At 44.1% G+C, this 144,179-nt stretch overlaps 2 protein-coding genes across 8 annotated transcripts in view; one reads left to right on the plus strand and one right to left on the minus strand.

Moving 5' to 3' along the window:
* Positions 1-6,796, plus strand: part of PAK2 (p21 (RAC1) activated kinase 2) — a 67,574-nt gene extending 60,778 nt beyond the window's left edge. The window contains exons 15-17 of one of the 2 annotated variants that reach the window (XR_008891008.1): positions 2,340-2,456; positions 2,626-2,729; positions 6,659-6,780. The gene's annotated coding sequence lies outside the window, so the exon portion shown is untranslated. Of the gene's footprint in view, positions 1-2,339; positions 2,457-2,625; positions 2,730-6,658 lie in introns of both variants that reach the window. The other variant, XR_008891007.1, reaches the window with a different exon arrangement.
* Positions 6,797-16,250: 9,454 nt separating this feature from the next.
* On the minus strand, positions 16,251-106,348 carry LOC130360580 (galactose-3-O-sulfotransferase 2-like). Of its 6 annotated transcripts, none has more exons than XM_056563104.1 (4): positions 106,260-106,329; positions 42,903-42,998; positions 26,971-27,364; positions 16,251-17,130 (listed from the first exon to the last, which is right to left on the minus strand). In XM_056563104.1, exons 1-4 carry the CDS (start codon positions 106,286-106,288, stop codon positions 16,357-16,359), a joined length of 1,293 nt encoding a protein of 430 aa, XP_056419079.1. In that variant the 5' UTR covers positions 106,289-106,329; the 3' UTR covers positions 16,251-16,356. The 6 variants fall into 6 exon arrangements, with proteins under 6 accessions (XP_056419079.1, XP_056419081.1, XP_056419082.1 ...); XM_056563106.1 differs by lacking the exon at positions 106,260-106,329 and adding an exon at positions 84,570-84,613; XM_056563107.1 differs by lacking the exon at positions 106,260-106,329 and adding an exon at positions 70,741-70,822.
* Between the last annotated feature and the right edge of the window lie 37,831 nt (positions 106,349-144,179).

Genomic DNA, 144,179 nt, shown 5'->3' on the forward strand with positions numbered 1-144,179 from the left:
GTAGATGACTGTAGTTCCTCCTTACAGACCACTGTGGCTCAGGGGACTTTTGTCGAAGCATTAAGCGCCTTCTGCTATCATATAGTGCTACTTCGCTTCCAGAACACAAGATCGATCTACAGGGTGCCAACACTTGCCCTGACCATCACTTTACTGGCATATGCAGGTAAGCAGCCATACTCTACTTATGTACCTTTTCTTCTTTACCTACAATACCACTTTGTCCTTGGTGAATGAAATATTGAGGAGAGTCAAATTGGCTCAATAGCTCACTTACTGTTATATAACATCATGCTATTGGTGGAGGTCACTAACATCCATCCCACCATATTTATTCATTTAAAAGCACAGGTGTTGGCACAAATCTACATATGTTCAAAATGCGCCAAATTTATTTAGAAGCGTTAGCCTTTGAATGAGTTTGATGCAGATTGAAATGTAGGAAACTTTATTCCTAACTAAGTTATCTCATGTTAGGATTCTGGCTGCTTGTACCACTAGAGGGAGCTTAAGAGGTTAATATTAATAAACAAACTCCTTAAGAACTAGATCCATTGTATTGGCATCTTCAGTTCTCTTTTTATTTTTTTTTGTCCTCACCTTTGTAAGAGCCATATTTCTTATTGTTTATGTGCTTTACTTTGCCTTATTTTGTCCCTTTTTTTTAATTTTTTTTCCTTTAATTTACGAAGCTGGACCTGTGTGAGGGCTACATTTTTGGGACATGATCTGTAGTCTTTATTGGTATAATTTTTGCATAGATCAGACTTTTTAACTATTGTTTTTATTCCATTCTTTTCTATGATCTCATGTGACCAAATCTAATCAGTTCTGGCATTTAGTATAAACTATCATATTTTAATGGTTTGAACAGTTCTGTATGCGACAGTATCAAATATTGCTTTTTTTTTCTTTTTGTAGTTTATAACTTTTTTTATTGGGGAAAATTATTTAAAATTTTTTTTTTTTAAGTCCCTGAATGGAACCTGTATAAGCCATTATTCAATTTCTTCTATAGATCAATGCAATACAGATATATCGGCAATCCACTTGTACAGCCTGCCATAAATCTGTAATGGCAGCCATGGAGGCCTTGAGAAGGCCATGGCATTACATGCCAGCTAATCAGCTCCCTGAAATTGCATTGCAATTGGGGGGGGATGAAGGAGGCAGCTAACTACCTACTTAACTACCTAGCTACTTTTTTTTTTTTTTTACCTACTTACCTGGCTACCTATAAACTTACCTTCTTAGCTGCCTACTTACCTACAGTACCTAGCTATTTAGCTACCTGCCTGGCTATTTATTTACCCTCTGAGCGATCTACCTGCTTACCTACCTACCTGGCTACATACCTAACTACCTTCCGACTTACATACCTAGCTATTTGGCTACCTACCTAACTACCCTTCAACCTACCTAGCTACTTGGTTACATACATGCCTACCTAGCTACTTATACCTACTAATCAAGCTACCTACCTTGCTACCGGTCTACCTACCCACTTACTTAACTACCTAGCTACTTGGCTACTGACCTGCTTACCTACCTGGCTACCTGTGTTCTTGACTACATACCTACCGATGTATTCACCTACTGGGGGGATGAGATCAACCTTCCTACCTAAGTATGCATTTGCCTATGTGGGGGGGTCCTCCCTGAGACCATACCTGCCTATGGGGGAAAATACCTAATAAGGGAAATATCTAACTACTGTTGGACATATCTCCCTTATAAAGGAACTAATTGCCTACTGTGAAGGATATCCCTACCTAATCTGATACTTACTACCTACTTACCTACCTACTTTTCACATGTGCACACCAGTGGGGGCGTAATTACATTTTGGGGTCCTGTAGATGGAGAGATTGTGTAGACGTGAGGAGGGCTCTGAAATAATGTGGAGTCTAAGATGTTTGTCCAGCAGATGCTGAAAAGGTGAGTTTTGGCTGAGGCAGATGGAGGAGAGAAGGAAAGAGGACGACTGAACAGAAAAGACATCAATTGTGAGTCACTTAACTGTGTGTATTACTGTGTGACCTGACTTTTTGGGGGAAGAAGGGCCTTGCCGGGGTGGTGGGGCCAGAGTTGTCACTGTGAAAAGGCTGGGGGGGCACTGATTTAGCACCTCTCTGCCGAGTGGCCTCTGCAATGAACTACAAGGAAGAGTTGATTATTGGAAAGAGAAATGTGACCTAAATAACATGTTATGTCGTTAAGGCCCTAGAGCACTGCATTCTTAAAGGGGTTGTCTGAAAAACCTATTGATAAATTTTTGCCAATGTCTCCAGCTTTGTTCATTTATTATTTACTTCTCATGTTGTTGTTCCTCTTCTCAGGTGGCCCATACACTGCAGCTTACTTCAATCCGGTTCTTGCCTATGTCTTGACATTTAACTGTTCAGGAAAGACATTTCAGGAATATGTCATTGTTTATTTTGCTGGTGCTGTAATTGGTGAGTAAAGGATTTTACAGTATTAAACAGTTTTTAAGCAGAGGCCATCTTATATAGGGTGCATGAGTACAGTCAAAGTTAGTGAAAAAGATAGTATATATGACAGTGTCAGTATATGCGACCTCCTTTTTAGTTAAAACACGTCTCCTGGTGACTTCTCAAAATACAGAGAATGCCCCTTCAGTCAACCAGAACGGTGGCCTACCTTAGCCAATGACGGTGTACTGAGATATCACCAGGAAGCAGTGAGGAGCAGGTACCATGGGAACGCAGGTGAGTTGTGCTAGGTCCACATCATGTTTTGTCCCTATATTTAACATAGCCATGTTCCCAATGTATACGGCACTGTTCACATCACATTTTCATCTGATTGGAAAGCTCTTTTCAGACACGTTAAATGTGTCTATAGGCCATTGCCAGGAGGAGTGTGTCCATTTGGCTTGGTACATTAGTTTTAACACCCAAACCATATCCATAAAAAAAAAAAAAAAAAAAAAGACTATAAAAATGAAACTTTTTTAATTTTTTTTTTATAATGGGACTATTTACTATAGGTCCTGGATGCCACTGTATTCCATCTGTTACAGACCTTAATAAACCTTCAGAAGAAACATTAGGCAAGGGTACCCAAACTCAAAAACTACAAAAAAAAACACCTAATATATACAAATAAAAAAATGGCAACAAAATTTTTATTGAAATATATATAAAATCAATTAAAGATGGAAGGTCCAGTGCAGGATCCTGAAAATAATTGTATACAATTACAAAGGAGTATCAGACTATTAATTTGTTTTATTACTGCTTAACAGGATCATATATATAATCAGAGAATTGTATGAAGTTAATGGAGAGTAAAAAATTACAATAAACAAAATTTGCTACTACAAAACCAGTCCCACCTTAATACATAATAAACAATAAGGCCCCTATACTGATCCCAAAGTTAGAATAAAGTGCCCTTTAACACTTTCACAGTGATTTGCTAAGTGTTGTAAAAAAAAACATACATATATTATTTTTTTACGTTTATTTATAAAAAATTTTTTTTTAAAGTGTATCTGTCATCAAACCAGATTTTCAAAACGAACAGATTATATTCCCAAACTACTCCTAACACCCCCCTGCCATTAAAAAAAAAATTCTGAGCTTTAAAAAGCTCTGTATCATTTTTTCCCCTTGCTCACATTGTGCAGGAGAAAGTGGGCGTTCCCCAACAGGCGCAACATCACAGAAGCCTGCGAGAGCTGTGCCCGCCATGCCCCGCAAGCACTTCCTGAGTTTGGTCTCCTGCCAGGCTGAGAGTAGACCAAACTAACTGTTTGACTTGTGCAGGGAACAGAACAGAGCTCAGGGAGGACAGAAACCTCTTGTGGAGCAGAAGGGCAACATTCTAATGGATGTTTTTTTTTTTTTATCACATGAAAAACATATAGAGGGACATTTACCATTATTTGCTTTGGTAAGCGAATTCTGTAGTAATTTCTTTAGGTGGCTAAGCAACGTAATTGCACTCAACACCTATTGCTCTTGCTTATGTGTGACATATTTATCACAGGGGGTTGATAAATTTGGCTCACATAAGAAAAAACAATAAATCACTTTAGAATACCATTTATTTATTTTTCCCGCACATAAGCAAAAACCAATAAATTACTTCAGAACATCACTTTGAAAAAATTGTGCTATATATATATCCATTAATCCCCCCCCCCCAAAAAAAATGTACTAACCCATTTTTTTGTCTTCTCACTTCAGATCCATGTATGCAGAGGACTACTTCGGATTCGGTGGACTATGCCAACCAGCTTTTTTTTTTTTTGGCTAACCATTTTATTAGCCTTAAAAAAAAAAATGCTGGTTATTGAAGTAGCCCACCAAATCGAAAGTAGTCCACAGGATTAGGGATCGACCGATATTAGTTTTTTTGGGCCGATACCGATAAACGGTGGAGGTTAGGGCCGATAGCTTATAACTTATACTGATATTCCGGTATAAGTTATCGGCTATTCATCCCCCCGCGACACCGCTGCAGATCATTGATTTAAAGCGGGCGCTTTAAATCAATGCACTGCAGTGGCTTTTGCTGTGCCATAGGCCGCCGCCGCCCGCTTCTCTCCCCCTGCCTGTCCAGGGGTCCTGAGACCTATCACCGCCGCACCGCGACCAACCCGCCGCACCGCGACCCCGACCCACCGCACCGCGACCGACCCGCCGCACCGCCCCTGCCCCATTGCCTCCCCCATCCCCGGTTTTATAATTACCTGTTCTGGGGCCCACTCTACATCTGGCTCCGGTGGCGTCCTCCTGAACTGTCACTGTGCGCACTGACGGTGACGTCACGTTGCGCTCGTCACGTCACTCGTCATTGCGCACAGCGTAACGCAGGACGCAGCAGGAGCAAGAAGTAGCGTGGGCCCTGGGAACAGGTAATTATAATACCGGAGATGGGGGAGGCAATGGGGCCGGGGCAGGGCAACGCGGTGCGGCGGGACGGGCGGCGGTCGCGGTGCGGGGGGCGGGGCATTATCGGCTTGGTTATTGCCGATACCGATAATGCCCAAAATCTTGATCATTGGCTGATAATATCGGCCATACCGATAATTGGTCGATCCCTACAAAGGATACACGGAAAAAAAAACACTGAAAATAGGTTAGTACATTTATGGTGCTCTCCCCTGGGGAGAGAGCCCATAAAGCAGCGTTTACAAACAGGGAGCCTCCAGCTGTTGCTAATTTACAACCCCCATCATTTCCAGACAGCCTTTTGCTGTCTGGGATTTATGGGAGTTGTAATTTAGCAACAGCGAGCCTCTAGTTTAGCAACAACTGGAGGCTCGTGGGGTGTAGTTTCTAAACTACAGCTCCCATTGTAGTTGGGCTGCACGACTACAACTTCCAGCATGTCCTTACTGTAAGGGCATGTTGGAAGTTGTAGTTGTGTGGCGTGTGTGGATGATAAGCAAGCCAGGGAAGCAGGCAGTATTGTGCTCCTCTCCCTGACTCCCAGCAGGGAAAATGAAGTTACGGCACTGTAACTTCCTGCCGGCAGCTGTGATTGGACAGTGCTGTAATTTCATATTCCTTTCGGCTGGCTTTGCTCCACATCTACCGCCCACATCTACCACCCGCCTTAAAGGGGTACTCCGGTGAAAACCTTTTTTCTTTTAAATCAACTGGTGGCAGAAAGTTTAACATATTTGTAAATTACTTCTATTAAAAAATCTTAATCCTTCCAGTACTTATTAGCTGCTGAATGCTACAGAGGAAATTCCTTTCTTTTTGGAACACTGATGACATCACGAGCACAGTGCTCTCTGCTGACATCTGTCCATTTTAGCAACCGTGCATAGCAGATGTATGCTAAGGGCAGCATGGTGGCTCAGTGGTTAGCACTGCTGCCTTGCAGTGCTGGGGACTTGGGTTCAAATCCCACTAAGGACAACAATAAATAAAGCGTTATTATTATAATAACGTCAGCAGAGAGAACTGTGCTCGTGATGTCATCAGAGAGCATTCCAAAAAGAAAAGAATTTCCTCTGTAGTGTTCAGCAGCTAATAAGTACAGGAAGGATTAAGATTTTTTAATAGAAGTAATTTACAAATATGTTTATCTTTCTGCCACCAGTTGATTTAAAAGAAAAAAGGTTTTCACCGGAGTACCCCTTTAAAGCTGCTAGAACTACAACTCCCAGCATGTCCTCACTGTAAGGGTATACTGAGTGTTTGTAGTCCTGCAATAGTTGGCGGGCAGGTGGTAGATGTGGTGGCCGGGGAGCGGAGCTTTACTAAAAGTTGCGCAAAAAGTAGCAGTTACAACTTTCCGCCCCAATTCCTCAGTGTGAACATACCCAAAGGCAAGTTTGTAAGCCAGGTCTGACCTGGCTTACACTTGTGACATTTTAAGGGTTTTTTTTCATGTTTCCCCCCCCCCCCCCCCCTACGTGCCCATTCACACTTGATAAATACTTGACCACTGCAAAGTGAAAACTGAAAGTTCCTTATGTAGGGCTGATTGGTTCTTTATGCTTACCCACAAAAGTCGCACAAAAAGTTACTTAACCCCCTCTCTTTCAATATTATTGCTTTTTTTTTTCTGAGATTTGTGGGATTAGATATTTCTGCCACCACAATAAGCACAATATCGCAGTATAGACATTTATGGACCATATTTATACTCTACTTATGCTCTTCATTACCAGGAATGGTTTTGGCCCTCTTTTCGTACAAGGGGAATATTCCACGTCTCTTCCAAAAGAACCTTCTCTACAACCAAAAGAGCAAATTCAGGACCCCAAAGTCAAAAAGTGTTAAGTCTAAGGATTCAAAGAAAGCTGCATCTTCACCAAAAGGGTCAGAGAAAAAAGCAGAAACTAAAGGGAAAAGGTCAGAAAAGAAAAGAGTAACTAATCCTACCAAAATATGAAAACCTGCTACTGAATAACATGCAGAGACCAAAAAAAGGAAACCATCTCATCTAGCCTCTTATAATGCCGTTCTGTCATCCATTCAGCAGGATGAAGCTGCTAAGACACCCACAGACCTAACATCCTTTGTAACTGTCTTATACAGTATGTCTCTATATATAACTTGTTTGTAAGTAAATTGAATACAAAGACCTACATTCCTCTGTTTGTGCGTCATCTCTTAATATGAACATTATCAACTTTATTTAGTCTTTATACAGGGGGACCAAATATTAGTGCGAAACAACCACTTACTTTGTCCTTTTAGACTCTCTCCAAGGTCTTTTTCAAGCTTGAAAAAGACCCTGGAGAGGGCCAAAATGTCGCTGTAATAATTTTTTTTCTCTGGCGCTCTTCATTGGGGGACACCGAACTGATGGGGTATATGCTCTTGCCACTAGGAGGCGCTTACACTAGGAAAAAAAAGTCTGCTCCTCCCTGGCAGGATATACCCGCCCATCTTCAGTGAGGTAATCAGTTTTAGTGTGTCATTAGGAGGCCAGACGTGGTCTGTGGGTCTCCCCAGACCTAGTCTTTTTTTTCTCTTCGTTATTTTCCTAGTTCTAGGCTAAAAGTTTAGTTTTTCTCTCCTTTTTAATTTTTTTCTCCTTCTCGCACGCTTGCTGGGGGCCGTGTACAAGGAGGTAGGCACCTCGCTGTGGCGTCTGGCTCAGCCCTCCTTCCCCGCTGCGGGGGTCAGCGGCTCTCCTTTAGAACGGTCCTTCTCACTCCCTAGCCAACAGGGTCTCGTTTCCCCGGCCCACCATTTCCCCCTGCCTCGGAGCTTGCGGCGGCTGGCAACGCTGCTGTGAGCCGTCGCTGCTCCGAGGTCTTCCTGTTCTGCTGGCATCAGAGAGATCCGCGGGCAGGACTGCAGGACGCCCATGCTTTAATAGGCTGCGTAAAGCCTGTGGGAAGTGTGCTGGCAAGATCGTCTGCTAAGCAGGAGGGACGGCGGCCAGGCAGTGGATGGGGTGCTAGTTACATGTATAGAATCCTGGCACGGGCATAAACTATGTCCTAATCTCCTTTTCTAAATAAAATAAAAAAAAAAATATATATATATATATATATATATATATATAATTTAAAAAATTGATTGAACGTGTGCTTAAATAACATCAATTTCCTTGGTCATTCAGACCTTTTGGTGGTGTATTACACTCTGCCCTCTATGGCCATGTGTGTTCTCATCAGTTTAATATCTGCCGGTCTCTTAGACCTTTTGAGGGTGTTTGCCGCCCTTTTGTGACCAATAAAGGTATTGTAGTTTTATTTCCTTGCAGTCTTAGCCTGCCCTTTTCTCTTCTAGTCCGACATTGTTCCTCCCTGTCTTGGAACATGTGAACACCACCATGGCGGGTTGTTTTCAGAGATTCCAGTTCCCTTGGAACCCAGGAGTCATATTCCAGCAATCAGTTCCCTGCTTCCCCTGGGTGCCATACAATGCACAATTTCTATTGCGCTCCTACAGACGTTCAGGTTTCTTCATCCGTCAGGTCTGCTAACATCCATCTTAGGGGTGTTTCTTGGTGATCTGCTGTGGGATTCCATTTTTCCACAGGCTATTGCGTACGCGGCTAGTGCTACGGATCACCTCATCCAGTGCACGGTCCCCAGGGGAATATTCCTGCGTGGGCGTGGCTTTGACCTGATATTTTTCTGCCAGACTGTATTCTCGCCTGTTCCTCAGTTCATGACTGCCACGACTCGCACTCGGTACCCCACTGCTGGTTAAAAAAAAAAAAGGTGCCCGAGGGAGTGCTCCATAGCATACTATGGACCCTTACCAGTACACCACAATGTGGTCTGTAGCCGCATCTCAGGGTTGACGTTTCTGCGGCTGGAGCCCGGTACCTCACTACTGTGTGAGGTGTCCGATGGAGTGTCCCATGGTCTCCAGGGTGCCGATACCAGTTAGCCAGACAGTGGTCTGCATGGTTTCCTACACCACCTGTCATACATCAAACGGCTGATGTATGTGCGGCTGGTATTCCGGTGCCTCTCTGCTGTGTGAGGAGTCCGACTGAGTGTCCCGTTGTCTACTCTGGACCCATACCTGTAAGCCGGACTGTGTTCTGCTTGGTTGCCTACACCACCTCTCATGCATCACACGGTTGATATATCTACGGCTGGAGTCAAGGTACCCCACTGCGGTGCGAGGTGCCCACGGAATGGCTTGCTGTCTACAATGGACCTATGCCAGTAAGCCAGACAGTTGTCTGCATGGTTTTCTAATGCCTCTCCACTGTGAAAGGTACGGATGGACAGACTCCTTGTCTAATATGGACCCATACCAGTAGTTGCATGGTTTCCTACACCTACTGTCACCCTTTATATGGCTGACGAATCTGCGGTTGGAATCGGGTACCTCACTCCTTTTGAGGTGGCCGACGGGGTGTCCCATTATCTCCTGTGGATCCATACCAGTGAGCCAGACTGGGGTCTGCATTTGGGTCTACACCGCATGTCATCCATCAAACGGCTGGAGTATCTACAGTGGGGGTCTCGGTACCCCACTTTTGTGCGTGATGTCGACGACTGACTCGTCATCTACTATTGTACCATACCAGTTAGCCGGACAGTTGTCTGCGTGGTTTCCTACAACCGCCTGTCACCTATCACATGGCTGACGTTCCTGCGGTTGGAGTTCCGGTACCTCACTACTCTGCGAGGTGTCCGTCTGATTGTCTCATTTTCTCCTCCAGTCCCATATCAAGAAGGACCTACACCGCCTGGCATACATCACCCGGCTGATGTATCCGCGGCGGGAGCCTCGGTTCCCTACTGTTTTGAGTGGTGCCGACTGGCTTGTTGTCTACTCTGGACCCGTACCTGTTAGCCAGGCAGTGGTCTGCATGGTTCCCTATGCCACCTGTCACCCATCACATGGCTGATGTATCTGCGGCTGGAGTTCTGGTGCCTCACTACGGGCGAAGTGCTCGCTGGAGTGACTTGTTCTCTCCTAGTCTGCATTTTTCCTCTTCCACCTGTCGCGGCGAAGAGCTTTGCGGGTGGAGTTCCGATTCCGCACTACTGTTATTGGAATGCACGGACCTGTCCCATAATGTTCCACTGACCCTGTAGGGATGACAGAGGTGCATTCCACGGCTCCTCTGCCTCCCTCTATCTCCAAGGGGCGGGTTTCTGTTCATGGCTCCTTGGCCTCCCCGCCCTCCCGTCTATGGGGCACAGTTACTGACTTTCTCTCCGCTCTTCGGGTGATGTCCTTGTTCAGACAGTCTGTTGGCTACTCGGTTTCCGCTGCCATCAGTCCATATCCTCAGGGCCGTGGGCATAGCCAGGGTTTCCGTAACTCACTGCTGGGTGAGGGCACTGGGGTAAAGTCCCTACAGTTTCCGCAGGTTCATGTCAGTCGGACATTCCTTCGGCTGCTGGGTTTTCCATTCCACTTGGTCAACCGTTTGGTCGGTTTCACTCTGGTACCCCACTTTATGTGGGGAGACTGACTGGACTCGTCTTGGGTGCTCTGGACTTCTATTCCTGTTGGCCAGTCGGTTTTCCGCATGGTTGGCTACTAAATTCAGTCATCTACCATACATTTCCCACTCTGTGGACGGTAGTTCCGGTACCTCGTTGCCAGGGTGTTGTTTTTCAGTGCATCTCCCCGTGTTGCTCTATGGACCTTGTTCCAAGCATCACTTACTTAGTTGCAGGGTTAGTTCTGTCCGAGGGCTGGAATCTCACTTCTCTAGGTGTTTTCTCTATGCGTGTCCGGCCTTAACCATGGTCCCTATGCCACTTATCCAGACACTGTCTGCATGTTTTTCTACACCGCGGCTGTAGTCCGATGTTCTTTTCCAGGTGCAGTTCCGCAGTGTGTGTCCCTGGCTTGTTGGCACCCGTTCTACCTGTATGTCACTCTGTGTCTGCAGGTTTCCTGCTCCACATACCTTCTTCATTCGATGTCTGCTTTTCTCTCCAATGGCGGTCTTGGTACCCCACTACTATCGTGAGGTCCCCATGTCCCTACATATCTAGGGCTGCTCGGTAGGTGCGGAGCCCACCTTCTTTCTGTTCGGTGGAGTAAGCCTCGGTTTTTCCTGAGATTTTGATTCTGCGGTCCTGTGGCAATTACCCTCTTCTGTTCCTGCGCGGGGCCTGTGGGGCGACGGTCAGTCCAGCCTTTCCCTCTGCCTACAGGTGTCCTTTTTCCGTGTCTTTTTTTTTTTTCTGTCCAGATGCCATCGGCACCTCCTCTTCTGTTTGTTTTTCTCCGTCTGGTTTGGCTCTCTACACATTTGTGTTTTTTTGCCCAGCTCCAGTGTACAGGTTTCCGATCCCTCTGGGGTTTCCTGGTGGCCCCCTAGATGGCGTTGGGCTGCCTCCGAGGTCTGGGCGTTCTGCCCACCCAGCCCTTGTTCCATTGTCGTGGGGCAGCGTTTTCCCTTTTGCTACTGTGCCTGGCACACTTGCCCTTCCCCCTTCCACAGGGTGTGGGGGTCGGGGTGTTTGGCTTGGGTCTTTTACTTTGTGTTTTCTTCACAAAATTTGACCACCCTTGTTTTTCCCTCCTCTAGAGGGACTATGCTGTTGGGTTTTCTCTGCCGCCAAGCTGATGCTGTCTCGTTGTTCCCTCTTTCTAGGTGGGATTTCGCCGGGGCCCTTGTCTTTTACCTAGGGCATTCAACAGAGTTTCTTACTGTCTGGGCTTGTGGGCTTGCCGGCCACTTTTCCACCCTGGCTCTCTTTCACCTTTTTGGTTATCTACTGCTGCTCACGCAACCTGGACACACTCCTCGGTTGGAGGAATAGGTGCAACCCCCATGGAAGGGTTAGTTCTTCTTTCCCTTCTTTTGTCTGTGTCAGTTGTACTGCACTGACACCCAAGTCTTATGGAGCGCTCCTCCCGGACCCTGGGTGACCCTGTTGGGTTCTCCATTTTTCGGAGTGCTCGGGTCTGCTATGACCACTGGGTCTGTTGTTGGCCTTTGGATTAGACTCTGTCCTTGTATGCTGTGGCATGCATTCCTTTCAGCCAGCTCTTTCTGTTGCACCTTGGTGCTGGTTCCGATTCTGGGCATGTGTTCTGTTTCAACCCAGATTCCACCGCTAGCCCATCAGGCGGAGCGGCTTTTTTCTCTACTGCACTCCTTCTCTTCTTCATGTTCTTACATGGAAGGGGTCATCCGGTGTCTTTTAGCGAACGTCTGTTTTTCCTTACGCTTCAAGGGTTTTTTCGTTCCAGGTAACCCCGTCATATTCATTTTCTAGTCTGGTCCCCCCAAGAGGTCTGCCTTTTCCTTGGGGTTCTTATCCATCTTCCTGGACAGACGATCTTCCGGGAGCACAAATTGTGGCTTTAGTTGGTCTCCGGCCTGGGGGCTCGACCACGGGCTCCGTGGACGCGTGGGTTCAGTCTTGGGATTGATTCCTTCTCTCTGGTGGTTGTCTTTTTCCCACCCTAGGGGACTGCTTTGATACGTCCCATCAGTTTCGTGTCTCCCAATGAAGAGCGCCAGAGAAAAGGAGATTTTTGTACTCACAGTAAAATCTCTTTCTCGTAGCTCTCATTGGGGGACACCGCACCCACCCATTTCTTCTTCTTTTTTCTAGATTTGTCTTTCCGGTTCTTTAGTTGTCTCTTTGGGATTCCTTTCTAGGGTCCTTCGGACGTATTTCTTGTTGGCTTCTCCTACTGCTTTGTGACAAAACTGATTACCTTACTGCAGATGGGTGGGTATATCCTGGCAGGGAGGAGCAGACTTTTTTTTTTTTTTCCTAGTGGCAAGAGCATATACCCCATCAGTTCGGTGTCCCCCAATGAAGGCTACGAGAAATAGATTTTACGGTGAGTACAAAAATCTCCTTTTTTCTCATGTTTTTCACTAACATTGAGTGCTGCGTTGATCTCTGAAGTTATATATTATTTATATAATATTGACGTTGCCCTATATGTAATTATTAAAATCTGTCCAATACATTTTAGAATGAAGCTGCCCTAGTAATCACATTATTGTTGAAGAAGCAACATAATGTTCTCATGCCATTTTATGGAAAGGTGTTGTACAGAGTAAGAAAATTAGTCTTATTTCATCCAAAACCAGTGCTTATCTTTTCAATGATGTATCTGTTACTTCACCTCTTCCACATACTGTATAAGTGGAGCTGAGATGTAACATCAGATGTACAGTAGCCCATGGACAGGAGTGGCACTGCATCTTCCTCCATAGGATGTCCGATCTCAAACCCTACTATAGTATTATTTCTAGCTGTCCTGTTTTGGAGGGGGATTCATACAGCACTGAACTCAGAACATTTCTATAAAGAATGTTATAAATAAAGCTTTTAAGTGTAACCACAAAGTTGATGTAGTGACAGTTGACTTAGGTTATTTTCACACTGCCACTGGGCTCTGCCACAAACAGCCATTAAGGCTCTTTTTCTTTAGTTTTTTGTTTTTTTGCCTTTAACCCCTTAAGGGCCAGGCCCATTTTATCCTTTAAAGGGGTGCACCACTATAAGGGGATTTTAGTACGTACCTGGCAGACAGTAATGGACATGCTTAGGAAGGATGTGCGCTTGTATTGGGGCTAAATGGCTATGTTGTGAGATTACCAGAACACCGTGGCTAGCTTTTTGTGAACTGGCATTGTCTGTTGGAGTTTTCTTCTTTTGTCTAGAAATCCCATAATTCCATTTCCCTCCCTCCCACACATCAGCCACCCCACCCATTGAATCTTAAATGAGCCTCATTGTGGTTCCTGTGGTTATCAATCAGGGTGCCTACAGCTGTTGCATTAGTTGCAGATTGCAGAATCTCTCTTACCAAGTGATCTCTCTACCCATTGAAGCAGACAGACTCCCTGTCATCAGCTGACTAATGAGTCAGGTCTCGGCCACATTGTAACCTGGGAAAAATCTGAGACAACAGTCATTTTGTTTGCTGTTAAAAATAAATATTGGGGTGAAAATCACATAAGAATTGAGAAAACCATCACACGCAGGTACAGACACTATATTATGAACTACACTAACTTTACAGTAACAGGTATGTTAGGGGAAAAAAAAATAGATCAGCTCACCGCTTTGATTTTGCAGGCAACAGCTTTTCCGCGTGGAAGACAGGCAGATAGACAGAAAATCCAGCTCCCGGTAATGCAGTTAAAACTTTGTTTATTCATCCAAAAATAAAATTTTTAAAGACATAGCAGGGACAGGTAGTGACATGTCACTTTAAAATCGGAGTGAAACGCCAACGCGTTTCGAGCATAAGCTCTAAGCCATGACTAAGAGCTTATGCTCGAAACACTTCGGAGTTTCACTCAGATTTTAGAGTGACATGTCACTACCCATCCCTGCTTTGTCTTTTTAATTTTTATTTTTGGATGAATAAACATTAAGTTTTAACTGCATTATCGGGAGCTGGATTTTCCAACTATCTGCTTGACTAACTTTACAGCCCCTGTAGCATAGTCAAATAAAAAAAAATTCCTGGAATACCCCTTTACGGACCAGGTCAATTTTATTTTTGCATTTTTGTTTTTCCTCCTTACCTTCTAAAAATCATAACTCTTTTTATAATTCCATTCACAGACCCATATGAGGGCTTGTTTTTTGCGTCATCCATTTTACTTTGTACTGACATCACTCATTTTACCATAAAATGTACGGCGCAGTCAAAAAAAAAACATTATTTATTTGGGGAAATTGAAAAGAAAACCGCAATTTATTAAATTTTGGAAGGTTTTGTTTTCATGCTGTACACTTTACGGTAAGAATTACATGTTTTCTTCTGTGTATCAATACTATTAAAATGATACAAATGATTACATACTTTTCTATTATTGTACCGCATTAAAAAAATCGCAAACTATTTTAACAAAATTAGTTTATTTTTTTTTCCCTTAGGCTGTCTTCCTAAAGCGGTATAAGAGACTAATTGTGTATTAATTCATCTCTATCCTGAGTTTTTATTTTTTTTTTTTAACTTTTTTCTGTGGATAGGGGTTAAGTGCTATTAGTGAGCAGGCCAGCATACAGTATGTGGATAGGGGATAAGTGGAGGCAACTATATACATAATAGGGGAGAATAGCTTACTAGACAGCAACTATCTAGTGGGGGAACTGCTTACTAAGGGGTTACCTATCTACCTAGTAGGGAACAAATAATTACTAGATGAGCAACTTCTCCACCTAGTAGGGGGCAGTGATCTATTTAGTGAGGGACAACTGCTTACTAGGGGGTTAGAAATTTTTATTTATTTGGGGACAACTCTCTACTTACTCAGGGTGAGGGAACTATCTACCAAAAAGGAGCATAATTGCTATTTGGGACACGTGGTCAGGACAAAATTGGAGCCTAAGATGTCTACATGACAAAGATGAGTTATGGCTAGAAAAAATGATCAGGGCAGTCTCGGCCAGATGGAGAAGAAAAGAAAAGAGGATGACTCTGACCAGAGAAAACGTCTTCTGTAAGTCACTGAAGGTAACTGGACTGTAATTATCCCCATACTAAAGTAACTATATGGGGGCAATATTGTTCTGTGTATACTGGTTTTTATTCAGTAACAGTATTGGTGCTATTCAATCATTGGGCAATGGTTATATGTTGTCAGGATGTGACGATATTACAGTATTTGTTTCATATGTAGTGTTATTAATAATAGTGGCTTTGATATACTGGATTTTATGGAGTAAAAGTATTGGGGTATTTAGTCACTAAGTGGTGTCATATTTGGCCTTTAAATAATGTTTGTTTCAGGACAGCAGGTTTTGTTAAGTAACGGTACGATGGTAATATGTGAGGTTATTATTTGATTCTGGTAACTGTTATATAGCTATATATTTATAGTCCACTTTACTGGAACGGTTTTATGCCACATATTTTCTGTATACAAAATTTTACTCATGTTTTCCAATTGGGGTGGGGCAGGAGGGGTTAGAGGCGCCATTTAAATTTTTGCCTAAAATAGTCCCTGTAGGTAAAAAACAACAACGTTAAGAGCAGTCTTAAAATCGGTTAAGGTCAGTGGCTGCAGAATATTTGACATTTACTTAATTTTTGACACCCGATTTGAACTTTTTATGTCACATTCTTTTTTTGTTTGCTTCTTTCCACAGCCTGTGAGTTGTGTTAGCTAGAGATGAGCGAACTTACAGTAAATTCGATTTGTCACGAACTTCTCGGCTCGGCAGTTGATGACTTTTCCTGCATAAATTAGTTCAGCTTTCAGGTGCTCCGGTGGGCTGGAAAAGGTGGATACAGTCCTAGGAGACTCTTTCCTAGGAATGTATCAACCTTTTCCAGCCCACCGGAGCACCTGAAGGCTGAACTAATTTACACAGGATAAGTCATCAACTGCCGAGCCAAGAAGTTCGTGACGAATCGAATTTACTGTAAGTTCGCTCATCTCTAGTGTTAGCCCCTGACCTTACCTTTCTGAACTGGCATTCTGTAATATTTTTATTTAATTTTTCTGATTTTGCATGTTATACAGTAGTGCTGTATACTGAAGTTCTGGAGTGATCAGCTGGCGACATGACAACTCCTGATCCTTTTGGAGACCTGACTTCAGGTTGTAACCAAGAATTTTATCTTCTCCAGCCTGAAATGGTTTTATGGAGTCATCTTTTACTACTTTTGGGTCTACTAGACCTTCTAGACAAATTTCAGATTGCTCTGCCCTCCTCCTCCGAAGTTCTTTCACCTCACTCTGCATTCTGTTTTGCCCAAATTTGTCTACCTTTTCCCAAAAGGTCCTGTTAAAGTAAATATATAGCTGCCAGTCTAACTGGTTCCAAGCTTTGATTTTCTCTTGAGTTTCCTCAGAAAGAATGTTTCTGCTGGTGGTGTTCCTGCTATTTAGAGGAAAGGACAAGATATCATCAAAACCCCAGCAAAGGGCATCCTTCAAAAGAATTAATGACTCGTCAAAGTACTCCGTGATCAGGACCAAGTTGAACATGGTTTCTATAGTTTTCTGGGCCAGCTCAAAGTGTTTGGGAGTTTCAGGCTCATCTGGATTAAGGCCAAAATCAAAGGCCATGAGGTTTTTTCCAAAATTACTGTATGAAGATTTATTTTTGTAATATTTGTAAGGATTTGTCAAGTAATCTTCCAAGCTGAGAGCATTAATAAAGATGTCGTAAAACCTATAATATGAAAATGTTGACTCCATGAGAGAGACCGGATTCCGCAATATGGTGAAGTAAAAGGTGTCCTTGGGCATTACCTTTTCCACCTGTGAAGAATTGTAAAACAAATAAGTGTTAAAAAAAAAAAAAAAAAAAAAAGATGGAATGTTTATTCATTTACATTTGATATGTGCATTGGCTACCTTTTCATAGCTTACTAGCAGTATGGGTTTATCTGCTTCCCTGCATTTTTAGGTTATGTTCTCTGCCGATCCACTTTTCATTATCGTTATACCCTAGGGTCCACGGTTTGTATGTCTTGTTTAATACATATTTTTCCAGTGTATCTGGTGTCTTTTTGTACATTTTCTACGCCAATAAAGATTTTTTTTGTTATATCTGTGCATATTCTAGTTCAATTGGTGTTCAACATTATGGAACATATCATACCATTTGTTGTGGCGCTGCTGATTTAGTGGATAAGTATAATGGAACAAATCCGGAGATGAATAGGTTTAAAAGCTTGGAGGTTTATTGCATATCAAAAAAAAATAAAACCAATGCAAGATAAGATTACGCGTTTCGGGGGGAGCCACCCCCTTCTTCAGATCAGTGTGCAGACTGTACAAACTGACTCTGTAAATAGGTGCAAAAAAGGGCACCAGGTACATTGGGGGAGGAGCCATGCAAAAACACATTGGGGGAGATTTATCAAAACCTGTGAAAAGGAAAAGTCGCCCAGTTGCCCATAGCAACCAGTCAGCTCGCTTCTTTAATTTTTGACAAGGCCTCTGCAAAATGAAAGAAGCGATCTGATTGCTATGGGCAACTGGACAACTTTTCCTTTGCACAGGTTTTGATAAATCTCCCCCATTGTGTCCAAATACAGTAAAAATACATAAAAAGCATATACAAATGTACAAATCATAAAAGGTATATAGAACATAGCATGAGTCATGTACTATTGCTAAGAAATTCCTTGTTGTGACTTATTTAAATAGAGGCCAGTGTAGATCAATAATAAGCTGCACATCCGGACCGCAGATGTAAACATTCGGGGTCCAGATGTGAGCCGGCGTGACGTTAGGGGCGGCCGTGGCGAATGAACTGCAGCGCATGCAGGCGCCAGGGAGCGTAGTCACGGAAGCGTCGCTATGGATCGGTCATCACGTAACTGGGTCAGCCAATCCGAAAGCAGTAATCACGGAGCGCTGACAGCGCTGCGGATGAAAACAATGAGGATCGGGCATCGAAAGGGGGGAGGTAGTGTATGGAGGAACAATGCATTAAGTATAAATGGAAGTTAAAAAAAAGGTGTATAGACACAGTATCAAGGCCCTAGCAGTGCGGCAACGGGAGTGAGCGGCGGCACACACAAAGGTTGACATGAATCATAGTGGTGTAAGTATGTAATTAGTAGTAATTTAGTACTGGAATAGTCTATATTGACAATACATATGTGTAGGACAGAGTAAAAACTTGATGTGGGAATATAATATTATGAAGTATTATATGATTGTATGGGTGGCTACTATTAATAAAATGATAGATACCATAAGCACACACATAAAGATACATATGCGCATGTACACACACATACACATATGTATACACAATAACAATGGGTAATATATAAGGCACGGTAATACAAGGATATAAAATGTGTGATAGGTATGACTAAAATTAGATGCAAAGGTAGAAACAATTAGTGGTATTAATTCATAATTGATATGAAGAGTAGAATCCATGGTGTGTAATGGTACTGAGGGGGGGATTTGGAGGGATGGGTGTTGGGAAATGCAGATATAAGGTAATGTAGTATATGGAGTGGGCAGACACTGTCTGCATGATGGTAATGTACATGGTACCCAATATGTGGAAATGAATGGCGGTGAGCTGAAGGGGGTGGGGGGTAGAAGCTGGATTATAGATTGCACTCAATCATTTCATTCAGACCCCCAGGTCACATGGTATGGAGGGTGTGAATCCAAAAGTTTTCACGTCTTCCTAGGGTTTTGTATCTCTGGTTTACATCCTTAGTGATGTGCTCAATAGGGGTAGCCCTGTACCTGGCGCCCTTTTTTGCACCTATTTATAGAGTCAATGTTTTTACAGTCTGCACGCTGATCTGAAGAAGGGGGTGGCTCCCCCGAAACACGTAATCTTATCTTGCATTGGTTTTATTGTTTTTATTGATATGCAATAAACCTCCAAGCTTTTAAACCTATTCATCTCCGGATTTGGTCCATTATACTTATCCATGGAATCAGCAGCACCACATAGGTTCTTTTGTTCGACTATTACCTACCTTTCTCCAGGAGACTGTTTGACCTCACCTGCAACCTCAGGCCTAGCAGCAGTTCCGGCTTGTTTATAACCCTGCATGTGGGTTGATATGCAAGTTTAACCCCTTAAGGACGGAGGTTTTTTCAGCTTTTGGATTTTCGTTTTTTCCACATCCCCTTCTAAATATAACACTTTCAATTTTGCACCTAAAAATCCATATGATGGCTTATTTTTTGCTCCACCAATTCTACTTTGTAATGACATCAGTCATTTTACCCCAAAATCTACAGCGAAACAGAAAAAAATAATAATTGTGCGACAAATTGGAACAAAAAACCCATTTTGTAAATTTTTGGGGCTTCTATTTCTACGCAGTAAATTTTCAGTAAAAATGACACCTTATCTTTATTCTGTAGGTCCATAGGGTTAAAATGATACTCTACTTATATAGGTTTGATTTTGTATTACTTCTGAAAAAAATCATACCTACATGCAGGAAAATTTATACGTTTTAAAATTTTCCTATTCTGACCCCTATAACTTTTTTATTTCTCCATGTACGGAGCGGTATGAGGGTTAATTTTTTTATGGTACAAAAAGTGACCAAAAATACGCTATTTTGGACTTTGGAATTTTTTTCCTGCGACTGTGTGCTTTAATTAATGATATATTTTTATAGTTCGGACATTTACACACGCGGTGATACCACATGTTTTATTTTATTTTTTTTATTTACACAGTTTTTTAATTGGGAAAAGGGGGGTGATTCAAAATTTTATTAGGGATCTTTTTTTTATTAGGGAAATTTTTTTCAATGGCAGGGATCAGTGTTATCGGCGGTTGATTGCTCAAGCCTGGATTTCAGGCTTGGAGCAATCAATCGCCCATCGGACACGTAGGAGGCATGTAAGGAACCCTTCTGCTGCATCTTGCTGATGGGGACATCACGATTTTACCGCGATGGTCCCGATCAGCCCGACTGAGCTGCGGGGAAGCTTTTACTTTCACTTTAGACGCGGCGATCAACTTTGACGATCAACTACACCTCCCAATGGAGGTCCCACACAACCAAAGGTTCCCAGGCAACCCTGAAAGGGTACTGCTCAGAGGCACCCCTCTAATAGCGCACATAAACCCTACACTAACAATGATAGGCAATGCCAGCAATCCAGAACGTTCAATGCCTCCAGTCACCACGGGAATACGCCCAAACCCCCCCCCCCCCCCCAGTACCATACAATGCCATACTTCCACCCAACTTACTAACTCTGTTCCTACCACCACTACTGCTTCCACCAGTTCTAGCATGCATCATCCCTCCAACAGGGCACCAGTCCATACATCACATTCCGCCCCTACTGCTCCCATGGTTTCCGCTACAGACCCATCCAGGTCCTCCATAGTTCAGTGCTCTGCCATCAAGGACAATCATATACCCACTATTCCCCTGCCCATCCCCTCCGCTTCCATCTCTCCTACTGCTCCTCCCACCCAGGACATCCTGATGCAGGACCTGCTTAACCTCATGGGGCAGCTGTCTGACCAACAACCCATTCTACCCTCTGGTAGATTCCGCACTGACTCAGACACCATTTTCGATGATTCATTGACCATGGCTACCAATTCAAACACCCCTTACAGATGTCTCTCTGTACATCAGTTCTTTACTCCAGTCAGCACCCCTCATGGGACGGATGGCAGCAATAGACATAACTCGCCTGCATCAGATTCTTCTCCCACCAACAACACCACATTTTTTTTTTTAGTTCTCCCCCTGTTACTTGTGAACCAAAAATAACTTCCCTCTCTGGAGCGAATCCACATAGCACAACGCCACACCCCCTCCCCTCGGCACCGAGGAGAGCAAAGAAACTAAAAGAATATTTCAAGATAAAACCAAAGAACTAAACACAGTGAAGATCTTCAATCTCTCCAAATATGTACTGGATGAGGTTGAACAGAGGGTCCTGGAAAAGGGGCTCTCTTTATGCCCCACGTCTAAATCCACTAACTTTGAACTTTCTTTTAGATCTGAACAGCTTCATACGGAAGCTTACAATCAAAAGATTCTTTGGCCTTAAAGAATCCAATTATGTCCCTACCACCACCAAGGGTGACCCTGAACCATCTGCCCTGGTACCACCTCCTATTACCACCGGGCTGAACCCCAGGTAAAACTTCTATCACTTCCATGCAAAGGGCAGGTTTATTGATGCATTTTCTGCACTGGTACAAGCTAATTTTAACGACTTCACTAAGAAAACCACTCAGAAGAGTCACAATTCTAAATACAACCTGTCAGCTGCGGAAAGATCAGCCATCAAATCACTATCTGACAACCAACACATTACCATCCGTCCAGCCGTACTTCTCAACAGGGATGACCACATCACTGAGGCGAAAATACTTCAATTGGATACCACCTACTGCTCACCCATACCACAGAACCCCACCAAGGCCTTCCAGGAGGTGCTTACATCTCTGGTTAATTTTGGTGTGTCTCAGGGGGTACTATCCAAATCTGAAAGGAATTACATTCTCATTACAGACCCTGCTCTCCCACTGTTTTACTACTTTCCGAAAATGCATAAGAGTACCACTAACCCCCCTGTTCGACCTATCATTTCTGGCATAAATTCCATTTCATCAAATCTCGCTCACTACATAGATCTACTTTTGCAGAAACATGTCACCAACCTGAAATCATACCTAAAAGACACCACAGACTTCATCAAATCCATCCTGAAAGTGGAATGGAAACTGGAATACCTTCTCGTCACCATGGACATAACATCACTTTATACCGTAATCAAACATTAGGCAGGAATCAATGCCATCTCACATTTCATCTCCAACGATCCATCTATGCCTACAGCTCAAGTGGACTTCATCTTACAGGTACTCTGTTTCATATTTACGCATAATTACTTTGAATTCATGGGCCAACTTTACATACAGCACACCGGGACTGCTATGGGGTCCAAAGTGGCCCCCAGTTTTGCAAACCTTTTTGTGGGGCTATTCGAGAAAGTCTTTGTATATTCCCACCACCTATTCTTCAACTGCATTTTTTACAAGAGCTACATAGATGACATCTTCATTGTCTGGAAGGGTGACAGGTCCAGCTTGAAAAACTTCATCACACACCTGAATTCCAATGACTGGTCGATGCATTTCACCCAATCTATCTACACCAACAATTCAGAATTCCTAGATGTACTTGTTTCACATAATGGTCACTCACTCCACACCAAGACATATTTCAAACCTGTAGATAGCATTAGCTATCTTAGCTTTTACAGTGGGCACTTAAAAAATGGCTGATTAATGTGCCCTACAGACAGCTCAAGAGGATTAGGAGGAACTGCACCAGGGACAGAGACTTCATCTCTCAAAGTAACATCTTGAAGGCCCGGTTTAATGCTAAAGGCTATCCCAGGTCTCTGTTGCAGTCCTCCTATACTAGAGCCCACTCCCTCAGTCAGCACTCATGCATACTTCTTAACCCCGGACAAATCAACAACACCACAGAACGTACATCCAACTTCATTACCACCTACAGCAGGGAACACAAGGACATCAGGAAAACTCTAACCAAACATTGGTCAGTCCTCTTACAAGACCCTCATCTTAGGAGCACTCTTCCGGCTAGACCCTCTCTCACATTCCGCAGGGCCCGAGCCCTGCAGAATATGATAACTGCTAGCAAACTTAAATCAACATCACTACAATCCAACCTCTCCATACTCTCGGACATAACCGGTAGCTTTAGGTGTGGACTATCCTGCTGTAAATGCTGCCCACTAATTACACATAAATGTCAAGAGTTGTCCTCTACAGTTACCAGGGAAACCTTCTGCTCCCCAGCACCTGCATGCGCACTTACAAGCGCTGCTGTTCATTCGCTAACAGCCGCCCCTGACGTCACTCCGGCTCACATCTGGACCCCGTATGTTTACATCTGCGGTCAGGTTGTGCAGCTTATTATTGATCACACCGGCCTCTATTGAAATAAGTCACAACAAGGAATTTCTTAGCAATATTACATGACTCATGCTATGTTCTATATACCTTTTATAATTTGTACATTTGTATATGCTGTTTATGTATTTTTACTGTATTTGGACACAATGTGTTTTTGCATGCTCAGGGAGGATGATGAGTCATGCAGAGTGAGGACACCCCCCCCCCCCCCCCTCCAAACCACAAAATGACAAAACAAGAGAGCGACAGAAAGAAGAATGAGTGAATTATAGGTGCTAGACATAAAAATGTAGGTACTAAATAACCTCTAACTTTTTTTTGTGTCCTATGACAAGTACGCTTTAAAGGGGTACTCTGCCCCTAGACATCTTAACCTCTATCCAAAGGATAGGGGACAAGATATCTGATCGCGGAACCCCCGCAACCTCCTGCACGCCACCCCAGAATTCTGTACCTGGCGCCCTTTTTTGCACCTATTTACAGAGTCAGTGTACAGTCTGCACACTGATCTGAAGAAGGGGGTGGCTCCCACGAAATGCGTAATCTTATCTTGCATTGTTTTTATTGATATGCAATAAACCTCCAAGCTTTTAACCCCTTAAGGACTCAGCCCTTTTTCACCTTAAGCCCTTTTTTGCACATCTGACCACTGTCACTTTAATAGTTGGCATTAATAATTCTGGGATGCTTTTACTTTTCATTCTGATTCTGAGATAGTTTTTTCGTGATATATTCTACTTTATGTTAGTGGTAAAATTATGTCGATACTTGCATCATTTCTTGGAGAAAAATGCAAAAATTTTATGAAAAATTTTAAAGTTTAGCATTTTTTTTTAACTTTCAAACACTCTGCTTATAAGGAAAATGAATATTCCAAATAAATATATATATATATTGATTCACATATACAAGGTGGGCCATTTATATGGATACACCTTAATAAAATGGGAATGGTTGGTGATATTAACTTCCTGTTCGTGGCACATTAGTATATGTGAGGGGGGAAACTTTTCAAGATTGGTGGTGACCATGGCGGCCATTTTGAAGTCGAGCCATTTTTAATCCAACTTTTGTTTTTTCAATAGGAAGAGGGTCATGTGACATCAAACCTATTGGGAATTTCACAAGAAAAACAATGATGTGCTTGGTTTTAATGGAACGTTATTCTTTCATGATTTATTTACAAGTTTCTGACCACTTATAAAATGTGTTCAATGGGCTGCCCATTGTGTTGGATTGTCAATGCAACCCTCTTCTCCCACTCTTCACACACTGATAGCAACACCGCAGGAGAAATGCTAACACAGGCTTACAGTATCCGTAGTTTCAGGTGCTGCACATCTCGTATCTTCACAGCATAGACAATTGCCTTCAGATGACCCCAAAGATAAAAGTCTAAGGGGGTCAGATCGGGAGACCTTGGGGGCCACTCTTCTGAGTATGGTATTAACCCATGTGTGGACGTTAAATACACTGCAGGCGCTCTACAATGCTCAGAAGAGAAGGAGTCACATTTAGCTGAAATGGTTTTTGGGGGCATGTCACATTTAGGAAGCCCCTATGGTGCCAGAACAGCAAAAAAACCTAACATGGCATACAATTTTGGAAACTATACCCCTCGTAACAAGGGATACAGTGAGCCTTAACACCCCACAGGTGTTTGACGACTTTTAGTTAAAGTTGGTTGGCTAGCGGCGGGGAACGGAATTCCCACAGGCGTACCCATACGCCCTACGTCCTTAAGGACTCAGGATACAGTATGTATGCATACGCCCTGTGTCCTGAAGAGGTTAAACGTATTCATCTCCGGATTTGGTCCATTATACTTATCCACTAAATGAGGAGCGCCACATAGAGGTTCGACTATTACCTGCCTTTCTCCAGGAGACGGTTATACCTCACCTGCAACCTCAGGCCTAGCAGTGGTTCCAGCTTCTTTGTAACCCCACATGTGGGTTGATATGCCCAAACGGTATCACAAGAGGCGCCCCCTCTGTTTTTTTCTTCCCCATACAGATTTGTTGGGTATTGATTTTTTTTTTTTTTTTTTTGCTTTGGTGATTTTTTAAAATATTTTTTGAGGACTTTATGCAATAAGAATCAAACACAGTTGAATGCTATAGGTGTAACTGGGGGAAACAGTAGTTTTGCATCTGCCACTATTACTATGTCTTGCTTTTGTGCCTACTCTTTCTATGCACTAGTTACTCCTAAAATTCTAGTTTTTAGGGTGTAACTAATGTTACATGTTACTTATCTGTACAGGAAAAGTTGGCAAAATGGCAACACCTGCATTAACATCACTTCTGGTCTGTGAGTGTTGGTACAGTTTCTTAGCAGTAGCAAACTTAATCAGACCAACCAGCAGTGGGCCCCCTCTCTATGAACTCAATAGTTAAATGCTGTTATTTCACACATACATTAGCTTTACATCCATAATTCTTATCTTTGTACAATTAATTGACATGCTCTTTTGGTGGCCAGTTACTGGCAGAAAATGTTTATTTTATTTTTTCATGCCAGTTTTTTCAGATGCTTTTTTAATGGCTGAAAATATCAGCTGTAAACATGGCTTAAAGCTTACCTGTCAAATCGCGATATGTAACTTACTAGGTCATGCAGATTATTTATGTCTTACATGTCTTTTTTCTGTGTCTAGCTTCTGTATTGGGCTCAGGAATTCCTCCATTCTGCTGCTCACTCATTTTGACATCTACTGCTGAGGAAAGGGGCATGTCTGAGGCAAGTACTTAGCCCACCCTCACTCACCATGCAGTCACTTCCTCCCTGAGTCTGCTTTGCTGGGTCTCCTTATCCAATCACTGCAGGCTGCTCTGTAACTCTCACCTCTCTGTTTTCATGCTGCACATGTTACAGAGAGGAGGATTACCGAAGCTTGCATGCATTTTGCAATATATACAATGGTGAGACTTCATTAGGGGACAGTGTGTAAAAGTAAACAAAGAGCTTTTACACTCTATTTCTAGGTTTAGTTATATACATAGTGCCCGTCTCTTATGCATCTGTGTATTTTATATTGTATTATATGTTTTATATATATATATATATATATATATATATATATGTATATAAATATATATATATATATATATATATATATATGCTTTTAGTGGGATTCTGCAAGACAACAATACAGGTCTTCCTCCAATGAAGCTCAGATTGGCACTGAGCCTCGGTGCATGCTCCCAGCGTATGCTCTCTGCAGTCTGATAAACAGGACAGGAGTGAGCACAGATAAGTGTTAGTCCCGCCCTCACTGCCTGGACTTTGTCAATGCCTGTGCTTCAGCTTGGACCAAGATGATGCTGCAGACAGACAGGATTATGTTCTGGGTGGTATGGGGACCCCTAGTGGTCTTTTTATAAGCCATGATTTCCATAAAAAGGAGAGATTTTTTAGAATGTATATTAGAAAGGTTATTGTTTTGCCAAGATGTACAACAACCTGACAGTGCCCATTTAAGTATACTGTCTGCAGAAAAAAAAAACTTCCTGCTCTGTTTTGCCTTAGCTTCCAGGTCAGTTTACAAACTTCTATCCTACTGCATACGGTACGTTGTAGATGTGGTAACACAAGAAAATCACGAAGTTCCCAGTTATCAAAAGAAGACATCTGTGGAATTTGCTAGCATTACCATAGATTTTGAGAGAGCATACCTCTGTGAGGTCGAAGCGCATGTGGTGACACATTATATCATACTTAGGTTGGATTTTTGTCTTGAAGCCTTCCACAAAGTAAGTCTTGAAATAGTTTGAATAAAAGAACTGTGTACGGTTATTAGATGGTAGTGCAAATGTTAAGTTATGCGATTCTCCAAATCGAAAGAGAATATTCATGATGGTACTACTTGCTGTTTTATGGGTTTTTAGGAAAAATATATGTCTTTGAGGCCAGCAAGATCTCTCTATACTTTTCCCTTTAGATGGGCTTGCTTGAAACTTTGCCAGTTCTTCAAGTGGCTTTTCCATAATCTTCTGTGATATCCCGGTATTCTTCCAATTAACATAGTCAATGGCTGCATATGCTGGGGATGACAAATGCTCAGGACACCTGTAAATAAAGCGTATTTTAGCAACTACATCCATTATGGTTCAAAAACACAATAGGGGGGAGTTTTATTAAAATCCAATATATTCCACTTAAAGAAAGAGATGCAGGGCACTCACCATTGAAGTCTAAGATTCTTCTTTATTCACCTAACGACATAACATTGGTGCACACAGAACAGAAATGGACGGGCGACGATGCTGTTTCGTGCTGCACAAGCACTTCGACTGGCCCGTGAGTGAGTAGAAATTTACCATTTGACCATAGCAACTAATCAGATTGCTTTTTTAAATTTTTAATAAAGCCTCTGACAAATAAAATATGCAATCTGATTGGTTTGCACCTGGGCAACTTTTCCTAGGCACAGGTTTTGAGAAATCTCCCCTTAGGTATTTCTGTGTGTGCACTAAGCCCTTAAGGACACAGCCCATTTTTGCCTTAAAGAGGTACCTTACATTTTATCACCTAGCCACAGAATATCCTGCCTGGCGCTCCAGGCTCTCCTCATGCACTGAGCAGGCACCGCTACATGCATGAAGTGGTGGCTGACACGCTCCCTTCATGCATCTCTATGGGTTAGCCAGAGATACCGCTCTTGTGAATCTCCGGTTCTCCTATAGAGATGCATGGAGGGGGCGTGTCGACCACCGCTTTGTGCACCAAGCACTGTAGAACGGGGTAAGTTGTTAAGTACTGGATTACCACTGGGATGCAGGCTATGTCCTGATCAGTTGAGAGGATGGCGGGAGGGTCTTTACCTGCCTCCTCACCGTCCGAATGGTGATCCATGGCAGGCTGGAGCAATGGAGCACCGATAACACTGATCAATGCTATGCTATGTATTTACACTGTGAATAGTGTAAAAAATTAAATCTTTAATGTCAACTAACTGCTTCCCCAATAAAAGTTTCAATCATCCCCCTTTTCCCATAAAAAAAACTGTAAAAACAAAAAACATATACACGTGTGGTATCCCTGCGTGCATAAATGTTCGAACTATAAAAATATAACATTAATTAAACTGCACGGACAATAGCATATACGTAAAAAAAAAAAAAAAAAATACCAAAGTGAGAAAAAAATCAAAAGTGTAAAAATTAAAAAACATAGCCAGCTTAGTTTTTGCATTTTCGTTCTTTCCTCCACAGACCCATATGAGGGCTTTTTTTTTTGTTTGCACGACCAATTGTACTGTGTACACCGCAATTTTGCTAATTTTGGGGAGTTTAGTTTTTACGCATTTCACTTTACGGTAAAACGAACATGTTCTCTTTATTCGATGGGTCAATACAATTAAAATAATACCTATGTTTACATGCTTTGCAATTATGGTACTACTTAACCTCTTTAGGACGCAGGGCATATGCATGCATCCTGAGTCCTTAAGGACGTAGGGCGTATGGGTATGTCGTGGGAAATCCTGTCGCCGCCGCTAGTCGCACGGGGACCGGACCGGGATGACTTCTGAAATCATTCAGCAGGCATCCCTGCACATCGCCAAGGGGGGCCTGAGACCCCCCCCCCCCCCCCCCCCATGTTGGCGATCGCCGGAAATCGCCGGTCAATTGAGATCGGTGATTTTCGTCAATTCCGGTTCCCACCGCTTGCCGGGCCCCTCATATCGCTGGTAAATACTCACCGGCGGTCTGCGGCGCTTCCGGTTCACATGGCTCACATCTGACCCCATGACCCAGATAAGGATGATGATAACATACTGCATCAATCATCATCTGTACAGTACTGGGAGCAGCCCTGTTGCCACACCCCAGTACAACTGTGATTGGGTGGCCGTAGTGACCGCACCAATCACAGCAGTATGGGGAGGTGGGTGTAGGAGCATGTTGCTCCATTCTGCCCACCATTTCTGTGACATCTGGTGTGCAGGACAGAGCCCAATGCTGCCATCTCACCCCTCAGAAGAAGAAAAGTAAAAAAAAAAGTGCCCCCTTTCTGTGGCCCCTTGGCACAGAAAGCAGTCAGGATAAGCATCAGATTAGGTAGGGACAGTAAAAAATTTCAGCGTACCATCCGTAGGTGTCCGCGGTTCCGTAGCACCTTAAGCTGCATGACCTCGGCCCTACTGGGTCGCTGCAGAGTTTTTTTTTGGTGCACAAACCATTTTTTTTATTTATTTTTTGCTAAACTTGTGGCCGGGCCATCTTAGCTATAAAAGAGCAGTCCGCCACCGTTAGCTAAAGCCTACCCACCGCTGATCAGTCCCGTAGTACTGATCAGCGTTTTTTTTTTTGTGGTGCAGCCTCTTTTTCGGGTTATAGCAGCATTTTTATTTTTTGCACTTATAGGCGGTCCTTGCCACCAGTAGCAGGCCTGTGCTGTGTGGACAGACCATACTTCTGTGTGCGGCCTGCCCCACCGCTGTCAGTGATTTATTACTGATCAGCGTTTTATTTTGGGTTCAGGCGGGTGCATTTTTTCGGGGTAAAGCGTTTTATTATTTTATTTTTCTGGTATTTTGTGTGAGGGTATGTGAATGTGCCACCAGCCACTGTTCTGGGCTGAGTGGCCAGACCCCCCACTGACTTCTGCGCATCCCTGCCGCCACCAAGCGCTAATCAATGCGCACACCACTGATTAGGTACACTGAGTCAGTTTTTAGTTTATATATTGTTTCTGTTAGGGCGGGTTTAGTTAGTTAGGTTACGGCGCGTTAGGGAGGTAGCATCGCACCACACCACACACAGCAGTTTTTCCCCCCCACATATACACTTCAACCCCCCACCATTAGAGTAGGGAAATGGCCCGCAGGGCATTTTCAGCGGAGGAGGCATATGCAATACTTGCCTCCGACATTGAAAGCGCCTCGTCCTCCTCCTCATCTAGTTCTGATCATGAGCCACCACAGCCATCGGGACTGCAAACCTCCTCTGCTCCTGACCCCCTGGCGCTCATGCTAGTCAAGCTCCCTAGCCGAGTTCACTGGTGCCCCATACCAGAAAACTTGTCTGGACTGAGCCAGCGGACCACAAGCCCATGATTCCTGAGTTTGTTGGCGACACAGGAATCAAAATTGACATAGTCTGGTTTACTGAAATGGGCTATTTCAGTTTTTTTTCAGTGACTACTTTCTCAATCTGATGGTTGACCCGACGAACCTGTACGCCCAACAGTTCATCGCCGCAAATCCGGCTCACTTTTGGCTAGGCCCAATGGCTGGTTCCCAATCGATGCAGCCGAAATGAGGACATTTTGGGGCCTTGTGCTGCATATGGGCCTGGTCAAAAAACCCAGTGTCAGGCAATATTGGAGTGGGGACGTCCTTTACCATGGCACGTCCCCGGTTTGAGGCCATTCAGAAATGTTTGCATTATGCTGATAATGCAGCATGTCCCCCCTCAGGGCCATATTTTGGGAGGCCTATGTCCCTGGAAAGGAGGTCGCTATTGATGAGTCTCTCATCAGCTTTAAGGGGAGACTCAGCTTCCGGCAATACATCCCTACCAAGCGAGCGCGGTATGGCGTGAAGATGTATAAACTTTGCGAGAGTACCTCAGGGTACACTTGCAAGTTTATGGTGTATGAGGGACGAGATTCCCGTATTGAACCCCCAGAATGTCCCCGACCCTGGGTGTTAGCGGGTAAATCGTTTGGGGCCATTGCTAGATAAAGGTTACCACCTTTACGTGGACAACTTTTATACTAGTATCCCTCTCTTCACATCCCTCACTGCCAGATCAACGCTCACTTGTGGGACAGTCCGGAAGAATCAAAGGCCTTCCTTCCTACTCCCTCCAAATTCCTATCCCCTGGGGTGAGTCCCGTGCCCTTACCCATGAAAACCTGTTGCTGGTCAGGTATAAGGACAACTCATGGGAACGGCAGCACCCCTGTCCCTGTGGACTACAATCGGTATATGGGTTGATTTTTATGATCAAGTCCCCAAGCCATATAATGGCAATCGGAAAACACGGGTATGGTACAAAAAAGTTGCGGTCTACATGGTACAGGTTGCCATGTATAACTCTTTTTTGTACTGTGCCAGTACGCTGGCAACACAGGGACATTACTGCAGTTTCAAGAGGAAGTTCTAAAGGCCCTCATCTTTGGTGACCGCCAAAGAGTGGGTGAGAGCACCTCTGGAACTGTGGGCCCCCGGAACGTCCCTGGCCAACACTTTCCAGGTGAGGTCCCCCACATTGGAAAGAAGGGACGATACCAGAAAAAAATGCAGAGTGTGTCGCAAGAGGGGGATTCGGAAGGACACCACCACTCAGTATGACACTTGACCCGATCATCTGAGCCTCTGCATTAAGGATTATTTCAGTGAGTATCACACTTTCAGGGAGTACTACATTTTAATTCTTTCACCTGATTTTCATTCCCCAGAATTCGACTCCAATGTACCAGTCCAGAGTACATTGGCCCTCATTTACTAAGAGTGGAGTGTAGGGTTCTTTGTTGGTTTTAATTCCCTACAATTTATTTTCCACGGTATTTACTAAGGTTTCCCTACATTTTACCCTTTCCCTACACTTAGCTTTTTTTTTTTTTTTTACACATGCTCTGATCTGTCTGGTTTTCCTCAGATGAAATCCAACACATTTTATGTGAAAACCTTAGTAAATAAGTGGCCACACCCCTTTTATGGGGTTTTCTTAGCAAAATGGAGAGTTAGTTGGGGTTTTTTCAATTCTGGTGCAAAATCTGGCGAAGACAGAATTTCTGCCACAATGCGACAGAATCTGGCGCACAACCTGGCAAAACATGTCAGGTTTGCAATAGTAAATTAGGGCCATTGTCTTCCAAATTTAAAACCAAAACACCCCCCTCCCGAAAAAAACCCCCAAAACCTCTTTACCAATACCCCCATATTTTCCCCCCCAAAAATGGGTCATGGGACAGAGTTAACAGCATTGGGGGTTTGCAGCTGCCTCAAATGCGCAGCACTCTCTCCCCACCTGAGCGGGGTGCGCATTTGAGGTAACAGAATAGGCACAGCCACACACATCACATTCCCAGAATGATGATTCAGAGCATAGGGTTTGGGACGGGCATCATTTTTTACTTTTGACTATACTCAGGGTCCTCATTTTGGGAATATAATAGGCATATCAGTATTAAAATTGCAATTTTCATATTGTGAAACACCTAAAGGGTTAACAAACTTGCTGAATGTCATTTTGAATACTTTGAGGGGTGTAGTTTGTATAATGGGGTCATTTATAGGGTATTTCTCACAGAAAGGCACCTCATATCCTCATCAAACTTAACTTGTCCCTAAAAAATTCAGATTTAGAAATTTTCGTGAAAACTTTCGTGAATACTTTGAAGCCCTCTAATGTCTTCAAAAAGTAAAAACATGTCAACTTTATGATGTCAACATAAAGTAGACATATTGTATTTGTGAATCAATATCTAATTTATTTGGAATATCCTTTTTCCTTACAAGCAGAGAGTTTCAAAGTTAGAAAAATGAAATTTGGGGATTTTTCACTAAGAAAGGATGCAAGTCCTGACAAAAATTTACCACTATGTTAAAGTGGAATATGTCATGAAAAAACTTTCTCGGAATCAGAATGAAAGGTAAAAGCATCCCAGAGTTGTTAATGCATAAAGTGACAGTGGTTTGAATTGCAAAAAGGGCTGCGTCCTTAAAGGGTAACTCTCATTAAAATAATTTTTTGCTATTTCACTCCTTATGGTAAATAAAAAATATTTCTAATATACTTTGTTTAAAAAAAAAGTTTTCTATGTTTTATTTGTGCTTAAAAAAGCCCAAGAGCACATTTTCCCCCATCTTATATACAGACTAAGGACCGAGGTCCAAACACAGGAAGTGCCGCCTGGAGTGCTATGGGGGGCGTGTCCAGCCTCATCCAATCATAGCTCCTCTCACACTTAACTGCCATATTCTGTTGGTTGTTCACCCCCTGAGCACTCCAGGCTGCACTTCCTGTGTTTGGGCTTCGGTCCTAAGTCTGTATATAAGATGGAGGAAAATGTGCTCTTGAGCTTTTTTAAGCACAAATAAAAGATAGAAAACTTCATTTTTTTTAAACAAAGTATATTAAAAATATTTTTTATTTACCATAAGGAGTGCAATAGCAAAAATTAGTTTTAATGAGAGTGCCCACTTAAGGGGTTAAAAAACAAAACAAAAAATAGTTTTTCAGTCTGTATGAAGGCTCTTTTTTCCCCCCTAACTAACAACTTTGTTTGTCCTCCTAGGGGACTATCTTTAGCAATCATTAGATTGCTTATACTAATTATGGCTATGCATAGGCATAGCACAGATCAGTAATATCAGAGATCTACTTCTCTAGTCTGCTAGAAGGCAGACCAGAGGAGAAGATCTCCAGAGCTGCAAGAAGGCAGGTGAGGGGACTTTCGTCAGCCATCTTGACTCACTGAACCCTTAATTATGCTGCGGGTGGTTCGATGATCCACCTGAGCCCTGACCATGCCGCAGTTGACGTGATCAGTAAAAACATTTTAAATATAAGAGCGTTTTATTGGATTTGGCAAAAGGCAAAAAAAATAAAAAATCAAAATGATTTTGCCTCGAGAAGAAGCTGTCTCACAAGTGGCTTCCATGGAAGAAATATCTTTACCCAAGGGAAAGCCTTGAAACGTTTAAAATATATAAATAAATAGAAACACAGAATAGGGACGACCATGATAAATTATAGTATTTTTAGGGGCACATTTAGTTTTTATTGTACCCAATAGATCAAGTAAAACACCTTTTTCTCTATCTGCCACCACTAGAAGGAGCTCCTTAGGATTTTAACATCTAGCATAAAGTTCAATGACATCTTTATCAAACTAAATATAATATCTCCAAAAAAGGTAAAAAAACAAACAAACCAAAAAAAACTGGTGAAAATAAGTAAGAGATTAGTGCATCAATAGCCCCTATACAAGACACATACTTGATGCTGTTCATACTTAGAATCTACTTCCAAAACAAATTTAGATTAAAAAAAAACATAGACCTTGCAATAAAGTCATACTGATAAAGTATTATCAGAACAATACTCAACACTCATACTAAACTATGTTTAATAGCAAAACTATGATTAGGTACTGTAAACATTTGTATATGTTAATGTAGATAAATGTAAGGTTATTAACACCTTAAGGACCCAGCCATTTTACACCTTAAAACCCCTTCCATTTTTTGCACATCTGACCACTGTCATTTTAAACATTAATAACTCTGGAATGCTTTTAGTTATCATTCTGATTCCGAGACTGTTTTTTCGTGACATATTCTACTTTAACATAGTGGTAAAAATTTTTGGTAACTTGCATCCTTTCTTGGTGAAAAAACACAAAATTTGATGAAAAATTAGAAAATTTTGCATTTTCCTAACTTTGAAGCTCTTTGCTTGTAAGGAAAATGGATATTCCCCCCAAAAATGTTTTTATTCACATATACAATATGTCCACTTTATGTTTGCATCATAAAATTGATGTGTTTTTACTTTTGGAAAACACCAGAGGGCTTCAAAGTTGAGCAGCAATTTTCCAATTTTTCACAAAATTTCCAAAATCACAATTTTTCAGGGACCAGTTCAGGTTTGAAGTGGATTTGAAGGGTCTTCATCTTAGAAATACCCCACAAATGACCCCATTATAAAAACTGCACCCCCCCCCCAAAGTATTCAAAATGACATTCAGTCAGCGTTTTAACCCTTTAGGTGTTTCACAGGGATAGCAGCAAAGTGAAGGAGAAAATTCACAATCTTCATTTTTTACACTCGCATGTTCTTGTAAACCCAATTTTTTTATTTTTACAAGCGGTAAAAGGAGAAAATGTTTACTTATATTGTAGCCCAATTTCTCTCGAGTAAGCACATACCTCATATGTCTATGTAAAGTGTTCGGCGGGCGCAGTAGAGGGCTCAGAAGCGAAGGAGCGACAAGGGGATTTTGGAGAGTACGTTTTTCTGAAATGGTTTTTGGGGGGCATGTTGGATTTAGGAAGCCCCTATGGTGCCAGAACAGCAAAAAAAAAAAAAAAAATACCACATGGCATACCATTTTGGAAACTATACCCAACTAGAACAAATTTTGCTCGGGGGGCATGTCACATTTAGGAAGCCCCTATGGTGCCAGGACAGCAAAATAACCCCCACATGGCATACCATTTTGGAAACTAGACCCCTTGAGGAACGTAACAAGGGGTACAGTGAGCATTTACCCCCCACTGGTGTCTGTCAGATCTTTGGAACAGTGGGCTGTACAAAATTTTTAATTTGCACAGCCCACTGATCCAAAGATCTGTCAGACACCAGTGAGGTGTAAATTCTCACTGCACCCCTCATTACATTCCGTGAGGGGTATAGTTTCCGAAATGGGGTCACATGTGTTTTTTTTTTTTTTTTTTTTGCGTTTGTCAAAACCGCTGTAACAATCAGCCACCCCTATGCAAATAACCTCAAATGTACATGGTGCACTCTTCCTTCTGGAACTTGTTGTGCGCCCCCAGAGCACTTTGCGCCCACATATGGGGTATATCCGTAGTCGGGAGAAATTGCATTACAGATTTTGGGGGGCTTTTTCCCCTTTTACCTCTTGTCAAAATGAAAAGTATAGGGCAATACCAGCATGTTAGTGTAAAAAATTTATTTTTTTACACCAACATGCTGGTGTAGACCCCAACTTCACCTTTATATAAGGGATGAAAGGAGAAAAAGCCCCACAAAATTTGTTAGGCAATTTCTCCCGAGTACGGCGATACCCCATATGTGGCCCTAAACTGTTGCCTTGAAATACGACAGGGCTCCGAAGTGAGAGCACCATGTGCATTTGAGGCCCGAATTAGGGGTTTGCATAGGGGTGGACATAGGGGTATTCTACGCCAGTGATTCCCAAACAGGGTGCCTCCAGCTGCTGCAAAACTCCCAGCATGCTTGGACAGTCAACGTCTGTCCGGCAATACTGGGAGTTGTTATTTTGCAACAGCCGGAGGCTCCATTTTGAAAACAGTGGTGCACAAGACGTTTTTAATTTTTATTGGGGAGGGGAGGGGGGCTGTGTAGGGGTATGTGTATATGTAGTGTTTTTAACTTTTTATTTTATTTTGTGGTAGTGTAGTGTTTTTAGGGTACAGTCACACGGGCGGGGGATTAGAGCGAGTTTCCCGCTGCGAGTTTGAGCTGCCGTTCAAAATTTGCTGCATCGCAAACTTGCAGCCTGATACTCACTGTAAGCCCCTGCCCATGTGAATGTACCCTGTACATTCACAGGGGGGGGGGGGGGAATCTACAGCTGTTGCAAAACTACAGCTCCCAGCATGCACAGTCTATCAGTGCATGCTGGTAGTTATAGTTTTGCAACAGCTGGAGGCACACGGGTTGGGAAACACTGAGTTAGGAAACAGACAATGTTTCCCAACCAGTGTGCCTCCAGTTGTTGCAAAACCACTACTCCCAAACACTCAGGCATGCTGGAAGTAGTAGTTCGGCAACATCTTTATAGCCAGATGTTGCCGAACTACAACTCCCAGCATGCTTGGAGTTATAGTTTTGCAACATCTGGAGGACTACAGTTTGCAGACCACTAATACAGTGGTTCCCAATCTGTGCCCTTCCAGATGTTGGAAAACTACAACTCCCAGTATGTCAAAACTGTCCAGGCATGCTGGGAGTTGTAGTTCTACAACATCTGAAGGGCCAGATGTTACAGAACTACAACTCCCAGCATGCCCGGACAGTAAGGGCATGCTGAGGATGTCATTTTGCAACATCTGGAAGGGCACAGTGGTCCCAAAACTGCGGACCTCCAGATGTTGCAAAACTGCAACTCTCAGCATGCCCAGACGCCAAGGGCTTTCTGGGCATGCTGGGAGTTGTAGTATATAGGGTCCCACTACAGCAATGCATGTCGCTTTACGGCGATGTGCATTGCGGTAAAGGGCCCAACCGCGGCTGAAGAGGAACTCACCTGTCGCCTCTGCCGCCGGGATCCGGGTCTTCAGGGGCGGGGTAAGTACCGGGGCCGGGCCCCAGCACTCCCCCGTCCCCCGCCGCGTCCTCCGGTCTTCCTACCATCCTCTCCGGACTTCCAGGGGCCGGGCAGAGCGGGAGGAAGTAACCCCCCCCCCCCCCCTGCGATTGGTTGGTTAGCTAACCGAAGGATCGCAGGGGATAGGAGGAGGTGGCAGGCTTGCCACCTCGCTCCTAGCCTCCAGCATGGTCCTGGCTGTCTGTGACAACCGGGATCATGCAAAATTACCCAGAGACCCGATCAGCCCGGTATCGCCGCAGATCGCAGGGGCGATTTCCCTTGCGATTTGCGACGATCGCCGACATGGCCCCCCTAGGCGTTTGCCCTGGATGCCTGCTGAAGCATTTCAGCAGGCATCCGCTTCTGATCTCTGCACGGCGCGCGGCAGGGACTGGAAATCGCCATGACGTAATCATGCATCATGGGTCCTTAAAGCCCAGGGTGCGGAAATGTATGAATACGTCATGGGTCCTTAAGGGGTTAACCTGGGTCAAGGAAACAAAATGTGCAATTATGTACTAAATAGTAAATCACTGGGCTGAACTGACACTGAAAAAGACTCCAGGTATTGGTGAACAGTAAACTAAAGTTTATTGACTAGTGCCAGGCAGCTACTGCCAAGCAAATAATTAATATTGCCAGTCAAAATAATGCTAATTGGTTTTGCTAGAGAAGGAAGAAAGCTGGCTCTCAAGTGCCACCTATTCGAGGTAGCTTCCATGGAAGACAATGTTCTATGCATAAGGGGCACTGAAAACCTAGGCATTATCCACCAAACAAGAATGTCCTTCAAAAGGCAAACAACTGTTCCAGGGTTGTTGCCTTTCCTCAGTACAGATAACAAATGCACTGTCCCACTATTTTTATGTTTGAGTACAGCACAACCATTCAGATCACACATACATGCAACACACAACTAAAGGATCCACTTCTACAATGGTCAACTCTTAGTTTGGTACGTCTTTGTCTAGACCTGTTTCCTCCAATAGGACACTGCAGCTCAAGTGCACCACAGCCCCAATCAAGTCAATCCACCAGAAGCCAACTCGTGTGACCATCCCTCAGAGCAGGATAGAGCTAGAAGGTAGCGCTAAACTCAACACTCACACACTGCACAGGTTAACTCTCCAACTACCAGTAACCACCTGTAATTGCCACGTTAAAAACGTATCAAGCTTTTGTGCCTCCTTTCTATGGAAAAGGTTTTCACGTACAGAAGATTTAACATTTTGCAATGCAACACCCTGGAGTTATGGTGTCATTGCTTTATCTGCACCTCACTAATATCAAGGGCAACCTAAAATGCCATAGACCAGGATACTATCACCAGGATGTGCCCAAGGGAATTATAATAGTCTTGTACAAATAATTTCATTCAAAGAGACACTTCTCGTGTGCTTTGTGGTGCTCCCTCATTCCAGCGGTCAATGTTTCACATATAATGCTTTATATGCAATTACTATAGGTAGAATATCATACAATTTATCTTATACAAAAAACACCCAATTTTTTTCAGTGTCAAAAACCCTCTACAAATGATAGGTGAATAATATCGCTTCAAAAGACTCACTGCTTGTACAGGCTTTAACCAGTCTTACACGAAGCTTTTAATCTGCACAAGTTCAACTTCTTTTTAAAAGACTACTTTCTTAGACATGTCTGCGAGGGACTGTTTTCTTAATCCCACCCCGCCTCATTTCTGACCATTACCGCCCGCTCCCGCAAAATGAGTATCCAATCTCGCCTGCTCCCGCAACACGTGTATCCAATCCTGCCCGCTCCTGCAACACATGTATCCAATCCCGCCTGCTCCCGTAAACATTCTATTACAGCTTTTAGAGCTAGACTCCATGGGGGGAGATTTATCAAAACCTGTTCAGAGGAAAAGTTGCTGAGTTGCCCATAGCAACCAATCATATTTCTTCTTTGATATTTGAAAAGACCTCTGAAAAATGAAAGAAGCAATCTGATTGATGACTGTAGGAAGGAAATATATGTAGGTAAGCATATAAGAACAGGGTGACCAGATTTGAAAATGAAATGTTCATTTCACCCCCCCTTGTGACACACTGTATGTTTTGTGACAATCCACTCCTGTCCACTGAAGATTAAAGGACAGAAAGCTCCAGGAGTCAGCGCCAAACATGACGCGTTTCAGGTCATGTGACCTTTCATCAGATGCATGCATCTGATGAAAGGTCACATGACCTGAAACGCGTCATGTTTGGCGCTGACTCCTGGAATTTTAAATGTTTGTCTTACTGAATTCTCTCCATGTCGATGATTTTACGTGGTTCCAATAAAGGTGAAGTTTCTTAATCGCTGGCATCTACCTGCTTTCTTCATAGATTTGTAAATTACTTCTATTAAAAAATCTTAATCCTTCCAATAGTTATTAGCTTCTGAAGTTGAGTTGTTGTTTTCTGTCTAACTGCTCTCTGATGACTCACATCCCGGGAGCTGTGCAGTTCCTTTGGGGATATTCTCCCATCATGCACAGGTCCCGGGACGTGACATCATCATTGACCAGTTAGACAGAAAACTTCAGAAGCTAATAACTATTGGAAGGATTAAGATTTTTTTTAATAGAAGTAATTTACAAATCTGTTTAACTTTCCGGAGCCAGTTGATATATATAAAAAAAAGTTTTTGCCTGGAATACCCCTTTAACTCCTTAAGGACGTAGGGCGTACGCTCTACGCCCGGTTGCGGTGTTTAAAACGGGATCACGCCGTGACCCCGCATCACACCGGGTCGGTCCCGGCTGCTAATCATAGCCGGGACCCTGGGCTAACAGTGTGCGGCACCGATCGTTGTGCCGCGCGCTGTTAACCCTTCAGGCGCGGCGATCTAAGTTGAAAAAAGTAAACGCTTCCCGGCAGCTCAGTCAGGCTGATTGGGACATCGCGATAAAATCACGATGTTCCGATCAGCTGGGACGCAGGCAGAGGTCTCCTTACCTGACTCCGCGGCATCCGATCGTTGCTTGATTGCTCCAAGCCTGAGCTACAGGCTTGAGCAATCAAGCCCCTATCTCACTGATCCGTGCAAAGCTATGGCTTTGCAGGGATCAGCATAGGAGATCAGTGTGTGCAGTGTTATAGGTCCCTATGGGAGCTATAACACTGCAAAAAAAAAGTTTAAAAAAAGTTAACAAAGGTCATTTAACCCCTTCCCTAATAAAAGTTTGAATTACCCCCCTTTTCCCATTAAAAAAAAACTGCGTAAATAATAATAAACATATGTGGTATTGTCACGTGCGGAAATGGCCGAACTATAAAAATATATAGTTAATTAAATTGCACAGTCAATGGCGTACGCGCAAAAAAATTCCAAAGTCCAAAATAGTGTCTTTTTGGTCACTTTTTATGTCATGAAAAAATGAATAAAAACGTCCAATCAATACAAAAATGGTACCGATAAAATCTTCAGAACACGGCGCAAAAAAATGAGCCTTCATACCGGCCCATACGCAGAAAAATTTAAAAGTTATAGGGGTTAGAAGATGAGAATTTTTAACATATCAATTTTCCTGCATGTAGTTATGATTTTTTTTCCGAAGTACGACAATATCCAACCTATATGAGAAGGGTATCATTTTAACCGTATGGACTTACAGACTAAAGATAAGGTGTTATTTTTACCGAAAAATGAACTGCGTAGAAACGGAAGCCCCCAAAAGTTACAAAATGAAATGTTTTCTTAAATTTTGTAGCACAATGAATTTTTTTTTCCGTTTCGCCGTGGATTTTTTTGGGTGAAATGACTGATGTCACTGCAAAGTAGAATTGGTGGCACAAGAAATAAGCCATAATATGGAATTTCATTTGCAAAATTGAAAGCGTTATGATTTTTAGAAGGTGATGAGGAAAAAATGAAAATGCAAAAACGGAAAAACCCTGCATCCTTAAGGGGTTAAAAAAAAGCCTGCAGGTTTTGAGCTGGCTTACTCTGGGCTTTTGCTCTGCTGGGTGGGGAATACCCTCTAGGCACTACATGTTAACAAAAAAAACGTAGTCCTTTCTAGTGACAAGCTACATGTATGATATGTCCTAGGGAACACTCAGAACCCGAAGCAAAAAACGTTGTATATTTCTGTATGACATATATTATATGACTATATTTTTAAAATACAGGTACAGGTTTGTACTAGTCACATAAAATGCATTGGAAAGTCTTTAGACCCTTTCAACTTTTTCACATTTTGTAAAAACTAAACATTTGCTTGGACATCACCTTTGCTATGACACGACTTTTAGCTCTGGCTTCTCCCATTTCTCTTCATCAGCTCTGAGATGTGTCTACACCTTGATTGGAGTCACTTGGGGTAAATTAATCTGATTGGATATGATTTGAAATGACATGCCCCTGTCTATATATAGGTCTTACAGCTGACAGAAGTTATGAGGAGGAAATAACTGCCTCTACAGCTTAGAGACAGTTTTGTTTTAAAGCACAGATCTGTAGAAGGGTTAAAAAAAATTCTGCTGCATGAAAAGTTCCCAAAAGCACAGTGGCCTTCATAATGCTTAAATGAAATGGAAGTTTGGAAAGAACCAGGATACTTCCTAGTGCTGGCTGCCCCGACAAATTAAAGGGGTATTCCAGGCAAAAACTTTTTTATATATATCAACTGGCTCCGGAAAGTTAAACAGATTTGTAAATTACTTCTATTAAAAAATCTTAATCCTTCCAATAATTATTAGCTTCTGAAGTTGAGTTGCTGTTTTCTGACTAACTGCTTTCTGATGACTCACGTCCCGGGAGCTGTCCAGCTCCTATGGGGATATTCTCCCATCATGCACAGCTCCCGGGACGTGACATCATCATTGAGCAGTTAGACAGAAAACTTCAGAAGCTAATAACTATTGGAAGGATTAAGATTTTTTAATAGAAGTAATTTACAAATCTGTTTAACTTTCCGGAGCCAGTTGATATATAAAAAAAGTTTTTGCCTGGAATACCCTTTTTAAGTAACTAAGATTCTCAGGTATAATTAAATTGAGACTGAAGTTTTTGGCCTAAGATCTAAGCGTTATGTATGGGGGAAACCTACTTAATACCATAACCTGCCTAAAACCATCCTACAATAAAGCATAGTGGGGACAGGATCACGCTATGGGGGTGTTTTTTTTAACAGCTGGGACAGGGAGACTGGTCAGGGTTAAGGTAAAGCTGAATGGAGCAAAGTACAGAATTTTTTCTTGCGGAAACGTGATCCATAGTGCTCTGGATCTCCAACTGGGCCAAAGGGCAGAAGTCTGAGAACCTGTTGGTTGTCCTAAGGCCACTTCAAATAGTCTCATGGCAATAAATGGTCTTGCTGACAACACAACAGCATACACCTTTTTCCACAAAGCTTTCTGGAACTGATGGCGACCATCTTCTGGTTCAAATGGTTGCAAAACATTAAAGGGACGTCTTTCGTGTGTACAGCAGGCTCCACCATACCTTTACATTTCTGCATTGCAGCTAATAAAAATTAATTTGTTATAGCCTAATAGCACAACATTTGCAGCATAAAGAATTACATTCTTTTATATCCCATTTTTTAGCTAATAATACTCACCTTAAGGGTTTGGACAGGTTATAAAAGAAAATCATGATGGAAAACATTCCAGTGACGGTAAATACCACAAATAATTGCTTCAGGAATCCGAAGGTCCTGCAGATAAGAGAAAAGTAAATACAACTGAGTAGGTGGTAGGTGACCTTATGTGGGGAGGGTAGGCTGTTTGGTGACTATTGAGGGAGGTAGGTGACCATATGTGGGGAGGGTAGCCTGTATGGTGACTATTGAGGGAGGTAGGTGACCTTATGTGGGGAGGGTAGGCTGTTTGGTGACTATTGAGGGAGGTAGGTGACCTTATGTGGGGAGGGTAGCCTGTATGGTGACTATTGAGGGAGGTAGGTGACCTTATGTGGGGAGGGTAGGCTGTATGTGACTATTGAGGGAGGAAGGTGACCTTATGTGGGGAGGGTAGGCTGTATGTGACTATTGAGGGAGGAAGGTGATCTAATGTTGGGAGGGTAAGCTGTATGGTGACTATTGAGGGAGGAAAGTGACCCTATGTGGAGAGGGTAAGCTGTATGGTGACTAGTGAGAGAGGTAGGTCACTTTATGTGGGGAGAGTTGGCTAGTGACTATTGAGGGAGGTAGGCTGTATGGTGACTATTGAGGGTGGGATTCCTTGGTGTATGGTGATGAGGGTTGATGAGCTACCTTAGTTATTGGGGGCAAGTGCTAGCTGTAGGGATGCATCAATTGTGAACAGAAATTTGTTCTATTTACAGACTTAGGAGAGGCTAAGGGTAGGGTGGAGCTCTTTTGCCCAATCAGCCACATATACCTACAGACAAGGGAGCAATTGCAACAATATGACAATAAGCAGTGCTCCTAATGTAATTCCTCAACATGAAGTTTTATGTTAGAGCTTAAAGGGGGATTCCAGCCCAAATGATATCACATACTCACTGGGTATGTTATAAATACTGAATCAGTAAGACCCAGATCAATTGCCGAGACAGCAACTCGGATGAGTTTAAACAGACTGACAGTGGAGTATGTTGGGCAAAGTCTATGACATTTAGGCCATGTTCACACAACGGAGCTGGAAGATTCCACTCAGAAATTCCCTTGTATCAGACTCCTGTTGCTTTCAATACGATTCTGCTGCATGGTGTACACGGCAGAACATATGCAGCAAACATCCTGATTCCAGCCTCCACCTAAAGAATTGACATGTCAATTTTTTCAGAGGAATCCGTTCGGAAATGTATTGACTAGCGATGCACAGAAAGGGAAATTTGGGGCAGAAACCGAAAATTTAGGCTGTGCTTGGCCGAAAATCAAAAATACATTGCCCCGCACCCCTTTTTTAAATATAATTTTTGTTTCTTTTTATTACTTTTTTTAGGTTGTGATGTGACCAAAATAAGCTATTTTTGGCATTCATACCGCTCACAGTGCAGGATCAGAAACATAATATATTTAATAGTTGGGACAATTACGCACGTGGCGATGTCAAATACGTTTATTTTTAGGAGGATTTAAACTTTTAATATGGAAGGGGATAATGGATGTTTTTTAACTTTTGGGCCACCTGGGAGCATTTACATGTCCCTTTAGACACCGCTGTCAGCTTTGACAGCGGCGATCTAAAGAGTTTGTGGTGTTCCAGCACCAATGGCTCACCTGTGGCTTTGGACTGCTTTGGGCAGCCTTACAGCACAAGTGTTGGGCCCACTGAAAGACTTTTTGCCACATTAATTATGTTTGCGCTTTATTAAGAAATTAATACATTTTCTATAATTATCTTGTTTGTGTTATTCTGATATATGTTAAATGTGTTACTGTACCCTTAAGAGAGGAGCTGTGTGAACCCCATGTGACCCTGCCTGCCAATGGGAACCCCTAACTTCTTACCCATAAAGTGTAGTGGGGAAGCCAAGTGCTAAACCTGAGCTACAGTGTGGTTAAGGTGTGTTGTGTGTGGAAGCCTTATGGGTAGGCCCAGATCAAATCTATTCAATCCTTTCATTCTGCAAGGATCACCCACACGGTGGAAGTTCATGCCCTGGCGGAGAAGGCTACAAGACCTTGACCAAACCCTATCGGGATTAATATACCTGTCTTTCAAGTCAGTATCAATCCAATTGGTGAAAGCACCACAAATCCCAGAAAGGCAACAGGGTTCCAAAGGGGTGATGCTGCATCCTCTCACCCAGCACCAGACTGTCTGAGTAATACCATTTGCACCCTGCTCAGTAAAGACAGTTATCCGTAACCTGATGTCGGTGTGGTCATTTAGTGCCTGTGTCTGGCCCAGGAGAAGCTGTCTCTAACCTCGGACCATGTATAGGATAATGATGCTCTGGCGTCACGAAGTGACAAAGTTATTTCTCCTAGCACCCCTGCCGTGATGGCGGCATGTCGGCTATTAGCGGCAGCCCCCAGCAGGGGGCTGCCGGTTATGGTCATTAACCAGTTAAATGACAAACATTGGAGCAATCTCTGTTGTCTGTCATTACAGGCAGATGTCAGCTGCTGATAGCAGCAGGCATCTCCCATTTGTGACGCGGACCCGACCCGCGGGCCCGCGTAATGTCCGCTCACCCGGTCAATGACGTACATGTCTTTCATGGGTCAGGAAGGGGTTAAGCCCTGCCCCCCAAAATTATTGGCGGAAAATTCCCTCAGCCGAAAATGCCGAAAGGGGCATTTTCAACGATAATTTTCGGCAGCCAAGATTTCGGTGCATTCCTAGTACTGATGTCTATTAAGACGGTGCTTTTTGAGTGGTCTCAGCGCCATCATGTTCTGCCAGTGCCCACTATTCGCGGAATGTACAACTGTGTTTTCCGGGCGGACATTCCGCTAATTTTTGTCAACATAGCCAGAGAGACAACTAAGCAAATGTAATGCAAATGCTTTTAAGGAATACCTGCTTAAAAAAACTTAGACAATGAGTTTCTGTCAGCAATACAACCTTTTCTTTGTTATCTTAACCTATCTTCAAAAACAGGTCACACAAGTTTTCAGGTTAATATAGGACCACTACCTATTCTGTTTAACCTTTTAAGAACACTGCCTGTTTTTACCCTAATGACCAAGCCTCATTTTATCAATGACATGACATGTGTCTCTTTAGGTGCTCATAATAGCTAATGCTTAAACTCAACAAAGTAATTTTGAGTATGCTTTGTGTAGTGTATTGTACTTTATATTGGTGGTTAATTTCTATTGATACATGCATATTTGGAAAAATTTTAAATGTTTCTAGCTTTTTAAAAATATCTTTTTATGGCATTAACTGTGGAGTAAAATTATGTTATCTTTATTTTGTGGATGGGTATGAGATTATGCCAATTTTTATAGCTTTTTTATGTTTTGTCCTTTTTACAACATAAGCCTTCCCCCCATATTTTGTGTTGCGATTTTATTTTTTTTCCGACCCCATTGTGTGAGGGCTTATTTTTTTGCAAGACAAGCTGTACTTTTTATTTGTGCAATTTGTGTGATACATGCAACCTTTTGATTACTTTTATTCGTCTTTTTGTACGATAATTAGCAATTCTTGCACTTTTCTTTTTTTTATTTACACCATTCACAGTGAGAAATAAATAAATTATATTTACCTATAACCAAGTGTTTTTTTTTTTTTTTTTGGTGATAATTCCGGGCAAATGGGATGTCATTTTACACTTCTACTTTACACATGTTTTGCACTTCCATTATTTATGGAAAAACATAATTTTTTAAAAACTTTTTACTTATTACACTATGTTGCAGTCCATCTGTGCATGGTAATAACAAGCAGGACGTATGAGTACATCCTATTGCTGGAACGTGTCAGCTGACAGGATGTACCAAAAGATGTAGGAAAAGATGTTGGTTGTTCTCAGTCAGCTGTGTGTAAAATTTGTTTCAAGCTTAACCCCTTAAGGACCAGGCCATTTTACACCTTAAGGACCAGAGCGTTTTTTGCAAATCTGACCACTGTCACTTTAAACATTAATAATTCTGGAATGCTTTTAGTTATCATTCTGATTCCGAGATTGTTTTTTCGTGACATATTCTACTTTAGCTTAGTGGTAAAATTTTATGGTAACTTACATCCTTTCTTGGTGAAAAATCCCAAAAATTTGATGAAAAAAATGAAAAATTTGCATTTTTCTAAATTTGAAGCTCTCTGCTTGTAAGGAAAATGGATATTCAAAATACATTTTTTTTGGTTCACATATACAATATGTCTAATTTATGTTTGCATCATAAAATTTATGAGTTTTTACTTTTGGAAGACACCAGAGGGCTTCAAAGTTCAGCAGCAATTATGCCAAAATTTTCAAACTCGCTATTTTTCATGGACCAGTTCAGGTTTGAAGTGGATTTGAAGGGTCTTCATATTAGAAATACCCTATAAAAGACCCCATTATAAAAACTACACCCCCAAAGTATTCAAAATGACATTCAGTAAGTGTATTAACCCTTTAGGTGTTTCACAGGAATAGCAGCAAAGGGAAGGAGAAAATTCAAAATCTTCATTTTTTACACTCTCATGTTCTTGTAGACCCAATTTTTGAATTTTTGCAAGGGGTAAAAAGGAGAAATTTTTTACTTGTATTTGAAACCCAATTTCTCTCGAGTAAGCACATACCTCATATGTCTATGTTAATTGTTCAGCGGGCGCAATAGAGGGCTCAGAAGGGAAGGAGCGACAAATGGTTTTTGGGGGGGCATGTCACCTTTAGGAAGCCCCTATGGTGCCAGGACAGCAAATAAAAAACACATGGCATACCATTTTGGAAACTAGACCCCTCGGGGAACGTAACAAGGGGTAAAGTGAACCTTAATACCACACAGGTAATTCACGACTTTTGCATATGTAAAAAAATAAAAAAAAATTTTGGTTTCCCAAAAATTTTACATTTTTAAAAAGAATAATAGCAGAAAATACCCCCCAAAATTTGAAGCCCAATTTCTCCCGATTCAGAAAACACCCCATATGGGGGTGAAAATTGCTCTGCTGGGGCACTACAGGTCTCAGAAGAGAATTTGGCTTTTTGAAAGCAAATTTTGCTCTGGGGGCATGCCGCATTTAGGAAGCCCCTATGGTGCCAGAACAGCAAAAAAAAAAAAAAACACATGGCATACCATTTTGGAAACTAGACCCCTCGGGGAACGTAACAAGGGGTAATGTGAACCTTAATACCCCACAGGTGATTCACGACTTTTGCATATGTAAAAAAAATAAAAAAAATTTACCTAAAATGCTTCCCAAAAATTTACCTAAAATGTTTCCCAAAAATTTTACATTTTTAAAAAGGGTAATAGCAGAAAATACCCCCCCACACAATTTCTCCCGAGTACGGCGATACCCCATATGTGACCCTAAACTGTTGCCTTGAAATACGACAGGGCTCCAAAGTGAGAGCGCCATGCGCATTTGAGGCCTAAATTGGGGACTTGCATAGGGGTGGACATAGGGGTATTCTACGCCAGTGATTGACAAACAGGGTGCCTCCAGCTGTTGTCAAACTCCCAGCATGCCTAGACAGTCAGTGGCTATCTGGCAATACTGGGAGTAGTTGTTTTGCAACAGCTGGAGGCTCCGTTTTGGAAACAGTGGCGTACCAGACGTTTTTCATTTTTATTGGGGAGGGGGCTGTGTAGGAGTATGTGTATATGTAGTGTTTTTTACTTTTTATTTTATTTTTTGGTAGTGTAGTGTTTTTAGGGTACAGTCGCATGGGCGGGGGTTCACAGTAGTTTCTCGCTGGCAGTTTGAGCTGCGGCAGAAAATTTGCCGCAGCTCAAACTTGCAGCCGGATACTTACTGTAAACCTCCGCCCATGTGAGTGTACCCTGTACGTTCACATTGGGGAGGGGGGAACATCCAGCTGTTGCAAAACTACAACTCCAAGCATGTACGGTCTATCAGTGCATGCTGGGAGTTGTAGTTTTGCAACAACTGGAGGCTCCGTTTTGGAAACAGTGGCGTACCAGACGTTTTTTTATTTTTATTGGGGAAGGGAGGGGGGCTGTGTAGGGGTATGTGTATATGTAGTGTTTTTTACTTTTTATTTTATTTTTTGGTAGTGTAGTGTTTTTAGGGTACAGTCGCATGGGCGGGGGTTCACAGTAGTTTCTCGCTGGCAGTTTGAGCTGCGGCAGAAAATTTTCTGCCGCAGCTCAAACTTGCAGCCGGATACTTACTGTAAACCTCCGCCCATGTGAGTGTACCCTGTACGTTCACATTGGGGGGGGGCGGGGGGGGGGGGGGGGGGGGAACATCCAGCTTCTGCAAAACTACAACTCCCAGCATGTACGGTCTATCAGTGCATGCTGGGAGTTGTAGTTTTGCAACAGCTGAAGGCACACTAGTTGTGAAACACAGAGTTTGGAAACAAACTCAGTGTTTTGCAACCAGTGTGCCTTCAGCTGTTGCAAAAGCTACAACCCCCAGCATGTACGGACAGCGGAAGGGCATGTTGGGTCTTGTAGTTATGCAACAGCTGGAGGCATACTACTTTGGCTGGGGATGCTGGGGATTATAGTTATGCAACAGCTGGATACACACTGGTTTGGTAATTAACTCAGTGTGCCTTCAGCTGTTGCAAAACTACAACTCTCAGCAGTCACCGACAGCCAACGGGCATGCTGGGAATTGTAGTTATGCAACCAGCAGATGCACCACTACAACTCCCAGCATGCACTTTAGCTGATTGTGCAAGCTGGGAGTTGTAGTTATACAACAGCTGAAGGTACACTTTTCCATAGAAAAAATGTGCCTCCAGCTGTTGCAAAACTAGAAGTCCCAGCATGCCCATAAGGGAATGCTGGGAGTTGTGGTGGTCTGCCTCCTGCTGTTGCATAACTACAGCTCCCAGCATGCCCTTTTTGCATGCTGGGAGCTGTTGCTAAGCAACAGCAGGAGGCTGTCACTCACCTCCTGCTGCTGTTCCACGCCGCATTAGGTCAGTCCCTCGCCGCCGCCGCCGCTGCTCCTGGGGCCCCGATCCCAACATTGATGCCGAGGATCGGGGTCCCCAGTACCCGGGGTCTTCTTCCCGCACCCGCTCACGTCCTCCGGAAGAGGGGCGGAGCGGGTTGCGGGAGTGACACCCGCAGCAGGCGCCCTGATTGGTTATGGCTGTGGCTGTCTCTGACGGCCCCGATCAGCCAGTAATTCCGGGTCACCGGGTCACTGGAGACCCAATTGACCCGGAATCGCCGCAGGACTGAATTGTCCAGCGATCTGCGGCCATCGCCGACGTGGGGGGGCATAATGACCACCCCCTGGGCGATATGCTGCGATGCCTGCTGAACGATTTCAGCAGGCATCGGGCACCGGCTCCCCTCCGGCTAGCAGCGGGGGGCCGCGAATGGATAGGACGTACTCCTACGTCCTCGGTCCTTAAGGACTCGGAAACGGGGGTGTAGGAGTACGTCCATTGTCCTTAAGGGGTTAAAGGGTACCGATCAGAACCAACAACAAATTTTTTTTTAAATTATATCACTCAGTACCTAATCCTGACCATGTACCTCTAATTTTTATGTGTCTAGCACTTTTTTTTATTACACTTTTAATTTAGCTCACTCGTCTGAATTCCTCTCAAAGGGAGGGGTGTGGCCTAACTTTGCAGGTCTCCTCCCTCAGTATTCTGTCTGCTCACATCTCCCCTAGCATTAGCAAAACTACAACGCCCAGCTTGTCCTTACTGACAGTAGTGGGGCACAAGCTAACAGTGGGAGGATTTTCCCTGCGCTCACAGCTGTCAATCAAAGAAGTGTGTCCATGACATAGCTGATGACACATGGACACAGCAGGACTAGTATGTGTCCAAGCAGGCAGGGGGGTCAGTTGTTTGACTGACTTTTTCAGTATGAAATACTGAAATGTTTTTAAAGAAAGCAATTGCTAAACCTAATGGTTTTGCATGCTTTACAACATATCAAAAGTTTTTGCATCTGACAGTGCCCATTTAAACACAATCGCAAAGTTAAAAAAGGAAAACATACAGGTAGAACAAAGAAGATGTTAAAGTGTCAGGATTAAAAAAATAAATTTATTAATAGCAAATGCATAAAAAAAAACAAATGGACGCACACAGGATTGGTTTTGACAGAACTGTAAAAAGGGCTGCTGAATGCAATGGGATTTTGTAAAATATTATGAGATGTATTTGTGGTATTTTTCTAAAGAGGCCTGTGGAAAATGAAAGAAGCAATCTGATTGGTTGCTAGGGGCAACTGCACCACTCTTCCTCTGCACAGGTTTTGATAAATCTCCCTCATCATGTCTATAGATAGACAACATGACACGCTATATACTATTTCAATATATATATGTAGCAGGAGAATAATCACGTTGAGACTGCAGAGAAGTACCATATTTGTAGAGCTAGTAGTATCCGATCAGATAACAACATAACATGACATAATGTATACACCCACAAGTTAAATATATATATATTCAGCCAACCCACTAGGAGGAGATATACACTTTTAATAAACCATATCTGTATATTTATGGATAGTAGACACAGGATCACTTAAGATAAACACACCCACATTTATAAAGGACACACCTTTAATCATGATGGACACACCCACATTTATAAAGGACACACCTTCAATCATGATGGACACACCCACATTTATAAAGGACACACCTTCAATCATGATGGACACACCCATCATTTGAGCATAAGTTGCTCCAGAGAAAGCCAGGATGGAGAGAGGAACGGGGAAACGGATAAAGGCCTCCAAGGAAGTCCTGTACAGCTCCAGCACAAGGTGGATGACAGCTAGCGGAAGCTAACAGAGGTAGCCATCTTAAAAGGACATTTCAAGATGGATCCAGCACACTGGATAAAGTACTAAGGAAGAAATCCCAGCTGGTGAGACAAGATTTATGGACATGCCTACATAACCCTCCTACATTATTTACTTATACTAAGGACTGCCTTTACATGAAGATTTATTTTTGTATGTACTGTCTACCGTGATGTCAAGAAGATTACAATACAATAAATGTATGTTTTTATATACATACAAAGAGCTCACTCACTCCATAGTCAGACCGGATTATAATTTAGCGTTCTGGTTATATTTACAATTTGGTGAGCCAGACCTTCATCTTTGTCAAGCTTGAACAGGGAGAGAGACGAACGCATGCCATAGTCAAGCTTTCGGAAGACGTGAACCTAAAGGATCATTGGAGGACGCCAGGAAAAGTCAACCATTGCTGGAGATAAGACGTGCCAGACACAGGGAAGTGATCTGAAGAACAGACGTACCAGCAAAGCAGACTGAGGATATAAGTGGGCTATCTTGTGAGTATTGCTTTAATTAATTTTATTATGGCAGGAAAAAGTAATGTACAATTTCCAGACATGTCTAGTTTTAAGTCAGATGATTTAAAGACAGTATGGCTTAATCTTTTTACAGAGTGTGAAACTAAGAACAAAGAACTGGAGAATAAATTAATATCTGTTAATAGGAAAAAAGCCTGCTGACATCTGTCAAAGTGACAGGTTGATGCAAATTAAGGAGCAAGCATAATTAATGAAGATTAAAAGTCAAATGCCTGCATTTCAGGAGAACTTACATATAGCGAGAAATGCAGAGATATTGGAATCACATGTAGCAAAATATGGTCTAACAGAACAACAAAAAAATTTAATTTTTAGACTGAGGATTCCAATAGAAATCTGGAGAATCATAGAGTTAAATCAGATTGTCCAAGGTGATGACTGGTTGGGATTTGATGATGTGGACAGACTGACAATGCTCTGTACATGCATAAATAATGAGATTCCAACTATTGATATTTTAAGTTCCCTTAACCCCTTAATGACCACGGACGTAAATGTACGTCCTGGTTTGGCGGGACTTCCCACACAAGGACGTACATTTAAGTCCTGTGTATGACCGCGAGCATCAGAAGGGTGCTTGCGTCATACACGGCAGGTTCCGGCTGCTAGCAATGGCCGGCATCCGCGATCGCGCGGATGTCCGCCATTAACCCCTCCGATGCCCTGATGAATACAGATCACGGCATCTGAGGCATTGCGGCACTTTGATTGGCTGATCGGATTGCCCGCAGCGCTGCAGCATGGATCAGATCATCCAGCATGACAGCCGGAGGTCCCCTTACCTAGCTCCGGCCGTCTCCCGGGGTCTTCTGCTCTGGTCTGCGATTGAGCAGACCAGAGCAGAAGATCACCGATAATACTGAGCAGTGCTGTGTCCTATACATAGCACTGCACAGTATTAGCAATCAAAGGATTGCTATAGATAGTCCCCTATGGGGACATAAAAAGTGTTAAAAAAAAAAAAAGTTGAAAAATTTAAAAAAAAAAGTAAAAAAAAAGGGAAAAATCCCCTCCCCCAATAAAAAAGCGTAATTTTTTTTAAAATAAACATATTTGGTATCGCCGCATGCGTAAATGTCTGAACTATCAAAATATAATGTTAATGATCCCGTGCAGTGAATGGCGTAAATGTATAAGAATAAAAAAGTCCAAAAATGCTGTTTTTTTGTCACCTTTTATAAAAAAAAATTTTATAAAAAAAGATCAAAATTTTTTATATATGCAAATGTGGTATCTAAAAAAAACTACAGATGATAGCGCAAAAAATGAGCCATAATACCGCCCTATATACGGAAAAATGAAAAAGTTATAGGTGGTCAAAATAGGGCGATTTTAGATTACTGATTTTGTACAAAAAGTTTTCGATTTTTTTTAAGTGATAAAAAAATATAAAAGTATCTAGCCATGGGAATCATTTTAATCGTATTGGACCACAGAATCAAGAACACATGTAAATTTTACCGTAAAGTATACAGTGTGAAAACAAAACCCTTCAAAATGTGCAAAATTTGGGTTTTCATTAAAATTTCCTCCCTAAAAATTTTTTTTGGGGGGTTTGTCGTACATTTTATGGTGAAATGAGAGGTTTTATTACAAAGTACAATTGGTCATGCAAAAAACAAGCCCTTATATGGATCTTTAGATGGAAATATAAAAGAGTTATGGATTTTAGAAGGCGAGGAGGAAAAAACGAAAACGCAAAGATAAAATTGGCCTGGTCCTTAAGGTGAAAATGGGCTTGGTCATTAAGGGGCAAAAATGAATGTGTTTTCAAATACATGTGCATTTTTGAAAGGATGGTCAAAATGCTCATGGGGAAAATGCTGCTTTGGTAAAATCCAAAATATAATATATCATTTTATAAAAAAAAGGAGCAATTTTTGGATAAGGTAATTTAGCCATAGCTTCAAAGAAAATGACATTATTAGAAGTTACTAAATTTGTCGATGTACTCAGGAAAAATTAGCAAAAACAGCTAGTTAAAGAGTACCTATCATCAACTAAACTGTCCCTAATCCCTCCCCCCAATCTGTCCCTGACTCTCGCTGACTCTATCCCTGTCTATATTTTTACCCAAAACCCCATATAAATATCTTTTTTTAGCTCCCCTGTGGCTGCTCAGGCTCCTGCCGTGAGTGAGGAAGGAAGGGGACGTGCCCCGGCAGGCTTGAAGTCATCTGAAGCCTGTCAGTCCGCACTTCTGCCCTTCTCCCTCTTCAACATCAGAGTGTAATAGATCTCCCCGGCAAGGTGAGTGAGCGCAGCAGCATTGCGGGACTGATGTGCTCTGTATCCCAACGTGCTGCCTTGCTAATACGGGACAATGAATGATTGCTTCGGGACACAGAGTGCACAAGACACGATCCTCTTCTGTGCTTCCCTGCACTACACTGACATTTGGCCAGCGGCTGACCATGTCAGGAGCACCCGTGCTGCAGGCACAGCGCTCGCTCCTGCCTGTCTGATTGACAGGCGGGGAGCTGCGCTGTGCTCTTCAGTGTCCGCCTTCACTGAGATTTCGGACTCATGCTGCCAGGCCGGCATGAGTCCGAACGCTATGCGCTGGGACATGTAGGGAGACCCCTAGTGGTCGTTTTTTAAAAGTAAATAAAAAATATAAAGATACATTTTTGTTTAAAACATGTAATTAGAAAGTTGTTTCTAATACATTGATTAACAAAATATAAAAAGTTTTTTTGGCAACAGGTACGCTTTAAAAACACTAGACAGATGAAACACATACCACAGAGATCCCAGATACCTCAGAGGAAAAAAGGATCACAGACACATAGGGCCTCATTTACTAAGCTGAAACCGACCATTTTTTGTCTGGTTATTTTGGCGCAGAGTGTCTGAGATATGTCTGCGCCAGTTTGCGACAATGTGCGCCTGAAAAATCCAACAAATCCGACACTGCACTGTAAAAAGCCAAAAGGGGGGGGGGGGCATGGTCGGCCAGAAAAGGGGCGTGGTTTCACAACCCGACCAATTTACTATTGAATTCACAGGAAATCCTGTGGGTAAATGGCTGGAAATATCGACCTAGGAAAAGCTGGTCAGAAAATGTTCCCGACTTTTCCCAATAGTAAATAGAGAGGAATCCTGCAAGTCTGAAACAACTTTTCCTACTAGTAAAAACCCAAAACTCTTAGTAAATGAGGCCCATAGTCTAAATAATAAGACTTTGCCAAAAGAGAATGTAACCCCAACATTGGGGGAGATTTATCAAAACCTGTGCAGAGGAAAACTTGCCCAGTTGCCCATAGCAACCAGATTGCTTCTTTCATTTTTCACAGGCCTTCATAAAAATGAAAGAAGCGAGCTGATTGGTTGCTATGGGCAACTGGGCAAGTTTTCCTCTGCACAGGTTTTGATGAATCTCCCCCATTGTCTAATAAGAATTACAAAAATCAAGATAAATTCTATGAACAGCACAGAAAAGCCTTCCATGTTTAAATCAAGCCATATAAAGATAATACAAATGCTATAAATCAATTTTAAAAGGTAGGAGTTCTCCAAGACAGTTTAAACAGTAATATTACAGAAAACAACAAGGTGTTAGATGTGACTGCTGAGTGCATTACTTTAGTTCAGTCTGTAAAAAGCACAGCTGCTGCTAATGCAGAAAGAGAGAAATGGGATCCTACAACTTTAACTAGGTCTTTGACTGACAGGCCCAGAAGCAAATATGATGAATTGTTAAAATTGCTTAGGAACAATAAATGATAAGAATCAGAGAAATTAGAGCATAAACACTTGAACGAGCTTCGATATTTAAAGAAAGGTATATTTGAATTATTTAATGACTTTCTTAATAAGGAGCTTATTAAAACAGAAATATACATTGGATAAAAAAAAACTATTAATGTTTTAAGGGATTAAAGCGCAACTGTCATGATCTCTAGGTGCTATAACCTACACACAGCCTTTGTACTGTGTGCAGATGATGTGTACAGCATTGTTTTTACCTTATTTTTGCAGGCTTTCATCATCCTTAAAATATGCTTTTGATCACAGCCACACACAGTCGGATGGATAGGTGTGGCGCGAGGTACGCTATGCCCCCCGGCTGCCACGCCCACCCCGTGTCAGCGGTGGGACCGCTGTGTGATTGACACATAGGTCCCAGCGCATTCGCCCCTCAGCTCATCTAACGTGCGCGCCACCGCGTGTTATCCAGGCAAGTGCTTGCTCCCCAGTGAGCGCTCGCTCCCACCGCCGTCTGCCTCCTCAGTGTGCCTGCGCAGTGCTAGAGGCAGAGAGCGCGTTTCCTCTCTGCCTCTAGTACCGGGAACTGTCCTGTTCGCGCACGGAGGAGGCACGCGGCGGCACGCACATTAGGTGAGTTGAGGGGCGCATGCATTGGGACATGTGTGCCAATCACACAGCGGTCCCAGCGCTGACACAGAGGGTGGGCGTGGCGACGGTGGGGCATAACGTACCTCGCGCCACGCCTATCCGACTGTGTGTGGCTGTGATCTAAAGCATTTTTTGGGGCGATGAAAGCCTGCAGAAATGAGTGCTGTACACACCATCTGCACACAGTACAAAGGCTGTGTGTAGGTTATAGCTCCCAGAGTTCATGACAGTTGAGATTTAAAGGGGTACTCCGGTGAAAAACTTTTTTTTTTTTTTTAAATCAACTGGTGGCAGAAAGTTAAACAGATTTGTAAATTACTTCTATTAAAAAATATTAATCCTTCCTGTACTTATTAGCTGCTGAATACTACAATGGAAATTCTTTTCCGTTTGAAACACAGAGCTGTCTGCTGAGTCACGAGCACAGTGCTCTCTGCTGACATCTGTCCATTTTAGGAACTGCCAGAGTAAAAGGAAAGCCTCATAGCAAACATATTCTGTTCTGGGCAGTTCCTAAAATGGACAGAGATGTCAGCAGAAAGCACTGTGGTTGTGACGTCAGCAGACAGCTCTGTGTTTTAAAAAGAAAATAATTTCCGCTGTAGTATTCAGCAGCTAATAAGTACAGGAAGGATTAAGATTTTTTTAATAGAAGTAATTTACAAATCTGTTTAACTTTCTGGCACCAGTTGAGTAACCCTTTAACCCCTTAACCTCTTAAGGACCCAGCCATTTTACACCTTAGGACCCTGCCATTTTTTTAACATCTGACCACTGTCACTTTAAACATTAATAACTCTGGAATGCTTTTAGTTATCATTCTGATTCCGAGATTGTTTTTTCGTGACATATTCTAAATTAACATAGTGGTAACATTTTTTGGTAACTTGCATCTTTTCTTGGTGAAAAATCGCAAAATGTTATGAAAAATTAGAAAATTTTGCATTTTTCTAACTTTGAAGCTCTCTGCTTGTAAGGAAAATGGATATTCAAATTATTATTTTTTTATTCACATATACAATATGTCTACTTTATGTTTGCATCATAAAATTGACAAGTTTTTACTTTTGGAAGACACCAGAGGGCTTCAAAGTTCAGCAGCAATTTTCCAATTTTTCACAAAATTTCCAAACTCACTATTTTTCAGGGACCAGTTCAGGTTTGAAATACCCCACAAATAACCCCATTATAAAAACTGCACCCCCCAAAGTATTCAAAATGATATTCGATCAGCCTTTTAACCCTTTAGGTGTTTCACAGGAATAGCAGCAAAGTGAAGGAGAAAATTCACAATCTTCATTTTTTGCACTCGTGTGTTCTTGTAGACCCAATTTTTGAATTTTTACAAGGGGTAAAAGGAGAAAATGTATACTTATATTTGTAGCCCAATTTCTCTTGAGTAAGCACATACCTCATATGTCTAGGTACATTGTTCGACGGGCGCAGTAGAGGGCTCAGAAGCGAAGGAGCGACAAGGGGATTTTGGAGAGTACGTTTTACTGAAATGGTTTTTGGGGGGCATGCTGCATTTAGGAAGCCCCTATGGTGCCAGAACAGCAAAAAAAAACACATGCCATACCATTTTGGAAACAAGACCCCTTGAGGAACGTAACAAGGAATTAAGTGAGCCTTAATACCTTACATGTGTTTCACGACTTTTGCATATGTAAAAAAAAAAAAAAAATTTCACTAAAATGTGTGTTTCCCCCCAAATTTCACATTTTTGCAAGGGTTAATAGCAGAAAATACCCCCAAAATTTGTAACCCCATCTCTTCTGAGTATGGAGGTACCCCATAAGTTGACCAGAAGTGCACTACGGGCGAACTACAATGCTCAGAAGAGAAGGAGTCATATTTGGCTTTTTGAGAGCAAATTTTGCTCGGGGGCGTGTCGCATTTAGGAAGCCCCTATGGTGCCAGGAGAGCAAAAAAAAACCACATGGCATACCATTTTGGAAACTAGACCCCTTGAGGAACGTAGCAAGGAATAAAGTGAGCCCTAATATTCCACAGGGGTTTCACGACTTTTGCATACGTAAAAAAAAAAATTTCACTAAAATGTGTGTTTCCCCCCAAATTTCACATTTTTGCAAGGGTTAAGAGAAAAAAATACCCCCCTAAATTTGAAACCCCATCTCTTCTGAGTATGGAGGTACCCCATAAGTTGACCTGAAGTGCACTATGGGCGAACTACAATGCTCAGAAGAGAAGAAGTCATATTTGGCTTTTTGAGAGCAAATTTTGCTCGGGGGGCAGGTCGCATTTAGGAAGCCCCTATGGTGCCAGGACAGCAAAATAACCCCCACATGGCATACCATTTTGGAAACTAGAACCCTTGAGGAACGTAACAAGGGGTACAGTGAGCACTTACCCCCACTGATGTCTGTCAGATCTTTGGAACAGTGCGCTGTACGAAATTTTTTATTTGCACAGCCCACTGTTCAAAAGAACTGTCAGACAGTGTAACAATCAGCCACCCCTGTGCAAATCACCTCAAATGTACATGGTGCACTCTCCCTTCTGGGCCTTGTTGTGCGCCCCCAGAGCACTTTGCGCCCACATATTGGGTATCTCCGTAGTCGGGAGAAATTGCGTTACAAATTTTAGGGGGCTTTTTTCCCCTTTTACCTCTTGTCAAAATGAAAAGTATAGGGCAACACCAGCATGTTAGTGTAAAAAAATAAATTTTTTGACACTAGCATGCTGGTGTAGACCCCAACTTCACCTTTTCATAAGGGGTGAAAGGAGAAAAAGCCCCCCAAAATTTGTTAGGTAATTTCTCCCGAGTACGGTGATACCCCATATGTGGCCCTAAACTGTTGCCTTGAAATACGACAGGGCTCCAAAGTGAGAGCGCCATGTGCATTTGAGGCCTGAATTAGGGATTTGCATAGGGGAGAACATAGGGGTATTCTACGCAAGTGATTCCCAAACAGGGTGCCTCCAGCTGTTGCAAAACTCCCAGCATGCTTGGACAGTCAACGGCTGTCCGGCAATACTGGGAGTTGCAGCCTGATACTCACTGTAAGCCCCCTGCCCATGTGAATGTACCCTGTACATTCACAGGAGGGGGAACCTCCAGCTGTTGCAAAACTACAACTCCCAGCATGCACAGTCTATCAGTGCATGCTGGTAGTTATAGTTTTGAAACAGCTGGAGGCACACGGGTTGGGAAACACTGTTAGGAAACAGACAATGTTTCCCAACCAGTGTGCCTCCAGTTGTTGCAAAACCACTACTCCCAAACATTCTCAGGCATGCTGGAAGTAGTAGTTCGGCAACATCTTTAGAGCCAGATGTTGCCGAACTACAACTCCCAGTATGCTTGGAGTTGTAGTTTTGCAACACCTGGAGGACTACAGTTTGCAGACCACTAATACAGTGGTTCCCAATCTGTGCCCTTCCAGTTGTTGCAAAACTACAACTCCCAGTATGCCAAAATTGTCCAGGCATGCTGGGAGTTGTAGTTCTGCAACATCTGAAGGGCCAGATGTTACAGAACTACAACTCCCAGCATGCCTGGACAGTAAGGGCATGCTGAGGATGTGTAGTTTTGCAACATCTGGAAGGGCACAGTGGTCTCCAAACTGTGGACCTCCAGATGTTGCAAAACTGCAACTCCCAGCATGCCCAGACGCCAAGGGCTGTCTGGGCATGCTGGGAGTTGTAGTATACAGGGTCCCATTACAGCAATGCATGTCGCTTTACGGCGACGTGCATTGCTGTAAAGGGCCCGACCGCGGCTGAAGAGGAACTCACCTGTCGCCGCCGCCGTCGTCTTCATCGCCGGGCCCCAGCACTCCCCCGTCCCCCGCCGCGTCCTCCAGTCTTCCTCCCGTCCTCTCCGGACTTCCAGGGGCCGGGCAGGGTGGGAGGAAGTAACCGTCCCTCCCCTGCGATTGGTCGGTTAGCTAACCGACGGATCGCAGGGGATAGGAGGAGGTGGCATGCCTCCAGCATGGTCCTAGCTGTCTGTGACAACCGGGATCATGCAAAATTACCGGGTGGTCGGGTCCCAGAGACCTGATCAGCCCGGTATCGCCGCAGATAACAAGGGCGATTTCCCTTGCGATTTGCGGCGATCACCGACATGGGGGGCCTACATGGCCCCCCTCGACGTTTGCCCTGAATGCCTGCTGAAGCATTTCAGCAGGCATCCACTTCCGATCTCTGCCCGGCGCGCGGCAGGGACCGGAAAACACCAGGGCGTAGGGATACGCCCTGGGTCCTTAAGGCCCAGGGTGTGAGGGCGTATCCATACGCCCTGTGTCCTTAAGAGGTTAAGGACTCAGGGTTTTTCAGTTTTTGCACTTTCGTTTTTTCCTCCTTACCTTTTAAAAATCATAACCCTTTAAATTTTCCACCTAAAAATCCATATTATGGCTTATTTTTTGCGTCATCAATTCTACTTTGCAGTGACATTAATCATTTTACCCAAAAATTTCACTGCGAAACGGAAAACAAAATCATTGTGCGACAAAATCGAAGAAAAAACGCAATTTTGTAACTTTTGGGGGCTTCCATTTCTACGCAGTGCATATTTCGGTAAAAACACACCTTGACACCTTATCATTATTCTGTAGGTCCATATGATTAAAATGATACCCTATTTATATAGGTTTGATTTTGTCGTACTTCTGGAAAAAATCCTAACTACATGCAGGAAAATTTATATGTTTAAAAATGTCATCTTCTGACCCCTATAACTTTTTTATTTTTCCATGTACAGGGCGATATGAGGACTCATTTTTTGCGCCGTGATCTGAAGTTTTTATTGAAATGATTTTTGTTTTGATCGGACTTTTTGATCACTTTTTATTCATTTTTTAATGGTATAAAAAGTGACCAAAATACGCTTTTTTGGAATTTTTTTGCGCGTACGTCATTGACCATGCGGTTTAATTAATGATATATTTTTATAGTTCGGACATTTACGCACGCGGCGATACCACATGTTATTTTTTTTTATTTACACTGTTTAATTTTTTTTTTTTATGGGAAAAGGGGTTAAATGACCTTTATTAACACTTTTTTGTAATTTTTTTTTTTTTTTTGCAGTGTTCTAGGTCCCATAGGGACCTAAAACACTGCACACACTGATCTCTAATGCTGATCACTGGCATGTATTAACACGCCTGTGATCAGTGTTATCGGTGCTTGACTGCTCCTGCCTGGATCTCAGGCACAGAGCAGTCATTCATTGATCATACACCGAGGAGGCAGGTAAGGGCCCTCCCGGTGTCCTGTAAGCTGTTCGGGACGCCGCGATTTCACCGCGGCGGTCCCGAACAGCCCGACTGGCTAACCGGGATACATTCACTTTCACTTTAGAAGCGGCGGTAAGCTTTTACCGCCGCTTCCAAAGAGTTAATACCACACATTGCTGCGATCGGCGATGTGTAGTATTAGCCTCGGGTCCTGGCTGTTGATGAGCGCCGGGACCGACGCGACGCTTCATATCGCGGGAGCCGGCGCAGGACGTAAATATATGTCCTGCGTCGTTAAGGGGTTAATGATTAAATGGTAACCTGACCTTGCCTAAGTATAACGGCTCAATGCAATATTGTGTAAAAAGTTAGTTATGTTATGTGTTAGTGACGGATAAATTAATGTAATATACATTATCAATAAGATAAAGAAAGAACATGTGATTGTGTATGTTTACTCTTCCCAACTTCCTTTTATGGTAAAGGTAGAGATGTATAATAATCCATAGAGAGAGAGGTGTGAGAGAGGATATGGTATGTATAGATGAACATGTAGAAGTTAATGCTGACATTGTAAAAATATGTAACTAATGGTATCTGCTTTTATCTCTCTTTGTAGAAGTAAAAAAAACTGTATTATCCTATGGACAAGGATTGCATGTTAGCATGAGAAGTTTGATATTGTTAAGAAGTACAATAAATGTAAGATGTGTGAGTAAACTAACTTGGTAAAGGTTAACTAAAGTATTGTACTTACACATTGTTGCATCTTGTAAGATGTTTAAAAGGATTTGTAATAAAAAAAAAACATTTGATAGCTTTAAGCATGCCTCTGCTCTCCATCGGGGACATTTATCATCGTTGCTTTGGTAAGCGAGTTCTGTAGGCATTTTTTATTTTGCTTTAGTTTTGCTTATGTATGACACATTTATTATACTATCACAGGGGGTTGATAAATTTGGCTTACATAAGCAAAAACCAATAAATCACTTTTGAATACCATTTTGTTAGCACACATAAGCAAACACCAATAAATGACTTCAGAACACCAAGTTGCAGCTTTGAAAAAAATGTTTTATATATATATATATATATATATATATATATATATGTATATGTATTCATTACATTTTTTTACCACTCCCCCCTCCCCCCCTAAATGTACTAACTATTTTTTACTTCTCATTTCAGATCCGTGTATCCTGTGGATTACTTTAGAATCGGAGGAGTACAGTGACCAGCGTTTTTTTTTTGTTTAATGTTAATAAAATGGTTAACGAGGGCTTAGTAGTGGAAGCTGTCTTAGGCTACGTTCACACGAGCGGATCCCCAGCGCATTGTTACTGGCCCTCCCCAGCCTAAATAATGCCAGCCTATTATCGCCTAGGCTCAGGAGCGTTATTTTTCACGCTCCGGGCCTGTTGGTACCGACTCTTCCTGGCACCCCTGTGGCATTGAATACCGGGGTAATAATTGGGGGTTAGCGCTAATTGTTTTTGGGGCTAACGCTAAGCTCCGCTTAGTTATGGACTCCGACTATTAGACAGCTTCCACTACTAAGCCTGTCAAGTAAATAAAAAAAAACACAACACATTGAAAAAAAAATTATTCAAAAAAGAAAACACCCACAAGCCCTCGTTAACCATTTTGTTAACATAAAACAGAAAGAAGAAAAAAACATTGCTCTTCGACGCAGTCCACCAAATTCGAAGTAGTCCACTGGATACATGGATCTGAAATGAGAAAAAGAAAATAAAAACAAGAAAATAGGTTAAAACATTTATTGTCACCCACCCGCGTATATCCCGTGCCGCACAACTACAACTCACGGCATTCCCTTACAGTAAGGACATGCTGGGAGTTGTAGTCATGTGGTGCGGGAGAGTGACAAGCTTGTCACCATCCCCCCCCCCCCCCCCCCCCCGCTGCAACCACCCGGGACTCCTGCAGCCGGGCCAGGAGATGTGCAGGAGCCGTCCCTGCCATCTCTCAGTGTGTACCGCAGTGCTGAGGGATGGCAGGGACGGCTACTACACATCTCCCCGCCCAGCTGAACATCACCCTTTGTCTCCCACCCATGCCGCACATCTCCCATCTGTATGCTACCTGTTGCAAGACTACAACTCCCAGCATGCCCATACAGTGAGGGCATGCTGGGAGTTGCAGTCTTGTAGCAGGTAATCGGCAGAAGATGTGCGGTGAGGGCGGGTGGGAGACAAGGGGGGGGGATGTAAATCAGTGTCCCCGTCATTAAGTTAGGGTAGCGGGGATAGAATCAGACAGAGCCCAGGCGGCTGCAGAGTGATGTCAGCCCGGGCTCCTTTGTCCAGTTGTTATTGTTACGCCGAGCGCTCCGGGTCCCCGCTCCTCCCCGGAGCGCTCGCTTCACTTTCCCCGCTGCTGCGCTCCGGTCACGTCCTCTGACCCGGGGCGCTCCGATTCCGCTGCCAGCCGGGATGCGATTCGCGATGCGGGTAGCGCCCGCTCGCGATGCGCACCCCGGCTCCCCTACCTGACTCGCTCCCCGTCTGTTCTGTCCCGGCGCGCGCGGCCCCGCTCCCTAGGGCGCGCGCGCGCCGGGTCTCTGCGATTTAAAGGGCCACTGCGCCGCTGATTGGCGCAGTGGTTCCAATTAGTGTGTTCACCTGTGCACTTCCCTATATCACCTCACTTCCCCTGCACTCCCTTGCCGGATCTTGTTGCCTTAGTGCCAGTGAAAGCGTTCCTTGTGTGTTCCTAGCCTGTGTTCCAGACCTTCTGCCGTTGCCCCTGACTACGATCCTTGCTGCCTGCCCCGACCTTCTGCTACGTCCGACCTTGCTTCTGCCTACTCCCTTGTACCGCGCCTATCTTCAGCAGCCAGAGAGGTGAGCCGTTGCTAGTGGATACGACCTGGTCACTACCGCCGCAGCAAGACCATCCCGCTTTGCGGCGGGCTCTGGTGAAAACCAGTAGTGGCTTAGAACCGGTCCACTAGCACGGTCCACGCCAATCCCTCTCTGGCACAGAGGATCCACTACCTGCCAGCCGGCATCGTGACAGTAGATCCGGCCATGGATCCCGCTGAAGTTCCTCTGCCAGTTGTCGCTGACCTCACCACGGTGGTCGCCCAGCAGTCACAACAGATAGCGCAACAAGGCCAACAGCTGTCTCAACTGACCGTTATGCTACAACAGTTACTACCACAGCTTCAGCAGTCATCTCCTCCGCCAGCTCCTGCACCTCCTCCGCAGCGAGTGGCCGCTCCTGGGATACGCTTATCCTTGCCGGATAAATTTGATGGGGACTCTAAGTTTTGCCGTGGCTTTCTTTCCCAATGTTCCCTGCATCTGGAGATGATGTCGGACCTGTTTCCCACTGAAAGGTCTAAGGTGGCCTTCGTAGTCAGTCTTCTGTCCGGAAAAGCCCTGTCATGGGCCACACCGCTCTGGGACCGCAATGACCCCGTCACTGCCTCTGTACACTCCTTCTTCTCGGAAATCCGAAGTGTCTTTGAGGAACCTGCCCGAGCCTCTTCTGCTGAGACTGCCCTGTTGAACCTGGTCCAGGGTAATTCTTCCGTTGGCGAGTATGCCGTACAATTCCGTACTCTTGCTTCAGAATTGTCCTGGAATAATGAGGCCCTCTGCGCGACCTTCAAAAAAGGCCTATCCAGCAACATTAAAGATGTTCTGGCCGCACGAGAAATTCCTGCTAATCTACATGAACTTATTCACCTAGCCACTCGCATTGACATGCGTTTTTCCGAAAGGCGTCAGGAACTCCGCCAAGATATGGACTCTGTTCGCACGAGGCGTTTCTTCTCCTCGGCTCCTCTCTCCTCTGGTCCCCTGCAATCTGTTCCTGTGCCTCCCGCCGTGGAGGCTATGCAGGTCGACCGGTCTCGCCTGACACCTCAAGAGAGGACACGACGCCGTATGGAGAACCTCTGCCTGTACTGTGCTAGTACCGAACACTTCCTGAGGGATTGTCCTATCCGTCCTCCCCGCCTGGAAAGACGTACGCTGACTCCGCACAAAGGTGAGACAGTCCTTGATGTCTACTCTGCTTCTCCACGTCTTACTGTGCCTGTGCGGATGTCTGCCTCTGCCTTCTCCTTCTCTACAGTGGCCTTCTTGGACTCTGGATCTGCAGGAAATTTTATTTTGGCCTCTCTCGTCAAAAGGTTCAACATCCCCGTGACCAGTCTCGCCAGACCCCTCTACATCAATTGTGTAAATAATGAAAGATTGGACTGTACCATACGTTTCCGCACGGAGCCCCTTCTTATGAGCATCGGATCTCATCATGAGAGGATTGAACTTTTGGTCCTCCCCAATTGCACCTCGGAAATTCTCCTTGGACTTCCCTGGCTTCAACTTCATTCCCCAACCCTGGATTGGTCCACTGGGGAGATCAAGAGTTGGGGGTCCTCTTGTTCCAAGAACTGTCTAAAACCGGTTCCCAGTAACCCTTGCCGTAACTCTGTGGTTCCTCCAGTAACCGGTCTCCCTAAGGCCTATATGGACTTCGCGGATGTTTTCTGCAAAAAACAAGCTGAGACTCTACCTCCTCACAGGCCTTATGATTGCCCTATCGACCTCCTCCCGGGCACTACTCCACCCCGGGGCAGAATTTATCCTCTCTCTGCCCCAGAGACTCTTGCCATGTCCGAATACGTCCAGGAGAATCTAAAAAAGGGCTTTATCCGTAAATCCTCCTCTCCTGCCGGAGCCGGATTTTTCTTTGTGTCCAAAAAAGATGGCTCCCTACGTCCTTGCATTGACTACCGCGGTCTTAATAAAATCACGGTTAAGAACCGCTACCCCTTACCCCTCATCTCTGAACTCTTTGATCGCCTCCAAGGTGCCCACATCTTTACTAAATTGGACTTAAGAGGCGCCTATAACCTCATCCGCATCAGAGAGGGGGACGAGTGGAAAACGGCATTTAACACCAGAGATGGACACTTTGAGTATCTGGTCATGCCCTTTGGCCTGTGCAACGCCCCTGCCGTCTTCCAAGACTTTGTCAATGAAATTTTTCGTGATCTGTTATACTCCTGTGTTGTTGTATATCTGGACGATATCCTAATTTTTTCTGCCAATCTAGAAGAACACCGCCAGCATGTCCGTATGGTTCTTCAGAGACTTCGTGACAACCAACTCTATGCCAAAATTGAGAAATGTCTGTTTGAATGCCAATCTCTTCCTTTTCTAGGATATTTGGTCTCTGGCCAGGGACTTCAGATGGATCCAGACAAACTCTCTGCCGTCTTAGATTGGCCACGCCCCTCCGGACTCCGTGCTATCCAACGCTTTTTGGGGTTCGCCAATTATTACAGGCAATTTATTCCACATTTTTCTACCATTGTGGCTCCTATCGTGGCTTTAACCAAAAAAAATGCTGATCCCAAGTCCTGGCCTCCTCAAGCAGAAGACGCCTTTAAACGACTCAAGTCTGCCTTTTCTTCGGCTCCCGTCCTCTCCAGACCTGACCCTTCCAAACCCTTCCTATTGGAGGTTGATGCCTCCTCAGTGGGAGCTGGAGCTGTTCTTCTACAAAAAAATTCTTCCGGGCATGCTGTCACTTGTGGTTTTTTCTCTAGGACCTTCTCTCCAGCGGAGAGGAACTACTCCATCGGGGATCGAGAGCTTCTAGCCATTAAATTAGCACTTGAGGAATGGAGGCATCTGCTGGAGGGATCAAGTTCTCCTGTTATTATCTACACCGACCACAAGAACCTCTCCTACCTCCAGTCTGCCCAACGGCTGAATCCTCGCCAGGCCCGGTGGTCTCTGTTCTTTGCCCGATTTAATTTTGAGATTCACTTTCGTCCTGCCGATAAGAACATTAGGGCCGATGCTCTCTCTCGTTCCTCGGATGCCTCAGAAGTTGAACTCTCTCCGCAACACATCATTCCACCTGACTGCCTGATCTCCACTTCTCCTGCCTCCATCAGGCAGACTCCTCCAGGAAAGACCTTTGTTCCTCCTCGCCAACGTCTCGGAATCCTCAAATGGGGTCACTCCTCCCATCTCGCAGGTCATGCGGGTATCAAGAAATCTGTGCAACTCATCTCCCGCTTCTATTGGTGGCCGACTCTGGAGACGGATGTTGTGGACTTTGTGCGAGCCTGCACTATCTGTGCCCGGGATAAGACTCCTCGCCAGAAGCCCGCTGGTTTTCTTCATCCTCTGCCTGTCCCCGAACAGCCTTGGTCTCTGATTGGTATGGATTTTATTACTGATTTACCCCCTTCCCGTGGCAACACTGTTATTTGGGTGGTCGTTGATCGATTCTCCAAAATGGCACATTTCATCCCTCTTCCTGGTCTTCCTTCTGCGCCTCAGTTGGCTAAACAATTTTTTGTACACATTTTTCGTCTTCACGGGTTGCCTACGCAGATTGTCTCGGATAGAGGCGTCCAATTCGTGTCTAAATTCTGGAGGGCTCTCTGTAAACAACTCAAGATTAAATTAAATTTTTCTTCTGCATATCATCCCCAGTCCAATGGACAAGTAGAAAGAATTAACCAGATCTTGGGTGATTATTTGCGACATTTTGTTTCCTCCCGCCAGGATGACTGGGCAGATCTCCTCCCATGGGCCGAATTCTCGTATAACTTCAGGGTCTCTGAGTCTTCCTCCAAATCCCCATTTTTCGTGGTGTACGGCCGTCACCCTCTTCCCCCCCTCCCTACTCCCTTGCCCTCTGGTCTGCCCTCTGTGGATGAAATTTCTCGTGACCTTTCCATCATATGGAGAGAGACCCAAAATTCTCTCTTACAGGCGTCTTCACGCATGAAGAGATTCGCGGATAAGAAAAGAAGAGCTCCTCCCGTTTTTTCCCCTGGAGACAAGGTATGGCTCTCCGCTAAATATGTCCGCTTCCGTGTCCCTAGCTACAAGTTGGGACCACGCTATCTTGGTCCTTTCAAAATTTTGCGTCAAATTAATCCTGTCTCTTATAAACTTCTTCTTCCTCCTTCTCTTCGTATCCCTAATGCCTTTCACGTCTCTCTTCTCAAACCTCTCATCCTCAACCGTTTTTCTCCCAAATCTGTTCCTCCCACTCCTGTTTCCGGCTCCTCGGACATCTTCTCGGTCAAAGAAATCTTAGCTGCCAAAAAGGTCAGAGGAAAAAATTTTTTTTTAGTGGACTGGGAGGGTTGTGGTCCTGAAGAGAGATCCTGGGAACCTGAGGACAACATCCTAGACAAAAGTCTGCTCCTCAGGTTCTCAGGCTCTAAGAAGAGGGGGAGACCCAAGGGGGGGGGTACTGTTACGCCGAGCGCTCCGGGTCCCCGCTCCTCCCCGGAGCGCTCGCTTCACTTTCCCCGCTGCTGCGCTCCGGTCACGTCCTCTGACCCGGGGCGCTGCGATTCCGCTGCCAGCCGGGATGCGATTCGCGATGCGGGTAGCGCCCGCTCGCGATGCGCACCCCGGCTCCCCTACCTGACTCGCTCCCCGTCTGTTCTGTCCCGGCGCGCGCGGCCCCGCTCCCTAGGGCGCGCGCGCGCCGGGTCTCTGCGATTTAAAGGGCCACTGCGCCGCTGATTGGCGCAGTGGTTCCAATTAGTGTGTTCACCTGTGCACTTCCCTATATCACCTCACTTCCCCTGCACTCCCTTGCCGGATCTTGTTGCCTTAGTGCCAGTGAAAGCGTTCCTTGTGTGTTCCTAGCCTGTGTTCCAGACCTTCTGCCGTTGCCCCTGACTACGATCCTTGCTGCCTGCCCCGACCTTCTGCTACGTCCGACCTTGCTTCTGCCTACTCCCTTGTACCGCGCCTATCTTCAGCAGCCAGAGAGGTGAGCCGTTGCTAGTGGATACGACCTGGTCACTACCGCCGCAGCAAGACCATCCCGCTTTGCGGCGGGCTCTGGTGAAAACCAGTAGTGGCTTAGAACCGGTCCACTAGCACGGTCCACGCCAATCCCTCTCTGGCACAGAGGATCCACTACCTGCCAGCCGGCATCGTGACAGTTATATCATATTTCCCGCTGGAGTTGTGATCATGGCCAGTAGGAAATATAACAATTTGCTCTCCAAAGTCATTTTGTAAGACAGCTCCGGGCTGGCTTACATTTTCGCTGTTTTGGAGGGCTTGCAACTATTTGTGCGACTTTCGCACATGATAAATCCCTGACCACTGCGAAGTGAAAAATAAAATTTACTTTCGTAGGCTCTTTTGTAGCTTTTTGCTTACAGCCAAAAGTCACACAAAAATTTGCTTGGGTGCTAATGCGACTTTTTGTGTGACTTTTTTAAGCAAAAAAAGAGCTCTAAATCCCTTGATAAAAGTCCCCTCGCCATTTTAAATAATGCACATGATGTATGTGGATAAGCTGTGCACGAGCTTGAGTTTAAGGTTGAGTGACAGGACCATATGCATGGCTAAGTACATATGTTATGTACCATGTGGTAAAAAGACTGCAGTTGTTTTTAAGTTTAAGAATAAATTAAATTATTGGGAAATAGGCCTATTGGAGATACTTAAATGTAATGGTACCATGTTCAAATTATCAAATGAAAGAAAATTTATATTCAGTGAATGAATGATTGTGCTGAGTACAGGAAATGTATGTACTATAGCTGAATTTAGAGGCAGACTGACAACACTCAGGGCCCCCAGACCAAAATAAGTAAGGGCCCCCTGCGATCCTCTGCTGCTGATCCCTCCACCACCCATACACACAAAATAAGCTAAATTGTATATATGTGAAACACTTCAAGGTAGATAAAATAATTTTCAATGACCAATAATACTGGTATACAATGAGTAAATATTTACCACCACACAATAACTGGATAATACCGCCATACTGTACTGTATAAAACCACTATATACAGACCAGTACACTATAAAGGATCTGTATACAATATATGTGATTATATACAGGACAATATGGTGGTAGATATCAGCTGTACACAGGATGTGTATACCATATAAGTGCTTACAGTTACATCAAGGGACTCACAATTTTTCTGATCAGCTGCGTCCTCTTTCCTTTTCTTCTCTGTCCGGATCAGACCGCCATGTCCATCTCTTAACATCTGCAGGACAAACATGTCAGACATTACATTTTTCCAGTGCCCTCCCCTCCTCTACACAATCTGCCCATCCATAGGGCCACAAACTGTAATAATGCCCTCCTTGGTGTCCTGCACAGTAAAAGGGCAGGTAGGTAGGTAGCCAGGTAAATAGGTAACTAGGTAGGTAGATCAGGAAGCAAGATATGTAGGTAGGTGACTAGCCAGGTAGGTAGGTTGCTAGCTAGGTAGTTAGGCAGCCATTAATGAAGGCCAGGAATGTACATAGTTAGGTTAGCCAGGTATGTAGGTAGCAAGATATGTAGGTAGGTATTTAGGCAGGCCAGGTATGTAGGTAGTTAGATAGCCAGGTATGTAGGTAAGTAGTTAGGCATCCAGGTACAAAGTTAGTAGCCAGGGTGTTAGTCAAGTAGGTAGCCAGCACCCCCTCCACCCAGTGGCTGATCCAGAATCTAGTCTCGGGAGGGGCACTGTGAAAATCCCCTATGTAGGTAGCCCTCCTATTAGTTTAGTAGTTTGTCCCCATATTAGCTAGGCAGGAACACAGTACATAGTACCTCACATTAGGTGTAGGCAGCAGAGTTAGAGTCCCCCCCCCCAAGTAGGTATAGACAGCAGAGTTAAAGTCCCCCCCCCAGTGGGTTTAGGCAGCAGAGTTAGAGTCCCCCCCCCCCCCCCAAAGTAGGTGTAGACAGCAGAGTTAGAGTCTCCCCCCCCCCCAGTAGGTGGCAGGCAACAGAGTTAGAGTCCCCCCAGTTGGTTTAGACAGCAGAGTTAAAGTCCCCCCCCCCAAGTAGGTGTAGACAGTAGAGTTAGAATACCCCCCCCCCCCAGTGGGTTTAGGCAGCAGAGTTAGAGTTGTTGTCCCCCCAAGTAGGTGTAGACAACAGAGTTGGAGCACCCCCCCCCCAGTAGGTATAGACAGCAGAGTTAGAGTCCCCCACAGTTGGTGTAGGCAGCAGAGTTAGAGCCCCCCCCCCAAGTAGGTGTAGACTACAGAGTTAGTGTCCGTCCGTCCCCCAGTAGGTGTAGACAGAAGTAGAGTTAGAGTCTCCCCCTCCAGTAGGGGCAGGCAACAGAGTTAGAGGTCCCCCCCAGTGGGTTTAGGCAGCAGAGTTAGAGCCCCCCCACCAGTAAGTGCAGGAAGCAGAGTTGGAGGTCCCCCCAGTAGGTGTAGGCAGCAGAGTTAGAGTCCCCCCAGTAGGTGTAGACAGCAGAGTTAGAGTCCCCCCCAGTAGGTGTAGACAGCAGAGTTAGGGTCCGTCTGTCCCCAGTAGGGTTAGACAGCAGAGTTAGAGTCCCCCCCACCAGTAGGTGCAGGAAGCAGAGTTGGAGTCCCCCCAGTAGGTGTAGACAGCAGAGTTAGAATACCCCCCCCCCCCACGTGGGTTTAGGCAGCAGAGTTAGAGTTGTTGTCCCCCCAAGTAGGTGTAGACAACAGAGTTGGAGCACCCCCCCCCCCCCCCGTAGGTGTAGACAGCAGGGTTAGTGTCCGTCCCTCCCCAGTAGGTTGTAGACAGAAGAGTTAGTGTCCCTCCCCAGTAGGTGTAGACAGCAGATTTAGAGCCCCCCCTCCTCGCCAGTAGGTGTAGGCAGCAGAGTTAGAGTCTCCCCCCCCCCCCAGTAGGTGCAGGAACAGAGTTAGAGTTTCCCCCAGTAGGTGGTAGACAGCATAGTTAGGGTGTGTCCCCCCCCCCCAAGTAGGTGAAGACAGCAGAGTTGGGGTCCGTCTGTCCCCAGTAGGTGTAGACAGCAGAGTTAGGGTCCGTCTGTCCCCAGTAGGTGTAGACAGCAAAGTTAGAGTCCCCCCACCAGTAGGTGCAGGAAGAAGAGTTGGAGTCCCCCCAGTAGGTGTAGGCAGCAGAGTTAGGGTCTCCCCCCCCCCCAGTAGGTGCAGGAACAGAGTTAGAGTTTCCCCCAGTAGGTGTAGACAGCATAGTTAGGGTGTGTCCCCCCCCCCCAAGTAGGTGAAGACAGCAGAGTTAAAGCCCCCCCCCCCCCCCCCCAGTAGGTGTAGGCGGCAGAGTAAGAATCCCCCCCCCCAGTGGGTTTAGGCAGCAGATTAAGAGTCTCCCCCCCCACCCCTCAGTAGGTGTAGGCAGCAGAGTTAGAGTCCCACCAGTAAGTGTAGATAGCAGAGTTGGAGTCCCCCCCAGTAGGTGTAGGCAGCAGAGTTAGGGTCCGTCTGTCCCCAGTAGGTACAGGCAGCAGAGTTGGAGTCCCCCCAGTAGGTGTAGGCAGCAGAGTTAGAGTCCCCCTCAGTAGGTGTAGGCAGCAGAGTTAGAGTCCCCCCAGTAGGTGTAGACAGCAGAGTTAGAGTCCCCCCCCTCAGTAGGTGCAGGCAGCAGAGTTAGAGCCCCCCCCCCCCCCCAGTAGGTGTAGGCAGCAGAGTAAGAGTCCCCCCCAGTGGGTTTAGGTAACAGAGTAAGAGTCTTCCCCCCCCCCCCCTCAGTAGGTGTAGGCAGCAGAGTTAGAGTCCCCCCCAGTAAGTGTAGATAGCAGAGTTAGAGCCCCCCCAGTAGGTATAGACAGCAGAGTCTCCCCCTCCAGTAGGTGCAGGAAACAGAGTTAGAGTCCCCCCCCCTTGTGGGTTTAGGCAGCAGAGTTAGAGTCCCCCCCAAGTAGGTGTGGACAGTAGAGTTAGAGTCCCCCCCCCAGTAGGTGTAGACAGCAGAGTTAGGGTCCCCCCCAGTGGGTTTAGGCAGCAGAGTTAGAGTCCCCCCCAAGTAGGTGTGGACAGTAGAGTTAGAGTCCCCCCCTCAGTAGGTGTAGACAGCAGAGTTAGAGTCCCCCCCTCAGTAGGTGCAGGCAGCAGAGTTAGAGCCCCCCCCCCAGTAGGTGTAGGCAGCAGAGTAAGAGTCCCCCCCAGTGGGTTTAGGTAACAGAGTAAGAGTCTCCCCCCCCCCCCCCCTCAGTAGGTGTAGGCAGCAGAGTTAGAGTCCCCCCCCAGTAAGTGTAGATAGCAGAGTTAGAGCCCCCCCAGTAGGTATAGACAGCAGAGTCTCCCCCTCCAGTAGGTGCAGGAAACAGAGTTAGAGTCCCCCCCCCTTGTGGGTTTAGGCAGCAGAGTTAGAGTCCCCCCCAAGTAGGTGTGGACAGTAGAGTTAGAGTCCCCCCCCCAGTAGGTGTAGACAGCAGAGTTAGGGTCCCCCCCCCAGTGGGTTTAGGCAGCAGAGTTAGAGTCCCCCCCAAGTAGGTGTGGACAGTAGAGTTAGAGTCCCCCCCTCAGTAGGTGTGGACAGCAGAGTTAGAGTCCCCCCCCCCCCCAGTGGGTTTAGGCAGCAGAGTTAGAGTTGCCCTCCCCCCAAGTAGGTGTAGACAACAGAGTTGGAGTACCCCGCCCCCGTAGGTGTAGACAGCAGGGTTAGTGTCCCTCCCTCCCCAGTAGGTGTAGGTAGCAGAGTTGGAGTCCCCCCCCCCAGTAGGTGTAGACAGCACAGTTAGAGTCTCCCCCCCAGTAGGTGCAGGCAACAGAGTTAGAGTTTCCCCCCAGTAGGTGTAGACAGCAGAGTTAGGGCCTGTCCGTCCCCAGTAGGTGTAGATAGCAGTTAGAGCCCCCCCACCAGTAGGTGCAAGCAGCAGGGTTGGAGTTCCCCCCCCCCCCAGTAGGTGTAGACAGCACAGTTAGAGTCTCCCCCCCAGTAGGTGCAGGCAACAGAGTTAGAGTTTCCCCCCAGTAGGTGTAGACAGCAGAGTTAGGGCCTGTCCATCCCCAGTAGGTGTAGATAGCAGTTAGAGTCCCCCCACACCGGTAGGTGCATGCAGCAGAGTTGGAGTCCACCCAGTAGGTGTAGGCAGCAGAGTTAGAGCCCACCCAGTAGGTGTAGGCAGCAGAGTTAGAGCCCCCCCAGTAGGTGTAGACAGCAGAGTTAGCGCCCCCCATAGGTTTAGGCAGCAGAGTTAGAGTCTCCCCCCACCCCTCAGTAGGTGTAGGCAGCAGAGTTAGAGCCCCCCCAGTAGGTGTAGACAGCAGAGTTAGAGTCCCCACAGTTGGTGTAGGCAGCAGAGTTAGAGCCCCCCCAAGTTGGTGTAGAGAGCAGAGTTTTGGGTTCCCCCCTAAGTAGATGCAGACAGTAGAGATAGAACCCCCCCCCCCCAGTAGGTATAGGCAGCAGAGTAAGAGCCCCCCAGTGGGTTTAGGCAGCAGAGTTAGTCTACCCTCACCCCCCAGGAAGTGTAGACAGCAGAGTTATAGTCCCCCCAGTAGGTATAGACAGCAAAGTTAGAGTCCCCCCCCAAGTAGGCGTAGACAGCAGAGTTAGGGTCTGTCCGTCCCCAGTAGGTGTAGACAGCAGTTAGAGTCCCCCCCACCAGTAGGTTCAAGCAGCAGAGTTGGAGTCCCCCCAGTAGGTGTAGGCAGCAGAGTTAGAGCCCCCCAAGTAGGTGTAGACAGCAGAGTTAGAGTCCCCCCAGTAGGTGTAGACAGCAGAGTTAGTCCCCACAGTTGGTGTCTAGGCAGCAGAGTTATCGCCCCCCCCAGTAGTTGTAGACAGCAGAGCTAGAGTTCCCACAGTTGGTGTGGGCAGCAGAGTTAGAGCCCCCCCAAGTTGGTGTAGACTACAGAGTTAGGGTCCGTCCGTCCCCAGTAGGTGTAGACAGCAGAGTTAGAGTCCCCCCCCCCACCAGTAGGTGCAGGCAGCAGAGTTGGAGTCCCCCCAGTAGGTGTAGGCAGCAGAGTTAGAGTCCCCCCCCCCAAGTAGGTGTAGAGAGCAGAGTTTTGGGTTCCCCCCTAAGTAGGTGCAGGCAGTAGAGTTAGAAACCCCCCCCCCCCCCAGTAGGTATAAGCAGCAGAGTAAGAGCCCCCCCAGTGGGTTTAGGCAGCAGAGTTAGAGTCTCCCCTCACCCCCAGGAAGTGTAGACAGCAGAGTTAGAGTCCCTCCAGTAGGTATAGACAGCAGAGTTAGAGTCCCCCTCCGAGTAGGTGTAGACAGCAGAGTTAGAGTCCCCCCCCCCCTAGTAGGTGCAGGCAGCCCCCTTCCCAGGTTAAAAAATAAAATAAAAATGATTCTCACCTGTATGTGTCCCACTCAGCAATCTCCTCAGCAGCAGGGTCCCGCGTCTGTCTTCCTCCACAGTGCAGGCGGCGATGTGTGACGTCGTTGGCGCCTGCGCTGCGTGGGGGCGGAGGTCACGTCTCCTCTATGTAAGTCGCAGATGCGCTCACACAGAGGGGCGCCTTCTCCTGTATGTACATGTACCGCGCATACAGGAGTAGGCAGGACTGTCTGCTGGGGATCTGGGACAAGTGTTCAGGATCCTCAGTAGCGGCGGCAGCGCCCCCCTCACCCGGCCGGGCCCTCGGACGACATCCGATTGGAACAGCCGGTCAGTCCGCCCCTGGCTGTATTTGAATTTTGTGACTAAAAGTATGTGATTGCAGTATGCTGGTTAAAATCAGAAAAGGTTTACTAATAATTGGTCTTATATGGAACGAAATATGAGTATTTCATTCTATATCAAATTATCCCCGCCGTGATCCCCATATCTGATCCATCTCCTAGCACTGGTATTACAAAATTTGGACATTACCCTCCCTCCCGAGCTTCCCCTTTGGGACCCTCAGACCGGACTGTATCACATAACTTTGGGATCCCGCCATCAGGTGTGACCAACTTCTCCGTACCCCATCCTACCCTCCCCACCAACCACCACTTTCACTATACCATCATATAAGTATATCTACTGTACGCTTCTCCATTTACATGTGATGATGCATTGCTACCTTATGTACGGTCTCCCATGACCCTATTTTCGCAGTATTCTCTACTATAATCCCTGAGGAGCTAGCTGTAGCCACACGGATTAGCGAAACTCGTTGGCTTAATGCAATCTCCGTCAAATGCATATGTATACCTCTAACTATGCAACACATACAACTGTGGGTCTGAAACATGAATACTATTATATACCCCTGGTTACCACCCTCGGGTTTTGATATTATATTGTATTGTATTTACCACATGTATGTCTATTCTTGAAAGAGTATCAGTGCGTTATACATAATATATTATACTGTATATTGGATCTCATGGGCCAATGGCCATGCTCAACCGCTCCTTGGCGACACAGTATTATTGTTTGGTTGTCCCCTCTGTAGCCTAGGGTCACTAGGAGGTTCCAGTGTAGGCCCAGGTCATTAGGACAGGGGACCTGCAGTATTGCCAGGCAGGGCCACTAGATAGGGATATACCATTCACCCCGTGTTCATCTATGATCCAATTTATACTATCCTTCTTTGTCAATGTAAATACTACTGGCCCGTACCAGTCGCTACACGAATATAGTGTTGTACTTTAATAAATATATTGCATATGAAATATGCAATATATCAGGTTTAGTTATTAGTTAATGTTTATATATATATATATATATATATATATATATATATATATATATACCGTATTTATCGGGGTATACCACGCATCGGCCTATAACACGCACCCTCATTTTACCACGGATATTTGGGTAAAAAAAGTTTTTTACCCAAATATCCATGAAAAAATGAGGGTGCGTGTGTGCGCGTGTATACCCCGATATACCCCCAGGAAAGGCAGGGGGAGAGAGGCCGTCGCTGCCCGCTTCTCTCCCCCTGCCTTTCCTGGGGTCTAGAGCGCTGCTGTCGGCCCTTTTCACCCCCTGATAACCAGGGAGAGAGAAGTGGCGCCGACAGCCAGGGGGAGAGAAGGGGCAGCGGCACCCATTGCCGGCGCAGCTGCCCCGTTGCCTCCCCCCATCCCCGGTGGCATAATTACCTGAGTCCGGTCCGCGCTGCTCCGCTGCTCCAGGCCTCCGTCGTGCATCCCCGGCGTCATTGCTATGCACGGCGCGGCGCATGACGTCAGAGCGCCGCGCCGTTCAGCGCATAGCAATGACGCCGGGGACGCACGACGGAGGCCTGGAGCAGCGGAGCAGCGCGGACCGGACTCAGGTAATTATGCCACCGGGGATGGGGGGAGGCAACGGGGCAGCGGCGCCGGCAATGGGTGCCGCTGCCCCTTCTCTCCCCCTGGCTGTCGGCGCCGCTTCTCTCTCCCTGGCTATCGGCGCCGGCACCGATAGTCAGGGGGACAGAACGGGCAGCGGCGCCGATAACCAGGGGGTGAAAAGGGCCGACAGCAGCGCTCTAGACCCCAGGAAAGGCAGGGGGAGAGAAGCGGGCAGTGACGGCCTCTCTCCCCCTGCCTTTCCTGGGGGTGTATCGGCGTATAACACGCACACAGACTTTAGGCTAAAAATTTTAGCCTAAAAAGTGCGTGTTATACGCCGATAAATACGGTGTATATATATATATATATATATATATATATATATATATACACACTAAGTAAGGATTTGGTAATCAAAATTTATATGGTAATTGTTTATTGAAAATTCTTTCTTTTGAGTATCAAATATGTTTTTAAACTCAAAACAGGGGCAAATGTAAAATATTATGAGATGTATTTGTGGTATTTTTTAATATCACATAATAACCAAGGTTATTAAATACATGCCACATGCTCACCAGTTGTCAAAGGAAATCATGTCTATAGATAGACAACATGACACACTATATACTATTTCAGTATATATATGTAGCAGGAGAATAGTCATGTCGAGACTTCAGAGAAGTACCATATTTGTAGAGCTAGTAGTATCCAATCAGATAACAACATAACATGACATAATGTATACACCCACAAGTTAAATATATAAATTCAGCCAACCCACTAGGAGGAGATATATACTTTTAATAAACCATATTTGTATATTTATGGATAGTAGACACAGGATCACTTGGGATAGACACACCCACATTTATAAAGGACACGCCTTCAATCATGATGGACACACCCACATTTATAAAGGACACACCTTCAATCATGATGGACACACCCACATTTATAAAGGACACACCTTCAATCATGATGGACACACCCACATTTATAAAGGACACACCTTCAATCATGATGGACACACCCATCATTTGAGCATAAGTTTCTTCAGAGAAAGCCAGGATGGGACGAACAGAGGGAGGAACGGATGAAGGTCTCCAAGGACATCCTGCACAGCTCCAGAACAAGGAGGATGACAGCTAGCGGAAGCTAACAGAGGCGGCCATCTTAAAATGGACATTTAACCCCTTGCCGCTATAGGACGTATGCATACGTCCAATAATCTGACACGTTCACACAATTGGATGTATGCATACGTCATATCGATCTCCTGCACTGCCGCAGGAAGCGCAGGAGGTCGGGGACAGGACATGGCTGTTAATCACACAGCTGCCGGTGCCGGGATCGCGCCGGTCCCGGCAGCATTAACCCTCTAGGTGCCGTGATCAATCCTGATCACGGCATCTATAGTATTGACAGGGGGAGTGCTCTCCCCCTGTTCTCCAATGGTGGTGCCGCGATACGATCGCAGGTCGCCGTTGGTTGCTATGGCAGCAGGAGGTCAGATCATGAGGCTGGATCGCACAGGCTGTAGTGTCTGCAGCTTATCAGGTTAAACTGTGCTGCAGTACAAATGTATTGCAGCATAGTATAACCTGTAAAAAGTGTAAAAAATAAAATAAAAAGTTCTTCAATAAAAGTATGAAGTGTAAAAGAAAAAAAAAATGCCCCTTTCCCAATAAAAGCTCTGTATTATTACCAAAAAAGATCAAAAACACAAATCATATACATAATAGGTATTGCCACGCCGTAATGACGTGTACTATAAAACTACAATGTAAATTATTCCGCTTAGTGAGCGCCGTAAAAAAAAACATAAAAAAAGCGCAAAATTTGCCAATTTTGGTACAAATAGCGGAATAAAAAAGATCAAAAGGTAGCACGTATCGCAAAAATGAAAAGTACAGCTCATCCCACAAAAAATAAGCCCTTACTCAATGGCGTTGACGAAAAATAAAAAAGTTACGGCTGTTGGAAAATGAATGGCAGAAAAATAATTTTTGCTCGGAAAAGGAAAAAGAACATAGAAAGCTATATAAAATGGGTATGACCATAATCATACTGACCCACAGAATAAATATAGCATCACTTTTACCGCACAGTGTACACTATAAAAAAATTTTTTTTTAAAACGCCAGAAATTTTTCAGCTTTTCACAATATTTTGAAGTTTTTCACAAAAAAATGTCAACAAAAATGCACCACATATATAAAGTACAATATGTCACGAAAAAACAATCTCAGAATCGCTCTGCTCAGAAAAAGTGTCCTAAAGTTATTATCTTTTAAAGGGACACATGTCAAGTTTAAAATAAAAGAGCCTGGTCATTGAGGTAAAAGATGGGTCCGTCCTTAAGGGGTTAAGGATGGATCCAGCACACTGGATAAAGTACTAAGGAAGAAATCCCAGCTGGTGAGACAAGATTTATGGACATGCCTACATAACCCTCCTACATTATTTACTTATACTAAGGACTGCCTTTATATGAAGATTTCTTGTTTTATGTACTGTCTCCCGTGATGTCAAGAAGATTACAATACAATAAATGTTTGTTTTTTATACAAACGAGCTCACTCACTCCATGGTCAGATCGGATTAGGCTCCTTTCACACTGCCGGTATGCTCCGGCAAATTCAGCCGTCAAACTCCCTCTTTTTATTTATTTATTTTGTATTTTGCTGGCCGTAATTTTGTCGGGGAAAAAATAGTGCTTGAAACGCTTTTCTCGATACCTAAAATAACGGACTTCACACTGCCGGAGACATCCTACAGTGTGAACGTAGCCTTGTAATTTTGCATTCCGGTTATATTTAACAGATTTACATATAAAAAAAAAAAAAACAGGACTAACATCTAACCTGAAGAAAACAGGGTTAAAGGGGACTAAAGAGAAGCCGTTACGATGTGTGGAGCATTGGATGAAAGTGATATTCAGTGATGAATCACCAATCTCCATTGATGATTCCAAAATTTTGCCAAAACATAGTTGTTTTTTTTTGTTTTTTTTATAATTTTACCCTACCTGAGCATGAATAAGATACATCAATATGCACAGTAATTTGCTTTCATTTTTTGAAATGTTTCATAAAACCAGAATGTTCACATAATTCGAGTAAACATGCTGAGACACTGGTATCTTTGGCTTGGGGTTGCAAACCTGGGATGGTTGTTACAGAACAATGTGTGTCAGTATCTGTCAGTATGTTTCATTCTCCTTGAGGGTAGGAACACACGTTGAAGAAATACTGAAGATGAAAAGGTGATGTATGACATCTTCCTTAATATTTCCCCTTCCAGTTTAACCCATTTCTGCCTTTGTCACATTTTCAGCTGCAGAAAATTAGCAGCGTATCTGCAACGTGTGTTCCTAACAGAGAAAGGGATTTAACACGTGTGGAGGTGGCAAAGCTCCTCTGTTATGTAGGTAAAACAATGTGGCACACTTATGGTTACAGATCTCATACAAGGTACAAAAGCTTGATGGTTGCAGTACATCCTAGCTGGAAGTATTTTTTTCCATTTCACACTGTCAGTAGTATGTAGAACATGACCAATATTACTCTCTCTAACAGGTCATTGGTAACATTACAGGAGCTTTGGGCTAATGTTGGTTTCACTCAACCCCATGAACAATAATGACTTCACACTGTTTAAAAAAAACTGCCACAATTAAACAGTAACGCAAGTGCCGCAAGATTGAACTGACCAAGCCACAAAACAGAACTCTGGGCAGCCAACCTGATGCTACATGCTTCTCACCATTCCCTCACAGCTTAAAGTTTCCAACAATCCCTCCTCAACTCAGCTTTAATGTACCCTGGTTTGAGTCTAGCCAATAGGCATAACTAAGTGTTCAGAATGGACGCGGACAGCCCTACCTGGGGTCCCATTGGGGCCATGGTTCTAGGTGGCACTTTGCTGCTCAAGTTTTTCTTCTCCCCCAAAAGAATGTGTGGCTCTTAAATTCTGTGAGCTGCGGCAGGGGCTGCCGTGACTGAGGAGGGAAGCACTGACATTGCACCGAAGAGCTGGAGGTCGTCAGTAATGGCGGCAGCCGGGACACACCCTGCCTACACCAGTGCACCTGAGCCTGCTGAAGACACAGGCCAGGAGAGATATGGGGGGGGGGGGGGGGTTGAAACTGCACACCACAGGGGGATCAGAGGTGGGGGTAATTAACATGGCACAGGGAGATCGGGGAGGGGGGTATTGGGAATGAAATTGCACAGGAACTCTGCTGCCTTTACCTACTGTTGGGGGAACTCTGCTGCCTGTACCTACTGTGGGGGAACTCTGCTGCCTGTACTACTGTGGGGGAACTCTGCTGCCTATACCTACTGTTGGGGGAAACTCTGATGCCTATACCTACTGTGGGGGAACTCTGCTGCTGCCTATACCTACTGTGGGGGGAACACTACTGCATCCTATACCTACTGTGGGGAACTGCTGCCGCCTATACCTACTGTGGGGAAACATTGCTGCTGCATATATCTACTGTGGGAAAACACTGTTGCCGCATATACCTACTGTGGGGGAACTGTGGCCACCTATACCTAATGTGGGGGAACTGCTGCTGCCTAGCCAATGTATGGGACTAATATGTTCCTGCCTAGCTAATATGAGGACAAACTACCAAACTGTTAGGAGGGCTACCTATATAGGGGGTTTTCATACCGGGGGCAGCTATCTGGAGGACACTAACCACCCGGGGGCATGACCTACTAGGGACCACTACCTCCGGGGGGGGGGGGGCACTACTTACTCGTGGGAAACTTTCGTAAGCTACACCTTATTTTCTGTCCGCTAAATACAAAATACTCTGATAGTGCCCCTCCTGAGACTAAACTCTGGATCCGCCACTGGGTGGAGGGGGGTGCTGGCTACCTACCTGACTAACTACCTGGCTACCTAATGTTATACCTGAAAGCCTAACTACTTACCTACATATCTTGCTACCCACCTACATACCTGGCTACCTAACTATGTACATACCTGGCCTTCATACATGGCTGCCTAACTACCTAGCTAGCCACCTACCTACATGCCTGGCTACCTACCTGGCTATCTGATCTACCTACCTACCTGGCTACCTACCTACTTGCCCTTTTACTGTGCAGGACACCAAAGGGGATTATTACAGTTTGTGGGTCTATAGATGGAAAGATTGTGTAAAGGAGTCTAACATGTTTGTCCTGCAGATATGAAGAGACATGGCGGTCTGCAGATCAGAAAAGACATGATTGTGAGTCCCTAGATGTATATAATGCCTTATATGGTATATAGATTTCTGTACAGCTGGTATCTACCGCTATATGGGCACTGTATACAGTGGGGAAAAAAGTATTTAGTCAGCCACGAATTGTGCAAGTTCTTCCACTTAAAAAGATAAAATACCTGTCATCAACTATGAGAGACATAATGAGAAAAAAAAAATCCATAAAATCACATTGTCTCATTTGTAAAGAATTTAATTGCAAATTATGGTCGAAAATAAGTATTTGGTCAATAACAAAAGTTCATCTCAATACTTTTACTCAGCATTTCACTCTAAGACCCAGGCAGCACAATGTCTTGGCCAGCCCTGAGTATAGGGGGAGCAAAACACATCTGTTGGCCCCACACCTGGGTAAGGTATATTACAACTTCAGAAGCTCATCCTAGTCAGTTATATACAGGCTCTGCAAACCAAATAATTACAGTGCAGTTATACCCAGTGACTACAAGGGGCATCTTTTTTGGAATCCTTCACTTTCCTATTTTATGCAGTCCAGTCTGCCATGTTGCTTCTTTCAGTCATCTTTGTCTCTTTTCTTTTCTAGCCCCCTATTAGTGATCCTCTACAAAAATGTCCAATACCATAGTACCCTCATAACTATAGTTATTCTCTAAAACAAACAGTGTCCCGGATAGTAATAAATCCCTTCTTTTTGACCCACACAGTAAGCCCATGTACCGCCGAATTTTTGCACGGTAATTCCATTGCAGCAAAGACCCCTTATTTTTAATGGGATTCTGCTGCAGTGTGCACACGGCGGAATTTTCTCAGCAGATGTTTCTGCCATTAAAATTCAGATTTAGGTCTCCACTGAAAGAATGAAAAAATAAATGATTTCCATAGAATCTGCTCCTGAATGCTTTGCCATCTATGGAGATGGAGCATTGCCAAGTGGTTCCAGTGACAGCAGAACATGCTATTTGTGGAATGTCCGCCTGTATTTTCTGGTAAGTATGGATTCTTGCAAATCACTTACCATAAAAGTGTAGTTCTTCATGGTGGCCATGTCATCCATGTAACGCAAAGATGGTTTCAGTCTGTCAGCAAGGAAGCTACTGTCATGGAGCTACATCTCCCTATATGGCAGTGGTCTCCAACTGTGGACCCCCAGATGTTCAAAACTACAACTTCCAGCATGTCCAGACAGCCAACAGCTCTCAGGCTCTCACATCCTCATGACGTGAAAGTGAAGACATTTTAATATTCATCATGAGGTGGGCCAGGCAGCAAATTTTGAGGAGGCAGGGGAGCTCGGCGAGCCGGCTCCCCATCTCCATTTCACACAGCAGTGCAATACCAAAGAATGAATAAACGACCATTAATTTGCAACTACTATACCAATTAATGTAAGTAACCTTTCTTTTAAAAATGTCACCCTTGTGCCAGGAAGAGTAACCGGAATGCTCACCACTGTGTGGTGCAGCAGAAACAAGATCTGAAAATACCTCATAATGACAGATAGGGGGTGCCCACTAAGGCTCTGCTATCCTATATGGAGGAGGCATTCTTGTTCCCTGCTCCTGTACAATAATGTGGCTATATGTACATTGTAGTGCTGTAGTACAGTAGAATCTTGTAGTCTGTCTGATGCAAGGGCCCTGCAGAAGACACCATAATATACAGTATTTTATTATTGTCTATTAACATGTGCAATACATTTTAATCAAATCATTGGACACATCCCTTACCTTTCTTTTTTTTCTTTCTATAATCCTTAGCCTAGTAGGACTGTTTGGCATTTTGTTTTGCTTACAGAATCTCCCAATAGCAGACATGGGGAATAAAAAAAGTGTCCACTATTGAGAGATGTCCCTTATTGGGAAAAAGGCTCAGAATTCTTCCTAAATGATGGAATTTTGTACTGTACTCACTCCTGAGTGTAATTACCTATAAAACATGATAAAAAGGAATATTACAGTAGAATCTCACAGTGCCGTTTAATCACCCCTTATCCCTCCCCCCGTATCATTTCACCCCCCTTTATACCCTGTGCCACCTTATTGCCCCATGCCTTGTGCCAAATATACCCCCCCTTACCCTCTGTGCCACATAATTTCCCCTCAATCAACCTGTGCAATTTCATTCCCCCTTTATTACCCTCTTTTTAAATTCATCACCCCCCCTCCTCTTTATGAAGTGGCACAGGGGGATAAAGGGGGAATAAAATGACACAGGGGGTGGTAAAGAGGGGGTGATCAATTTGCACAGAGCAAAGGTTGAATTAAAAAGCATAGGGGGGATCAAGAGGAAATTATGTGGCACAGGGGGTAATAAGGGGGGGGGGGGTTGATTTGGCACAGGGGAATAAAGTGGCACGGGGGATCAGGGAATGAGGGGGATAAATGATGGGGCCGGTGGACGTACAGAAGCAGGAGACCACTGTTTAAACATTGGTCTTCTGCTTCTGTGCTGGGGCTTCTGCAGGAGGGTGAAGCAGGGACCTTGGGCCCCTTACTTCGGTATTAACTGTACCCCCTGACAGCGGCCCTGTGTACAAGGTAGGACCGGCACATAAGCTTGGTTGTCCCCTAGTGGGGTGTTTTGTCCCCTAATGGAAGTGTATTGTCTCCTATTGTCCCCTATTGGGAGTGTTTTGTACCGTAATGGGAGTGTTTTGTCCCCTTTCGGGTATGTCCATGTCCGCTATCGGGAATGTCCCCTATTCGGCGGGTGCTAATACATTAAGTCTTATGGGACTCTGCCGGGGAATTAACTGTCCCCTATTGGGAGGTGTCCGCTAAGGGAGATTTCACTGTAGTAGCCAGACACACCTGTGAACATGAACAATAACAGTTCCCTTCTAGGTCACATCTACTCAATTGGCTGTATTGACTGGCTTCTTGTTGCACGTGTATGTTGACTGCAATTATACAGACTTTAATTTGCACTCGTACTTTCTATTGTTACTTTGTTTACGTTAGGAATGACCTCTGTAAGAGCTGGAAAATCTCCCCTCCTAAATATTAATCTAAGATAAAGAGGCAGATAGTGTTTTTACTACAGAGCCAACTAGAATGGAAAAAGTTATCATGATCTTTTCATTCTCAAAGTCATGATCCTTAAATTGCATGAAAATTCCAATATTTCAAAGTTCACAAATCCATAATAAATCCACACGTGTTATAAGTAGTTTGTGATGTGGATTCACTACAGAATTTACCCCTATACATTTGTAATGTCGCAGTACAGGACATGGTCCTGTACTACCCTTAGGCCCTATCAGGTTGAGACCCTCAGTGACCTGGGGTCTCCCCTGCAGGGTCTCCCCCTGTTGTTTTCAGAATGCTGTGTATACTGCTTTAATGTATAGACAGGATCCAAATGTATAGATAGAGCAGATGACCTGTGAGAGGTTGTCTCAAGGACCTGTGTAAGTCTGTCACATGTTATGTTATGCAATCACATGATTTGTTGTCACATGTTCTCGCAGAGAGCAGCAGCTTAACCTATGACCCGCAGCTTGACCAATGGACTTTAGTACAGCCCCCCACTATATAAAGGGGTGGCCATTACAATTCACTCTCTTCCCTTTGAGATCAGTCTTTACTGAGAACCAGCAAACACCAGAGATCTCAGTACCAGTGACCAGCTAACTAGAAGGCCACAAAGCTACAGTCATTCCAGTAAGTCTAAAGTCTATGTCTGCTGACACTACAAGTAGTCAAGTCCTGCATATAGTCAAGCCTCAAGATAATTGTCTCAAGTCTATTACAAGTAAAATTGGTCCCAGCAAGCTGTGAGGTCTTCTGAGTTCCAGGCCACCTCTCTGGGAATCTTGCCTAGCTGTGAAGATAATACCATCTGTCTTAAACTCAGTAAAGCCTCCATTAAACCATAACTGGTTGTGGACTCTCCTTTCCTTAACTAGCCATTGGAATAGCAGAGATACCGTTCGTGTGGTTCCAGTACCAAAAAACCCTCTGGCGCCACGAACACTAGGGGTTAATAGCATTTTACCCCAGGGGTTAATACCATCTGATCCCACCACCTACACCACTACACCCGTGGTCCTGCCATACACCAGTGGTCCACCACACATTGAAGTGGATAAAAATGAACATTCTGTGGATTTTACAATCTGCACCAGAGATCAATTTCTTTGCAGAAATATTCTCCAGCATGCGGATTGAAATCTGCACATAAAAATCCGCCCATATTAATATTTCATTTTACATGATAGTAATAATTAAAAAAAAAACAATAATCATCATCATTTTTATCAAAAAAAGATTAAGTTCTTTACATTCAAAGGTTCTTTACCAGGGGTCTTTGGATAGATTGTAAGGGGTCTGTAAATTTTAATTGAAGTAAAAGCCTCTAACTAAAATGCATAATTTTCACATACCGTATTTATCGGCGTATAACATGCACTTTTAAAACTTAAATTAAAAGGGGTACTACCGTGCTGACAACTTATCCCCTATCTAAAGGATAGGGGATAAGTTGCCTGATCACGCAGGGTCCCGCCGCTGGGGACCCCCGCGATCTCGCATGCAGCACCCCGCTCTCATCAGGCCCCGGAGCGATGTTCGCTCCGAGTCTGATGACTGCCAATCACGGGGCCGGAGTATCGTGATGTCACGGCTCCGCCCTCATGTGACGTCACACTCCGCCCCTCAATGTAAGTCTATGGCAGGGCTGTCTCGCCCCCTGCCATAGACTTGCATTGAGTGGCGGAGAGTGACATCACACGGGGGCGGAGCTGTGATGTCACGATCACCAGCTCCATCATCAGACCTGGAGCGGATGTTCGCCCCGGGGTCTGATGAGAGCGGGGTGCTGCATACGAGACCGCGAGGGTCCCCAGTGGCGGGACCCCACGTGATCAGGCAACTTATCCCCTATCCTTTAGATAGGGGATAAGTTGTCAGCACGGTAGTACCCCTTTAAGGCAAAAATCCTGCCTGCGTGTTATATGCTGATAAATCTTCTGGTCCCTGATTTAAAGCGTCCGCAGCAGCGGCTGCTTGTTAAGTATTAGCAGCGCGGCCGCAGCCACTTTAAATCAGTGACCAGCGGCGTCTCCTCCCCGCTCTGCTTTTAATTTTTCTTACCTCCCGCCTCCCTCATCATTCCCCCTTTTCCTTGCTTTTCATAGTTTTTTTTATTTTCCTTACCTGGCAGCACTTCGGCAGGCCAGGTCAGGCAGAGGGTCTTGTCGGCTGTGGTCAGTGAAGCAGATGAGGCATGTCCTCTCCCGACTTCTCTGCACGGCATCAGAGACGTCACTTTTCATTTTCTGCAGTCGCCGAACTCTGACTAGCAAAGTGACATGAAAAGTGACGTCCCTGATGCCGTGCAGAGGAACCCGGGAGAGGATGTCATTCATCTGCTTCACTGACCATCGCCCTCAAGATCCCCCGCCTGACCTGGCCTGCAGAAGCGCAGCCAGGTAAGGAAAATAAAAAAAAAATATAAAAAGCAGGGAAAAGGGGGAATGATGAGGGAGGGGAGGAATAGCATAGGAGGAACATGACGGGGGGATGATGAGACAGGGGGAAATGATGAGGGGGGGGGGGGTGATGGGGGTATGATGAGACAGGGTGGGGATGATGAGACAGGGGAAATGATGGTGGGGGGAGGCGCTAAAGGCTTAATGTCTGTATGGCTAGTGGTGGTCTATGACAGGGGGAAATTATGAGACATGGGGGGTGGCGATGAGAGGGGTAAATGTGGCACAGGAACTGATAAAATGGAAGGAATGATGTGGCACTGGAGGGGAATGGGACCAAACTGAGGTGCAGAAGAAAACAAAGTTGGGGGGATGATTTGGCATTTAGTCCAAGTAATTTATTTTACATTTTATTTTTTTTAACTTTAATTTTCCTTTCAAAATGGGGGTGCGTGCTACACGCCAGTGCGTGTTATACGCCGATAAATATGGTAATTATTTTTGTAACGCATCCCCAAAAGGAACTCTGTAACAAGGCCCCCACCTACCATGTGCCATTTATAATATTGGTGTCTTCTTATGTGGCACAGGGACATTATGGCCAATTGAAATTCCTGGATCTGGGTGCAACTGCTACCGCTGCAACACTATTAATACATTATCATCAGAGATAAGCGAGCAGAGTTTTGTAAACCTGGTCTCTTTCAGAACATTGAGGTGACAGCAGCTCACCAAACTTTCAAACATTTCCCGTTTCGGCTTGTGCAAGCCTGGCAATGGCGTTAATATTATCAGAAGGGATGAGGAAAATTTTTGGTTTTGGCACCTAAATGAACTGAGGAAGTACTTGAAACACAGAGATGACGTCAGGGTAGCTCAGTATACCTTGCAGCTATCAGCAAGATCACATGACTTCAGGTTATCCAATCATTGCTTTGCATTATGTGCCATACAGCTCCCAGGCCAATGAGGATACAGCATAGGGAGGGGTTTAAGAGGCTAATAAAGCCCCATGCACTGCATTGCTACTTCGGAGTAAGAAAGCTGAGAAAGCAAGAACTACTGATCCCAGAAAGCCTTTACAAATTCAATAGAATTTCAAAGCAAGATGAGCAAAGTATTGATCAGTGGGCTGACCTCAGACAGTGACCTTCTGTCACCTGCAGTGCTGTGTCCAGTTGGTGTACTACAAATTCCAGAAGTGAACAAGCCCATAAAAGCAATCACATTACAACAGTCGCAGCAGTTGGCTCAGCAGGCACAGCAGTTAAACCAATTGTCCGCCATGATGCAGCAGTTTCTTTCTGACCAGCAACAACCGCAGCAGCAACAGCCTCCTCCTGTTCAAGTAAGGCCTCCCGCTCCTGCAGTCACCATAGGTTTCAAGCTCCGTCTGTCCCTTCCCGAGAAGTATGAGGGGGATCCCAAGTCCTGTCATGGTTTTGTGACACAGCGCTCCATACACAACGAGCTAATGGCGGAACAGTTCCCTACGGAAGGAGCAAAGGTTGCCTTTGTCGTCAGTCTGTTAACTGGAAGGGCCCTGGCCTGGGCAACCCCATTATTGGATCGCAGTGACCCACTCACTGCCAGTCTTCAGGCTTTCTTGGCAGAATTCCGAAACATATTTGAAGAACCTGCTTGTGCTTCTTCCGCTGAAACGGCCCTGCTGAGTCTTTCCCAGGGCAACTCCTCTGTAGGAGAATATGCCATCCGTATCTGTACCCTGGCTTCAGAGTTGTCTTGGAATAATGAAGCTCTTTGTGCCACCTTCAAAAGAGGACTTTCTAGCCATATCAAGAATGTCCTTGCAGCCCGGGAATTGCTTTCTACTCTGAATGATCTCATACAGTTGGCCTCTCGGATTGATGTCCGTTTCTTTTAAGGACGTGAGGAACAACCTCAGGAAAGGGAGTATGCAGGACCTCAGAGCTTTCCTCGCATGGCACCAGTCTTCCATTAACCACCGCAACCTTCTTCGTTGCCTCCCGCAGTGGAGGCTATGCAGGTGGATCGGTCTCGCCTGACTTTGCAGGAAAGAACTCACTGCTGAGCGGAGAATCTTTGCCTCTACTGCACCAGTGCAGATCATTTCCAGGGATTACCTGTAGGGAACGCTTGCACCTAGGGTTTGTGGGAGAGGCTTCCCTAGGTGTGAACACCTGCTCTGCATGCTTAAATTTGAAGGTTCAGCTTTCTCTACCCACCAAAGGGATTATTTCCGTTCTTGCCTTCCTGGACTCTGGTTCAGCAGGAAATTTTATTGATGCCTGTTTAGTACATAGGTATCATCTGCCGTTATTTCGCCTATTGAAGCCCTTGTACATCTCAACGGTCAACAGAGAAAATTTGGACTGTACTGTGCTATACCACACATGACCATTAACTATGCAGGTTGGAGCCTTGCATAAGGAGAACTTGTCCTTCTATGTACTTCCTCACTGTACCTCTCCTCTCCTGCTTGGCCTTCCTTGGTTACAACTCCATGCTCCGCAGCTAGATTGGAATACTGGAGAAGTTCTCCGGTGGGGACCTTATTGCATCGACCACTGTATTCATACTCGTCAATCTAAGTTGGAGCCTCCTTCTGCTCCTCTTCCCGCTTTGCCTTCATATCTTCAGGACTATGCGGACGTCTTCAGTGAGAAACAAGCTGAAGTTTTGCCACCTCATTGTCCCTACGATGGTCCTATCGACCTATTGCCTGGGACCACTCCTCCTCGCGGAAGAATTTATCCATTGTCTATTCCCGAACTCAGGCCATGTCTAAATATATTCAAGAAAATCTTCTAAAAGGCTTTATCAGGAAGTCATCTTCCCCTGCCGGAGACGGATTCTTCTTTGTAGAGATAAAAAACGGTTCTTTGTGTCCTTGCATTGACCATCTCCGCCTGAATAAAATCACCGTCAAGAACCTCTACCCACTTCCCTTGATTTCGGAATTATTTGATCGTCTCTGTGGAGCAAGGATCTTCTCCAAACTTGACCTTCGCATAGGAGAAGGTGACGAATGGAAGACTGCGTTTAATACTCGGGATGGACATTTTGAGTATCTTGTGATGCCGTTCGGACTATGTAATGCTCCAGCAGTCTTCCAGGAGTTCATCAATGATATCTTTCATGACCTCTTTTACACCTGTGTCGTGCTTTATTTGGACGATATTCTCATCTACTCGTCCAATCTTCAGACTCATCGTTCCCACATCCGCCAAGTCTTACAAGGTCTCCGAGACAATCATCAATACGCTAAACTTGAGAAGTGTATTTAAAAAAAAAAAACAGTTTTCCTTTTCTGGGTTACATCGTTACTAGTCAAGGTCTACAGATAGATCCAAAAAAGTTGTCAGCTGTACTAGACTGGCCCCAGCCTTCTGGCCTAAATGCTATTCAGCGCTTTTTCGGTTTTGCCAATTACTATCGCCAATTTATTCCTCATTACTCCACCTTGGTAGCGCCCATTGTCTCTCTCACCTAGAAGACTTCTAATCCCAAGGTCTGGAATCCAGAGGCTGAAAATGCTTTTAAACAGTTAAAGACCGCCTTCGCTTCGGCTTCGATCTTGTCTAGATCCGATTCTGGCAAGCCTTTTCTTTTAGAGGTGGATGCTTCTTCAGTTGGAGCAGGTGATGTCCTAACACATAAGTCCTTTAAGGGAAAGATTGTAACCTGTGTTTTTTTCTCTAAAACCTTCTCTCCTGTGGAGAAAAACTATACAATTGGAGACCGTGAACTCTTAGCTATAAAGCTGGCTTTGGAAGAATGGTGTCATCTCTTGGAGGATTCTGTACATCCTGTTACTATATATGTTACTATATATTCTGACCACAAGAACTTGCTCTATCTTCAGACAGCTCATCGCCTCAACCCACGGCAGGCCCGATGGTTTCTGTTCTTCTCCAGATTTGACTTCTACATTCACTTCCATCTTGCAGAGAATTTATGAGCTGATGCTCTTTCCAGGTCTTCAGCTGTGCTTGACCGTGACTCTCCTCCTCAGCATATTATTTCTCCAAAGCGTCTCATCTCTGCAGCGCCAGCTCTTCAGCACCTGCGTCCTGGTAAGACTTGCGTATCTCCCGCTTTGAGACTCTGAGTCTGAAAATGGGGCCATTCCTCTCTTCTGGACGGTCATTCTGTAATTCATAAGTCCCTAAAGCTCATCTCTAGACAATATTGGTGGCCAAGTTTTAAACAGGATGTCGTTGATTTTGTCCATTCCTGCTCAGGGTGTGCTTGGGACAAGACCCCTCGTTCTAACCAGCAGGTCTACTTCAGCCTTTGCCTGTCCATGAGCTCCCCTGGACCAATATTGCTATGGACTTCATTACCGATCTTCCGTCTTCTGGTGGCAATACAGTCATCTGGGTGGTAGTGGACCGATTTTCTAAAATGGCTCATTTTGTGCCGCTGCCCGGGCTTCCATCGGCACCACAACTTGCTAAGCTTTTTCTTCGCCACATCTTTCGTTTACATGGATTACCTTCTCATATTGTATCCGACTGTGGAGTCCAGTTCGTCTCTAAGTTCTGGAAGGCCCTTTGCTCTTGTCTCCAAGTTAAAGTGGATTTTTCCTAGGCTTACCACCCTCAATCCAATGGACAGGGGAAATTTATTAAGCATTTTACACATCTTTAGCTGTGTAAAAGAGGCCCAAATTTGTAGCATCGATGGTTTTAGACTTTTTGTAATACTTTTTGTCCTGAAGTGATTTTTGCCAAGCTTGCTTACTTGATTTTGTCACAGAGAGCTTTAAATTTATCATACCATGTGCGACTTTTGATAATTTAGGTGCTTGTACATAAAACATGAGCCTATTAAATCATTTTTTTAAATGTACAAAGCTAAAGACACTGTGGTAAATATCCCCCGTGTCCAGAAGTTTTCTATAGAAGCCAATGAGTTCCCTCCAGTTTTTTGTTATTCATATTCACTGGGCTGATTTTAAGCATCTCATTTAATGCTATTAAAGGGGATGTCATGGATTAGGAAATCAGAGCTAATTTCTTTTAAAAAAAAAAAGCCATACCTTTCCTTAGGTTGTGTGTGGAAATGCAGCTAACTGAAGGGAGCCAAGTTGTAATACCATCCACAACCTGAGGACAGCTAGGGTGCTGTTTTTGCATGGATATTGGATATGATTTATTTGGCCTGGGCCCCTGATGGCAGCCCTGTATACTACAGCCATGATATTCAGCAACCAGCATATAAAGACCCTGCATAGTCACTCAGATGAGCGGATCCCATTGATAATGTCTGGGATCTTGAATCACAATTGATCACCAGTATACATCCCTATACAATAGACCACTCAATTGACACTGTTCAGAAAGTACTGCTAATAACATTCTACACAACATTCTATGCAAAGCTGCTCCATATTGAGAGTTCACATTTCATACAGTCCTGCATCTTCATAGGGCTCTGTTCACACTGCTGGCATGCTTTCCATTATAACAACACCTGATGAATGCTGTATACTTAACAGAGCCGGCTGTGTTCCGTACAGAATCCTTAGAAAACCGGTTCTAATTTAGTGGGACTGATGGGGGTTCTGTGGTAGTGTCCATTGTTTTGATGGGAAGAATGGTACTGCATGGTGGACTTTTCTTTCCTGCTAATCTGACAGAACTCAAGCCTGTGATTATAGTGTGAACAAAGCATTAACGGAATGTTTCTGCTTTAAAAGGGATTATTCCAACAAGATATTAGGAGATTGCTGTATGTTCATACAGATGAAACTCGAAATTTGAATATTGTGCAAAGTTCATTTCTTTCAGTAATGCAACTTAAAAGGTGAAAGTAATTTATGAGAGAAACTCATTACATACAAAGCAAGATAATTCAATCTGTAATTTGTTATAATTGTGATGATTATGGCTTACAGCTCATAAAGCCCCAATATATTATATGATTTGGGAGCCATGTCATCTGCTGGCGTTGCTCCACTGTGCTTCATTAGATCCAGGGTCAACGCATCCATCTACCAGGAGATTTTGGAGCACTTCATGCTTCCTTTCCTTTTGAGTTACGTTAAATATAATGGACTTTTGCACGATAGTCAAATTTTTCGAGTTTCACCTGTACTTGTGTTGGACCAAAACTTAAAAACACATTCTTTTCTTTCTTAGCAATATATTAACCCCTTGATGACGCAAGGGGTTAATATTTTTCCACTTTTTTTCTCCTTGCCTTCAAAGTGTATGTTCAGACCATGGAATTTCCATGTAGAATTCCACAGAAAAATTCCACACTGCCATTCCGCAGCAGCATAGTCCTATTGATTTCAATGGGATTCTGCTGCACTCTTCCCATGGCCGGTAATTCAGATTGTAGCATCAGCATAAAGAATAGCCATGTCTATGCTTTCTGCAAAGTTTGCACAGAAATGCATTTCTATAAGATGGTGCCTTTCCAAGCGGTCCTCTGCTGTTGGTGGAGTGTCTGCACGGTAAGTTCCATGGTCAAAACCCTTTACATTTTTCACCTACAGATCCATGTAAGGGCTTGTTTTTTGTGCCACCAATCCTACTTTGCAATGACATCACTCATTTTTCCACCAACGCTATGGTAAAACAAAGAAAACATTATTTGTGGGGCAAAATTGAAAAAACTTCTCTGACAACTTTGGGTAACTTTTGGGGGCTTCTGGTTCTACGTAGTGCACTTTATGGTAAAAAAAATACATGTTATCTTTTTTATTTAGGTCCATACAATTACAACAATACTCAATTTATATAGGCTTTTTTTTATTTTAATATTTTTACATTTATTATTTATTTATATATTTAAAAGTTATAACTTTTATTTTTTCCACATACATGGATGTATGAGGGCTCTTTTTTTTCACTGTGATTTTATTGGTACCATATTTGTTTTCATGGGACTTTCGATCGCTTTAAAAAAATAAAATTCTAATATATAAAGTGACCAAAAATTAAGCAATTCTGGATTTTGCATATTTTTTTTATATTAACATTGATTGTGTAGTTTAAGGCTCCTTTCACACTATGAGCATCCATTATTAACCCCTTGGGGACGGAGCCCATTATGACCCTAAGGACGGGAGCATTTTTTGCAAATCTGACCACTGTCACTTTAAGCATTAATAACTCTGGAATGCTTTTACTTATAAATTTGATTCCGAGATTGTTTTTTCGTGACATATTCTACTTTATGGTAGTGGTAAATTTTCGGCGATACTTGCATCCTTTCTAGGTGAAAAATTTGAAAATTTCATGAAAAATTTGAAAATTTTGCATTTTTCTAACTTTGAAGCTCTCTACTTATAAGGAATATGGATATTCCAAATAAATTATGTATTGATTCACATATACAATATATCTACTTTATGTTTGCAACGTAGAAAGCAGCAGCACTCAATTCCGTGGAAAAATGTGTGGCTTTATTCAACCAAACATACAGGAGGCGACGTTTCAGCTGTCTCACACAGCCTTTGTCAAGCTACTTTATGTTTGCATAATAAAATTGATGAGTTTTTACTTTTGGAAGACATCAGGGGGCTTCAAAGTTCAGCAGCAATTTTCCAATTTTTCGCAAAATTTTCAAAATCGGAATTTTTCAGGGACCAGTTCAGGTTTGAAGTGGATTTGAAGGGTCTTCTGGTTAGAAATACCCAATAAATGACCCCATTATAAAAACTGCACCCCTCAAAGTATTCAAAATGACAATCAGTAAGTGTGTTAACCCTTTAGGTGTTTCACAGGAATAGCAGCAAAGTGAAGGAGAAAATTCAAAATCTTCATTTTTTCCACTGGCCTGTTCTTGTAGACCCAGTTTTTGAATTTTTACAAGGGGTAAAAGGAAAAAAATCCTCTCAAAATTTGTAACCCAATTTCTCTCGAGTAAGAAAATACCTCATATGTCTATGGAAAGTGTTCGGCGGGTGCACTAGAGGGCTCAGAAGCGAAGGAGCAACAATGGGATTTAGGAGAGTGAGTTTTTCTGAAATGGTTTTTGGGGGGCATGTCCCATTTAGGAAGCCCCTATGGTGCCAGGACAGCAAAAAAAAAAAAACACATCGCACACTATTATGGAAACGACACCCCTCAAGGAACGTAACAAGGGGTACGGTGAGCCTTAACACCCCACACCTGTTTGACAACTTTTTGTTAAAGTTGGATGTGTAAATGAAAAAAAAATATTTTTCCACTAAAATGCTGGTTTTTCCCCAAATTTTACTTTTTTACAAAGGGTAATAGGAGAAAATGCCCCCCAAAATTTGTAACCCCATTTCTTCTGAGTATGGAAATACCCCATATGTGGACGTCAAGTGCACTGCGAGTGAACTACAATGCTCAGAAGAGAATGAGCGCCATTGAGCTTTTAGAGAGATAATTTGTTTGGAATGGAAGTCGGGGGCCATGTGCATTTACAAAGCCCCCCGTGGTGCCAGAACAGTGGACCCCCCCACATGTGACCCCATTTTGGAAACTACACCCCTCACGGAATGTAATAAGGGGTGCAGTGAGCATTTACACCTCACTGGCGTTTGACAGATCTTTGGAACAGTGGGCTGTGCAAACAAAAAAATTAAATTTTTCATTTTCACAGACCACTGTTCCAAAAATCTGTCAGACCCCTGTGGGGCGTAAATGCTCACTGTACCCCTTATTACATTCCGTGAGGGGTGTAGTTTCCAAAATGGGGTCACATGTGGGTATTTATTATTTTGCATTTATGTCAGAACCGCTGTAAAATCAGCCACCCCTGTGCAAATCACCAATTTCGGCCTCAAATGTACATGGTGCGCTCTCACTCCTGAGCCTTGTTATGCGCCCGCAGAGCATTTTACGCCCACATATGGGGTATTTCCGTACTCAGCAGAAATTGCGTTACAAATTTTGGGGGTCTTTTTTTCCTTTTACCTCTTGTGAAAATAAAAAGTAAAGGGCAACACCAGCATGTTAGTGTAAAAATATTTTTTTTTTACATTAGCAGGCAGGTGTAGACCCCAACTTTTCCTTTTCATAAGGGGTAAAAGGAGAAAAAGCCCCCCAAAATTTGTAGTGCAATTTCTCCTGAGTACGGAGATACCCCATATGTGGCCCTAAACTGTTTCCTTGAAATACGACAGGGCTCCAAAGTGAGAGAGCACATGCGCATTTGAGGACTAAATTAGGGATTGCACAGGGTGGACATAGGGGTATTCTACGCCAGTGATTCCCAAACAGGGTGCCTCCAGCTGTTGCTAAACTCCCAGCATGCCTGGACAATCAGTGGTTGTCCGGAAATGCTGGGAGTTGTTGTTTTGCAACAGCTGGAGGCTCCGTTTTGGAAACACTGCTGTACAATACGTTTTTTTTTTTTATTGGGGGGGACAGTGTAAGGGGTGTATATGTAGTGTTTTACTCTTTATTAGGTGTTAGTGTAGTGTAGTGTTTTTAGGGTACATTCGCACTGGCGGGTTACGGTGAGTTACCCGCTAGGAATTTGCGCTGCGGCGAAAAATTTGCCGCAGCTCATACTTGAAGCAGGAAACTTGCTGTAAACCCGCCCGTGTGAATGTACTCTGTACGTTCACATGGGGGGGGGGGGGGGAACCTCCAGCTGTTTCAAAACTACAACTCCCAGCATGCACGGTCTGTCAGTACATGCTAGGAGTTATAGTTTTGCAACAGCTGGAGGCACACTGGTTGGAAAACCTTCAGTTAGGTTCTGTTACCTAACTCAGTATTTTCCAACCAGTGAGCCTTCAGCTGTTGCAAAACTACAACTCCCAGCATGCACGGTCTGTCAGTACATGCTGGGAGTTGTAGTTTTGAAACAGATGGAAGCACTTTGGTTGGAAAATACTGAGTTGGGTTCTGTGACCTAACTCAGTATTTTCCAACCAGTGTGCCTCCAGCTGTTGCAAAACTACAATTCCCAGCATGTCTGATCACAGAAGGGCATGCTGGGAGATGTAGTTATGCAACAGCTGGAGGTACGCAACTACAACTCCCAGCATGCCGAGACAGCTGTTTGCTGTTTGGGCATGCTGGAATTTGTAGTTTTGCAACATCTGGAGTGCTACAATTTAGAGACCACTGAACAGTGATCTCCAAACTGTGGACCTCCAGATGTTGCAAAACTACAACTCCCAGCATGCCCAGACAGCAAACAGCTGTGTGGGCATGCTGGGAGTTCTAGTTTTGCAAGATCTAGAGGGCAGTATAGAGATCACTGTGCAGTGGTCTCTAAACTGCAGACCTCCAGCTGTTGCAAAACTACAAATTCCAGCATGCCCACACAGCAAACAGCTGTCTGGGCATGCTGGGAGTTGTAGTTTTGCAACATCTGGAGGGCTACAGTCTAGAGACCACTATAGTGGTCTCAGACTGTAGCCCTCTAGATGTTGCTAGGCAACTACTCACCGGCTTCCGTCGCATCCGGGAGCCGTCCTCTTCTGCCGCACGCCGCCGCAGATCTCCGTCGCCGCCGCCGATCCCCGTCGCTCCGCTGCCTCCGGAGGGGTAAGTGGACTCCGGCGCCGGTCCTCTTCGTTTTCCCCGTTCTGCCCCGCCTATTGTTGGAGGGCAGGACGGGGAAAACGAAAGTAAACCCCTCCGCCCCAGATCTGCTATTGGTGGTCGCGTCTAGACCACCAATAGCAGAGATAGGAGGGGTGGCACCCATGCCACCTCACTCCTATCACTTTAGGGGGATCGTGGGTGTCTTAGACACCCGCGATCCCCCTTCTATTCCGGGTCACCGGGTCACCATAGACCCGTAATGACCCGGAATCGGCGCAAATCGCAAGTGTGAATTCACTTTCGATTTGCGCCGATCGCCGACATGGGGGGGTCTAATGACCCCCCTGGGCATTTGCACGGGGTGCCTGCTGATAGATATCAGCAGTCACCCCGGCCCGGTCCCCGCCCGGCGCGCGGCAGGGGCCGAAATTCCCACGAGGGTATGGATACGCCCTTCTTCCTTAAGTACCAGGACGCAAGGGCGTATGCATACGCCCTTCGTCCCCAACAGGTTAAACAACCGTATTCTGTGTAAAAACGGTTGTATAATAACGGATGAAATAACGGGTGCTGAATAATGTCCGTCAAAATAACGGGCATATTAATCCGTTAAGACCCGTTATAATATCCTTTATGTACGGCCATTTTAACACCTCTGCCAACAGACTCCCACAGCCGGGACTACTACTACTCCCATCATGGGACAGACTTGTTTCCATGATAAGAGTAGTAGTTCCCCGGCTGCCGGAGTCTGCCGGTGGCTGGGGAGGCTACATTAGTGTTTGTACTACTACCCCATCATGGAACAGAGTCTGTTCCATGATGGGGGTTGTAGTACAGGGGCTGAGGGATTGATCGCACTGGGTCTCACTTCTGAGACCCGATGCGATCAGAAGTTATTAAGCAGGGGAGTGGGCGGCATGGTCCGCAACCCTGCGATGTACAATGTACAAGGTGGGCCATTTATATGGATACACCTTAATAAAATGGGAATGGTTGGTGATATTAACTTCCTGTTTGTGGCACATTAGTATATGTGAGGGGGGAAACTTTTCTAGATGGGTGGTGACCATGGCGGCCATTTTGAAGTCAGCCATTTTGAATCCAACTTTTGTTTTTTCAATAGGAAGAGGGTCGTGTGACACATCTAACTTATTGGGAATTTCACAAGAAAAAACAATGATGTGCTTGGTTTTAATGTAACTTTATTCTTTCATGAGTTATTTACACGTTTCTGACCACTTATAAAATGTGTTCAATGTGCTGCCCATTGTGTTGGATTGTCATTGCAACCCTCTTCTCCCACTCTTCACACACTGCTATATACATCGCAGGAGAAATGCTAGCACAGGCTTCCAGTATCCGTAATTTCAGGTGCTGCAGAATGGGCAAAACAAAAATTGGAACAGGACCCTCAGTTTACGCAGAAGATTGTGTTCAGTGATGAGGCAAACTTTTATGTGAATGGTGAAGTTAACAAACAAAACCACCGCTATTGGTCTGACACTAACCCACATTGGATAGATCCCTCCATGACTGCTGGAACACAAAAATTGATGGTATGGTGTGGTATATGGGGTACAAAGATAGTGGGGCCATTCTTCATCAATGGAAACCACAAGGCCACTGGATATGCGAAATTGCTACATGATGATGTGTTTCCCTCTTTATGCACTGAAGCTGGTACGTTCCCTGAGTTTTCCCAGCAAGATGGTGCCCACCACATTATGGGTGTCAGGTCCGAGCATTCCTAGATGAACAGTTTCCTGAAAAGTGGATTGGTCGTCGTGGGCCAGTTGAATGGCCCCCAAAGTCTCCCGATCTGACTCCCTTACACTTTTATCTTTGGGGTCATCTGAAGGCAATTGTCTATGCTGTGAAGATATGAGATGTGCAGCACCTGAAACTACGGATACTGGAAGCCTGTGCTAGCATTTCTCCTGCGGTGTTGCTATCAGTGTGTAAAGAGTGGGAGAAGAGGGTTGCATTGACAATCCAACACAATGGGCAGCACATTGAACACATTTTATAAGTGGTCAGAAACTTGTAAATAACTCATGAAAGAATAAAGTTACGTTAAAACCAAGCACATCATTGTTTTTCTTGTGAAATTCCTAATAAGTTGGATGTGTCACATGACCCTCTTCCTATTGAAAAAACTAAAGTTGGATTCAAAATGGCCGACTTCAAAATGGCTGCGATGGTCACCCCCCATCTTGAAAAGTTTCCCCCCTCACATATACTAATGTGCCACAAACAGGAAGTTACTATCACCAACCATTCCCATTTTATTAAGGTGTATCCATATAAATGGCCCACCCTGTATTTTACTTTCATTTTTTAATCCCCCGCGGGGAGCCCATTCAGGGCTCCCAGCAGGGTTTTTAAAATGAACATTGTGAGTGGCAGCGGGGGCCATATTAATATTAAAAGCGCTGTGGGGGGGGAAGATACATAGCTCTGCATGGGGGGGGGGGCTGACATATAGCCTATATATCTAGCCCCCAGCGCATTAATAAAGATATGACCCCCGCCAGCACATTTATATACATATATATATATATATATATACATTAATAAAGATATGACCCCCCGCCAGCGCATTTATATATATATATATACCCCCCCCCCCCCCCGCCAGCGCATTTATATATGAATTTTGACATGAAGGAATTTTGACATGAAGGAATACATTTTTACACTTTTTTGCAATTTTGGAGTGCTGCGCCATTTTTCTATTACATGGACTTTGATCGAGTCGGGGCGCTCGCACCGGGCATCTAATGGTGAAGTAGTGCTGCATTGTTTTTGAATATATATATATATACATATATACACACACACACACAACTCTTCCCTCAAGGAAACCGCACCAGTCACGGTCCAGGTTGAATACAGGTTAAAAGATCTTTATTGCATCAGAGCATAAGGTGCGACGTTTTGGCTACAAAGCCTTTTTCAAACGTCATGCATCAAAACAACAATTCCCAGCATTGCCGGACAGACATTGACTGTTTAGGCATGCTGTGAGCTTTGCAACAGCAGGAGGCGCCCTGTTTGGGAAAAACTGCCATAGGGTATTTTTGGTGGAAGAGGCAAGTGTAACGCTTGGATCCGGGTCCACCCCTATGAAAATCTTTAATTTAGGCCTCAAATGTGCATGGCGCTCTCTCACTCCAAAGCCCTGTCGTATTTCAAGGCAACAGTTTAAGGCCACATATGGGGTAATTCCGTACTCATTGTCATTTTTAATACTTTGAGGGACACAAATTTTGGGGGGCTTTTTCTACTTTTACTCCTTATGAAAGGAAAAGTTGTGGGCTACACCAGCATGTTAGTGTAAAAAGATTTATACTGTAACCCTTGTTACATTCCTCGAGGAGTGTAGTTTCCAAAATGGTGTCACATGTGGGGGGTTTCTGCTGTTCTGGCATCATGGGAGGTTTGTAAATGCACATGGCTCCGACTTCAAATCTAGCCAAATTCTCTCTCCAAAAGCCCAAGGGCACTCCTTCTGTTATGAGCCCTGTAGTTTGCCAGCAGAGCACTTTACATCCACACATAGGGTATTTAGTTACTTGGCAGAAATTGGGCTTAAAATTTTTGGGCCTTTTTCTCCTTTTACCCCATGAGAAAATGGAAAATTTGGGGTAATCCCAACATTCTAGTGTTAAAAAATCAAAATTTTCAATTTCACTTCCAATTTTAACTAAAAGTCGTCAAATATCTGTGAGGTGTTCAGGCTCACTGTACCCCTTGGTATGTTCCTTGAGGGGTGTATGCCAAATACTATGCATTTTTTTGCTGTTCTGGCACCATAGGGGCTTCCTAAATGCAACATGCCCCCAAAAAAACATTTCAGCTAAATTCACTCTCCAAAATCCCACAGTTGCTCTTTCCCTCTTGAGCCATGTTGCGAGACCGCAGTGCACTTTACGTCCACATATGAGGTATTTCCATACTCAAGAGAAATTGGGTTACACATTTTGTGGGGATTTTTCTACTTATTCTCTTTGTACAAATGAAAAAATAATTGGGCTACAAGAACATGTTAGTGTAAAAAATGAAGATTTTTATTTTTCTCCTCCACCTGCTATTCCTGTGACACACCTAAAGGGTTAAAAAAAACTTTCTGAATGTCATTTTGAATACTTTGAGGGGTGCAGTTTCTATAATGGAGTCATTTATGGGGTATTTCTCACAGAAAGGCCCCTCAAATCCACTTAAAACTTAAATGGGCACCACATTTTTTTTGATATGTTGTAGTACTTATGTACTACAACATATCTCTAATATACTTTTATTATTAGTATTTTAATGGTTTAATTTACATTTAAAAACCGGCCACTAGGGGTCTCCTTCCTAGTAGCCGGTTGCAGCCTGGCGTGACGTCACGCTTGAATTCGGACAGATGCCGGCCTGGCATCGGTCCGAATTCAGTCAGGCTGCGCTCGCTCCCTGCCTGTCAATCAGCCAGGTAGGAGCGAGTGCTTTGAAGGAAGAGGATGTGCCCAGGCTCGCTGGCCTCGCACGCCGGCCCCGGACAGGTAAAATATTATGCCGGGGGGGGGGGGGGGGGGAGTGGGTTGAGCTACACTGAATAGGCAACCTAAGGGGGGAGGGGGAGTGGGTTGAGCGGCGCGGCGGGGTCGGGGGGTTGCAGGGAGCGGGATGTGCAGCTATCACAGATACGGTGTTCACCTATACAGTATGCCTCCAGTTGTTTCCCCACTACAACTCCCAGCAAGCCCTGACAGCCAATAGATGTCAGGGCAAGCTGGGAGTTGCAGTGGGGAAACAGCTGGAGGTACACATAGGTGAACTAAGGGCGGAAGTGTGCCACCCCCAGCAGGCATCAGTGACGTTGTGCCTGCTGGAGAGGTCTGCCTGGTAGTGAGCACACTACCAGGCAGACAAAAGGCATTTTTCACATGTAAAAAAAAAAATTAAAGGCAGGGAGGGGGTTAGGGATAGATGGGCAATAGGCAGAGACAGAAAAAAAAAAAGGATGGTGGGAGCTACCCTTTAACTGGTCCCTGAAAAATTCGGATTTTAAATTTTTCATGAAAATTTGGAAAATTGGCTTCAAAAAGTAAAAACATGTCCCCTTTATGATGCCAACATAAAGTAGACATATTGTATATGTGAATCAATATAAAATTTATTTGGAATGTTTATTTTCCTTACAAGCAGAGAGTTTCAAAGCTAGAAAAATGCTAAATTTTCAAAACTTTCATGAAATTTGGGAATTTTTCACCAAGAAATAATGCAAGTATGGATGAAAATTTACCACTATGTTAAAGTAGAATATGTCACAAAAAAACATTCTCGGAATCAGAGTGAAAGGTAAAAGCATCACAGAGTTATTAATATATAAAGTGACAGTGGTCAGAATTGCAAAAAAAAAATGTCCTTAAAGGGGTACTCCAGTGGAAAACTTTTTTTTAAATCAACTCGTGCCAAAAGTTACACAGATTTGTAAATTACTTCTATTAAAAAATCTTAATTCTTCCAGTACTTATTAGTTGCTGAATACTACAGAGGAAATTATTTTCTTTTTGGAACACAGATCTCTCTGCTGACCTCATGACCACAATAATCTCAGCTGACATCTCTGTCCATTTTAAGAACTGTCCAGAGTAGGAGAAAATCCCCATAGAAAACATATGCTGCTCTGGACAGTTTCTAAAATGGACAGAGATGTCAGCAGAGAGCACTGTGGTCATGATGTCAGCAGAGAGCACTGTGTTCCAAAAATAAAAGAATTTCCTCTGTAGTATTTAGCAGCTAATAAGTACTGGAAGGATTAAGATTTTTTAATAGAAGTAATTTACAGATCTGTTTAACTTTCTGGCACCAGTTTATAAAAAAAAATTAAGTTTTCCACCCGAGTGCCCCTTTAAGGTGGGCTGAGTCCTTAAGGTGGTAATAATTTCAAAGTCAATAATAATACTAATATTAGCGTGGGGCCAACTTATCTCAGACTGCACAGTGCCAATATTTTAGAATACAATACTATACTATATCTACAAGCAATATCCCAAATATATTGCATAGTAAGAGGGGATATCCTAGTGCAGCATTATTATGTTATGACCCGTTAAGGTTTATAAATGTTTATACGTATTCAGGATCACCCTAAATTACAAATATATATTTGGTTATTTCTCAGATAATTATCTATAAATTACATATTTAAACCTTAACAAGTCATGGAAAAATAATGCAGTACTACGATATCCCCTATATAGGATATTGCCTATATGCATAGTATGAGTGGATATCTTAGTACTGCATTATTTTTGCTATGATCCATTGAGGATTATATATGCTTATTCATATTCAGGATCGCATTAAGTTACCGTATTTTTCGCCCTATAGGATGCACCAGCGTATAAGACGCACCCAATTTATAGGTGCAAAATCTAAAAAAATAAAGATTTTGAACCCAATAGTGGTCTTCAACCTGTGGACCTCCAGATGTTGCAAAACTACAACTCCCAGCATTCCCGGACAGCCGTTGGCTGTCCGGGCATGCTGGGAGTTGTAGTTTTGCAACATCTGGAGGTCCGTAGATTGAAGACCACTACATAGGAGGTTATATTCACGTGTCCCCGCCACTACGGACCCGTCACCGCTGCCCTGGATGTCGCTCCATCGCTGTCCCCGTCGCTCCGGAATGTCTCTGCTGCCGGCCGGGTATCCTCGCTCTGCGTCGCCGCCATCACGTCGTTAGGCATGCCGACGCACGTACGCGACGACGTGATGATGAGGAAGGAGAGCGCCGGCATACAGGGGATCCCTGAATTTAGAAGACACCGAGGAGGCAGGTAAGGTCCCTCCCGGTGTCCTGTAAGCACTAACCCGGCTATTCAGTCGGGCTGTTCGGGACCGCCGCGGTGAAATCGCGGCGGTCCCGAACAGCCCGACTGAATAGCCGGGTTAGTGTCACTTTCCTTTCAGACGTGGCGGTCAGCTTTGATCGCCGCGTCTGAAGGGTTAATACAGGGCATCACCGCGATCGATGATGTCCTGTATTAGCCGCAGGTACCGGCCGTTGATGGCCGCAGGGACCGCCGCGATAGGGGTGTATTCGCCGTATAAGACGCACCGACTTTTCCCCCCCAGTTTTGGGGAACAAAAAGTGCGTCTTATACGGCGAAAAATACGGTACATATAAGTATCTCCCAATATTGGCCCTATGCACTTAGAGATAACTCTCCCCTACGGAGATCATTATTATTGACTTATAGATATAAAGTCATTATTAGTTATAGGTCATTATTATTAATTGTAACTTTATTTACATCATTGTTGTTATAGTAGAAAGTATTATATTTCATATAAAAGATGTAATGTCTCCTGTACTTACCAGCAGCGACGTGTCTGTAGGAAAGTCATACTTAGAAGAAGTGGGGTAATCCACAGCTGTACACCAGGGATCCGTGCATGTTACTTGAGAATATTTTAGAACAGCATTTTACTCCTTAACCTGTTCTCTGCTGGAATTACCACACCCCTCTCACACTCCTCTCATTCAATCAGGAGACTAATATATGTAAATAACTACATACTGGAGCAGTACTACACCAACTGTATCAGAGGGTAAACATTCACTAGATCATTGAAACTGGGTTGTATTCAAGTTAGATATGAAGAAAGGGGATATATATATATATATATATATATATATATATATATATATATCATAATGAAATAGATGATAGATGGGAGAATCTATTTGCCCCCATCCCAAATGTCTTCTATTATTGTATATTTGTCACACTTGGACGTATCAGACCATAAAACTATTACACAAATAAACACAATTACCCCGAAGGCAGAAAGCCTGAGGTACAAAAATCCCTATATGTGACTATCTCCCCTAAAACTGAAAGGGTACCTTTCATCAAAAAAACTTTTGATATATTATAGTTTAATGTATGCAGAATAACTTTCCAATAGCATGTTATTAAAAAAAGATGCATCTTTCTATTTAATTTTCAACTTTGAAAAAATGACCACTAGGGGTCTCCTTACCAGCTCTTTTTTATAGATTTCAGACTCATGCTGGAGTCCTAAATCTCAGACTGCAGCTGGGACACAGGCAAACTCCCTGGCAGTGAGCAGTGCTGAGTTTGTCTGTGTTCCGGCTGCAGTCTGAGATTTAGGACTCCTTCATGAGTCTGAAATCTATAAAAAAGGACTGGTAGGGAGACAAAGTTGAAAATTAAATAGAAAGATGCATCTTTTTTTAATAACATGCTATTGGAAAGTTATTCTGCATACATTGATCTATAATATATCAAAAGTTTTTTTTGATGAAAGGTATCCTTTAACTTTTAATGTATAAGGGTGGGTTCGCAGGCTAGTAGCTAGCAGCGGGTTTCCCGCTGCGGGTTACGGTACCATTGATTTAAATGGGTTCATGGACAGTCCGCAAATCTGACACTATTACGGACTGTCTGTGGACCCATTCAAATCAGTGGTAGCATAACTCGCAGCAGGTTTCCCGCAGCTTGAAACCCGCTGCTAGTAATAGCGTGTGAACGCTCCCTTAAGAGTGAAATGTAAACCTGTGATTGTGACTGTTAAAAACAAGTGTCACTGTGAACTATATGACCCACTCTTCTGGTGGATAACCAAAACTTTTTAGTTTGTGGGGGCCTGTCAGGAACCTCCTGCGTAAGTAGATACTTTAGACCAACTTATATTAAAGGCATAGTTTGACACAATTTTGGTGGTTATTGGGCAGTTATTTTGGTTTTAACATTATGACCTTAAATAAGTTGGTCTCATGTATCTACTTATGGTGGAGGTGCCTGATAGGCCCCCACAAACTATAAAGTTGTTGAAAGGAAAAGAAAAAGGAAAAGAGGAAATACATTTGTGGCTGTAAAGTAACGGTACCCCTTTAGGTGTATGGTTTGGGGTCAGTAAAATTTGTAAATCTGTAAAGGACCCCCTTTTATGTATGATTAACTGGGTAGAGGAAAAGTGTGTTGGTTATAGTTGCTAAAATGCCCCCAAAAAGGAAGTCCACTAGCCCGGTAAAAGAGAATAAAAATGCGGGGAGAATGGATAGATATATGGCTTCACCAGTATTAACACAGAAAAACTTTGCAGGAAGAGGAAGGGTCAACAGTAACAATGAAAGTGATACTTGAGGCAATAGGCAAATACAATACCTCTATTGAAGGGTTAGCGGGTCAAATAGGAAGTATAGGATCAAAAGTCTCATTGATTAGGTAGGACATGAGAAAACTTAGGGAAAGGTATAAAGAAATGGAGGAAAAGTATCAGATTTACAGGATGAAACGCAGGTATTGAAAAAAAAAAAGGTGGTAAAGGTGCAGGAAGAGAATACATTTTTAATTCAAAAAGCAATAGAGATGGAAGATAGATCCAGGAAATTTTTAGATTGCTAGGGTTCCCAGAGGGGGCTGAGGGGAAGGACCTGGTGGGTTTTATACAAAAATGGATAATTGAGGAATGTGTAAAGGAAAAATATTCAGTGTTGAGAGAGCACACCGGGTCCCGATGTGAACGTCTCCATCTGCTAGTAACCTCAGAACAATACTGGTGAAGCTATTAAATGAAGGGGACAAGGAGAGAATACTACGTGCATTAAGAGATAAAAATGGGATTGTGTATAATAACAATAGGATAATGGCATTCCCTGACTATTCATTCGAGACGCACACAAAAAAAAAAGTATGGCTTTTAAAGAGGTAAAGAAGAGGATGCATTTTAATGGAGTAAAATTTTCCCTAATATTTTCGATTAAGTTACACAACTATGACACAACTATGTTTTTCAAAACCCGGAAAAAGCTGTAAACTGGATGGATAGTCAAAGTTTAAAATTGGGATAATTTAGGGGGAATATCTGGGGGGGGGGGGGAATAAAAAGATTACATAAATGTGGTGAGGGTACACAAGGGAGGGAGGGTACATGTTAGGTTTGAGATTTGTCAGCTATTGGGACAGATCAATTGGGGTTGGGGAAGGGAGGAGGGAGAGTTGGGAAGCCCTACAAAGGGGTTTCGCTCTCTCTCTATGGTTTATTTTTAAATGATTAAAAATAGAAGAAAGGATGTGTACAAAAATATTGATATGGAATATAAGAGGTTTAGGGGATAGACACAAAATAATAGCTTTATATGATGTCTTTAACAGGCATTTACCTGGTATAATTTGTTTACTTGAGACACATTTAGTGAAGGAAATGTCACATAGAATGAAAACAAAATTACATTTCACATTATTATCACTTGTTTTTTACCTCTTATTCGGGAGCGGTCACAGTTATGATACACAAGAATGTTAATTGGGAGATATACGATAAACTGATAGACACAGAAGGGAGATTTGTTATATTATATTGGAAATTGGAAAAATGTTTATGCACTTTGGCATATGTAAATATACCTCCACTGTACACACCTGATGTTCTTAAAATCATACTTAGGTTTTGGCAGGGGATTAAAGAATGCCCTTTGTTCATTCAAAGAGATGTAAATTGTGAAATGAATGAAAATACAGATAGGTTAAGATTGGTAAATACAGAAAAAAATATTATTATGGTCAAACTCCGTTGAAAAAATGTTGTGACGAAGTAGGTCTGATAGATATATGGAGAAGTCGAAATCCAGGAAAAAATATATACTCATGCTGGAATAAGACCTGTAAAACAATGTCTCGTATAGATTTGTGTCTTGGGGACAAGCGAGGGAGTATAATTGTTAAAAAGATAAATTATGGTTCCCATTGTATTTCTGACCATTCTCCATTGAGTATTAAGATTGACATGGGGCTGGAAAATTTAGGGGACATAAATAGAATAAATGCATATTGGTTTGAATTGTTATGAGTCAATAAAACAACATTTGATAAAATTTTTCGATAGGAACTGGGATACCGCCTCAGATCAAATTGTGTGGAAAACAATGAAAGCATTTTTACAGGGGGGAGCTAATATGGGCAATTGAAAAAAGGAAGAAAGAATATAATAGGGCAGATAAAAAACTAATAGAAGCAGTTAAAAGAGCAGAGGAAAAGTTTATATTAGATTGCTCAGAAGAAAATTAAAAAGGATTGGGGAGATAAATAAGAAAAATTAGAAATATACTTCATTGAGAAAAAAAAGTGAGTTTTAATGGTCAGCAGAAATTTATGGATATGGGAAAACCTAATAAAAGATTTTATTAATAGTGGGGAGGAATTGGAAAACTATCTGAAAGAAATAGCATTACCTAGAATCCCAGAGGAAGAACTAGAGGCATTGAATGGACTACTGACAGTTAGCGAAGTATATAGAGCATTAGGAAAAAGAAAATGAAAAACGAAATTCATTTTTCTTTGATCTTCCAGGATCGGATCAGGCAATGGACAAAATCCCCCTCTACAATATGAACATAAAAAGCCATCACCTATTTTAAACTTATTTTACTTTTACTTTTTCATTTTCCTCCTTTTATTATATATATATTATTGTTTGTTTATTTATATTATTTTTTATATATTTTTTTCTCCTATTTTTTTATCCTTTTACTTTTTTATTCCTTGGTTTAGTGACTTACTGTTGTCTCTTAGGTGGTGTGTAGTGAGATCCACAAAAACGCTATCTAAATGTTGGTCTGAATACTGCTTTATGTTGTCTGCGTCCAAATCAGAGATCTGTGCCCCTCCCACTGCTGCTGACCCTAGGAACGGAGGGACTGAGAATGGGGGTGTTGTACCTGTAGGTCTGTCCCCAAGGATGGGCTGACATTCCGCTGCAAGTCAGGCACATAAGGATCTGCTGGGAGGCAATACTACAATTACACATGATATACTATGCATACCTTGGCTATTCCAGCAACTTAGATGGCGTGGATATCCTCTATGAGGCCAGTGCGCAGACACTGGATCACTCACACCCGCGCATGTCAGTAAGAAGGTCCACAGAACGGGTTGCCCACACTCAAGATGGCTCGAAGCTATGAGCAGGAGGAAGAGCGCATGCACTACGAGACTATGTTACAAACCTGTACCGGAAACACCGAAAGTGCTACGGCGTGAACGCCGACTCTACTTTTCATTTTATTTTCTGGCATTACTAATGTCCCTCTGGTGAATTGGCCCGCTGTGCCCTTGTCCTGACCCGATCCGGAGGTAGTGATGACTATATAATATAAGTTGATCTTCACTATGCTGCACTAAACATTTGTATTTCACTTATATGTTATAACTGTGTGTTGCACTATATTTTCACAGTTAGTAGGACTCCTGATGATTTGTGTGATTAGAGTACCACTGCTGTGACCTATGATGTTTATTTGTGTACATATGTTAATTAGTTAACACCCACACGATATGATGTAATGATGTCTACCATATATATACTTTGTAACCAACACTGCTTGATAAAGGCTTGAAGAGCAAGCCGAAACGTCGCTGTTCACATTTTTTTGGTGATAATAAAAGTCACTGCTTATCACAACTCCTGGAGTGCTGCCGTGCCTGCTTGTACTAACATGTTTATACAGCTATGGTAAGGTTACCCAAGAATAAACTACGGTAGTACATAGGAGTTCCTAACAGTGGCAGGAAGAGGTCGGACATATAGGAAAGAAGGGATGGGACGCAGTATTGAACAATGTTAGTTATGCATCCCCAAATATGAACTATAAGATAATACAATTTAATATTGTATATAGACTCTATTATACGCCGTTTTTTCTGGAAAAAATAGGAATAAGGAAAGATAGTAAGTGTAATAGATGTAAAAATGAAAAGGCAGGAGATATACATATATTTTGGAGCTGTTCTGAGATCATTGAATATTGCAAAGAAGTATTTAATAAAATTGTTGAGATAACTGGTATATGTATGGAGTTCTCCCCCAGAATAGCAATCTTGGGGGATGATACGACTATGAAAGCCAGTAACAGAATAAAAACAAGATGTTTGAGAATGTTTTTTTATGCCCGTTTGTTGATTGTTAAAAATTGGATATCCCCTATGTGCCCCAGTAGTATTGAATGGTATAATAATAATAATGATAATAATAATAATAAAGAGAGAGAGAGAGATATTATGACAATTGTAAAAAGAAAGGAAATTCTTTTAATATGTACATTTTTTATTTATTATAAGCTGGACTGTTGTCAGGGGGTAGGAAATTAGGGGACCTAAACTAACAGATAATTAAAGGGGAAATGATTGATAGGTTTAATGATTAAAAGATTAAATAAACTTTGATGGAAAACAGGGAAATCAGGGACAGAATATTTCTATTTTTGACTTCGGCCTCCTGGCACCCTGCCTCCTATGTTGATTAATGATTGTAGGAATGGGAGGGATGGGGGGGGGGGGGGGGGATAAGGGAGTATTATTGTATTGACGTAGACGGTCTTCTTTTTCAGATTTTTTGTTAAAAAAAAAGGTACAAGTCAAAGATGAAGACCTCCAGATGTTGTTAAACTACAACTCCCAACACGCTGAGGTGGCGTGCTTACACCTAGAGCGTTGAGGAAGATTTTACCATATCTAATGTGTTGCTACTCACTACATGTGCCCTTTAAGTTATCACAAGCATTTGATTGCAATTGGGGTGGCATAACCAGTTATTAGGTGTATGAGGGGCAATTAGAGATGAGCGAATCAAATCCGACAAATCCGAATTAATTCCGAATTTCATGAAAAGTGCGATTCGCAATGAATGCGAATATCACTGAGATAGTATCGGGCGAATCGCTTCATTAAACTCCAGGCTCCAGGGCATCTAAAATGGCGGATCCACATGTGAGGACATGGGGTAAGGAACTCTGGGAAGGCGGGAACAAGGGTAGGCGGGATGACCTTGAATCACATGCAGCATGTAGCCTGTCAGCAGCCAGTCACCCCTGTGATGTCACAGCCCTATATAATCAGCAGCCATATTCCAGCTCATCACTTCCCTTCACTGCAGAGAGATTGGACAGCGCTGAGTGTTAAACAGATAAGATTTTTCCAGCAGTGTTTCACCTCCTAGTCACGTCAGCATTCTAGTGGACAGAGAGCAGTGCATTTGTCACAGGAAATCATTTTTACTGCAGCGATTATCCTCCCAGTCACTTTCTACAGAAGTGTATTACAGAGAGGGGCAGAGAGCTGTGTGTTGCCTCATACATTTGAACAAGCTGCCTCAGCTTGAGAAACCTTAGCAGAGGATGGAGGAATAATTTTTCAGTGCAACTCTGTGTCTTTGTTCCACAACAAATGGTCTGTTGGTTATACTAGTCTGTAGACAGTATAATACCCAGCAGTCCATTCCTAATAGTCTTTGAGAGAGTGCAATTTTGGGTTTAGTACACAGTGACTGTGTGCTGCAGCACTGTTGTGTACTGCTAGCGTTGTAAAAAAAAATTGTACTTTAGCGCATTTTTCTGCCCTCATAAGTGCATACCATATACCTACATCTAAGTAGTGTACTATTTTGTACCTGTTAATCTGTCAAGGGCCTAGATACTGTGAAAGTCCAGGTAAAAGTACTTACCAGCTGGTGTTTTACTCCACTACTTCTTTAAGCGTACTGTAGCACATTTATTTGCCCTCATAAGTGCATACCACATACCGACATCTAAGTAGTGTACTGTTTTGTACCTTTTAATCTGTCAAGGGCCTAGGCCAGGCAAATGTACTCACCGGCTGGTGTTGTACTCAAATATTTTTTTAAGCATACTGTAGTGCATTTTTCTGCCCTCATAAGTGCATACCACATAACCACATCTAAGTAGTGTACTATTTTGTACCTGTTAATCTGTCAAGGGCCTAGATACTGTGAAATGAAAGTCAAAAGTACACAACTGCTGCTGTTCTGGACAAATAATATTTTAAGCGTAGTGAAGCATATTGTACTCCCCTCATATGCGCCCTAAGGGGAGTACAATACAGAGAAGTGCCAGGACATGCACAGAGGAGTGGCAGAGGCCTAAATTCATCAGGCGCAGGCAGAGGTCGCAGCAGACTAGGGGCGAGTGGCAGCAGGAGTCGCAGCGAGAGGCCTGATCTCCCGGTATCAACTAACAGTCGTGTCTCGACCAGCAACCCATCTGCCGTCATCGATTGGTTAACACAGTCATGAACAGCCATAACACCAACTTGGACAGGTCACGCCACTTCCTCCTCCATGCTCTCAGGCCGTTGCTCCTGTGACAGTGTGTGACTCTGCCTCCTCATCCTCCACCGTGTCCTCAGCCTCCACTGCACAGACAAGTCTCAGTGGCCCTTCAGCATTCCATGTGTGCAGGGCATGGCGGTGTCAAGCGGTTCTTCACATGGTTTGCCTTGGCAAACGGAGTCACACAGGGGAGGAACTGCTAAAAAAATCATTCATAAAGAAATCGGAGCATGGGTTACTCCACGAAAACTGGAAATGGGAACCATGCTGACTGACAACGGGAAGAGCATCTTGTCTGTGCTGCGACAAGGAAGGCTGAACCATGCGCCCTGCATGGCACATGTGTTCAGTCTGGTTGTCAAGCGGTTCCTGAAGGGTTCCCGTCATTTGCAAGACATCCTAACAATGGGAAGGAAGCATGCACTTCAGCTACTCGTACACCTCAAAGCACACCCTCCTTGAGCTTCAGCGTCATAACGGTATCCCATTGGAATTCCACCCTCCGTATGTTGGACCGATACAGAGAAACGAACAGAGAAAAGCCATCACCAATTTCTTGATGATCCAAGCGAATAGGGGGACTCCCCTGTGTAACTTCAATGTCAACCAGTGGCAGGTCATATGTGACACCTGCCGTTTTCTCAGGCCCTTTGAGAAAGCCCCATTATTAGTCAGTTGCAAGATTACAGGATGAATGACGTAATTCCACTGCTTCATTTCCTACACGTGATGGCTGATCAGAGCAATGGAGTCGAGGTGCTTTCATCTCACGGCCACATGAGCTCTGTGGGGGCTGAACTGGAGGAGGGGGAAGGTCACAGTGGAGCACAGTTTAGGTTCCTTGAAATAGGCAGTTTCTTTAGTGATATGATAAGAGAGGAGGAGCATGAGCAGCTAGAGGAGCTAGAGGGTTATGAGGAGGGCGAGACAGAGGGCCCAGACACCGTGGCAGTATGCAGTGGAGATGGAGTTAGGGAGTCCCACCGAGTCACTTGCACAATGCTTGCGTAGTGACCACCGAATTGTCACCATTCGGCAGCAGGATGACATCTGGCTCTCCACCTTATTGGACCCTTACTACCACCACAAAATGGGGGCCTTTTTTACACCCAATGAGGGAGGACAAACTGACCTACTAGAGAGACATCCTACATAGTCAGTTAATCGGCACCATCGTCCATCCTCTTGCAGGTCTGACTCGGGGGGCCCTCTGCGCTCACCTTCCACTGCCATTGCTGCTGGGGAGGGGTGGGGTGGCCGGAGCAGTACCAGCTCCATCAGCAGCAGCCTGAGTCTACAGTCCCTGATGAGAACCTTTTTTCACCCGCATAGGGAAGCAACTCATCAGCAGCAGAAAGACCTGGAGCAGTTCCTTACCAGCAGGTGGTGGTATACCTTGACATGCCCATGCCAACACACCTTGAAGATCCACTGGACTTCTGGGCAGTGAAACTTGATTTGTGGCCGCAACTAGCAGAGTTTGCGCTGGAAAAGCTGTCCTGCGGCGGGGGCCATAGTCAGGGCCGGCGTTAGGGTGGGGCAAACCAGGCAATTGCCTAGGGCCCCCATCCCCCAGGGGGCACCCTGCCGGCTGCTCAGTAGTGGATCAGCAGCCGCTGCAGCCCGGCTGCGGCCACTTTAAAACAGTGACCAGCGGTGGGCCCGGACACTTCTCCTGCTCTTTCTATTTTTCATATTTCCTTACCTGGCCGCGCTCGGCAGGCTCAGGTAATGCGGCGGGTCTTGTGGGCTATGTGAATAATATGACGAGTGACGTCTCCTGCTGGCTCCTCTGCGCGACATCAGGGACGTCACTCCTCATTCCCTGCAGCGCCGGCTGCTTAAGTTTAGCAGTTCGGCCGCGGCTGCAGGAAATGATGAGTGCCAACCTAATGTTGGGAAGCTAAACTGGCAACCTAATGTGGGGGGAACTATACTGCCAACCTAATGTGGGGGAACTATACTGCCTACCTAATGTAGGGGAACTACAACCTAATGTGGGGGAACTATACTGCCTACCTAATGTGGGGGAATTATACTGCTAATCTAATGTGGGGGGAACTATACTGCCAACCTAATGTGGGGGAACTATACTGTCTACCTAATGTGGGGGAACTACAACCTAATGTGGGGGAACTATACTGCCTACCTAATGTGGGGGAACTACAACCCAATGTAGGGGAACTATACTGCCTACCTAATGTGGGGGAACTATACTGCCTACCTAATGTGGGGGAACTATACTGCCTACCTAATGTGGGGGGAACTATACTGCCAACCCAATGTGGGGGAACTACAACCTAATGTGGGGGGAACTATACTGCCAACCTAATGTGGGGGAACTACAACCTAATGTGGAGTTACTATACTGCCAACCTAATGTTGGGAAGCTATACTGTCAACCTAATGTGGGGGAACTATACAGCCAACCTAATGTGGGGGAACTATACTGGCAACCTAATGTGGGGGGGAACTATACTGCCAACCTAATGTGGGGGAACTATACAAAAATATAAAATTGTACTATTCTGATCCCTATAACTCTTTTCTTTTTCTGTATATGGGGATGTATGAGGGTCATTTTTTTGCCCTTTGATTTGTAGTTTTTATTGGTTCCATTTTTGTTTTGATGGGACTTTTCAATTGCTTTTTAGATATTTTTTATGGTATTTGAAGTGACCAAAAATGTGCAAATCTGGTTAGTGCACTATTACGACTTTTGGGGCCCCTCTTTTGATTTTGCCTAGGGCCACGCTAAGCCTAGGATCAGCCAAGACTTCCACCAATGCCTGATGCATCAGAGTAGATTGACCATGGTGCCACACCAACACTTCACAAATATGTATAGTGCCAAACAGATTTAAGGCAATGCTCCTCAGTTACAAACATTCCTCCACATCATACCTATATTTCCCCCACCTTCGTCACCGGGTACTGGTATTGCCACCCACCGCACCACTCTGTCACCGGGTCGATTTCAGGACTCCTGATGCTGCTGCTGCCACCTCCAGGCTGTGCCACTCAGCCACTATATGGTCTCCTCATCTGACGCCAACTCCAGGCTGTGTCATTCAGCCACTATACTGTATGTTCTACTCATGTTGCCGCCAACTGCAGGCTGTACTTTTCAGCCACTATATGTTCTACTCATGCTGCCGCCCATGCTACCATAGATCTTCAATTAGAATTTTAAAATTCATCTTTTAATCTTAGGGATTGTAAAGCCCTATTGTCTCCTCATGCTGCCGCGAGCTCCAGGCTGCGTCATTCAGCCACTATATGGTTTACTGATGCTGCTGAGCCTAGGACATTACCTAAAACTTTTTATGGTAGAACTAGATACCAAAATTCTTCAATTCAAATTTTAAAATGTATCTTTTAATCTTAGGGATTGTGAAGCCCTATGGTTTCCTCATGCTGCCACCACTCCACGCTGCCTCATTCAGCCACTAAATGGTCTCCTCTTGATGCAGCCAATTCCAGGCTGTGTCATTCTGCCAGATTATGGTCTCCTCATGCTGCTGCCATTTCTAGGCTCTGTCATTGTGCCACCATGTTACTCCTTGTTAGTTTGGGTCTTGTGGTCATACAGTATTAGTTCAAAGTAAACACCGGGACATTAAACTTGGGAATCTAATATAAACTGAGGACTGAGGCCCTATGGTCGTCGACATCATATTACCTGTGGAAATATCACAAGAATCCAATGAAACAGCTTGGAGCGACAACAATGAACCATAACTGATTAAATGAAAAATTTGCAATTTCACAGTCAGGGGGCCGCTGAGAGGCAGGGTCTGGAACAGGTGGTATCTTGCCTGACGGAGGACCACCTGCTCGATTTTAAGATACAAGTACAAGCTTTTTCACTGCAGCCATTTCTAGCTTTATGCAGCCACTTATCCAATGGCACAGAAGCTGAATGTGCTCCTGTCCAAGTTGCTGGTACTTCAGTCCCTCCCTTTTCAAGTGGAGACTCAGAGTATGGGGATGCGCTGAGAACAGGTGGTATCTTGCCTCGCGGCAAACCGCCAGCTCGATGCTCACCAGAATGGTTAATCAAAAAAATGTAATAAATTAAAATTAAATGAAAATTACATAGAAAATCTGCCACATCCAGATGCTCTGCGGCAATGATTCTAATAGCGATGCCTGTAATCTGCATGTTATACTGAATAACAGCATTACTTTTTCGGAAAATTTGTCGAATCGGCCGAATCAAATTTTTTAAAAAAATTCGCTAATCTCTAGGGGGAATTACTTGGATTTTTATATTGCCGAAAAGCTACATTTTGTGTTGCCTTGTGTTATCTTTACCTTGCATTAAAAGTAGTTGGATTATCTGAAACATTTGGAAGTGAGAAATAAATTAAAAAAAGACTCCATTTGGTGAAATTGAATAAAAGGTAAGGCTATGTTCACATAGCCTTACCTTTCATGGGATTCTTCTGCACTGTGCACATTGTGGAAATTCTGATTCCGTTGCCTGAAGAAAGAAAAGATTTGTCTATTCTTTCTGCAGATTCCACACAGAGTTATCCTGGAACCCGGTGAATTCATTAAATGTGCGGAATGTCCACCTGTGTTTTCTGTATAATTTCAGCTTTATAAACCTGACCTAAGTGTGACTGCATACTCTACATCCTCCATGCAGGGTTGAGCCAAGACAGACAGTGAGATCAGGAAGAATCCTATAGTTCTATCCACCCCAGAGATGGTAGTAAGCGGGATTTAAGAACTCTGGTCTTCTAAACCTACCTATTGCTCATGAGCCCAGGAGTAAAACCTAGGCCTGCTTCCCCCATCACACTATGGTCTGTTCAACAACCCTTACCCATAGCCTGGGTTTAATTGATCCCCGAACAGAGTTGCCTAAAGAATGTGACAAGAAGGTGAACGGAAATAATTGGTAAGATACCCAAATTCTTCTTGGGTATTTTTTTCCCCCGTATATAAAAGAAGGTTATTGGCATATAAGGAAAGTCTGCAGTGCTGTTGGTCTATTCTTATGCCTGGTATAGTATCTGGTTTTTATAGAGCACTACCACCAAATTCTCTACGATTCTGATGGCTGGGAGAGTAGATAAGAAGGACCAAGAAGGCTAAAGAGAGAAGGTGCATGTCAGGATCCGGACTGGTATGCGGGGAGGACACGGGTAGTGGATCCTCTGTGCCAGAGAGGCGATGGCGTGGGCCGTACCAGGGGAACAGAATCTAAGAGGTTACTGGTTTTCACCAGAGCCCGCCGCAAAGCGGGATGGAGTTGCTGCAGCAGGTAACCCCCAGGTCGTTCCACCCGGTAGCGACTCAACCCCTCTGGTGGCTGAGACTGGTGCGGGACACAAGGACAAGGCAAAGGCAAGGTCAGACGTAGCAGAAGGTCAGGGCAGGTGGCAACGGATCGTAGTCAGGGGCAACAGCAAGGGTCTGGATACACACAGGCAATGGCTCACAGAAACGCTTTCACTGGCACAGTGAAACTTAACTTAGCGGTTGGTATATAGGCTGAGGGGTGGCAGTGGTGAACAGATATCAATGTTTTCTAAAATTCTTCTGTTTTTATTGTCATCTTCATTACTTCAGGATATATTCTGATAAAACTTTATACAAAAAGATGTCTGATCTTAATCAGGTCAGATGGATAACGACCTGTGCTCCATCCTGCCGCGTGCTACGTTTCAGGGCAAACCCCCTTAGTAGACAGGTAGGACGGGTCAGGTGATAGATATAGGGCGTCACAATATTACAATTAACTCTCTCTGCGCTAGAAATTCTGAGGATATTCATACATATAATACAAATATCACATCACCACAATACTTCCTAGAGAAATACTTTGTAACTACATGCCTCATTCAAACCTTTCGGTTCGAGTGCCTCCAACTCCGTGATCCAGTACCCCTCACAACGCAGTTCATTTTTTTTTTATTATCTTGCTTATTGGTTCTACATTCTACATTTTCAATTACCTGCCATCTAAGATCTGACACAACGTGCTCACAACTTCTAAAATGACTTGCTACGTTTGTCTCCCCAAAATTTGAACATGATATGAGAGATTACCTGCACAACAGAGTGTACACTTGGGACAAAGAATGCCGACAAAACAGGAGACCAAATGTGAAAAATATAGCTAATCGAGGGGGTTATTAATGGTTACCTGAAGAATCTGCTATGCTTAATGCACTTTCGTTTGGTCATCACCCCACACTGCGATAACAAAAATGTTAGTTGTTTTGCTTTTTTATACGTAAAATTGGAAAGATGGTTATTTTTTTTTATTGGGATAGGGGCTTATTCACTTTTTTAAGTCCCCACAGGGTATAATTTATAGCTATCTATTGATTACTTTTACTGTTTAGTACTATGCGTTAGCAAAGCACTGATAAGAGTTATGTGCCAGAAGGCAGACCATACAAATGGATTCAGGAAGAGTGGCATTGAGGCGGTAAGGAGACCTCCGGCTGTCATGTTGACTCATCGGACCCCCAAAATTGCGCTGCGGGTGCTCCGATGAGTCCTACCAAGCCCAGCAGATACTTTAGACATCATTATCCATGAGGTCCTGGCCGCTACTAACAGCAGCTGGTTTGGCTTGATCACAGTTTCAGGAGATGCCATGATCACCGAACCTCATATATGTAGGTCGCTGTGCGCTAAGTCCCAGGGCACATCTAGGATATTGCGTGTCCTCTAGGGATTAAAATTTGATCATTTGCAAATCTTAGCAAAGCCTGCTACTTCCTCGATTTGTATAACCTTTTTTTTGTCCTCCTTGGTTTTGCAATTTCAGTGGTGAGAAGTATATTTGTAAAAAGCCATTGAGAAGAATTATTCATCTTTAAAAATCTATTTGTTAATTGCATTCAATGGATATGTCGATATACTGTTGAAATGCTAAAATATCGATATAGTGCAGCATACAATCACAACTAAGATTATACATATATATATATGTGTGTGTATATATATATATATATATATATATATATATATAGTAAATTCGAGTAGCCGTATTAGTCCAGTGATGCAAATCAAAAAATGTTGCAGTATCTTGTAATACCTTTTTTATTGGACTAACAGAATTTTGTAGAGACAAGCTTTTGGGATTCCTCCCTTTATTGAGTACAAAGCAAATCTAAGCTCACAAGCAGAAGACACAGGTTACATCTCACAAATATGCAGGGGTTTAGACAAAGTTTAGACTAAGATGGACCATAAATTGTCCTGCTATAGGAACATGGACTACATAGATAAGGATGAGAAAAAGGGGGAGGGAGGGGGGAGCAGGGGAGAGACTGGTAATTAAGCAGGACAGAGTGAGATGCAAAAGAGAATCTAGTACAGTACATGTTATAAGAAGTTTTGATAATGCGATAAGAAACTCAAATCCACATTGAGTCCCCTGTTTTGGAATAATAAAAAAACAGTATAATTTTAGCTTCAAATGTCTTTCTTTCTTGTGTGTTTTTGAAATTCCCTCTCAGTATCTTGATTGCAAGGTCATGTACGGAGTCGCCTGTGTGGGTAAAATGGTGTCCAACTGGGATGCAGTAGTCATTTTCTTTATGGCGGTTGATGGAATGTCTGTGTAGATTCATCCTTTTGTTGAGTTTCCGGCCGGTTTCACCAATGTAGCATCCCATGTCACACTTGGTGCATTGTATCATGTAGACCACATTTGTGGATGTGCAGGAGTATAGTCCCTTAATCTTATATGTCTTGTTGTTGTGGGAGGCTTCTATCTTGCTGCAGATATGTTGGCAGAATTTACAGCGAGGTTTGGTGCAGGGTTTGGTCCCATTGTCTGTGTCTGATCTTTCTGTAGGTAATTGGTCAATGTGGATTTGAGCTTCCTATCACAGACGATGGGACCAAACTCTGCACCAAACCTCGCTGTAAACTCTGCCAACATATCTGCACCAAGATAGAAGCCTCCCACAACAACAAGACATATAACATTAAGGAACTATACTCCTGCACATCCACAAATGTGGTCTACATGATACAATGCACCAAACGTGACATGGGATGCTGTCGGGAAATCACAGGCGGAAGAAAAGCAGAACAGCGCTCGCAGGTCACATATTATTAGTTCCCCAATGGGGGGACAGTGCGCTGCGGCGGAAAATTCACTCATTTGAAAGGGGCAGGGGCCCAACCGGTATTGCGGTATGAGCAAAATTCATATCGTGAAGGAAAAAAATGTCGACATTCGCTATGAACCGGTATACCGCCCAGCACTACCTGTGCGTTATTGTATTCTCTTTTACGCCTCACTTTGTTCTACTTAACTACCAGTCTCTCCCCTGCTCCTCCCTTCCTCCCCCTTTTTCTCTCCTTATCTATTTAATCTATGTTCCTATAGCAGGACAATTTATAACAACATGAAACAAAAATGTAGCCAGCACCTAGCCCAATACACGGGTGCACGCTGCTGTGGCAAGTACAAGACATGTAAAAAAAAGAATATGGCAGCAGCACACTTGGTCAACAAAAGGGAGGCTCTTAGCACACTTTTTGATCAAAACGTGTCCCCCATCCACCACGTGGATTTATAGCCTATCTTAGTGTGAATTATCCACATCAATTGTGTTAACCCTTGCATATTTGTGAGATTATAACCTTTGTCTTCTGCTTGTGAGCTTAGATTTGCTTTGGACTTGATAAAGGGAGGAATCCCAAAAGCTTGTCTCTACAAAATTCTTTTAGTCCAATAAAGGTATTAAAAGATACTGCAACATTTTTTTATTTGAATCTGCGTCACTGGACTAATACGGCTACTTAAATCTATATATATAAAACTCAACGTGTGTGTGTGTGTGTATGTTCCACAAAAACTTCCAAATGGCTAAAGATATTAACATGAAACTTGGCACACGTTACTTATATGTCAGTAACAAACATAGAATAGGTGATTTAACCCTTACTCACCCCCATTTGCCAGGGGCGGGGTTTATGCTTAAAGTCCCATACAAGTCAATGGGAAATATATGTTACTGCATAACTTCCAAATGGCTGGAGATATTTCGATAATACTTGGTCACATGTTACTTATATGTCCACTTAAAATATAGGATAGTTAATTTAACCCTTAACTACCCCCATTTGTGAGGGTCTGGGTTTTTGCAAGTCCCATGCAAATCAATGGGAAATGTATGTTCCCACATAACTTCCGTACGGCTGGACATATTTCAATACCTGGTACACATATTATAGGTCAGATATGAGGACAGGATGGGAGGTCAGGATAGGAGGTCTAGATAGGAGATCTAGATAGGAGGTTGGGATAGGAGGATGGGAAAGGAGGTCGGAATAGGAGGTCGGGATAGGAGGTCGGGATAGGAGGTCGGGATAGGAGGTCAAGATATGAGGACGGGAAAGGACAACGGGAAAGGAGGTCGGGAAAGGAGGATGGGATGGGATAGGAGGATGGGATAGGAGGACAGGATAGGAGGACGGGATAGGAGGTCGGGATAGGAGGTCGGGAAAGGAGAACAGGAAAGGAGGTCGGGATAGGAGGTCGGGATATGACAACAATATATGAGGACAGGATATGAAGTCAAAAGCTTCCTCCTTTGTTTATTTTCCTCCCCAACAAGGATTAGGAAGGAATGGCTGGAGATATTTCAATACCTGTACACATATTACGTGTCGGGATATGAGGACGGGATGGGAGGTCTTGATAGGAGGATGGGATAGGAGGACGGGAAATGAGGACGAGATATGAGGTCGGGATAGGAGGTCGGGATAGGAGGACGGGATAGGAGGATGGGATAGGAGGTCGAGATAGGAGGTCGGGATATGAGGTCGAGATAGGAGGACGGGATAGGAGGATGGGAAAGGAGGTCGGGATAGGAGGTTTGGATAGGAGGTCGAGATAGGAGGATGGGATAGGAGGTCGAGATATGAGGACGGGATAGGAGGACAGGATAGGGGGACAGGATAGGAGGATGGGATAGGAGGTTGGGATAGGAGGACGGGATAGGAGGACGGGATAGGAGGTCGAGATAGGAGGTCGGGATAGGAGGTCGGGATAGGAGGTCAGGATAGGAGGTCGAGATAGGAGATCGTGATAGGAGGTCGAGATAGGAGGTCGGGATAGGAGGACGGTATAGGAGGTCAGGATAGGAGGTCGGGATATGGGGTTGGGATATGACAACAATATATGAGGACTGGACATGAAGTCAAAAGCTTCCTCCTTTGTTTATTTTCCTCCCCAACAAGGATTAGGAAGGAAAAACCGGGCAACGCCGGGCTAGTTTACTATAAATAAATATATATATATATATATATATATATATATATATATATATACATATATATATGTGGTAGCTGGGTGTGATGAGGGCAGATGTTGTTACTCTAGGGACGGATGGCATTAACCCCTTGTATTTGTGATGCCAGGGTGGGGTTTAGCCTAAAACCACCTGAAGGTTTACCGCTGGATCCTGGGCTAGACATAGGGGCAATAAAGACTCCGATGCCATGTTACGGACAACGGTAGCTTTACTGAGGGTAGACAGTTGGTAAACTCTATACAGTTCAGCCAGGGTACAAGGAGGTGACCAGTGATGCAGAGACCTTAAGGGCTTGCTGGGACTTGTAGCAGGACTGGACAATTGAATGCAGACCACGTTGACTTGACAGATGACAGAGACTGACTTGACTTCACTCATAAAGCTGTGACTTTATCTTACTTGAATTGATGGTGGCTGCAGGAATTGACTTTGAGGCCTCCAACACTCTGGACACACATACTAGGCACAACTGCACTGGACCTCAGAAGGAAGCAAGAGCTAAGAGCTCCAAGAGAGAAAAGCTAGCTCCACTCAGGGCTTATATGGGGAGACTAGCAGGGAGCCCATAGGGGACTCTTGGGATCACCTGGTCACTGATACCTCCTGGGTAACAAATACATGACATAACTTTTAAAGATACAACACATTTGTACAGGGGGGAAACAGGGACACTGAAGAAGGCTTTATGACAGGGCAGCAAGGGTACGGGGCAACATCTCCCGTACTGGGCCACCACAAACTCCCCCTGTTAAATACAGTTGTCCTTGACGCCCAGTCCTGGAGGGCGAAAGATTGAAGTGGCAACTGGGGCCTTGTGACAGTTCCTGGGGCATTATGCAAAATGTCCTTCACAGGTCTGGTTATAGAACAAGGTAGAAACAAGTCCATGTAGCACTGTAAATGTCCATACATGCTCTTTGGTTTGGTAAACATGTGGGATTAACAAGCTTTGTTACTGCTCTAGAACACATTTTAGACCATAATACACACAAGTTTGCAGATTGGGCTGCCAGAGGCTATCTACCCAATGCTTTGGCTGCTGGGGCCCCTTTAGTTCTTAACACTTCTCCCCAGAACTCAACAAGTAGTGTGATACTATATAACCATTTTACCTCTGCATAATGTACTCTGCCTCTACACGAGTCTTACTTGTTTCAGGGGAACACTCTGGCCAGTAGAGTGCGCTGTACATGAGGACAGAAAAATGTTAGACAGATATATATACATTGGACATTTGTGGACTGGGACTACAAGTAATGTTGCAATCCTAACTTAAGAGTTTACATATGAACTGACTATGTTTGGTACATAACCTTGAACACTATATTGTGAGCTAATCTTTGTACCTTGCGGGAATTTGTTCTTTGTGTTGACTTTTGCGACCTGCACAAAACCACTTCTAGAGAGTCTGGAACACTTTTGTCTTCGGGAGCTCTTGGAACCCCTGGAACAACAGCTGGCTCTTACTCAGCGAACTCAGGAACTGGTATTACTCCAGGACTAGTTGGATTCGGATTCGCTGGCAGCAGTGGTGGAGAGATTGGTGACAGGGTCGGCACTCTAGAGACAGGGGTACAAGCTGGAGCCAACGGTAACAAGACTGGGACTGGTGTGGAGATTAGTGTCGGTTTGACCAGCCCCGAGGTTGGTGAGACACAGAAGATCACAAGATGACTCGGAGAAAACATGGAAAAATCCATAGATGGATCCCTTTGCCTTGGATGTACTCTCTCGCAGGTCTGACGGCTGGAAGAGATGGTGCTGGGAGCACTGGCAGATCTTCTTTTAGACACAACTTCATCTGGCTTTGGTGAACAACTTGCGGCTCATACCCATGCTTTTGTACATCGTACACATTAGAATCTGGATAGGGTATGGCCACCAACATGTACGGTTCTGTCTCCCAGATAGAGTCTAACTTATGGGTTCTTGGAAACTTCTGCAGCCATACTTTGTCGCCCCATTTGGAAGTGCTTTGGCAGAGGCATGATGGTTATAGTCTTGTCATTGTCTTTGCTGAGCTTGCCTATCTATTGCCAACAATTTTTTTTGTCTTCTTGGATTCTTCTCTGGTGGTCAGAGACCCACTCCAGGGAGGCTTGCGGAAAGTTGTTGAACGGGGCTTGGAGCCCAAATGTTCGGTCTTTAGGCAGCTGTCCATGTTGTCCCATCATCAAGTAGAAAGGGGTGTACCCCGTAGAACAGTGGACTGTTATTATAGATCTCCAATAGTTCTGGCAGCAGTCAGGGCCACTCTTCTTGTCTTGACATGGAGGCTGCTCGCAACATGTAGACAAAGTCCGTTTCCCTGTGGGTGATAAGCTGTAGTCCGGAGTTTCTTGCAGGCATGGAATTGACACAGCTCTTGGAAGAGTTGGGCCTCGAAGGCCGTTCCACGGTCCATTAGGACAGACTCCGGACACCCAAGGATTTGCCCCCAAGTGGAGTAGAACATCTGGGCCGCTGTCTTGGCTGTGAGATCTTTGACGGGGACAACAACAACCTATTTAGAGTAGTGATCCACCATGGTGAGAGCATAGGTGTATTTAGACCAGGTAGGAGACAACTTGACATGGTCTAGCGTGACTAACTGGTTAGGCCTTTCACTCTGGATGGAATGGAGGGGTGCTCTTGCGTCCTTGGGCATGTTCTTGGTGACGTTACAGACTGCCCATTCACTGAACCATTTCTCAATGTTGCTCCACATTCCTATTCAATAGAATCTTCGCCTGACAGTAGCTTCAGTCTTGTGAACTCCAAAATGTCCCGACTGATCATGGTATGCGTTGAGGACCAACGCCGCATCTCTTCTGGGAACCAGAATCTGATGAAGTCGATCACCAGAGACCGCATCCAAAGAATTTTGGTACAACAGTCCTTTGTGCACAAACAATCGCTTCCTCTGTCGCCACAGACGTTTCAGCTCGTAGTCACATTGGGCCCGGCGTAGACAGGTTGGTACCTTTTTCACCAGAAGGTAGTCCAACAGATCCCAGGTGTAAAGGGAGCACAAGCTTCCTCTAACTCAGTCCTGGACTCAATCACTTGGATAGCCAGTCTTTTGAAAGTGGAGAAGGACAAGTTGGGGTTTTGGATCGCTAACATTCTCAGCTGGGCTTTGTCCCACTTATTATGAGCCCCATCAATAAATCTGTCCATTAACACCTTATTGCCCTGCTCAGTAGTTATACCATCTAGTTCTTGGACAGTCTCTAGGACATTCTGTAGGGCTACGGCATATGCTCTCAAGGTCTCACCTGGCTGTTGTCGCCTTTCATATAGCCAGAGACGTACCTCTGATGGAGAATGTGACTCAAATACCTGGTACAGTCCTTCAAAGATCTGCTCAACATTTGCCTTCTCGGAGACTTCCTCTAGTGCTGGTCCCTAGAGTTGTCCTGTGAGCAATTGCACCTGTTGATTAGTAGTGTTGGGCGCGAATATTCACATTTTGAATTTTTATCACGAATTCGCAAATATTGCGAATATATTTGCTGTATATTCGAAATTACGAATATTCACTTTTTTCCCGCATATGCGCGTATTTGCATATGTGAATATTCACATATGCGCATATTTGCATATGTGAATATTCGCATATTCATTTTCACTTGTGGGCCAATTAGAATGATGCAAATACACTTGTCAGGGGTTGTCAACAACATCCCTAGCAACCAATAGTAAAGTTGCCCACCCTCTCATTGTTTTCTTCCTCGAACACGCAAATATGCAAATATTCACATATGCAGATGTATATATTCAAATATAGGATGAATATTCGTCTAAATATCGCAAATTCGAATATGGCCAATGCCGCTCATCACTATTGATTAGAAGGGAAAGAGTAAAAGACAAACAAACTCTGGATTCTCTCTTTAAAATCCCTCAGGGGGAAGGGTATCCATTGAAGGTAGGGAGGACAGGGTTCCACATGAATACTGGTGCAGATGCTGGAACACCAGGACTGTTGATGCTGACTGCAGGAAGAGCTGGCAAGATCCTGGATGCTGGGGCAGGGGATAACCTTGCTGCTGGAGATAAAGGGGCATTGTCACCTGGTTGATCTGGAGAGCTGGGTTCTAACATCTCGCTGAGTTTTGAGTGTGCTGTCGCTTTAAGAAGAATAAGGTGGTTTCCCCTTTAAGATGATTGCTGAAGTGCTGCAGCGACTTGGACTTGACTAATGGGGGTATTGTAATGTATGCTCCCCCTCTATTTTGTAGGCACCCGGTTGTAATCCGTTTTGCGACCAGACTTGCAGGTACTAATGGGTTAATGCTAGCAGGTACTGACACCAGAGACTTAATATTGACAATCATTGGTGTTTGCAGAGTCTGCGCTGCAGCGGGTGCTTGACAGATAGCGGCAGAGCCAGACGCAGCAGTTGTAACCTCCAATATGGCTGTGCCCAGGGAACTTCCAGCAAAATCTTCCCTGTGCAACACAGGGCAGCTCTTTGGTTCCTCCTCGCTTGATTGAAGAGGCGTCACCACTGAGGATTGATGGGGTGGAGCTGCGACCACTCGCACGTGGGAAACACTGGAGCAACTTAAACCTTTAGGTGCTACCTCTGTACAGTTTTCAGTAGCAGATAACAGTCTTTTCTTCACCTCCCCCTCTATTTCAGAAGCGCCACGAGTAAACCACTTTTCATTTGCAAAGTTACGTACACTTTCTGGCGCAGACTTAAATTGCATTTTAATGCGGTTTTTGCAAACAATATTGAACACAATTCAGACTAGGGGAGGACTTTTGGCATAAGGCGCACACCCGTATCCTGTTCGTAGGATGCCAAAAGTTGTGGTAGCAGGGTGTGATGAGGGCAGATGTTTTTACCCTAGGGGCAGATGGCATTATCCCCTTGTATTTGTGACGCCAGGGCGTAGTTTAGCCTAAAACCACCCGAAGGTATGCCACTGGATCCTTGGCTAGGCATGGGGGCTGTCACGATTCGGCTTACAGGTTGTGGATCCACTGTGTCAGCGAGGGATTGGCGTGGACCGTGCTGGTGGACCGGTTCTAAGAGGCTACTGGTGTTCACCAGAGCCTGCCGCAAAGCGGGATGGTCTTGCTGCGGCAGTAGCAACCAGGTCGTATCCACTAGCAACGGCTCAACCTCGCTGACTGCTGAGAAGGCGTGGGACAGAAGGACTAGGCAGAGGCAAGGTCAGACGTAGCAGAAGGTCGGGGCAGGCGGCAAGGTTCGTAGTCAATATGGATAGCAGGAGATCAGGTAACACAGGCTTGGACAACACTAAACGCTTTCACTGGCACAAGGCAACAAGATCCGGCAAGGGAGTGCAGGGGAAGTGATGTGATATAGCCAGGGAGCAGGTGGAAGCTAATCAGGCTAATTGGGCCAGGCACCAATCATTGGTGCACTGGCCCTTTAAGTCTCAGAGAGCTGGCGCGCGCGCGCCCTAGAGAGCGGAGCCGCGCGCGCCAGCACATGACAGCCGGGGACCGAGACGGGTAAGTGACTTGGGATGCGATTCGCGAGCGGGCGCGTCCCGCTATGCGAATCGCATCCCCGTCGGCAATGTCAGTGCAGCGCTCCCGGTCAGCGGGTCTGACCGGGGCGCTGCAGGAAGAGAAATGCCGTGAGCGCTCCGGGGAGGAGCAGGGACCCGGAGCGCTCGGCGTAACAGGGGCAATAAAGACTCCGACACCAAGTTACGGACAACGGTAGCTTTACTGAGGGTAGACAGTTGGTAAACTCTATACAGTTCAACCAAGTCACAAGGAGGTGACCAGTGATGCAGAGACCTTAAGGGCTTGCTGGGACTTGTAGTAGGACTGGACAATTGAATGCAGACCACGCTGACTTGGCAGATTACAGGGACTGACTTGACTCATAAAGCTGTGACATTAGCTTATTTGAATTGATGGTGGCCACAGGAATTGACTTTAAGGCCTCCAACACTCTGGACACACACACTAGGCACGACTGCACTGGACCTCAGCAAGAAGCAGGAGCTCTAAGCACCAAGAGAGAGAAGCCAGCTCCAGCCAGGGCTTATATGGGGGAGACTAGCAGGGAGCCCATAGGTCATTCTTGGGATCACCTGGTCACTGATACCTCCTGGGTAACAATCACATGACATAACTTAAAGATAAAACACATTTTCTAATACAATACACTGCAGAAAATATGTACAGGGGGGAAACAGGTGCTAAGGGCCCTGCAAGCCGGACCAACGAAAAATAAAAAAAAGACCAAACGAGAAGGGGGAGTGACTTGTAGGATGGGCATAGCTTGCAAGCCGGATCAACACATTCACCCGGAGATGTGGAGTTGTGGTATATCAGCACCAAAGGCTGTCCTGTGGGCTGAGGTTCTTCTCGGGCATGCCTGCATCACATATGTTGGGCCCACTGAGAAAGTATCTGTTATCTAATATGTTCAAGCACTTTATTATATACTTTATTATGTTTGTCATATGCACTGTGTAATATGTTATTTATGTGTACTATGCCTTTAAGATTGAGGAGCAGTGTAAACCAGGTGACCCTGCCTGCCCAATGGGAACCTTTAAATTGTTAGGTATATAGTGTAGTGGGGGAGGAGTTGCCCCAGATCATTCCAAGTTGGAGTGTGTTCAGTGCTGCGCTCAAGTAGGGAAAGGAGGAGAAGTTGCGTGTGCAGAAATCCTGAGTGAAGCCTAAGAACAAATCTCTTCTCAATTCTATCCAGCCATTCTGCGAGGGTTCCCCTGTACAGTGGAAAGTCAAGCCCTGGCGGAGAAAGCCATTGGACCTTGTTAGAACCCTAGCTGGTGTGGAGAATCTACAGTCTCTAATCTCAAGTCGGTATTAATCAAGTGGGTGAAAAGCACCATAAGTGCCAGTGGGTTGCACTGCATCCCATCTACTCTGCTCCAGACTGTGTGTAATAACATCTGCACCCTGCTCAGTAAAGGACAATTATCCGTAACCCGGCGTTGGTGTGTTTCTTTACTCCCCGTGTCTGGCCCAGGAGAAGCTGTCTTTAACCTTGGACCATGTATAGGCTAAGGTGCCCTGGCATCACAAAGTGATTAGGAATTCATTTATTCATGTATTAATTTATTGTCTTAATACCTTAAGGACGCAGGGTTTTTTCGTTTTTGCATTTTCATTTTTTCCTCATCACCTTCTAAAAATCATTACTACACAAGAAAAGAGAAAGAAATATGCAATATAATGCACACCCACAGTAACTATAATCCCAAAAATATCTTTATTACATATAAATATTACAAAGCGCAGACAATACAGTTAAAACCAATTAAAAAAGGCCCAAATGGCCACTACACAAAAAGAGGGGGAGAAACCCCACCCAGGGCACCTGCCTCCACAAATAAACAGGTTATCAGCCTATCATACAACAAGAATGTTAGATCAATACAGTCTTGTCCCCACAACACTAATAATGTATTTACAACCTGAGTATCCTCAATACATAGCACAGGGGACTGGTAGTGGAGGACAATAGATGGAGGAGTAGTACGGCAGGTGCCCCCCTAGAGACCCCACGCGTTCCGTTGCCTGTCAGCAACTTCCTAGGGGGGCACCTGCCGTACTACTCCTCCATCTATTGTCCTCCACTACCAGTCCCCTGTGCTATGTATTGAGGATACTCAGGTTGTAAATACATTATTAGTGTTGTGGGGACAGGACTGTATTGATCTAACATTCTTGTTGTATGATAGGCTGATAACCTGTTTATTTGTGGAGGCAGGTGCCCTGGGTGGGGTTTCTCCCCCTCTTTTTGTTAGGGGGTCCCCCCCCCCCCTCGTTTGTGCAGTGGCCATTTGGGCCTTTTTTAATTGGTTTTAACTGTATTGTCTGCGCTTTGTAATATTTATATGTAATAAAGATATTTTTTGGATTATAGTTACTGTGGGTGTGCATTATATTGCGTATTTCTTTCTCTTTTCTTGTGTAGTAATTGTTGTTTGGTACACTTAATAGCACCCCTTTCTATATGATGCTGAGCCGCCTGTCTTTTACATACTTCTAAAAATCATAACGCTTTCAATTTTGCACATAAAATTGCATATGTGGCTTATTTTTTGCGCCACCAATTCTAAATTGTGGTGACATTAGTAATTTTACCAAAAAATCCTCAGCGAAATGGGAAAAAATTCATTGTGCAACAAAATTGAAGAAAAAATGCCATTTTGTAACTTTTGGGGGCTTCCGTTTCTGTGCAGTACATTTTTCGGTAAAAATTACACCTTATATTTATTCTGTAGGTCCATATGGTTAAAATGATACCCTACTTATATAGGTTTGATTTTTTCGTACTTCTGAAAAAAAAATCATAACTACATGCAGGAAAATGTATACGTAAAAAATTCTCATCTTCTGACCCTTATAACTTTTTTATTTTTCCGCGTATGGGCCGGTATGAAGGCTAATTTTTTGCACCGTACACTGAGATTTTTATCAGTTCCATTTTTGTATTGATTGGACTTTTTGATCGCTTTTTATAAATTTTTTCATGATATAAAAAGTGACCAAAAATACGCTATTTTGGACTTTGGAATTTTTTTTGCGTATACGCCATTGACCGTGCAATTTAATTCACTATATATTTTTGCAATTCGGACATTTACGCACGCGGTGATACCACATATGTTTATTTTTATTTACACAGGTTTTTTTATGTGAAAAGGGGGGTGATTCAAACTTTTATTAGCGAAGGGGTCAAATGACCTTTATTAACTTTTTTTTTCACTTTTTTTTGCAGTGTTAAAGCTCCCATAGGGGGCTATAACACTGCACACACTGATCTTTTACACTGATCCCTGCAAAGCCATAGCTTTGCATGGATCAGTGTTACAGGTGGTCGAATGCTCAAGCCTGTATCTCAGGCTTGGAGCAATCAAACGCCGATCGGACACGACAAAGCAAGGTAAGGGGACCTCGGCTCGCGTGCTAGCTGATCGGGACATCGCAATTTCATCGCGATAGTCCCGATCAGCCCGACTGAGCAGCTGGGAAGCTTTCACTGTCATTTTAGACACGGAGATCAACTTTGATCGCTGCGCCTAAGGGTTAATAGTGTGCGACACAATGATCGGTCCTGCACGCTATTAGCCCAGGGTTGCGGCTATCATTAGCCGTCAGGACCGACCTGGTATGACGCGGGGTCACGACGTGACCCCGTTTTAAATACCAGGCGTAGGGCGTACAGGTATGCCCTACATCCATAAGAGATTTATTCATCTATTTAATTATTAGACATCTGAGGACTAACACCCTTTAGTATACTACTGTATTTTTTGTTAAATATTGATGTTGATGTACAGAGGTGTTTACTGAATTTAATTCCAATAATTTGAATCCAAAAGTCGCTTGTTGTTTTGAGGGACAGATAGTCTCCTAGATAAAGAAAATGTAAATAAAAATACTAAATATGCCAACAATTCCATCATGGGGAATTCCATCCGTCAAGTTTTGTCACACAGTAACGTCAGTGAAAGTTTCCCCTAGGGTGAATAGGTGCAGCTTAGATGCAAATTGATTCAATGGCCTGAGGGATATTAATCTTTTTTGTCTTTAGAAAGTCTGTTTTGATGTTGTGGTAGAGGGTGTGATGCAGGGCAGATGGAATTACCCAGGGGCAGATGGCATTAACCACTTGTATTCGTGATGTCAGGGCTTGTTTTATCCTCAATACCACCCAAAGGTATACCGCTGGATCCTGGGCTAGGCACGGGGGCAATAATGACTTCGACGCCAAGTTACGGACAACGGTAACTTTACTGAGTGACAGATGGAACAGTCTATACAGTTCAGCCAGGCCCACAGAGGTGACCAGTGATTTCAGAGACCTCAAGGGCTTGCTGGGACTTGCAGTAGATTTGGACAATTTTAGTGCAGGCCACTCTCACTTGACAATAGATGACTGTGACTGACTTGACTTGAGACTGACTAAGCTGTGACGGTAGCTTACTTGTAGACTTGAAGGCTTGTGGCTGCAGGATGGACCTGAGGACTCCTATGGACTCCAGACACACTCTAGGACTTGACTGCACTGGACCTCAGCACAGACTTAAATGGAAATCAAGAGCATAAGAGAGAGAGAGAGAGCTAGCTCCACCCAGGGCTTATATGGGGGAGACTAGGAGGGGTCTCATAGGTCACCCTTAGGTCACATGGTCACTGATAACTCACAGGGTTACACTCACATGACAACTGGTGATCACATGTTAAAATTTCTTAAAGCAATAACACATATACGTTTTACGTTATAACTCATGGCAGAAAATATATATATACATAAGGGGACAGGTGTCGGGCATAAGGTGTTGGGCAATCTTGAGCATAAGAAGTCTGGAAAATAAGATCTCCAACCTTTCTGAAAAGGAGACCAGACTCATTTGGATACTCAAGTCACTAAAATCTTACGAAAGTTGTAACCAAGTACCCCGTGGTTTATGTAATTATAAAGAACCATCACAGTTTTCTGAGGATCCGGAATTTATGCAAGACTGGTATAAAATTCATCTGGAATACTCACTTAATATGATGAGAGCTGTTATTAAGCAAAATGAGAAGGAATATTCTTTAGTGACAACAGAGCTAATGAAAGCGAAAACCGAGCTCCGGGTGAGAGTGTCTGAAGAACAGTTCCAAAATTTTGGAAAAAAGCTAGAGCAGAGATTGACTTTGTTTCAATCATCTTTGAAAGATCTAAAACGAGACAAGTATTTGCGGGACAAGTTGGATTTCGATTCTAAGAGTTTTCTCCTTCTCAAGACCAGCAAATAAACGTCCTCAGCGTAAAAATAAAAATAGACAACGCAAGTCGGATTACTGTACTACAGACTCTGAGTCCAGCGGATCTGAGGACAAAGGGAAAAGACCCCAGCCCCCCACCAAGAACGAAGATACCAGTTTCCCTTTAGGAGGAAAAAAACAAGAAGAGGAAGGACAAGGAGACAAAAGTGTGAGACCGAAACGAAAAGTGGTGTCTTGGAAAAACAAAATCTGGACATGATGCAGCAAAAGAGACAGGACAAGATTTAAAAATGATTAATCTGTCCAGTTATGAGTTGGACAAAGCCACAAAATCTGTCCTCTCAAAGGGACTTAATTTCTGCGTAGTTAAGGAATTTAATAAAGTAGCTTTTGAGATCGATTTATTTCGGGTAATACGAAAGATCAGCCTTAAAAAGTTTTTTAGTAATAAACATAATGTTGTAGATAAAAGAATTAGGCCAGAGGGGGAAGTCCCTGTAAATACTGTGCCACTGGGTTTTAGTGCCCTGAATGAGGCTCCTCAGACTGAGCTTGATTGCTTATATACATTAATGGATCTATTGCCCGGAGATAATGATTTTGGTTCTATGGAGATGGAGGTTCCTGAATTTACAGGAGGCATACGCTCTACATTCTGTCCGCAAATTGCACCAGGAAGTAGCCCCGATCTCTTTCAGAGGAAAATCCTGGAAGAGATCAAGGCACTATGTCATCCTAAGGACACTGATAATCTATCCAGAGAAGAAAAAGATGCTCTGGAGCAACTGAAGAAATGTGAGAATATAGAAATAAAAAAATCAGATAAGGGAAGAAACATAGTTATAATGAGTAGAGAAGGATATATTAAAGAGGCAAATCGCCAAGTAAGTAACTCTTTATACTATACTAAACTATCTAAAAATCCTATTCTCCATCAAAAAAGCTAATTTCAGTCCCTCCTTAGAGCATACTTTGAAAAAGGTATTATCTCCAAAAAAAATTGCAGAAAGACTCCTCCCCAAAGAACCCAGAGAGGCAGCATGGTATTTTCTCCCAAAAGTCCATAAAACGTTGGAGTCCCCACCCGGGAGACCTATTGTCTCCGGGGTGGGGACTCTAACGGAGCCATTGTCACAATACATTGACTGGCTGCTGCATCCTTTGCTTACAACAATCCCGGCACTAGTAAAAGATACTAATGCTTTTCTCGAATCCCTCGAGGGACTACAAGTACCAGAAAACAGCATTCTTGTTTCCATCGATATCAAAAGCCTTTACATGAGTATTCCTCAAGCAAACAGTATCTCTGTTGTCAGAAAGTTCCTGGAGGGAGCCGACAAAAGCATTGGTTATATTAATTTCATTTGCGACTCCTTACAATATATTTTGTCAAACAATTCCTTCAAATTCAATAATGAATGGTACAACCAAACTGGTGGAGTGGCTATGGGGACTCCAGTGGCATGTACACTGGCAAATCTTTATGTTCCAGGCTTTGAGAGGGATTACGTTTTTTCTGATAAAAATAGATTTCTTAAATTTGTTTCACGCTACCACAGATTTGTGGACGACATTTTCATGGTGTGGACAGGGTTGGAATCTGCTTTTGCGGATTTCTTCTCCGCCCTCAACGATGGAAATGATATGAATCTCCGCTTCACTTGGAAAGTTGGGGAACCAGATTTAGAGTTCCTCGATGTGAAAGTAGGAATCACAGATGGAGAAGTAGTTACTAGGGGTTACCGTGAGCCGATGGCGTGCAACTCCCTCCTGCATTATGATAGTTACCACCCAGAGCATACTAAAAGGGCTGTCCCATATGGACAGTTTCTTAGATTGAAAAGGATCAATAGTAGAGAGAAAGACTATCAGATGCAGGCGAGAGAGTTGTATGCAAGATAAGTTCAGAGGGGTTACCCCACTGATGTGCTAGACCTAGCTGTAACAAAAGTTAATGTACAACGTGGAACTCTACTCAAAAATAGAAGTAACAAATACTCTCACAAATCAAAAAGAAATATTGAAAATTCCCAGAGATTTTCCTTCTCATTTGCATTTAGTCCAGTAGCCAATAAGATTAAAAAAGCCATCAATGAGAACTGGTCAATATTGCAGAATGATCCTGATCTAAAAGAATCCACTAAAAACCGACCTCTTGTCACTTTTAAAAAATGTAAAAACCTAAAAAACATCCTGGTCAGCAGTTCTTTGAAAAATTCTGCACTAAATAAAACCTGGCTAAATAAAGATACACCGAAAGGTACCTTTAAATACGGGAGCTGTTTGCTGTCCTTGCAATAGGTTCTATATAGGATGTACTACACGCCCCATAATTATAAGGTTCAGGGAATACTTTAATTCTATACGCACCGGTAAGGGGTCCCCGAGACTCATTGCACATATCAGAGATGAACATGAAAGTGATCCAAAAGTTATGTGTTTTCTGGGGATAGAACGGGCAATGACAGTGAGCGGCGGAGATATTAAGAAAACCCTTCTACAAAAAGAAGGGAAATGGATCCTAAGAACAAATGCACAGGGAGGTCTTGGTCTCAACGACAGATTAGACATGAGTGTCTTTATATGATTTAAGTTTAGGTATCAACTATATTTGTTTTCTATTCTTTGCATGTTTTAAAATGTTGTCTGTGATTATTTGCGATTGCTTTTATGTAAACGCCCATCTTCCGTGACGTGGACATAGAGGTGTATTTACCTGGATCCAGATGACGGAAGGGGCGTAGTCTGAAGAAGCGCCAGTCTTCGGCGCGAAAGCAGCTGTTCACAACCTTCCCGCTGCAGACCCTGGCGTCCTGCGCTATGGAATTTTATTGCACCGAATAAAGACACAGTCTGCACCCTTCAAGAGAAAAAGGAATAGAACAGGTGAATTCCTACCTGGCTTTTCTTTGGTCTGCCACATCACATCCTGTTTGGCGGAGGCAGGGAGTTTGTATCACGGTGGGTGCCGGCATTATGCCCGTACGTATTTAAACCCCCGTGTGACATGATGCCAGTGCCATGACTAAGAGCGACAGCTCGAAACGCGTCTGCGTTTCACTTCCATTTTAAGTGACATGTCACTTATCACTCTGTGGTAAATCTTTTTTCATTTTAATATGCAAGATTAAAAGATAAGTTTTATTGGATTTTTTCTCTAACAAGAGCTGGATACCCCTTTTTCTACTATTTGATACTGTTGCTACGGGAAGTAACGGCTTCCTGCATCCGTGCTCCCGAACAATCTTCAGATGTGTCTACCTATGAACTGATTGGTGAGCTGATCATTGTTTTTTGCTCCTTCATATATACCCTTCAAGACACTCCGACTCGTAAGTCCCCCCCCCCTCTTTTCCTTTGGTGTTACTCACTTGTTTTAGCGTCGCAGGACCTGCCGGTTCACAGAACTCTATGGTTTGCTAAAGGACCTTTGGTGGTTCTAGTCAGGCTCACAATCCATTGTAACGGTGAGTGACCGCTGATATGGACATATCCAAAACGGCCAGCCCCTGCCCATATAAGGGAGCTGCGCCATTTTGTCGCTCTTTTGGGTTGCTGACTGGATGAGGTATGACCTCTGCAGCTTTCAAGACAATTACTAGGCCAAAGCCTTGCGACCTAGGCCTGCCCTAGAGACGGATAGTTCTTACAATTCCCCGCTATCTCTGCAAAATCTCTGGACCTAATTCAACCCCTAAATCCAGCGGATCTATTCAAATACAATCCTCCTAATCTTAAGAGAACTTTCCGGTCCTAAGCAACTGTCAGTCACTGCTGTGCTGTCTATATAGACTCTGTTATCTGGACTGTTACCGTTACTGCATGTAAAGAAAATCTTCAGTAAAGTTCCTGAAAGTTTTAAGTTCAGCACTGCTGTGGACAATCCATTTATTTTACACTCACCTATCGCTCTGGGGAAGGGTGGCGATAGGTCCAGCATCACTACAGAGTTTTAACCCACACCCTGGCGTCACGAGTGACAAGAGTTAAATTAACCATATACTACAGCAACACCCCAAATATCCCACACCCCACCAGGCTACCACACTTTCTTATGCTAACTGTATATTGTATTCTGGGGTGTTAAGTGAATGCCATATAGCGCTATTACATAGCTTTAGGGCTCCGTTTATTGTTATTTTAAGCCAGGTTGATAAATGGGAAAATTGTAACGTCCCTGGTGGTCTGGAGTGGTAAACAAAGCTTACACACCCTGTTGGGGAAAAAGTGGTATTACAGAAAAGAACTTCTACTCAGTGGATAATGTCTGAAACAGACAGAGATAGAGAAAAAGGAGGCTCAACTACACAATTAGATGGGGGGTGCTGCTGCAGTGACAAAACACAACAATCACTATAGCAAAGTAATCACTAAAAAGAGTGCACACCACTAGACAATATGTGCGTAAATTCAACAATTTTATTATGACACATATACAAATAAACATATCAAAAACATGTAGTCAGGGACATTTAAAACCAATTAAAAATGCTCACATAGAGCACAGTGCCACCCTGGAGAAGGGCCATGAACCCCCTCCCACAGGTAAGTGACCCCGTCCTGAATATACCAACTGTGATCAACAAGGTATAACAAATAATGGTATCTCAGAATTGCCTAACCTATACCACAATAATGAAATACATATGAGAGAGAAATAATCCTATAATGATACTTAGGCAAGAGACAGAGATGGACAACCAGTCAGATAAGGACGGGGTCACGCCAGAACCCCACGCGTTACGTCGCTGGACGACTTCCTCATGCTTGTTGTGCTGGAATAATCCTCACAATGTATGTATATATATATATATATATATATATATATATATATATACAGCAACAGAAGAATGCAGCAGCACACTGCCAGCACAAGGATATAGGTGAAACATGAAAATGCAGTTAAAACATGGAGAGCTATACAGCTATGGTGTAATAGATGCAAATGTGAAACTATGAAATAGTGAGGCACTTAGCTCGCAAATTTGTCTCCGCCGGCGGTCAAATAGCTTGGACCGTCCCACCGCGATAAGGTAGCCTCCTTGGCCTTGCACCCCACCCACCTCTATCAGGTGTGTATATAAGGTGTCTTGGATGTTCCAGATCCTGCCATGCTTACTGAACTGTTCACACAGAGGCATATTCACAGTGTAGGGTCCGTCCCAAGGAGGCTACCTTATCGCGGTGGGACGGTCCAAGCTATTTGACCGCCGGCGGAGACAAATTTGCGAGCTAAGTGCCTCACTATTTCATAGTTTCAAATTTGCATCTATTACACCATAGCTGTATAGCTCTCCATGTTTTAACTGCAGTTTCATGTTTCACCTATATCCTTGTGCTGGCAGTGTGCTGCTGCATTCTTCTGTTGCTGTATATCTAGCCTAGTAGCGTGCACCTGTAGGCCAGGTCCATATAATAGTTTGGTATCAACTAAAGTGCTGGCTGACTTATTCTTTGTCTATATATATATATATAGATATATACATACGAATTTCTATAATACCTGGCAGGTGAGCTCAATACACGTCTCCCTGTACCATACAGCATGCAAACGCAGTGTTACTTCCGGTCCAGATAACTTCAGGTATGTAGAACAGATGTTGTGAGATATGGGATCAAAACAGTCCCGCTCGCGTGTTCCCTGTATCAAAGTATCGCGAGATGTTGCTGTAGTTTGCACCTGCGCGCATTGATAATGAAGCTGCCATCAATCACCAGTCAGTGAGGTGCTCGCATATGCTCAGGTGCCAGATGTAGATTATGTGTCACGTGTGGGACTGACGCCCCACTCACGTGATCCATACATAACATAGAACATAGATGGTCAATAGTCACGGACATGCAGGCGCACCCTCACTAAGGGTATATTATCAGTCAAGCGCCACCGCGCATGCGCCACAGCGTCGAAACAGTGAACAGAGATCCCTCCGGTAACACTATCCATATTACTGCGCATGCGCAGGTAATCGCAGCATTTCATTCATAGTCTCATATACAATGCGCATTGTTCTGCAAACCAATTTATCAACATTCATCTAAAACAAAAGATGTTAAAGAAATAGCTGCGAAAATTGTGATAAGAGGAAATAAAAATATAAGATAATTGGAATCAGTGTGTATATTGCAGGGGACTTCACTTAAGTCTATGTCAGGACATTGTAAGCTACAGTACTGAAACAAAATTAAATTAATCTATGAATTAAAGCAAAAAACAGACAAAAATGAGAAAGGAAAATTTATAGAAAAAGAATATATATAGAGAAGAAAAATATAAATATGTATATATAAATAACTAAAAGTAGTGACAAAGGTAATAATAATAGTAATGACAATGAAAAATAATAATAAATATAAAAAATATAAAAATTTTAATTAAAATTAATAAATAATAAAAAAATTAAAATAATAATATGAAATTGATAAGGATAATCTCCAGAGTGATACAAAGTAGATCAAATTAACCCCCATAAATAGTGTATAATTTAGGAAGGAAGAAAGGGAGGAGCTGTATTATAAAGACCTCCCAATAAGTGATCCCAAATAGAACCCCTTACACAAGCAAAAATAATGAGTGATACTCAAAGTGTCCATATTGGAAAAGGGGAAAAATATAATAATTGTGTAAACATGCATAAAGAAAACAATAACCCCATAAGGCCAAGTGGGTAAATACCCCAATGTCTCTTGCAAAAATTGAAGTTAATAATGTCCCCTAGCAACAAGAATGAACTGGTATTAATGAAACTAACCCCACAGCACACTTTAAGGGGTAATCATACTCCCAAAGGGTACCCCCATATTCCAGTATTCTCTCTACCCATTCTGAGAAAGATGATCATGGTACTGTGGGTTACACTCATATTTAACTATCCTGTCTACCCATTCTCAATACGTTGGGGATAATCCATAATCTTATCAAAGGGTAGCCCCAATATCCAAAATTTCAGACACTTCTCCTTCCCTAGTTGTTACGCCGAGCGCTCCGGGTCCCCGCCCCTCCCCGGAGCGCTCGCTACACTCTCCCCACTGCAGCGCTCCGGTCAGATCCACTGACCCGGGGCGCTGCGATTCCGCTTCCAGCCGGGATGCGATTCGCGATGCGGGTAGCGCCCGCTCGCGATGCGCACCCCGGCTCCCGTACCTGACTCGCTCTCCCTCGCTCCTGTCCCGGCGCGCGCGGCCCCGCTCCCTAGGGCGCGCGCGCGCCGGGTCTTTGCGATTTAAAGGGCCACTGCGCCGCTGATTGGCGCAGTGATTCCAATTAGTGTGTTCACCTGTGCACTTCCCTATATCACCTCACTTCCCCTGCACTCCCTTGCCGGATCTTGTTGCCATCGTGCCAGTGAAAGCGTTTCCTTGTGTGTTCCTAGCCTGTGTTCCAGACCTCCTGCCGTTGCCCCTGACTACGATCCTTGCTGCCTGCCCCGACCTTCTGCTACGTCCGACCTTGCTTCTGTCTACTCCCTTGTACCGCGCCTATCTTCAGCAGTCAGAGAGGTTGAGCCGTTGCTAGTGGATACGACCTGGTCACTACCGCCGCAGCAAGTCCATCCCGCTTTGCGGCGGGCTCTGGTGAAAACCAGTAGTGACTTAGAACCGATCCACTAGCACGGTCCACGCCAATCCCTCTCTGGCACAGAGGATCCACTACCTGCCAGCCGGCATCGTGACAGTAGATCCGGCCATGGATCCCGCTGAAGTTCCTCTGCCAGTTGTCGCTGACCTCACCACGGTGGTCGCCCAGCAGTCACAACAGATAGCGCAACAAGGCCAACAGCTGTCTCAACTGACCGTTATGCTACAGCAGTTACTACCACAGCTTCAGCAATCATCTCCTCCGCCAGCTCCTGCACCTCCTCCGCAGCGAGTGGCCGCCTCTGGTCTACGCCTATCCTTGCCGGATAAATTTGATGGGGACTCTAAGTTTTGCCGTGGCTTTCTTTCCCAATGTTCCCTGCACCTGGAGATGATGTCGGACCAGTTTCCCACTGAAAGGTCTAAGGTGGCTTTCGTAGTCAGCCTTCTGTCTGGAAAAGCCCTGTCTTGGGCCACACCGCTCTGGGACCGCAATGACCCCGTCACTGCCTCTGTACACTCCTTCTTCTCGGAAATCCGGAGTGTCTTTGAGGAACCTGCCCGAGCCTCTTCTGCTGAGACTGCCCTGTTGAACCTGGTCCAGGGTAATTCTTCCGTTGGCGAGTATGCCGTACAATTCCGTACTCTTGCTTCAGAATTATCCTGGAATAATGAGGCCCTCTGCGCGACCTTTAAAAAAGGCCTATCCAGCAACATTAAAGATGTTCTGGCCGCACGAGAAATCCCTGCTAATCTACATGAACTCATTCACCTAGCCACTCGCATTGACATGCGTTTTTCCGAAAGGCGTCAGGAGCTCCGCCAAGATATGGACTCTGTTCGCACGAGGCGTTTCTTCTCCTCGGCTCCTCTCTCCTCTGGTCCCCTGCAATCCGTTCCTGTGCCTCCCGCCGTGGAGGCTATGCAGGTCGACCGGTCTCGCCTGACACCTCAAGAGAGGACACGACGCCGCATGGAGAATCTCTGCCTGTACTGTGCTAGTACCGAACACTTCCTGAGGGATTGTCCTATCCGTCCTCCCCGCCTGGAAAAACGTACGCTGACTCCGCACAAAGGTGAGACAGTCCTTGATGTCTACTCTGCTTCTCCACGTCTTACTGTGCCTGTGCGGATGTCTGCCTCTGCCTTCTCCTTCTCTACTATGGCCTTCTTGGACTCTGGATCTGCAGGAAATTTTATTTTGGCCTCTCTCGTCAACAGGTTCAACATCCCAGTGACCAGTCTCGCCAGACCCCTTTACATCAATTGTGTAAACAATGAAAGATTGGACTGTACCATACGTTTCCGCACGGAGCCCCTTCTAATGTGCATCGGATCTCATCACGAGAGGATTGAACTTTTGGTCCTCCCCAATTGCACTTCTGAAATTCTCCTTGGACTTCCCTGGCTTCAACTTCATTCCCCAACCCTGGATTGGTCCACTGGGGAGATCAAGAGTTGGGGGCCCTCTTGTTCCAAGGACTGTCTAAAACCGGTTCCCAGTAACCCTTGCCGTGACTCTGTGGTTCCTCCAGTAACCG

The sequence above is a fragment of the Hyla sarda genome, chromosome 3, assembly GCF_029499605.1.
Source record: "Hyla sarda isolate aHylSar1 chromosome 3, aHylSar1.hap1, whole genome shotgun sequence".
Taxonomy (NCBI): domain Eukaryota; kingdom Metazoa; phylum Chordata; class Amphibia; order Anura; family Hylidae; genus Hyla; species Hyla sarda.

What these genes read in the sequence shown, in the direction of transcription:
- LOC130360580 (XM_056563104.1), bottom strand. Translation starts at nt 106,288, where the DNA reads ATGACTTTCCTACAGACACGTCGCTGCTG. An exon ending in AACCTGTCCAAACCCTTAAG is followed by an intron (nt 27,365 to 42,902) that starts GTGAGTATTATT and finishes CTTTATTTACAG; the next exon opens with GTGTCCTGAGCATTTGTCAT. An exon ending in TGCGCTTCGACCTCACAGAG is followed by an intron (nt 17,131 to 26,970) that starts GTATGCTCTCTC and finishes AATTCTTCACAG; the next exon opens with GTGGAAAAGGTAATGCCCAA.